Raw genomic sequence first — 144,179 nt, 5'->3', positions numbered from 1 at the left:
ATTGCTTTTATTTGTGTCTTGTTGCTGGCAGATACTGCTGGCAGATAGAGGCAAGGGACAGAAGGACCTATATATTTCAAGAGAAATTCTGCCTGTTTTTCAATCTTGCCCCACTGTGTCTCTAACCTTGATATTTGCAGTTACCATTTTTATATAGCTAAAAGGTATATTTCATCTCCTCTGTTCAAGTTCAGTCACCTTGTGTACAGCAACTCCCACTTATTTCTGGTTCATACTTTTTCTTCTCTTCTTTTCTCTTTTCTTCTTTTCTCTCTCTTTATCCCTTCTCCCAGCCCCCTCCAGCTCTACCTTTCCCCCCTCTCTCTCCCCTCCCCCCTGACAGAAAACAAACTAATGTTATCTATATGTGTATGATTATTCTAAACATAGACTCATATTAATCATGTTGTGAAAGAAGAATCAAATACAAAGGGAGAAAAATAACATCAGAGAGAAAAAAGACATAATACATAAACATTTTTTAAAAATTAAAGATAGTAAGCTTTGGTCTGCATTTAAACTCCACAGTTCCTTCTCTGGATATGATGGTATTTTCCACCACAAATCTTTGATTATTTTACTGTTGAAAGGCACAAGTCTATCATAGTTGATTATCACCCAATGTTGCTATGTGAATAATGTTCTTCTAGTTATTCTCACATCGCTTTACATCAGTTCTTCCAAGCCTTTCCAAACTATTCTGAAGGCCCATCCCTCATGGATTCTTTTAGAACAATTGTGTTCCATTACATTAATACACCACAATTTGTTCAGCCATTCTTCAGTTGATGGGAATCCCCTCAATTTCTAGCTTTGTCACCATGAAAGCAGTTGTTATAAATATTTTTGTACAGGTGGGCTTTTCTTTTCTTTTCTTTGTTTTTTAGATTTTTTTTCAAGGCAATGGGGTTAAGTGGCTTGCCCAAGGCCACACGGCTAGGTAATTATTAAGTGTCTGAGGTTGGATTTGAACTCAGGTACTCCTGACTCCAAGGTCGGTGTTCTACCCACTGCGCCACCTAGCCGCCCCTTTTTTCTTTTTTTTTTTTTAGATTTTTTTCACAGGTGGGCTTTTTACACTTTTTTATGATCTCTTTGGAATCCTAGTAGTGATATTGTTGGGTCAAAGGGTATGCATAGTTTTATTGCTCTTTGAGCATAATTCCCAAATTGCCCTCCAGAAAGATTGGATCAGTTCAAACTCCACCAACATTAGTGTTCCAATTTTCCCATATCCTCTCCAACATTGATCATTTTCCTTTTTTTGGCCATATTGGGCAATTTGATAGGTGTGAGGTACCTCAGAGTTATTTAATTTGCATTTCTCTAATCAATAAGGATTTAGAGCATTTTTTTATATGACTATAGATTGTTTAATTTCTTCATATGAGAAATGTCTTTTCATTTCCTTTGACCATTTATCAATTGGGAAATGACTTGTATTCTTACAAATTTGACTCAGCTCTCTAGTTTAGAAATGAGTCCTTTGTCAGAAACAATGGTTGTAAAAACTGTTTCCCAACTTACTGCCTTCCTTTTAATCTTGCTTATAGTTGTGCAAAAACTTCAATTTAATGTAATCAAAATTATCCATTTTATAACTTATAATGTTCTCCATCTCTTCTTTGGTCATAAACTGCTCCCCCTTCCATAGATCTAACATGTAAGTTATTCCTTGTTCTCCTAATGGGCTGATAATACCTCCTGTTCTGTCTAAATCCTGTACCCATTTTGAACTTTTCTTGATACACTATGTGCGATGTTGGTCTATGTCTAGTTTCTGCCATACTGTCTTCCAGTTTCTTAGCAGTCTTTCTGAGTCTAGGCCCAATGCTCTATCCACTGAATCATGTAGCTGTCACACTAGGAGACATCAAGAATCATTAAAAATAAAAAAAATATCAAAAGAATTAAAAAATAGAAGAAAATGTGAAATATCTCATTGGAGAATCAATAGGCCTGGAAAATAAATTGAGGAGAGATAATTTAAGAATTATTGGGGAAAAAAATTTTTAAAAAATTAAAAAAAGAATTATTGGGGCCGCTAGGTGGCGCAGTGGGTAGAACACCGGCCTTGGAGTCAGGAGTACCTGAGTTCAAATCGACCTCAGACACTTATTACCTAGCTGTGTGGCCTTGGGCAAGCCACTTAACCCCATTGCCTTGCAAAAACTAAAAAAAAAAAAAAAAAAAAAAAAAAAAAAGAATTATTGGAATACCCAAAACTAGGAACAACAACAACAAAAAAAACTCAGACATCATATTTCAAGAAATTATTGAGGAAAACTTCCTTGATAGTCTAGAATCAGAAGATAAAATAAACAATGAAGAAATAGGATTGTTTAACATATATGCACCAAATGTTAGAACATCCAAATTTTTTTTTCAAGTCAACAATCAATCATTATGTGCCAGCTATCTATAATGTACTAGAAATATAAAGATAATAAAAGGGTCTCAATATAGAAAGAAGAAAAATAAGGTATACTTGTAATCAAGGAGCTTACATAGCAGGGCTTCGTAAATGGGCCTTCAAGCACTAATGTCCCTAATAACCTAATGGATCAATCTGTTTTTTGTTCTCTAATCATCAATTTATAGACAGTTTCCATTTATAGACACAGTTGCCATAAGTTTTTCAATTTCTCTTGGTTCTCCTCCAATCTGCATGGGTACAGCAAAATTTCTTAATTAGACCAGTTGGAAAAAAAAAGTCAGTTTGTCAAATTTCTAGCTTCCAGATTCTCAAAGGAAAAACTAAATGAGTTACAGGAAGAAATAGACACTATGCTAGTAGAAGGTCTCAATTTTTTCCACTCAGATAAATCAAACCAAAGAAATACAAAAAAGAAGTTAAGAAGACTAATATAATTTTAGAAAAATTAGATATGACAGATCTCTAAATAAAATGGAATGAGTTGTACCTTAACAAAAATGGACCGGATAATAGGGTATAAAAACCTCACACCCAAAAGCAGTAGAGAAGATTATAATACAATAAATTTACATTCAATAAAAAACCTTGGAAACAAGCTAAAAATTAATTGAAAACTAAATAATCTAATCCTAAAGAATAAGTAAGCCAAAGAACAAATCATAAAAATGATAATTTCATTAAACAGAATGAAAACAGAGACAAAATTCATGGCATGCAGCCAAAATAGTACTTGGGAGAAAATTTAAATCTCTAAACACATCAATAAAATAGAGAAAGAGTAAATCAATACAACTTAAGAAAAACTATGAACAAATTAAAAATCCCCAGTTAAACACCAGATTCATAATCCTAAAAATTAAAGGAGAGATTAATAAAACCGGAAGTAATAAAACCATTGAATTAATAAATAAAATGGGGAATTGCATAGAAAAAACTCCATGAAACAGATAAACTATTTAATTTGGTTTAAAAGAGAATAAAGAAGACTAAATTACTTGTATCAAAAATGAAAAGAGGACAAAATGAAAGTAATTATTATTAGGAGATTATTAGGAGATATTAGGAGATATTTTCCCTAATTGTATGCCAATAAATCTGACAATCTAAATGAAATGGATGAATATTTACCAAAATATGAAATGTTATGATTAACAGAAGAGGACATAGAATATTTAAATAACCTCTTCTTAGAAAAAAGAAATTGAAAAAACCATCAATTACTTTTCTAAGATCCCAGGATCAGATAGATTCACAAATGAATTCTACCAAGCATTTAATGAATAAATAATTCCAATACTATATAAACTTCTTGAAAAAAATAAGCAAAGGAAAAATATAAAATTCCATTTATAATACAAATACAATGCTAATACCTAAACCAGGAAGAAGAAGAATAAAAGAGAAAGCAATCCAGAATCATCTCTTTAATGACTATTGATGTAAAAATTTTTAATTAAAATACTAGCAAGGAGGGGCAGCTAGGTGGCACAGTTGATAGAGCACAGGCCCTGGAGTCAGGAGTACCTGAGTTCAAATCCGACCTCAGACATTTAATAATTACCTAGCTGTGTGGCCTTGGGCAAGCCACTTAACCCCATTTGCCTTGCAAAAAACCCCCCTAAAAATACTAGATTACAGAAATTTATCACAAAAATTAAATTCTATAACCAGATGGGCTATATACTAGGAATACAGGGCAGGTTAAATATTAGGAAAACTATCATTTTAATTGATCAAATTAATTAAAAGTCACATGATTATCTCAATAGATGCAGAAAAGATTTTTGATAATATCCAATACTCATTCCTATTAAAAACTCTAAAACAGATAGAAATAAATGAAACTTTCCTCAAAATAATGATTATTTATCTAAAGCCATCAGTAAACTTTATCTGTTATAGGGATAAGCTAGATACCTCCCCAATAAGTTCAGTAATGAAGCAAGGATAGTCATTATCACTATTATTATTCATTATTGTGTTAGACATGCTAGCTCTAGCAATAATAGAAGAAAAAGGAATCGAAGGAATTAGAGTAGGCAATGAAGAAATAGAACTATCCCGATTTGCAAATAATATATGATGGTATACTTAGGGAATTCTAAAGAATCAACTAAAAAATAGAAAAAATAATTGACAATTTCAGCAATTAGAAGATATAAAATAAACCCACATGAATCATCAGTATTTCTATATATTATCAATAAAATCCAAAGAGATATAAAGAGAAATTATATTTGAAATAACTGCATATTGTATAGAATACTTGGGAGTCCACCTGCCAAGACAAACCCAGGATCTTTAGGAACATAATTGCAAAACACTTTATAAAGTCAGATCTAAACAACTGTAAATATAATTGCCATAACAATCAAGCTACCAAAAATTATTTTATAGAGCTAAAAAAGGTCATAACAAAATTCACCTGGAAGAGGGTTCAAAGATATCAACAGAATCAATGAGAAAAAAAAGCACAGGAAACAGACCTACTTACCTTTACCAAATCTCAAACTGTATTATAAGTGAGAATCATGAAAACAATCTCGCATACAGATCCAACCATTTTGTTGAACAATTTAGAACTATACCCAAAGGGTTATCAAACTATGAATGCACTTAGACCTAGTAATACATCTACTAGCCCTATAGACCAGTGATCAAAAATAAAAGGAAAAAAGTCCTATATGTACAAAAAATATTTATAGGAGGAGAGAGGGAGAGATGGAGGGAGACAATTTGGAAGTCAAAAATTATAAAAAATGAATGTTAAAAATTGTTTTTTACATGTAATTGAGAAAAAATAAAAACATTTTTTAAAAAATTTTATAATTGACAAATATACTGTAAGAACATTATCAAAAAAAAAAAGTTTAGGACTTCCAGCCAAGATGGCGGAGAGAAGACAGGCACAGTGCAAAACCCAGAAAGAGAAACTAGGAGAAAAAGACCTACCTCAAAGTTTATCCACTTAGATCATGGGTAAGCTGGGCACAGAGGACAGAATCTGTTGGGAGCACAGGACAGGGTCAGAGCCTAAGAGCTCTACTAGCCTGATCAGTGGGGCAGACTAGACCCTGGAAGCCTAAAAGCAGGGCAAGCATGATGGACCACAGGGGCAACCACGGAGCAGAGGCATTGGTTGTGGCACTGACAATCTGGAGCTTGCCTTGCAGAGCTGGAGGGTGAATTCTAGTACTGGAGAGCTGCAGCCATACCTTCATTTCAGCTGAAGCCTCTTGCCAGAATAAACACAATTACAGCCCACCTCTGCCCAAAGGCTAAGAGCAGCAGACCTCCCTCAGCTGTAAATAAGAAGAGCAATTATCTTGCCCTAGGGCAAAACCCACCATTGGACAAAGATAAAAGTAGTCAACAGCTTCATCCACCCAATCCAGGTTTAAGGGAGAGGGCCTCAAATTAAGGTCACAGATACTCCAAAGAAAGCAACCAATACAGCTTACTGGCCAGCCCACTTGGAGTTACTAAACTCAGTGGGTAAAGCCTCTATGAGATCTCAGCACCAAACCTCTGGGAACCAGCCCCTTGGCAACATAAGGTCTTAGGAAAATGAAGAAAGCTCAGAGAAAAGGAAGGTCCATAGAGAAATTCCTAGAAAGAAAAGACCCTAACTCAGAGAAACCTAGAACCTCTGAGGAGAATATGATCTGGACTCTAGCACAAAAAGACTTCCTTGAAGAAATCAGGAAGGAGTTTAAAAATCAATTGGGGGTGGCTAGGTGGCATAGTGGATAGAGCACCAGCCATGGAATCAGGAGTACTTGAGTTGAAATCCGGCCTGAGACACTTAATAATTACCTAGTTGTGTGGCCTTGGCAAAGCCACTTAACTCCATTTGCCTTGCAAAAACCTAAAAAAAAATCAATTGGAAAATTTGGGGGAGACAATTAACACCTTGCAACAAGAAAACAAATCATTGAAAAATACAGTTGGACAAAGGCAAAAAGAAAATAATTTTCTCAAAACCTCAATTGGTCAAATGGAAAACTCTTTCAAAAATAGAACCGACTAAATGGAAAAGGAGCTGCAAAAAGGTAAATGAAGAAAATTCTTCTCTAAAAAAAAGCATGGAGTCTGTGGAAATTAATGACTTCATAAGACAGCAAGAGTCTGTTAAACAAAACCAAAAAACATTGAAAAAATAGAAGAAATATAAAATACCTCATCGGCCAAACCATTGACCTTGAGAATAGAATGAAGAGAGAGAACCCGAGAATTATAAATCTTCCTGAAAACAATGCAGAGAACAAAAGCCTGGACTTAATATTACAGGATTTAGTGATGGAAAACTGCCCTGATGGAACCAGAGGGCAAAATCGTTATTGAAAGAATACATCAATCCCCTCCAGAAAGAGATCCTAAAATGAAAACACCAAGGAATGTTGTGACCAAATTCAAGAACTATAAGATAAAGAAGAGATGATGAAAAAGGGTAAAAACATCACTTGTACAAAAATATTCATAGCAGCCATGTTTGTGGTGGCAAAGAATTAGAAATTAAGTATATGTCCTTCAATCGTCCTTAACAAATTGTGGTATATGTGTGTCATGGAACACTATTGTTTTATTAGAAACCAGGAGGGATTCAGGGAAGCCTGGAAGGATTTGCATGAACTGATGCTGGATGCGATGGGCAGAACCAGAAAAACACTGTACACCCTAATGGCAACATGGGGGTGATGATCAACCTTTATGGACTTGCTCATTCCTTCAGTGCAACAACCAGGTACAATTTGGGCTATCTGTGATGGAGAATACCATCTGTATCCAGAGAAAGAATTGTGGAGTTTGAACAAAGACCAAAGACTATTACCATCAAATTAGGGGGGAAAAGTTATGTTATTATGTAATTTTACTATCTCATACTTTATTTTTCTTTCTTAAGGACATGATTTCCCTGTCATCACATTCAACTGAGATCAATATATACCATGGAAACAATGTAAAGACTAACAGAATGCCTTCTGTGGGAGGTGGGGAGAGGGAAGCAAGAATGGGGGGAAAATTGTAAAACTCAAAATTAGTAAAATCTTTCTAAAGAAAAAACTAAAAAATAAAAAAATGAATATTGAAAACTATCTTTACATGTAATTGGAAAAAATAAAATATTATTTACAAAAATAAGAAAAGTTTCAATTATTTAAACACTTAAAATATTTATATTAGAAATTAGAAATAATCTATTCCACATCTGGAGAATACCCAAACAAGGTGCAGAAAAATAAAATAATAGGTTTTATAATGCAATAAAGAATGACATATATGAGAAATATAAAGAAATAAAGACTATACATGAATTAATGAAAAATGCAGAAAGCAAGGGGGCGGCTAGGTGGTGCAGTGGATAGAGCACCTTTCCTGGAGTCAGGAGTACCTGGGTTCAAATACAGCCTCAGATACTTAATAATTACCTAGCTGTGTGGCCTTGGGCAAGCCACTTAACCCCATTGTCTTGCAAAAAAAAAAACAAACCTAAAAAAATGGAGAAAGCAGAACCAGGGTCAGAAGGCTGATCAAATGCTTAGTCTGCAATCAAACTCATTCACTTACTCCAAATAGGCACTCTATTCTCTTTGCCAGTTACTCTACATGTAAAAAAAAAAATTTGAGATTTTTCTAGTCCAAGTTCCTCACTATACAGATGAAGAAAGGTAGACTGAAATAGGTAAAATGATTCGTCCATTGTCACACAGCTATTAAGAAACAAAAAATAAGATTCAAATCTTGGTTTTTCAGTCTACAAATTCAATGTCACATTTAAATGTAAAGCGCTTTTATTTTTTAACATTTTAACATTTTATTTGTTTTCCAATTATATACAATAGTAATATATACCCTCATTTTTTGCAAGGCTCTGAATTCTACAATTTTTCCCTCCCTTCCCCCTCCACAAAAGCTGTCTGACAGTCTCTACATTGTTTCCATGCCATACATTGATGTAAATTGAATGTTCTAAGAGTAAACATATGGCAGCTAGGTGGTGTAGTGGATAAAGCACCAGCCTTGGAGTCAGGAGTACCTGGGTTCAAATCCCGTCTCAGACACTTAATAATTGCCTGGCTGTGTGGCCTTGGGCAAGCCACTTAACCCCATTTGCCTTGCAAAAAAGAGTAAACATAAGAATAACCGTACCTCCCCCCCCAAGAAGATGAGAAATCTCAAGAATAGAGAGAAAAAAAATTGTACTTCAGGCTGTGCTCAGATTTCAATGGCTCTGTCTCTGGGGTGAGTTGCTTTCTTTATCATAAGTCCAACAGAGATGTTCTTCAATATTTTTCCCTCAGTTGCTATTACTAGCTGTACCTCCACTCTATTTCTCCCCACTCTCATTTTATTCTCTCTCTCCTTTCATCCTGGCCCTGTCCAAAAGTGTGTTGAATCTGAGCACCCTCTCCCTCCATCTTCCCTCTCTTCTATCATGTATTCTCCCCCTTCCCTCCCCCCATTCCCCCTCATCCCATCCCTTTCCTCCCATCCTTCTCCAGGGCATGATAGATTTCCTCACCCTATAAAGTGTGTATGTCATTTCCCATGAGAATGAAGGCTCGCTCATTCTCCCTAGCCTTCACCCCCTCCACTCCATTGAAAAAAGCCTTTTCTTGACTCTTATGTGAAATCTCTCATCTTCTTCATCTCCTTTCCCTTCCTCCCAGTACTTTCCTTTATCATCCATTAACTCCATCTTTTTACTATATTATACCATTATATTCCACGTCTTCCTGTACTGTCCTCTGCAGGCCATAAGGAGGGATCCAGCTATCTTAGTATGGAAGCCCAAGTGGCAATATGTGAGTGTAGGCAAACAGCAGATCCTACCCCAGGGAGAACAGAGAAATCTCTTCAGACTTTCCTTACCATCTCTGGGGGTACAGGCTGCTTTCTCCCTATTCATGCTGCAGATTCTACGGCTGGTGCTCCTCACTCCACACTCACCCAGGTGTAGCAGAGTTCTCTCCCTGTCCCTTCAAGCTGTTGCCGGTGATCTCTGGGCTGGGTTAGGCTGTGCTGAGTTGTGGCCGCAGCTTTTTCCCCATCCCCCGGTCCTGGTGAAACACAGGATCACACAGCTAGGCAATTATTAAGTGTCTGAGGTCAGATTTGAACTCAGGTCCTCCTGACTCCAGGGCTGGTGCTCTATCCACTGTGCCACCTAGCTGCCCCCCAAAAGCACTTTTTACAAAAAGAACTTTTTTTTTTTTAGGTTTTTGCAAGGCAAACGGGTTAAGTGGCTTGCCCAAGGCCACATAGATAGGTAATTAAGTGTCTAAGGTCGGATTTGAACTCAGGTCCTCCTGACTCCAGGGATGGTGCTCTATCTACTGTGCTACCTAGCCGCCCCTAAAAGTAAGTACTTTTTACAAAAATAATGGAAGACAAAAATAATTGTTGAAATTTAACTGCTCATGTTTGGGCTATTGGCAATATTGTGAAAATGAAGATACCATATAAATTAATTTATAGAATTGGTACTTTATCAAACTGTGAAGGAGCAATTTTAAAGAATTACCTAATATAATAACAATTCACCAGGAGGAACAAAGAGTCAAGAATCTCAAGGGAAGTAAGGAAGAAAAAAAGAAATGAAGAAGGTCTAACATTACCAGATCTCAAACTATACTATAAATGAATAATCTTATCAGTTCCTCAAGTTCCTAGTCTACTTCTCCCCTTTGTCCAGTCCACTCCATGTCCACCATTCCCCACATGGTCTGCTGTTCATTCTGCCTTCTGTCCCACATGATCTGCCCCCCAGCCTGGATATTTATAGGGGCCTAGAGCAAAGTTGGCATCATATCAGATTGGCCAGATTATATAAACTATATGTGAAATCTGACTGTGCCTGGATCCCATGTAAGGATTGTTTACTTGGCTTGATTTTATAACCATTACTAAGGGAATGCCCAAATATGGACTATATATCTGATTAAGCTGGACCACTGTGATTAAGGAAAATTCTTATTTGTATCCCAGCCAAATGTTTTACCTTACGCTCTGATAAAAAAAAAAAAAAACTAAAGCCTCTCCGCCAAAAGAAACCTTAAAGCCTTATGAAGCTGTTAGAGTCTTCTATATCTATTTTTGGCCCCTTCTCTTACAGCACACCTATAGACAGAGTAGTCTCAGCTTGGTTTGTAGAGACTAAAGATTGTAGAGACCAATCTTTGAAATTAGGAACAATCTGCGCTTGGATAATCCTTTACTGTGATACTTTGATTATTTCTATCTTATATCAGTTATTTCTATCAGTTATTCTCAGCTTGTAGTTGAGAAGATAGGACCACTGAGCTCTTTTTTGGATTCCCCTTTAGGGGATCCAGGGTTTTTGGTAAAGGAAGGGACTCCTCAGTAGCCTGATCAATTGCAATAATCTTCTAGCAGGTCTTCCTTCAAACCCCTCTCTGTTGCTTGCAATACCAGCTTTCTTAGGTATAGATCCAGTCATATCACTGCTCAAAAATCATCAATAATTTTAGTAATTAAAATTTCAGACTTAGCTACTTGTCATTTAAGGATTTTTACAATATGGTGGCAACCTACATTTCTAGACTTGTATTAATCTTTCTCTGTACTCTGTACTTATGACCAAAGGACTTTTTCTTAAATATACACTGCACTTTGTGGTCTTTGTGAATTTATTAACACTGTTCTATGCCTAGAAGATCCTCATCCATCTCCGCCCCAGCAATGAAACATCTTTTAAAATCTAACCCAAAGAAGCTGTCTTTGATTCCTTCATTAGCAATTAGTAAATGGGCATAGAATTTTGTTTTATATCTTCCTCATGAACTTACATGTAACTGTGTATTATAGTTATCCCATATTTGGGTCTCATTCTCCTTAATTATAATCATTTGGGTTAGGACCACGTTTTATGAAAAGTTTGTAATTTTCTGAGCATTGAGAATAAAACTATCATTTAGATATTGTTGCTTAATAAATGTGTGTGGAATTGAGTTGAAACCTCCTCTGCGCCTTCATTTTCTGCAATAGGTGGTTTAATTTTTTCCTTGCAGAATAAGCCCATGATGGTGATGGAATTTTGGACAGGATGGTTTGACTTATGAGGTGACCCACACTACATCACTGATGTTAACGGTGAGTATTTTGCAGTTAGTTCTTGACTTCATTACTTGGATGCAAGAGAATCACCTGTATCATTGTCAATTAAAGTCCAGAAAGTCTCCTGGAGCATAACTTTGTAAGTATTTATATATGAGCAGATCAAATAGCTAATTCTCATTTATTTAATTTCATTATGGAACATTTTAACATTTACAGGGTAAGGAAGTGGATATCACAGTTATTATTTTTTTAGGTTTTTTTGCAAGGCAAATGGGGTTAAGTGGCTTGCCCAAGGCCACACAGCTAGGTAATTATTACGTGTCTGAGACCAGATTTGAACCCAGGTACTCCTGATTCCAAGGCCGGTGCTTTATCCACTATGCCACCTAGCCGCCCCCATCACAGTTATTATTAAAACCTCTATTTTGTACCTGAAGCTGAGACTTGGAAGGGTGGTCACATAGCTGATAGATGTAAGAATGGGGATTTTCACCTGATTTCACCAAGTCCAGCATTCTATCTGAAATGTCAGGTAATATTTAAAAGATCCTATTATTTATACAAAACACTGTAGTAAGCCCTTGGCATGATGTCCAAAAATATTCAAAATTAGGCAAGAGAGATGTGAAGGACTTGAAAGTCTATTTTGTTTAGTTTTTAAATGAATGGTGTCTCTTTTTATTTACACAATTAACTTCTTAAATAGATGTTCTCACTCTCACAGAAAGTTAGAAATGGGGTTGTGAGGGAGGAGATAGTATTTATTAAGACCTCTATTTTTCATAATATTTTATAAGCTTCTCTCTAAGAGAAGCATTATTTCTCTAAACAGTATAGTATAATAAAAATGACACTAAGTGGGGAATCTGGATGATTATTCTGGTTCCGATCCACATCTGGGCATTCTGTCTCATTCTGAGCATCACATAGATGAGACACCAACATATTGGAACAACCAGAATAGATAGAAGACATGTAGTAGGGGAGGCATCAAGTATTTGAAGGGCTATCATGAGGGAGAAGGCTTGGATCTGTTATGCAGGGCTGAAAGAGGAGAGATTTAGAGATGTTCCAGAGTGACAGATTAGACTTCATCAAGCTTGAATCCAGTCTCAAGACACTTGACTCTCACTAGCTGGGGGACCTTGGGGAAGTCACTTAATCCTGACTGCCTTACATCCAGGGCCATCTTCAGTCATCCTGATTCATATCTGGTCACTGAACTCAGATGTTTCCAGAAGAGAAAGTGAGATTGGTGACTTAGCACACATATATAAAACTTGTACTTAAGGATTAATGATGCAATGTAAGATATGATAACTACTATTTAGTACAAAGGACCACACATTTGAATTTGGTCTTGAAGGAGCATGGTATTTGATGGGTGGGAAAAAACAGAAGAGTTACTAGTAAATCTATCCATTTCCTAAGTGTGCGGTCTTGAGGAAGATGATGAGTGAAAAGTTGTCAAATTGAAGGCAAATCAGGATGGAAAGAACTGATGGACAGCTTTTGGATGCGTTTGTTACTTTCTAGACTCAAATTCTATCCAGCAGTTTTACCCTTCTGTAGAAAAGGGTACCTTATGATCAAAAACAGTTTCTTCATCATTCTCTACATGTTTCATGGAGGAATTAACTTTGGTTTCATGGATGGGGCTATACATGTTGGTAAATACTAAGCTATTGTTACCAGCTGTGGTAATTAACCACTGATATTCTGTCCCTTTCCCCTTTTCCACTCCTTTTGCCACAAAAGGGCCATTTGTAGGATGGGGAGGAGTCAAATTCTTCCTCACTCCCTACTCCTCTTATTGGGATTCTGTGTGGGAGCTTGGTGACAGGATTGTTGTCACATTTAGTTATTTAAAGTCCTCCAGAGTCCCTTCTAACTAAATCAGATAAAAGGGATCCATGCTTCTAAATAGACTACATGGTGTTAACACCTCATTGCATCATCTCTTTCCAACAACATTAGAACAGAGATGAGGAGAAGTATGTCTGTCAACTTGTGACTCTGCTTTTTCCAAAGTCAGAGAGAAAAGCCAGGGTCAGAAAAAGAGAAAGATATTACTTAGTTATGATAGGAAAGGTTTGTTGAACATTTTAAACTCTTTCTGAGGACTGGGACTTCTGCTTTCCTCATTGTTCCTCCTCCAAAGAGGCAGGTAAGGTGTCTCTTCCTATCTTCTCACAATGCCTTCCTCACGGTTCAGAGTTTGATACAGCAAAGTTATATTCTTTGCTGGATGCTAATAGTCTGATAAAAGAAGGACACAAAGCTTTAGTTTGCAGAGAATTGGCAAACTGGGATCTTCTAGACCCAAGTCTAAAGGATTGTTCCCAAATCTGCTACAACTTGGAGCCTGCTTCTTGGTCTAAGGCTTTCTCTTCCTTTGTTCCATAGCAAATCATTGCCCTGGGGAAATGCCTATGGGTTTTGGTTTCTTGTAGATTATGATGCTATACTGTTAGAGACTAGAGATTACATACCAAAGTTCTTTAAGCTGTGGGAGTTCTTCAGCAATATCAGAACTATCTAGTACCGATCTAATTCTGAAACCTACTTTTATCTTAACCCAGCTCAATATTTTAATCTCCACTAGGTTGCAGCCCCTCAGCCAATTCTACACTTAGGTAGGAGTGTGAAGGATAGACACAGTTTCTAATGTGAGGGATGGACATCGTTTTCAAAATGGTATATGGTCCCCTTCCAGGGCACCTCCTGTTGCCAGTCAGCACTTGTAAATACTAAGTGATCCCCACAAAGGCATCATTTAAGAATACAAGTTGACTCTCCCTGGAATTCCACAAATCTGTCCTAGTAATGGGCCTATTATTCCTGTTTTTACTACAATACAGCATAATCATGTGGAAAATTGGGAGGGGAACAAAGGGAAAAGAGGCTATAGCATAGATTACTGGGATGTCCCTTCTGTTCACTTGTCCACTTGTATTTCAGAGAAGCACCTGCCTCATCTACCTGTCCTAAAAGCTAATATAATGCTGTGAGACTGTCAGACCATAAGTCATTGTGGGATGTTCTAAATCACTTGGAAAAGGTAGGTGTTTACTGGAAAAAAAGAGGGTAGAGGAAAAATCTTGGATCAAAAGCCATAGAATCACTCAAGGAGGGAAACCTGGGAGTAGGAAAGATTTTATCCTTGAGGCACATCTGTGAGCTCCAATTCAGTCCAGGGCTAGCAGTAGGTAGAAAAACTAAACTTGTAGAAGAGATAAATGATAGGGCAGAATATGGGGGCTACCTCTTCTTTTTATCCAGATGATGTCATGAGTATATATTTGAAGAAGTTTGAGGACAATATAGTGTAGGATAAAAACTCTGAAAGTCCTGAAATCTATCTATGTTTATTCCTGTCACCAGGGATAACTTATTGTATTACCTTGGGTAAATCATTTTAATTCTCTGGACCTCAGTTTACCTATAAGTGAAATGAGAATATCTGCCCTACTTATCTGATAGAGATGTCCTAAGGAAGAAGACTTTGTTAAAAATAGTAAAGTCACTTTAATGAAACCATCTGACATTTCTCTGACATTTTCTAACTCCAATTCAGTCCAACATTAATATTCTTATTTTATAGGTGAAAAAGCCAAGACTCGGAGGTGTTCGATAATTTGCTCCTGGTTACACAACTAATAAATGTTAGTCCTGTTAGTCCAGTTTTATACCCTTAAGGCCAGTACTTTTCCCCACTCTTCTGTGCCATCTTTTTAATAGTTAAAAGCCATGTTTTCATAGCGCTTTATATTTTCTTCCCAATAACCTTAAGAAACCTTGTGGCTTGCCCATGGTCACACAAGCACTAAAATGGTAGAACCAGGATTTGAACCAGGTCTTCTTCATTCACACCATTGTATTTATACCCTCTCACCCTGCATTTTCTACTTTCAGCATTTTGACAACAAAATCTCATCTCCCCTCTTCATGCCTTTGGACTATTGCCTCCCATATCTGGAATATTCTGCTCCCTTCCTCATCTCCATCTCTTAGGTTCTGTGGCTTCAGCTCAAATTCCACCTTCTTCAGGAGCCCTTTCTCAGCTCCCCAGTTGCTAGAGACTTCACCTCTGAGACTATTTTTTCATCTGCTCTCTACATAGTTATTTACATGTTGTCTCCCCCATGAGAATGTAAGTTTCTTGATCAAGGACTACTATTTATTTTTTTTGAAAAAAATTTTTGTTTCTTCAGTACTTAGCACAATGTCAGATACACAGTAAATTCTTAATCGGTGATTAATGATGGATTATCTCCTTACAGGAAATTAATAATTGCTATCATTATTATCCCATTCCTAGCAAACCTATTTCCTTAGTAACACTTGGGAGATCGGAAAGGTGTGTGTGTGGGTCAACAGATAGCACATTATATGGGCTTTAAGTCTCATCCTGTTCTTTCTTTTGGTTTCCCCAACAGCCAAATGCGTCCAACAATCTGTCTGTGAATATAGGTAGTGGCCAGTACTATGGATACATATTATGTGAGACTTTGATTTTTTTTCGGGAGGCATTCTCTACTCTCAGGACAAAGTTTGGGACAAGGTCCAGGTAAAAGGCAACAGACTTGGCAGAGAGATAGCTGCCATTCACCAAGAGTCATTCTTTGCCATTCTGGGGATATTGTAGACTGCTACCAAATCTCTGTTAACCCATCTCTTTGTCCAGGTAAAGAATTATTGCTCCTATAGCCTGTCTTTCTAGATCTGATTTTTTTTTTTTAGTTTCTTCCTCTGACCATGAGACTCTTTAGTGGGAAAGTCCATTGAGCACCATGGGAAAGTGACCTCATGCACTCTGATTTTGTGATTATACAAAAAAAAATCAGCACATTCAGTCTGTGGTCATTTATAACATTCTCCCTTATTTATTGCTATTCTGAGACATGATAGCTACATTCTTTCCTTAGAAGGGATGTTTTTATTCCTTTCCCTCTTAATAACTTTTATTGATATTTTTCCTTCTCTCCTTAGGTATTTGTGGACATGAAATCCTTGGGACACTTAGACTACTACTATCAGCAGTTGTTCATTCCTCAAAATAAGATTTGTGATTCGAGGATCCAGATATTGTTATTCCTAATATCAGTTGTTTACTTGCATACTAAATTTATCCCAAATATTCACCGTCCTCATGGTAAAACAAATCTTCCATAGCCCTGTAGGATACTGCTGTCTACCCTAAAGAAAAGGGACTAGGACCTGCTATTGGAGCTTCTTTCCACCCTAGATTACACAAAGGTTATAGATTCTATATGTTCTGGGCCTTTCCCTTGAATGTTCTCAAGATATTAGTTTAGCAGACCTAGTGGGAGGTGGGGGTCTTCAGAAAAATCAGAATGACAGAACTGGAGAGTTAGAAGAAGTCTCTAAGGTCATTTCAGACTTTATAAGAAGAAACCCTTACTGTAAAACAAACAGCAAGTGGCTACCCAGTTTCTTCTGCAGTAGAATCTCCAATATGGGAGTAGTGGGGTGGGGGGAATGGATCTGGTTATAGGGAGTTTTCCTTAACATCAAACCTGCATTTTTTTTTTCCTTTACAATTTCCACCCACTGCTCCTGGTTCTGCCTTCTGGAATTAAACTAATCCTCTTCCACATGATTACCAGATACCTGAATTTAGCTACCATGGATCCCCTGAATCTTCTCTGCTCCTGGCTAAGTAGGAACAATTCCTCCAACTGATTCCCATATGTCATTAATTAATAAGTCCTTTCACCATTTGAGTTGCTGTCCTCTGGTCACTCTGTAGTTTATCAGTGCTCCAACTTGGCATAAAATTCCTGACGAGGTCTGACAAGAGCTGTTTACAGTGGGTTTATTGCTTCCCTATTTCTGAGAGCTTTCAATGCCTTTTCTAATATAGCCCAAGGTGGCATTTTTGGGGATGCCACATCACACTATTTGAACATACAAAACTTGCAATACACTAAAACTCACAGATCCTTTTCAGAATAAAGATTGTTTCCCCATGTCTCTCACTAAATTTATGAAATTGCTTTTTGGAATGAAAGTTCAAGACTTTGCATATATCCTATTCAGTTATATATTATTAGATTCAAACCCAATGCTCTAGTCTTTCAAGATTCTTTTGGATACTATCTCTATCATCCAGTGTGGGTTTTTTTTGCATACATATTTTGTTAGCTAACCATTGATGGACATACCATCTAAGCCCATATCTAAGATAGTTATAAAAATGTTAAATAGTCCATAGCCAAGTACAAATTCCCTAGGGTCTTCCACTGAGGATTTTCTGCCATGTTGACTTTAAAATGCATCCAGCTAGTTCTGAATCTCTCTGGTATATTACCATCTAATCCACATCTTCTTCACAAGAATAGTATAAAATTTTTCATCAAAAATTTCACTAAGAACAGAATCAAGAGGACAATGTATATAATAACAGCAATATTGTTTGATGAAGAACTGAGAATGACTTAGCTATTCTCAGCAATGCATGGATCTAAGACAATCCCAAATGACTAAAGATGAAGCATATTATTCACCTCCAAAGAAATAACTGATATTGTATGAATACAGATCAAAGCAGGCTATTTTTCATTTTCTCTCTTTCATTATTCTTCTTTTATTTGAGTCTTCTTGTACAAAATTAGTAATATGGAAATGTTTTACATGATTATACATGTTTAATCTATATCTGATTGCTTACTGTCTCAGGGAGGGAGGGAAGGAGGGATAGAATTTGGAACTCAAAACTTAAAAATGTTAAAATTGTTTTAACATGTAATGGGGGAAAATAAAACATATTTTTAAGAAAAGTTTCACTAAAATCTAGGTAGGCTATAATCCACAGACTTTCCCTAATTTACTAGTTTAGTAATCCTGCCAAAAAAAGAAAATATGGCTAATCTCACCTGATTATGTTCTTGATGAAGCCATTAGTCACCATTGCTCTTTTTATTTATTTTCATTATTTCTGCATATTTCCAAGTTACAAAGTTTCCCTCCACCCTCCATCTCCCCCAATCCCCTCAGTTAGAAACAATCAGGTTAGCATTTTACATAGATTTTTTTTAAACATATTTACAAATTAGTAATTTTTGGTAAGAGGAATTAGGATTAAGGGAAAGAGATACATAAGGGATAATTTTTATAAACTATTCATCAGATTCAGTAGGGTGTGTTTTTCCTGTATTTTTTGTTTGGTTTGGTTTTTCTTCCTCTGGTTGGGGATAATATAGTCCATAATCTGTCAAATACAATTGTCCTAGCTCTCTGGACTGCTGAGAGTGGTTGCTTCCATCAAGCCTGTTCATCTAATAAGTTGATGTGTAAATTGTTCTCTTGGCTCTACTCCCTTCACTCAGCATCAGATCCTGTAAGTCATTCTCATTCTTCTCTAAAGTCTGACCATTTATTGTTTTGGGGGGTTTTTTTAGATTTTTTGCAAGGCAATGGGGTTAAGCGGCTTGCCCAAGGCCACACATCTAGGTAATTATTAAGTGTCTAAAGTCACATTTGAACTCAGGTACTCCTGACTCCAGGGCAGGTGCTCTATCTACTGTGTCACCTAGCTACCCCTCATTTATTGTTTCCTATAGAACAATAATATTCCATAGTATTAATGTACCATAACTTGTTTAACCATTCCCCAATTGATGGGCATCCCCCCAATTTCTTATTCTTTGCCACTACAAAAAGAGCTGCTATGAATATTTTGGAACATGGAGGACTTTTCCTATTTTTTTTAACACTTTCTTCTGCATATAGGTCTAGAATTGGAATTGCTGGGTCAAAGGGTAGGAATATTTTATGTTTTGGGGGCATAGTTCCATATTGCTCTTCAGAAAGGTTGGATCTGTTCACAACTCCACCAGCAATGCATCAATGTCCCAATCTTCTCACGACCTCTCCAACATTGATTCTCTTCCCTTTTTCTTATGTGGGTTAATCTAATAGGTATGAGATGATAACTCATTGAGTTTTAATTTGCCTTTCTCTAATCAATAATGATTTGAACATTTTTTCATATGATTACATATAGCTTTAATTTCTTCATTTGAAAACTGTCTGCTCATATCCTTTGACCCCTTGTCAATTGGGGAATGACTTGTGATCCTATAAATCTGATGCAATTCTCTATATATTTTAGAAATTGAGACCTTTATCAGAACTCCTGGTTGTGAAGATTGTTTCCCAGCTTTCTGCTTTTCTGCTAATTTTGGCAGCATTGATTTTATTAGTGTAAAATTTTTTAATTTAATATAGTCAAAATCATTCATTTTGTAGTTTATAATGTGCTCTAATTCTTGTTTGGTCATAAATTTATCCCTTTTCCATAGATCAGATAAGATAGAGTATTTTTTTGTCTATTAATTTATCTATGGTATCACTCTATGTCTAAACCCTGTATCCATTTTGACCTTATTTTGGTATAGGGTGTGAGATGTGGATCTTTGTCTAATTTTTGCCATACTATTTTCCAATTTTCCCAACAATTTTTGTCAAATAGTGAGCTCCAATCTCAGAGGCTGATGTTTTTGGATTTGTCAAATAGTAAATTGCTATAGTCATTTACTGCATTTTCTTTTGAACCTAATCCATTGATCTATTTCTTAACCAGTACCAGGCAGTTTTAATGACCACCACTTTATGGTATAGTTTTAGATCTGGTAGAGCTAGACCACTTCCTCAATATTTTTTTTCCATCAGTTCCCTTGCTATTATTACCTTTTTGATACTCTAGATGAATTTGTTACTATTTTTTCTAATTCGATAAAGTATTTATTTGGTAGTTTGATTGGTATGGCACTGAATAAGTAATTTAATTTGCAGAATTATCATTTTTATTATATTAGCTAGACTTAACAATGAGCATGACATTTTTCTAATTATTTAGAACTGAATTTTTTTGGGAGAGAAGAGTTTTATAATTGTGTTCATACAATTTCTAGGTTTGTCTTGGAAGGTAGATTCCCAAATATTTAATGCTATTTACAATTATTTTAAATGGAATTTCTCTATCTCTTGTTCTTAGGTTTTATTGTTTATATATAGAAATGCTGACGATTTATGTGGGTTTATTTTATATCCTGCTACTTTGCTGAATTTGTTAATTGTTTCAAGGAGTTTTTTAAATGATTTTCTCAGATTCTCTAGGTATACCATCACATCATCTGCAAAGACTGAAAGTTTTGCTTTCTCATTGCCAATGCTGATTCCTTCAATTTCTTTTTCTTCTCTTATTGCTACTGCTAGCATTTCTAATACAATATTGAATAGTAATGTTGATAATATGCATCATTTTGCCCCTGAATGTATTGGAAATGTTCTGAGTTTATTCCCATTAAATATAATGTTTGTTGATGGATTTAGATAAGTATGATTTATTATTTTAAGGAAAACTCCATTTATTCCTATACTTTCTAGTGTTTTTAATAGGACTGGTTGTTGTATTTTTATCAAAGGCTTTTTTCAGCATCTATTGAGATAATCATACGGTTTCTGTTGGTTTTACTGTTGTTATGTTTAATTTTGTTGAGTGTTTTCCTAATGTTGAACTATCCCTGCCTGCCTGGTATAAATCCAACCTGATCATGGTGTATTGTCCTGGTAATAACTTGCTGTAGCCTCATTTAAAATTTTATTTAAGATTTTTGGATCAATATTCATTAGGGAGATTGGTCTATAATTTTCTTTGTTTGTTTTGCTTCTTCCTGGTTTAGGTATCAGTACCATGTTGGTGTCATAAAAGGAGTTTGGTAGAACTCCTTCCTCTCCATTTTAAACGAGTTTACGTAGAATAGGAATTAATTATTCCTTAAATGTTTGGTAGAATTCACTTGCAAATCCATCTGGACCTGGAGATTTCTTCTTAGGGAGTTCTGAAATGGGGTTATTTAAGTAATTTATTTCCTCTTCTGTTAATCTGGGCAGTTTGTATTTTTGTAAATATTCATCCATTTCACTCAAGTTATCCAATTTATTTACAGTTTGGCAAAGTAGCTCCTAATTATCTTTTTAATTTCCTCCTCATTGGTGGTTAGTTTGCTCTTTTCATTTTTGATACTGGTTATTTGGTTATCTTCTCTCTTTTTCTTAAACAGCATAACAAGAGGTTTGTTTATTTTATTGGCTTTTTCATAAAACCAACTCTTAGATTTATTTATAAGATCAATAGTTTTTTTGAGTTTATTATATTAATCTCTCCCTTGATTTTCAGAATTTCTAGTTTGTTATTTAATTGGGGATGTTTAATTTGTTCTTTTTTCTAGGTTTTTTTAGATGCATACCTATGTGAGAAATGTAGGGTGTTAATCTTCATAGGGTGTGGAGGGGAGTCCTTAGGGAATCCATTACAAAGGGGGAATGGCCCAGCCACAAGACTGGAAGAGTCTTCCTAATCCCATTCCAGGGATACCAAACCCTTGCAATGGTCCAATGATCTAGAGATCTTGAACTAATGCTACTGAGCTTGCACAATTAGGTAATTGAATATTAACCCACACACCCCCTGTGACAATTGGGGTTCTTTTGCATATCATGCATTGGATGATGTGGGGGGGATCAAATTAGAGGCATGTCATGGAATAAGTGGACCTCTTAGAGTATAACTCAAACTCTGAGAGCCTATGAACATCCAAGAGGGAGGGGAAATAGTTTCTGAAGACCATAAATTACCTGACTTTGAAGACTAATTTGTGCCTGTATCTCGTAAATGCATCTTGCAGGGTTTGTGAATAAAATGTACAATTTTTCTCTCACTCTAGCAGGTTTTTCTTTTCATTCATTTATAACAATTTGGGGGCTCTTTCGGGATCTTCAGAACTCCTCAAAGAAGCCCCAGAAGAGACTGGGGGAAGGAGTGCTCATAGCTTGATTTCAAGCCAGATCCTCATTTCTTTTCCGCGGTTCCCTTGGGTGGATCTCTGAATGGACCTGAAACCCTGCCATTGATGAGGAGAGTGATGGAAAATTGTGGAAATGACCCAGAAAGGTAGGGAAACTTTGGTTTTTATCTTTCGAGGCTGATTCTAGACAATTCCAGGAAAGGAAGTCCTAGATGGGAGGCCAGGGGTTGAAAAGGTGCCTCAGGGAGGGGAGGAAGAGACCCCCCCATCCAATACCCAAGGAGAGGCCTTTGGGTAGGAAATGAGCTAGCCGGGACAGTGAGAATGCTGTCCTGGGTAAAGAGAAAAGAAAGTTCATCAGATACTGCTGTTCTGAATGGCCACAAATCCCCATCCAAGGACAGTCTGTCTGGTGGCCAAGGTTTGGGGCTGATGAACAGTGAACCATAAGGTACCTTTAAATAAAGTGGAAGGGGGTGGCTAGGTGGTACAGTGGATAGAGCACCAGGCTTGGAGTCAGGAGTACCTGGGTTCAAATCTGGACACAGACACTTAATAATTATCTAGCTGTGTGGCCTTGGGCAAGCCACTCAACCCCATTGGCCTTGCAAAAACCTTAAAAAAAAGAATACTCTTTAGTCTCAGACACTTGATAATTCCCTAGCTGTGTGGACTTGGGCAAGTCACTTAACCCCATTTGCCTTGCAAAAACCTAAAAATAAATAAGTAAATGAATAATTAAATAAATAATTACATAAAGAGGAGGGAGAATATGCAGCATGTTTGATAATTGGAGAGACTAAATTATGTCTAAGCAAATTAGAAAAAGAAAAAAATATATAGGTGGGATACTCTGGCTGCTCCTAGAGAGGAGGAGACTAACAGTGGGGCCCAGGAGGAAATGGAAAGTCTGGAGAGAGGAGAAAACGAAATGCTTTCTAAATTAAGGAAGCTGAATGGATCCAATGCTGTGTGAGTGAGTTTGAATGTTCCCATGAGTGTGTATTTTTTATGTCCTGTCTTGTGTACATGTCTCTTTTAGGCATCTCTGGGTCTGAGGACCCAGCTTAAGTTTTTAAAGAGGGATGGCTGGGATTTGGGCCCAGGAGTTTCAGAAGGTGGGGGACAAGGAAGTTGTGTGCAGGGGACCGACCCCACGTGGAAATCAGCCCTCCCTCACTGAGCCTTTGATAGCTGTGCAAGGTGTGTAGAGTTAAGGGAAGGGAGGGGGATTCATAAAGAGAAAAAATTGTGGTTTGGGGAGAGTTTAGAAGAATTTAAAAGAAGGGAAGGATTGAGAAGTTCTAGGAGGGAAGATTTTTTTATCCTTATGAGTGTCTGGGAAAGATTCCATGCTTTCTCCCTGCATTTTGGGAACTTTGTAAAGTGGCTTACAAATCATTCTAAGAGGAGAAGCAAGTGTTTGTGCAGGGGCCCCACGTGGAAATCAGCACCTCCCTCACCTGGTGGTACTGTGGTACTTTGCTAGGTGTGCAGAGTTAAGGGAAGGGGGCGGGATTCTTACAGAAAAAAATGCAAGCTGTGCTTTGTGGAAAGGGTTTAGAAGTTCAAGAGAAGAAAGAACCTTTAAGGGAAAGAGTGAGAAGTTAGAGGAGGAAAGATTTCCTATCCTTATGCTTTCTCCCTGGGTTGGGGGAAGGGTTGGTGGGTTGGATACGGGGTGGTGTCAATCCCATTCAACACCTGGTTAAGACTTGAACCCTAGACTGAGTCTACCTAAGTGCCCCTCCCACCTGTGGAGGGAGAGGGGAGAGACAGGAGAGCTCAACTGCTTAAGCCTTAAAGGGAAAGATCCCTACACAGGTGGAATGTGTGATTGGGAAAGAAAAAAAAGTATCCAAGATCCAGGGGTTAAGAGACTCCTTTATTGAAAGGAAATCATGTTTAATGAATATCTGCTGGCCACGTGGCCTGAGTGATAACTCTAATTGTTTTAAAAGTTTCTGAACTAGAGTTTTGGGAAGCACACTGAGGGTTTTAAAAGAGGGATACTAGTGTTGTAACATTCTGACAATTTGTCCAGAATGGGAGGAATTAAATAACCTAGATTGTGAAATTAGTTTGGGATTAAACTATTTTAACACTACTGTAACTTTTGCAAGGAGTTATATGGTTTGGGATTTTAAACTTGATTATAACACCTTTGGGTTAAAGAAAAGTGGTATTGGGTTACTAAGAAGAGAAATACCTAGGTTATCAGGGATGTTTACTGATTTCCTTTGGGGAAAATCTCTAATTGGTTTTAATATTAAGTTTAATAATTCTAACAACTGTACTTTTATTTTGGATAGAGCTTTTGGAATGTGAGTGCTGGATTCTCTGTATAAGGTACTCTAACGTTTTTATCAAACTAAACTGTTGGGAAGTTGATTGAGTTGTAATTACATTGGGGTTTTAAATGTATCATGTATGAGATTGGATTCTGAGAATTTGGATAAAGAGACAAAAGTGTAAAGAACATGGGATATTCATTTTACTCTTGTTCTAATGGAAATGAGATGTTTAAATAAGAATCTTAATGTTATTAACAGTGCATGTTTAATTTTAAAGACGTCAAGAATGTGGATGTCTTACTGCAGACAGCTGATGGGGGCTCTGAACAAATTGCAATTGTGGCCCCTATTACAAGGTAACTTATTGATGAATAAGATGCTTTTATCAGCTATGTAATTCTTTTGTAACTGCAAGGAGATTATATTTGCAGAATTTAGCTATCTATTGTGAATATGTTATTTAAATACTGTATTGTTAAAGCCTGGGATTAATGTGATTACTTTGAAGGGCAATAAGGAAAATATGAAAAAGTATCAGCCTTTCTGGGTTAGATCTTTGGGTTCATGTATAATGTAATAATGGAGGGATTGCTTTGTACAATCTAGTAATTTGTGTGTTACTGTTACTCTTATTGCTGTTCTGTTATAATGAAATTAATAACACATGTTGGAAATTTAAGGTTAAGATATTTTAATGGTTTTAAAGAATTCTGAAAAGTAATTTGTATGTTAGGGGGTGGCTAGGTGGCTTCAGTGGATTGAGCACTGGCCTTGGAGTCAGGAGACCTGGGTTCAGATCAGGCCTTGGATACTTGGTGATTGCTTAGCTGTGTGACCTCGGACAAGTCACTTAACCCAATTGTCTTGGGGAAAATAACCATTTGTATGTTGAGGATGGTTAGTAGATAAACATGTTTATGTATAGAAGCTTCTAGCTATGTATGTGAATTGGGAATATTTTAGATCTATATATAAATATTCCAAAGCAGTGGTTATTTGCTTTGAAGTAAAAGCACTATATAATATAGGAAAGATAAACACAAGATAATTTGATATTTCTCTGTGCAATCTCCTGGACAAAGGAGGCATTTATTTGTTGTAAGATACAACATGCTAGAAGGAGGTTTCTCTAGCCAAGGGGAATCTGATATGTCATCCTTATAGAGATGGATTAGATATGATTTCAGACAAAGGGATGTCTCTAGTAAGAGGCAGGAGACAGGCCTGTAAAGACAGTCATAGTTAGAATACCTGGTTTTAGGCAAAGACCCAGGAAGAATAATCAAGCTTTAGGTAGGGGTTTCATTAATTGGGGCTCCATTAAGATTATAATTGGAATTTAAGTGAATTGTATTCACTGAAAGTTCTAACTAGGTAAAACAACTATGTTAGATCACAGGACTTTTAATTTTCTCTTATGTAAGATAACAGAATGGTCAACAAAAAGAAATGCTACTGGGTAAATGTTATGTTCTTGGTGCCAAGGATGTCAGGTGACAGGGATGGGAAGCCAAAGGGCTTCTCAGTATGGCTGAGGTTGGACCCCTTTGACTTGATTTCCCCAAAATGACACTTGGATAATATCTCACCTGAAAGAATAAATCTGGCCTAAGATATTTGACTTACCCATGTGACCTCTGCCTGGACATGGGCATTCAATACTCATAAAGGAAATTTCCTTTAATGTCCTGGAAAGTTTTAGGTAAATTAGATCTAATAGCCAGAGATGGATTAGGTGTCTGGCTCTGACACCTGCTATCAGCTACATGCTAAGGTAGGAATTACGTTTCCTTAGTTTTTGTATTAGAGGGGATATTTAGGTAAGAAGAATGGGAAATTCTTAGGATAATTACAGTTCAAGTTCTAGTTTAAGGAAACTAGTGTGTTAGATGAGTATACCAGGAAAATGAAAATATAGGAATATTTGGGGAAAAGAAATTCATTTTGCTTAAGGTTGTTGTTGTATTGAGAGCAAAGGTTAAAACTGTTTTATTTTAAGCCAGATGCTGGGTATTCTTAGAACAAAGATGACTGTTGAATGTATGTGTATGGAGCAAACTCCCAATGAGAATGATCACATTGACTCAAGCTTATGAGTTTGCTCATGTAGTAAAATACTAATGGAAGATTGTGTTAAAAGTGAACTATGTGTGTTTATATGGCAATAAGGCAAAATGTACATTGTAATAAGTTCCAGAATCTCATTGTTTAGTGATGGAAGCATGTGTTTTGATCTGAATAAGATGTTAAGCAGTTTCTCTATCAGAAGACAAGGTCTGAAGGAGTCAGAGCTGGAGAGGAGTTTTTGGAAGAGATTCAGAAGCTGCTGAAGGACATTGGATGCCTCCAAGGGAGAAGAGGAGAGGAGAGGAGAGACACTGGACCAGTTATCTCCACCATCTCTCATCTTATGTGTACATTGTTTATCTGTAACTTCCCCTTGACTCTGTAAATGTGACACCCCTACTTATGCCCTCCTTACTATTGGCCTTAAGTGGGAGAATCCTATTAGCTGTGTGCATCAACCATGTATGATCCAGGTAATAACTCAAATAGTACAAGATTCTATCTGCAAATTAGGACTGGTGTATGGCTCTAATAAGGAAGAGGTAAAGATATTGATAGGGAAAGTCAGTAGTCCTATTGAGGATGAGGATTGTGAATTAATTTGAGGAAGACACTGCTGGTGAAGTGTGAAGACCAAGTTGTCATTCGAAAGAAAATGGTGGAGTTGTGAGAAATGTAGAATGTTAGTCTTCACAGGGTGTGGAGGGGGAGCCCTTAGGGAATCCATTACAAAGGGGGAATGGCCCACCAATCACAAGACTGGAAGAGCCTTCCTAATCCCATTTTAGGGATACCAAACCCCAATGGTCAAGGGTGAACTAGAGATCTTGACATAATGCTACTGAGTTTGCACAATTAGGTAATTGAATATTTACCCACACACCCCCTGTGACGATTGGGGTTCTTTAGCATATGATGCATTGGATGATTTGGGGGGTCACATTAGGGGCATATCATGGAATGGGTGGGCCTTTTAGATTGTAACTCAAACTCTGAGAGCCTGCCTATGAACATCCAAGAGGGAGGGGAAAGAGTTTCTGAAGACCATAAATTACCTGACTTTGAAGACTAATTTGTGCCTCACACCTAGGAGCAAGGTACATATATCTTGTAAGATGTATCTTTCAAGGTTTGTGAATAAAATGTACAATTTTCTCTCAGTCTAGCAGGTTTTTCTTTTCGTTCATTTATAACACCTAAATTCATTGATCTCCTCTATTTTTTTTCATATAGGCAGTTAGAGATATAAAGTTTCCCCTCAAAAATGCCTTGGCATTTTGGTATAATGTCTCATTATTATCATTATCTTAGATATAATTATCGATTATTTCTATTATTTGCTGTTTGATCCACCCATTATTTAAGATAAAGTTATTTAATTTCCAATTAGTTCTTGGATCATCTTTCTCTGACCCTTTATTACATGTAATTTTTGTTGCATCATGATCTGAGAAGTGTGTATTTATTATTTCTACCTTTCTGCATTTGATTTTAAGGATTTTGTGCCCTAGTACATGGTCAATTTTGGTGAAGGTGCCATGTGCTGCCGAGAAAAAAGGTATATTCTTTTCTGTCTCTATTATTAAATTTTCTCCAGAGGTCTATCAATATTTAAGTTTTCTAAGATTTCATTCACCTTCTTAACTTCTTTATTTTGTTGTTAGATTTATCTACTTCTGAGGGAGGTTGAAGTCTCCCATTGTTAAAGTTTTGCTATCTATTTCTCCTTGTAATTCACTCAACTTTTCCTCTAGGAATCTGGAAGCTATTACATGTTTAAAAATGATATAGCTTCATTTCCAGTGGTGCCTTTTAAGATGATGTAGTTTCCTTCCTTATCCGTTTTAATGAGAATGATCTTTGCTTTTACCTTGTCTGAGATTAAAATCACTACCCCAGATTTTTTTACTTCAGTTGAAACATAATATATTTTGCTTTTACCTTTTACCTTTACCCTGTGTGTATTTGTGTGAGATAAGAATCCACTTTAAAAAATATAGAGATTCCTCTGAGCAAAAAAGGAAAGTTTATTTTGGTTTTTCTTGAGAAAAGGGAACACCCCCAAAGTCTCACAAAGTTAGTAAAGATCAAGGAGCTGCCCTGAGGTGACAGTCAAGCAAGATTATATGGCCTAGCACAATTCTCCCCTCTCTTCCAACCTGATTGGTTAAGGTTTTCAGAATTACAATCTTGACAAGAAAAATCTACCCAGCAACAAAGAGAAGAATAAAAGGTTTTCATAAAATATTACCTCACCATTCAGTTGTTGAGGGTATCAGAAGAAGATTTCTAATGACCTTTTGTCAAATGAATTAATATCTGAGTATGCAAGGTCTTCTAAGGGACTTATCAAATAAAAAAAAAAAAAAAGACAAGCTATTGTTCTCACAGTCCATTATCAAACAGGTATCTAAGACTGCAAAGTCTCTTCTATGGAAGTATTTCACTATTTCCCTCTTTCCCTCCCTAATAGAATAAATGCAAGGTCTTTCTAGAAATAGTCCACTTTTTCACTCCCTAGCAGAATTGGGAAGGTGTTGTTGTAGTTCTGCTCCTATTTATATCCAAGCTTTTATTTTGCTGGACCTGGGGTCTGATCCCTGGCTTGTTGTTGGCCAAGATGTTGCCTATGCAGTCCAGACCTTGCCTTTGCAGAGGTTTTGTTTTTTTCCCCCCTTCTTTATGTCCAGGTTTTGACTTAACAGATGGATTGTTAACAGAATGTTCCTTACCCTGTCCTATCTTTTATCCTGGTGGTTTCAGGGTTCAGACTTTGTTTAGGGTTGGGATCCTCCCTTCTAGATTGCTATCTAGCTGCCAGGACCTCTGTTATTATTAAGCTGTTAGGACCTGGATTACAGTGTGTCTTAAAACCTCCTGCTGACTTTCCCCTCTCTCCCACCTCCTGGACTTTTCTTACCCTTTTCCCCCCAAAGAGACAGACCTTCAATGAAGGTCCTCCATGATGTCTGCCGTTGAAAATGTCTTTGAATCTTCTCTTTTTCTTGGTGGGATCTGTAGTGTGAATGTCAGTGTAGAGGTTTCATGTATCTTTGGTAGGAAAATGCCCTGGGAGCTTGTTAGCTTACGCCATCATCTTGACTCTGTCCCCACCATTGCTCTTTCTAGATATTAATCTACCATCTCTTTCCTCCCAATTTTTCCTCCACCTCCCTTAATTGCTTTTTAAAGTCTTTTTTATTGAGTTCATCCATAGTCTGAGCCCATTTTCTATTTCTCTTGGAGGTTTTGGATATGGAAGCTTTGATTTTGTCATCATCTGAGTATGTGCTTTGATCTTCCATGTGACTAAATTCTTTATGGTTAGATTCTTCTTTTTCCTGTTGTTTACTCATTTCCCCAGCCCAAGACTAATTTACAGCACTTCCCAGGCTTTGGGGTTTTTTGGGGGGACACCCCACTGGGACCTTTTTTTCTCCAAGGTCTTATGCTCTCTTGCCTGTGCTTTGATATGTAGATGACCCCCATACTTCCCTCTGCCCTAGGGCTATAAGGAGGATCCTGTTATCTTAGTATGGAAGCCCAAACTGCAACCCGGTTCTGAGTGTAGGGTTGTAGCAGAGTCCTACTGTGAGGGGGAGCAGAGAAATCACTTCAGATTTTCCTTACCATCCAAGGGGGTGCAGGCTACTTTCTCCCAATTCTCGCTGCAGGTTCTGTGACCTGTGCTCTTCACTCCACACTCATTCTGGTGTAGCAGAGTTCTCCCCCCACCCCCAAGGTGTTACCAGTGATCTCTGGGCTGGGCTAGGCTGTGCTGTGCTGTGGCTGCAGCTTTTACTCCAACCCCTGGTCCTGGTGAAACACACCTTTCCCGTGGAACTTATAAGTTATCTGGGACTGGGAAAATGTATCACTCAGTCTTTCTGTGGGTTCTGCCCCTCCAAATTTTGGCTAGAGCCATCATTTGTTGGGGGGGGTTTGAGTTTGTGGGGGAAGGAGTTCCTGGGAAATGCTGCCTTCACCCCGCTATCGTGGCTCTGGCCTTACCATCTCTTTCTAGAACTGTCACAGGGATTAAAACCAAGTCTACTAGCCTAGAATTAGCAGATTCTGTTCTTATCCCCTTTTTAAAAATCATTTTTTGGACATTTCCTCTTCCATAATCCTTGTAATGCCTCTTCTCTATTCTATGATTTTTCAGAGATTATTCAGAATGACTCAGCAGGTACATCTTCTGGTTCTTTTAGGACCTGAGAATATAGTTCATCTGACTCAGGTGCCTTGACTTCATCAGGGACATTAAGATCTTTCTTACTCTTTCCTTGTCTTGGGTGTCAATTCCCTGTTGATCCCTTTTGTCTTCTCCTTTCCCACATATTTTAATAGTGTCTGATTCTGTGATTCTTCCCTGATTATGAATAACACAAGGGAGATGGGGAAGGTTGTGTTCCATGTAGGTACATAGGAGGAAATATTTTGATGAGCTGCAGAGTCATACAGAGGAGAACAACTCAAATGGTGAAGTCCTCAAGTTTTTGTCATGTGAGACTTACTTGAAGGATTTGGGTTTATTTAACCTGGAGAATAAAAGTCTCAGAGAGAACATATATACACATTTTCAGGTACCTGAAAGGGTTAATTAAAGGTATTCTGTTTGTCCCAAGAGGGAAGAATCAGGAGCAATTGTTAACTTGGGGTCATCTGGAAGTGAAGTGGCTACTTTGGGAGGGAGCCTTAAAGTAAAGACTTTGGAAGACCTCTTGTTGAATGTATTGTAGTGGGGGCTTTTTTGAGGTATGAGTTCAATTAAATGACCACTGATGCCCCCTTCTAGCTCTCAGATCACATGAGTCTATAAAGTACAGATAAGAAGTTTCTCTGCAGAGTCCTGTGCCCTCACCGGTGAGGACCTGTGCTCAGTATTTATTTTCCATGAGTCAGTGGGGTTTGGTACACTGTCTTCAGGTCCAGTGGTCAGGAGGGGTGTATTCCCTGAAGAAGTGTTGAGTGTCCAGTGTGCCCTCACTAAAGATAATATGGCTAGGCAATCTCTGGATTTATGTGTCCTTGGTGGACCATACAAAAAACTGAGTCTCTAAGACCTAGTGGGCATAGTTGGATGCTTCTGTGAGAGCAACCAGTGTGGACAGGAGCCAAAAGGAATAACTGATGTTTAGGGGCTCTGAACGTAGCCTGAGGGCCCAGAATCAGTGTCATTGTAATTTCACAAATCAAGAAATTAGGTCATCAAAGTATATCTAGACAGTAGAGATGCACTCACAATCTATGTCAAATAGCAAACTAGTGATTAGGTGGTCACTAAATGCAAAAGATCAAAGGACAGTTTAAGGTCACTTGTATAGTCACTCTGCTTCATTCAGGTAGTAATAACTTATATTTATATAGCATTTTGAGGCTTGAATCTTTAGGTAAATAATGCATATTTTTCCTTTTGGGGGGAGGTCTGGACCTGGGATTTCTTTGGCCTTGTGTGGGATAAAAATCCACTTAAAAAAAATAGACTCCTCTGAGGAAAAAAAAAAGTTTATTTTGGCTTTTCTTGAGAAAAGGATACACTCCAAGTCTCACAAAGGTAGTGAAGATTAAGGAGTTGTCCAAAATTGACAGTCAAGCAAGTTTATATGGCCTAACACCATCCCTTCCTCCTCATCCCTCTCAGTCGACTCTTAGTTAATCTTCAGAGTTACATTCTACTTGTGAAAATCTTTCCCAGCAACAAACAAAAGAATGGAAAGGTTTTCATAAAGTATTACCTCACCATCCAAATGAAGTAATGTAACTTGTCTTGGAACGCAAGGTCTAGGAACAGTCTACTTATCATCAAACAAGAGGAGGCTTATGAGCTTCATTGGAATACAAGGTTTTTCTCATGGGAACAGTCTCCTGTTCCCAGTTAAGGATAGTTTTATCTTCAATTAGGTGACAAACTAAAAATGCAAGGTCTCTCTGGAATTCTTCCACTGTTTCCCCCCTAACAGAATCAAGAGGGTGCCTGGCTTGGAATGCAAGGTCTCTCTCCCTCTTTCTTCTAATAGTCTAAAAGTAAAAGGCTGTCTTTGTTTTAATGATTTTTAACCCTGAGAGGACTTCACTAGGAATATTAACTCTTAAGAGGGTGTATTCCACTCAGTGTATATAACTTCCACTGTGGAAACTCTCTCTGCTGAGGTACTCTTATGCAACTCAAAGCTTTGGAGCAGTGATGCTAAATTCAAAGAGATACAGATCCCTGGGGCCACATGTTAACTTGGAAAACTATATATTAACATTATCTGTATAGGATTTTTGTTAACTTTCTTAAACATTTCCCAAGTATATCTTAATCTGGTTTGAGTCACCTTTTTGGAATACTAAATGCTGCCTCCAGGCTGCAGGTTTGATACTTCTATTTTAGAAAGTTGCCCAGGCACTGAGAATTTAAGTTACTTTTCTATGGTTAAGCACTTACTATGTGTCAGAAATAAGACTTAAACTCAGGTCAGCCTTTACCCATTATGAAACACTGCTTTTTCCATGCTTCACAGGAGAAAAAACTGAGAAAGCACTATTGATAGAATGAAGGAGGTATCAGATTGCAGAGAAGTGAGAAGGTTCAGGATGACTCTTTTATGAGGTTGAATAATGAAGGAGAGGAGTGTTAAAATTCCAGAGCTTGGGAGGATCAAGAAAAGGATTTTTTTGTCTATGCTTTTGGGATAGGAGACACTAGCACATGTTTAAGGACAGAAGGGAAGGAGCTTGTGGAGATGAGAAAACTGAGGCTGAGGTAGAGAGGGAAATGATGGACTAGCAAGGTCAAAATTTAGTTAACAGACACTTATTAATTCCCTAATATGTGCTTTCTAATTCAGTTCTGAATTCTCTTCTTCTTCCTCTCCCACCCACTGGGAAGGTAAGAAAAAACCCATTACAAATAAGTATAGTCATATAAAATTAATTCCTGCCTTAGCCATATCCAAGAAAACCCTCAAATAAATAAAAATAAGGAGAGCGTAGAAAATATGCTCTTTTTTACACTCTTGAGTCCATAACTTTCCTAGCTGGAAGTAGAGATCATGTTTCAACATGAGTTCTTTGTAACTGTGGTCATTCATTGTGTTGTTCAGAGTTCTTAAGTTCTTAAGTCTTTCAGAGTTTGTCTTTACAATATTGTCACTATTGTATAAAATTCTCCTTATTCTGATCTTTTTATTGTGCATCAATTCATTAAAACCTTCCCAGGAATTTTCTGAAAACATCACCTTTATCATTTCTTAAAGAGTATGCCATCATATTTATACACTATAACTCATTCAGCCATCCCTAAACAATTGATGTCATCCCTTCATTTTTCAATTCTTTGTCACGATGTAAAGAGCTATGTCACTATGTAAAGTCACTATGTAAAGCTTGAAAGATTTTTGTATAAATGTACATTCCCTCCTTGATCTCCTTGAGGGAGAATGGTATTGCTGTGTCAAAGAATATTCAGTGTAATAGCTTTGGGGGCCTACTATTAAATTGTTTTCTAGAATAGTTCCAGAATATCTGGAAGTCACTTCCTACTGAAGAAATACAACATATGAACAGATAAGTAAATACAAGAAATTTGAAGAGGGAAGGAACACTAAAGCGGGGAAATAAGAAAAGGCTTTCTAAAGGAACTGTAACCTGAGCTGAGTCTTGATGCAAACAATTGATAAGGGAGAAGATATTCCCTGAAAGGGACATTGTCTCCTGGACAAAAGCACAAAAAAATAGGAGATGGGCTGCTGCCTCTTTGAGGAGACAAGGAGATGGGTTGGGGTACTTTTGCTTACCTGGTAAGTTCCAGGGAAGTTTTATCCTAGCTGCTACAGGTGCACAGAATGAGTAGGTTTCTGACTGGGGTCTGCAAGTATTGCTTTTTGAAGGCCTTGGTACAAAAGAAATTGAACACATCCGTGAGCTCTTTTTTCTTAAACCAGTAAAATAAGAACACAGAAAAATTAAAGTTTGTCTGGTGTCCAGGTGAGATTACAATATGCAGAACCAGAGAAGTCCACCTTGTCCTGGGAATTATTTCCAGCAAGTAGCCAGCTAGTCAAAATTCTTCCATAAACAAATTCAGTTTTCCCTAGACTAGTCTGGGTGAAACTTCACTAAGCTCTAGTTAGCAAGAGATCAGGAATCAAGCAGATCTGAAGACTCTGCTCCATTTTTTTGTCCTGTTCCCTAGGCCCTCAGTATAAGCTGATAAGATAGGTCTAAATCTCTCCTCTTGAGCCCTGTTTTTTAAACAGTGATTTGTCTTTTTGCTATATTAAGTTTTGCCAAAATGACCTAAGTTTTTCAATTATGAGAATTCCTTAGATAGAATGTGCATTGTCTTTAGATGGGGGTCAAAGTGATTCTAGTGAGAGAGATGTGGAAGCAGATTAGTCATTATAATTCTCTCTCCCACCTCCTAATGTCTTCTCTTCGTCATATCTCATGTAGCTAATGACTTCATAGAACCACCTGGCTGCCCAAAGCCCTGATTATGATGCTTTAAGCAGGTCTCCTTCCTCCAAGTATCCCATTTTTTACAATTATATCTCCTAATGTCAAAACTCCTATGCTCTCAGTGAGACCGATTTCAGGTGTGTGTGTGATATGGAAGAAAAGTAATTTGCATACATAACCAAAGCATGAATGATTTATAGATTTACTCTTCATTAACCCTTCCCATCAGTTAACACAAATAAATCTTCAGTTAATGGAATGCCAAGCAGAAATTGTGATAGAAATGATTTTAGGCAGGGGAAATCTTTGGGAATTTGTCAGAAAAGTGAAAATTTCCAGCAATCTGAAAGCTCTTTTAAGTTACAGTGATCTAGGACTCTAATGAGAATTTTCAGAATATCTTTCTGCATTTCCATTCATATTATGCTCTAACTCCCCCCGCCTTCCCAGGAAAGGTAGCCCTGTCTCAGTCCAGTAATTAACCTGTTGCCATTCACTCAGTGGTCCTAATTTGTTCATGTGGCATGGTTGTCTGATCATGTTGAGTGGTGATGTAGGCACAGAGTTTATGGTTTTTGGTAATATTTTCTTTTTTCATGATTCCTATCCAGAGGCTGACAGGGTAGCTTGTTATGATTAGATATTTGAGACTCCCAGACCTATCCTAAGGTGACTTGAAGCTGACTCAGGGCTTGCGTAACCCAGACTGGCAGCTGGTGAGGAAGATACTGATAGAAGAGAAGGTCTAGTCCCTTTTATTCCCCTTGCTGAGTTTAGTCTTGTGTTATATTCTTCAACTCTGTTGCGTGTAATTAATTAATCCCACCTCCAACCCTGTTATTTCCTAGGCTAGTTTGGTGAAGCCTTTGAACTTAGAATAATAGCCTTGAATGCACAAAATAAAGTACATAAGATACAAAGAAAAATAAACTATATTAAAGCATAGCAAAATAGAAAATTAAAAATTCACAGAATGCTTCTAAGGACCTTGATGTTTCTGACTAACCCTGAAAATTCTTCTCACTTGCAGAACATTTTCCAGGTTTTCATGGTCTTTTCCAAGGTCACTCTCACTTCTTTCTGATATTCTGAGTTGGTCAAATTTGATGGGACCCAGAAACCTCCATTAGTATTTCTGAGAAAGGTTGGATAATGGGCAGGAATTTTTCTGGAGAGTGGTGTTCAAAAGAAAACATACATCTACATGCATTGTAGTATTTTTAGGAACTTTCCTTCCATGTTTGTAAGAGAAGCCATTTGGCCTTGATGGGAATATGAATTTCCCTTAATCTCAGTGGTCCAGTATGACTGGTTAAGGTCCATATATAATTATATAATGAGACTGGATATCCAGTCCTTGTTTTGAGTCCAGGTGACCACATCTTGGTGATAGTTGATGATATTTATGTAAGTCTCAGAATTGGCATGATGCCAACTTTGTTCTATGTCCTTGTATAAACAATGGGGCAAATCTAGGATATAAGAGACCTTCCATTACTTGAGGAGAACAGACAGGTAGCACGTGGAGTGGAATGGACAATGGCAGGCAGCGAGTGAAGCAGACCAGGAACTTGGGAAACTGATAATCAAACTTGGGCTATGAAGACAGATTTATGTGTGGACCTGACCCTGTGAAACTTCCCACTGCCAAGGCTATACAATAATATATATATAGCAGATCCCATGAAGAGGAAGAAAACCTCCAGAGTGTCTGCTTTTCAGCTGATGTACCTGGCAGGAATTGTCTGGGGCTAAAACATCCTGAACTTGTAATTTCCATGATTGATTTGATTTGACATACAATGAGAGACCATGAGAAGAAAACTATTTCCTAGAGCCAGTATCCACCTATGTACTTCTTTATCCTGATCATGTGAACTTGCACTAATCTTTAAAAATGCTCCCTTACTTCCCTGCATCTCACAGGATTAATGGATAATGTCTATCTGAACTATTCTCTCCTTAGGAAGTTCAAAATCTACAGTTTGGAGAAGAAAGTGAGTTTCTTCCAAAAGTGGGTTCTTGTCTCCCAGCTAAGCATGAGAGAATCTAAGATCAGACATCAATACGTGAACAAACTATGGAGCTTTTAATGTAGAGGACTCTCAGATTCAGAGAAGCTGAGTGACTTGATTAAGATCATGTAGCTGATTAGTGGTAAACTTGGGACTTGATCCCATGTTTCTTGATTTCTAGGCCATTTTCCCCCCTTATTCCATTATACTTGTACTTGTATTATATCTAGGAAGCTGATACCCTAAAGGGGAAGGACTTCACTGGAGTTAATACTAGAACTGGAACTATACATGGAAGCAGTGTTCCCTCTTTCTTTACTTCTCACTTCTCTGAGGTTCATTTCATCATGTAAAATCCAACAACTTGATGAAGCCTCATTTCCTGTCTTCTTTTGGAGCACCCTGCAAACTGTACCTTGCTCTTTGGATATCTTTCTAACACTGGAGGTGAGTGAACTAGATGCTCTGCCCAGGGCCTCCAACCTCTCATCCCAAAGGAGCCATATCCAATACCTATATCTTATCTTTTAAGTATCCGTTAATTCTTGGAATTTATTACTTTGGTCTATACAGGACCATATCCCTGAGAGAGACTTAGTCTAGCTTCCCTAATTTGTCAAATGCTATAAACTCACTGGGGTTCTCTAGCTACATATTAGGATAAAGTGTTTTCTTCCTCCCTAGGAAAGTTGAGAAAAGTAAAATAGGGAGAAATTCAAAACTCAACAGGTTCACAATCATCTACTGGGAATGGCTGGGAATAATTCTCAAATGTATGATGGTTAGATGTGGTGGTGATTCTTCAATTGTTTCAGTTGCATCCAATTCTTTGTGACCCCATTTAAGGTTTTCTTGGCAAAAATACTGGAGTGGTTTGCCATTTCCTTCTCTAGTTCATTTTATGGATGAGAAAATTGAGCCAAATAGGGTGATGTGACTTCATCAGAGTCTCACACAGCTGGTGAACTCAGGAAAAGAAAGTCTTTCTGATTCCAGGCCTGGCACTCTGCAGTGCCACCTAAATGTCCTTGGATATGGTAGTCCATACCAATAATCGCTATTCCTGGGCAGACTGAGGCTGGTGAATCTTTTGAGTGGAGGAGTTCCAAGAAGCAGTGGGCTAAGTCAGTTGGTGTCCATGCTATGTCTGGCATTGATATAGTGAGCCTCTGATTGCCTAAAGAGGGGAGTATTGGCCCATGTCAGAAAACTTTAAGCAGATTACAGCCCCTGGGCCAATCACAGAAGGACTAGGGCTGGGAGTAACTCTTGGATTGACAAGCTTGACCAAGCTAGGAAGATCTAGTCTTAAAACAACAGATCGTATATGGGATAATCTTAGGCTCCCTTAGGGTGCCATAGCCAGCATGTAATAGTAGATTCTTAGAGGGAGAATTGGGCAAGTTGTCCCCAGCTCTGTGGTGTGTGGAATGGAGGTGATGTTTTAATTCAGGGCTTCCCACTGACATGGAGACATCATCACAAAACCCCATAAAGATATTATTTTAGCTATATCTTTCTCTGCTATCTTTAATCATAGCAGGACATAGTGGGACAAAGTCCCCAAGGGACTAGCAACCCATAGCAGAGCCCTGGATGAAATAAGGAAGGCATTTTAATTCCCCAATCATTTATTAAGATTCTGTTATGTGGGGGCAGCTAGGTGGCTCAGTGGATAGAGCACCAGCCCTGGAGTCAGGAGTATCTGAGTTCAAATCTGGCCTGAGACACTTAATTACCTAGCTATGTGGCCTTGGGCAAGCCACGTAACCCCATTGCCTTGCAAAAATCTTTAAAAAAGGCTTCTGTTATGTGCAGGGTACTATGCTTACCTGAGGAGGACTCAAAGATTTAAAAACAAAAAGTTTCATACCCAGTTCATACCCCTCAGGCTTCTTAGAACCCATATAGCTCATTCCCCACTTGTCTCTTTATTTCTTTATCTCCTATGATCCTATCTGGCTCTCTGTGATCTTGGACCTGGCTGGCCCATGGGCTGGGTCAAGGGAATGGTGTTCTTCATTGGCCATAACCTAAGACTCTTGTTGGAATGTAGCCCTCTGGAAGCCCTCTACCTCCTGGGCATCTGGCTACCCCTGGAAACACTCATCTTTTCTCTGTGTTTTCCCCAGTGACAGGATATATAAATGTAGGGCATAGGGCCAAAGTGTAATGTGCTCTGCTCATTACTGGTTTTTTTATATTTTTTTTTTTTAATACCACAGGCCCCTTATATAGGGTAAAGAACTACCGGGATCTAGGAATAGAACTGATCCTATCATCTCATCTCTGCCTTGAAGCTTTTATGCTCCTATGCTTTTGTGCTTACATAGAAAGATCTTTACATGTTATTAAGAAAGATGTTACATGTCAGTTCATCTCTCCCTGTCAGGTTATCATATGTATTTGATGAAATGGAGTTAGGCAAGGTCATTGAGTCCAAAGATATACCGTTATTGTGCCACAGCCATTTCCTTTCCTGAGCGGTCTAGTTCCAGTTTTTGAAGAACTTTTGGGTTGGGAGTAGGGTAGAATAGGTATCTTCTCTTCAAATTTCCTGATAGACCTGGCCAGCCATCCTTTTACAGTGTGCAGGAAAGAATTTTCCCAGTTTCCATCTCTAGGGAGGCTCTAGTTCCTTCTGCCCCACCCCACTGCCAGATGGTTAAGTCAAAGAAATACATCATGGGCCAAGATGGTGACAGGAAAAGAGCCTGTCTTAGGTGCTCTCACCATAATATTTCAAAAATTATAAAATTATGACTCTAACTAAATTTTCAAGAGACAGAACCCAAAGAGGGATCCAGTGGGGCAATTCTCCAGAACAAGGTAACATGGAAAATAGCAGAAAGGCTCTGCTCCACGGGGTTAGAGGGGTGACTGGCCAGAATGAAGGAAGTTCAGCCTCCTGGAGGCAGCCCCAGGGTGCCTGGGAGCCAGGGCTCATGGCAGTGGGGGCAATTTCCTGACCTACACCCCAGGGATCACCAGGCACAATTTGGAAGATTGGGGGGACCTCTGCCAGAGCCAGCATGTGAAGCCCAGCCCTCAGGGCACTCAACAAGCACTGGTGGCCACAGCAGCCCAGATCCAGGAAATGGAAGCAGGAAAAGCCAGTAAGCAGGAGCCCCCAGGCAACTGAGTCTTAAGTACTCAGTCTACCAAAGGTAGGGGAGTGGAGAGAGACTTCCCAGGTCTGTCCTCTGTACCTGGAAAAGAACTCTGGGGCTCTGACCATATTCAGATCCTGATCACAGTCTAGGCCCCCCCATAGAACAGCAGGGCCCCTCCCCTACCTCAATCCCATGGCAGAGGGGTATGCTTGTGGTCATTCACAGACCAGGAGGGAAGACAGCCTCACACACTGAGATCCTTGTGTGGGGGGTACCAATAATACTCAAAAGCTCAGGAAGCACCCCAAGACCAGGCACAGGTTGGAGAAATGAGTAAACAGAAAAAAGAGGAACACCATTGAGAAATACATTGTCTATGATCCCAAGAAAGATCAAAATACTCTACCTGAAGATGAGGAAGTCCAAGCTCCTGCATCTAAAGACTGCAAGAAAAACAGAAATTGGGCACAGGCTATGACAGAGCTCAGAAAAGATTTTGAAAATTAAGTAAAGGAGATAGAAGAAAAATTGGGAACAGAAATGAGAGAGATGTGGGAAAAACATGAAAAAGAAGTCAGTAGCTTAGTCAAGGAGATCCAAAAAAATGCTGAAGAAAATAACATGTTAAAAACAAGCATAGGTCAAATGGATAAAACAGTTCAAAAAAGTTGGTGAGGAGAAGAATGCTTTAAAAAGCAGAATTGGTCAGATGGAAAAAAGAGATAAGAAAGTTCTCTGAGGAAAACAAATTCTTCAGATCTAGAATGGAGCTAAAGGAAGTTATTGACTTTATGAGAAGTCAAGATACAATACTTCAAAACCAAAAGAATGAAAAATTAGAAGAAAATGTGAAACATCTCTTCGAAAAAAAACAATTATTCTGGAAAACAGATTCAGGCAAGATAATTAAAACATTATTGGGATACCTGAAAGTCATGATCAGGAAAAGATCCTTGACTTCATTTTTAAAGAATTCCTACATGAAAATTGCCCAGATATCCGAGAAGCAGAGGGCAAAATAGAAATTGATAGAATCCACAGATCTCTCCCAGAAAGAGATCCAAACACCCCCCCCCCCCCAGGAATATTATAGCCAAGTTCCAGAACTCCCAAGTCAAAGAGAAAAATATTACAAGCAGCTAGAAGGACACAATTCAAATATCGTGGAGCTGCAGTCAGTATTACACAGGACTTAGCAGCAACTACAATTAAGGGCTCATAGGGTTTGGAATATAATATTCTAGAAGGCAAAAGAGCTTGGAATACAACTAAGAATCAACCAGTCAGCAAAATTGAATGTTCTCTTCCAGGGGAAAAGATGGACTTTCAATGAACCAGGGGAATTTCAGTTGTTCCTGTTGAAACAACCAGAGCTGAACAGGAAGTCTGAACTTCAAATACAGGATTCAGGTGAAGTATAGAGAGTGGAGGAGAAGGGTAAAATATGAGGGACTTGATGATGATGAACTGCATGTATTCCTGCATAGAAAAATGATACTGATAATACTCATAAGAAACTTTTCATTTAATAGAGCATGTAGAAGGAGCTTTTATAGATGAAGCACAGGAGAGAGCTGAATTTGAAGATATAATATATTGTAAAAATGGAGTCAATGGCTAAAAGGGAAATGTAATGGGAATAAGAGAAAGGAGAGGTGGAATAGGCTAAGATATTTCATATGATAATATTTTTTTTATTATTGCAATGAACTATTGCAATGATATGGAAGGCAGGAAGGAGAGGGGGAAAGAGGGAACCTTAACTCTCATCAGACGTGGCTCAGAGCTGAAATAGTATATATATTCATTGGAGTTTAGACATCTAGAGTAAAAAGGAGAGAAGGGGGGCAGGGGAAGAGGGGGGATGTGAGTGATGGAGGAGAGGGTGGACCGTGGGGGAGAGTGGTCAGATATAACAGATATTTTCTTTTTTACTTCTTTCAAGGAGCTGGGATTGGATGACCTGTCTAGGACCACAGGGCTGGGTGGTTGCTGGACCTAAGGGGTGGGCTTAGGGCCTCTTGACCCCAGGGCCTGTGATCAGTCTGCTGGCCACTCAGCTATCCTATAGCACATTTAAGAAAGGGGGGGAGAGAGTGAAAGGAGAGAAAATATAGTATATTGTAGTAGGGAGGTATGAATGGAGGGAAATGGGATCAGTAATGGCAATGGTGGAAAAATATGGAAGTAGCTTTTGTAATGGACTTATCATAAAGAATGTGATCTGCCTGTGACAGAGCTGGTAGTTTTAGAACACAGACTGAAGCACATTTTTAAAATTTGTTTTATTTTTATTTTTTCCTTTTTATTGCTCGTGAGAATCTATTTTTTTTTGTGGGGAGAAGGTATTATGTTTACTCTTAAAGAAGAATAATTTAGTAATGCATAAAAAACATCATTTGTACAAAAATAAAAAAAGAAAAAAAGAAAAAGAAATACATCATGGAGGATTGGCCTGAAACTTATGGCATGAGTCCCTTCTTTAGCTGATTTTGTGAGGGTTTTATCTCATCTTTACTCAGTTTATTTGGAAGTGGATGGGAGAAATCTCTCTTTCTCTCTTTTTTTTTTTTTGCTAATCTTTAATTTAATTTATTTTCATTTTGTACAAATAATGTTTTTTATACATTAATAAAATATTCTTGTTTAAGAGCAAATGAAATACCCCCTCCCTCCCATAAATATAGACTCGCTGGAGCGATAAAGTAAAGGGGAGAGAAAAAAATTAAAATTAAAAAAATAATAGTAATAAATTAAAATTAAAAAAATAATAGTAATAATTGTAGGTATGGCCAGATGGCACAATGGATGGAGCACCAGCCCTGGAGCCATGGGCACCCAAGCCCATATCTGACCCCATACACCCAACAATCACCCAGCCATGTGACGTGCAAGCCACCCGAACCCAACTGCCCTGCAAAAACCAAAAAAAAGAAAAAAAATAAAATATAATAGTAATGTTAGTAGGGGTACCTGGGTGGCGGACAGAGCATTGACCTTGAACCAGGAGCACTTGGGTCCAAATCTAGCCTCAGACACCCAACGATCACCCTGCTATGTGGCCCCAGGCAGGCCACCCAGCCCCATTTGCCCTGCGCCCCACCCCCAAAATAATAATAATAAAAAATGTCCTTGAGTCTTTGTTCCAACACCAACAACTCTGTCCCAGGTAGATCACATTCTTTATGATAAGTCCATCACAAAAGTTACTTCCATATTTTTCCACTGCTGCCATTGCTGATCGCAACTCCCTCCTTTCATATTTCTCCACTACCATGTACTATATTTTCTCTCTCCTTTCACTCTGACTCTGCTGTAGGGTCGCTGAGTGGCACAGCAGACAGATCCCTGGCTCTGGGGCCAAGAGGCCCTGAGTCCCCCTATCACCCCTTAGGCCCAGCATCCACCTGGGCCTATGGTCCCGGACAGACCTTCCAATCCCAGCCCCTTGCAAGAAGTAAAAAAGAAAATGTGTTATATCTGACCACTCTCCCCCCATGGTCCATCCTCTCCTCTATCACTCACATCCCCCCCTTCCCCCATCCCCCCTCCCCTTACTCCAGATGCCTATACCCCATTGAGTATATATGCTGTTTCCCTCTCCTAACCACCTCTGATGAGAGTGAAGATTCCCTCATTCCCCCTTGCCTCTCCCCTTCCATATCATTGCAATAGCTCATTGTAATAAAGAAAAATCTTATTATATGACATATCTTGGCCTAGTCCCCCTCTCCTTTTTCTTTCTCCCATTCCATTTCCCTTTTTTCTATTGACTCCATTTTTACACCATATTTTATCTTCAAATTCAGCTTTCTCCTGTGCTTTAACTATAAAAGCTCTCTCTATCTGCTCTATTAACTGAGAAGGTTCATATGAGTATTATCAGTGTCATTTTTCTATGCAGGAATACATGCAGTTCATCCTCATTAAGTCCCTCATATTTTCCCCCTCTTCTCCAATCTCCATGCTTCACCTGAGTCCTGTATTTGAAGATCAAACATTCTGTTCAGCTCTGGCCATTCCAACAGGAACATTTGAAATTCCCCTGGTTCACTGAAAGTCCATCTTTTTCCCTGGAAGAGGACATTCAGCCTTGCTGGGTAGTTCATTCTTGGCTGTATTCTAAGCTCTTTTGCCTTCCAGTATATTATATTCCAAGCCCTACGAGCTTCCAATGTAGTTGCTGCTAAGTCCTGTGTGATCCTGACTGCAGCTCCACGATATTTGAACTGTGTCCTTCTGGCTGCTTGTGATATTTTCTCTTTGACTTGGAACTTCTGGAATTTGGCTATAATGTACCTAGGGGTTGGTTTTTTGGGATCTCTTTCTCGGGGGGGGGGATTCTCTGCATTTCTGTTTTGCCCTCTGCTTCTAGAATATCAGGGCAATTTTTCTATAGTAATTCTTTGAAAATGATGTCAAGGCTCTTTTCCTGATCATGACTTTCAGGTATTCCAATAATTTTTAAATTATCTTTTCTAAGTCTGTTTTTCCATATCAGTTGTTTTGTCAATGAGATGTTTCATATTTTCTTCTAATTTTTCATTTTTTTGGTTTTGAAGTATTGAGTCCTAGTTTCTCGTAAATTCATCAATCTCCCTGAGTTCTATTCTTTGTTGGAAGGATTTGTTCTCCTCAGAGAGTTTTATTATCTCTTTTTCCATCTGGCCAGTTTTGCTTTTTAAAGCATTCTTCTCCTCAAGAACTTTTTTGAACTGTTTTATCCATTTGACCTAAGCTGGGTTTTAGCATGCTATTTTCTTCAGCATTTTTTTGGATTTCCTTGACTAAGCTGCTGACTTCATTTTCATGTTTTTCCTGCATCTCTCTCATTTCTTTTCCCAGTTTTTCTTCTAACTCCCTCATTTGATTTTCAAAGTCTTTTTTGAGCTCTGTCATAGCCTGAGCCCAATTTCTGTTTTTCTTGGAGTCTTTAGATGTAGGAGCTTGTGCTTCCTCATCTTCAGACTGAGTATTTTGATCCTTCTTGGGATCATATGCAAAATATTTCTTAATGGTGTTCCTCTTGTTTCTCTGCTTGCTCATTTTCCCAGCCTGGGCCTGGTTTTGGGGTGCTTCCTGAGCTTTTGGGACACTCCCACAAGGGTCTCAGTGTGTGAGGCTCTGTCCTCCCTCCTGGTCTGTGAATGACCATATGCACCCCCCTCTGCCAAGGGGATGAGTTGGGGGGGTGTCTGCTGTTCTATGGTGGGGAGCTAGACTATGATCAGGATCTGAATGTGATCAGAACCCCAGAGTCCTGTTCCAAGGGCAGAGCTGGGCAGTCTCTCTCTCTTCACTCCCCTCCCTAGGTTCAATGGGCTCATGCCCTGGGGGATCCTGCTTACTGGCTCCGCATGCTTCTGTTTTCTGCCTTGGCCATGCTGCTCGTTGTGTGCCCTGAGGACTGGGTGTCACGTGCTCACTCTGGCAGAGGTCCCCCCACTGTTCCCCCAATTTGTGCTTGGTGCTCCCTGGAGTGTAGCTCAGGAAACTCCCCCGCTGCTGTGAGCCACGGTTCCCAGCACCCTGGGGCTGCTTCCATGAGGCTGAAGTTCTCTGGTGTGCCACCCCTCTGACGGGCCACCCCTCCAACCCTGGGGAACAAAGCCTTTCTGCTCTTTTCCAGGTTACCTTGAATAGGAAAACTGCCTCACTGGGTCCCTCTGTGGGTTGTCTCTTGAAAATTTAGTTAGAGTCCTTAGTTTATAAGTTTTACTAGAGAGTGCCTAAGATACGTTCTGTTCTTTTTGCCATCTTTGCTCTGCCCCCGAGAAATCTCAATGAAGATTAGTGGTACTAAATCATATAGTTCTATGGTGAGAGCCTTAAAAAATTCAGAGACTAGTAATGTAAATTTATTTAGCAAATTGAAACCCTAGTTTTTTTTAAAATGGATTCTTTGGGATATTATTTTATTTAGCCATTGCCCTATTTCAATTTTTGCATACTCAACTAGGCTTTGCCATTGTCTCAATAGGGAATATTGAAACTGTATAGGATAAAAATTCACTTAAAAAAAGAGACTCCTCTGAACAAAAGGAAAGTTTATTTTGGCTATTCTCAAGAAAAGGGCATACTCCAAGTCTCACAAAGGTAGTGAAGATCAAAAAGCTACCCCGAGGTGACAGTTAAGCAAGATTATACTGCCTAGCATGTTCCTCACCCTCCCTAGTCCCTCTCTTCCAATCTGATTGGTTAAGGTTTAGAGAGTTACAATTTTTACAAAAAAAATCTACCAGCAACAAAGAAGAATAATGTTTTCATAAAATATTACCTCACCATCCAGATGGTGAGGGTATCAAAAGATTTCTAATGATCTTTTTGTTATCTAAGTGAATTACTACTCTCTGAGTATAAAAGGTCTTCTGAGTAACTCTACTACCTTCTTAGTTTAGTACTTATCAACCAAGAGAAGGCAAGCTACTGTTCTCCCAGTATATTATCAAATAGGTGGTTAACTATCAAATAGGTGGTTAACTAAGACTACAAGGTCTCTTCTTTGGAAGTATTCCACTATTTCCCTCCCTAGCTGAATCAATGCAAGGTCTTTCTGGAAATAGTCTACTTTTTCACTCCCTAGCAGAATCAGGAGCTTGTCTGACTGGGAATGCAAGGCCTTTCTTCTTCTAAGAATAGTTTAAGAGTAATTGTCTTTGTTTTAATTATTTTTAACCCTGAGAGGACTTCACCAGGAATATTAACTCTTAAGAGGGAATATTCCACTCAAAATTTCATGTTGGAACAGCTAGGTGGATGCAATTGATAGAGCACTGACCCTGGAGTCAGGAGGGCATGAGTTCAAATTTGACCTCAGACACTTAATGCTTACTTAGTTGTATGACCTTGGGCAAGTCACTTAACCCCATTGCCTTGCAAACTCCCCCCCCCAAAACCCCAAACCTTATGTATTACATCCTATCTTTTAGTTTAAAGATGTCAAACATCAATCAGAGGGCCTATGGGGTATTTTGCTTTCAAAGATGTCTAGTGTTTCTGGGGTCGTAAAGTTCAGTTTGTAGAATGAAATCTTTCTTCTTACCCCTCAAAACTCTGGAGAAAGGAAGAGATATTATAGAATGGGAGCAAAGAGGCTAAAGGTGCTTACTGTCTGGGCAGGTGGGCTCAGCCAGAGTCTGTGCTCCCTGTTTTGGTAAGTCAGATACACCTGTTTTCAGTTTCTTTAAAGGAAGTGTAAATAAATCACAACCAATGTTCTGACTTGGCCTCTCTGTCCTCTTTAAGGAGATGTAGACTCTCAGGAAATGAATGCTAAACTACAGCATTTCTGCTAGCAGTTTCCACTTGTCTCCCTGAATTCCTTCAGCTTCTCTGACCCCTCAGCTCAGTGGAGGTCCTCCCTCCTTACTTTTTTGATCCTTGAGGGTCTTGACCTTTTATTTCTCTTGAAAATTGTTTTTGTCTTCTGTTTATGATCACTTCTTCTAAGGGTTAAGGTTTTTTTGTTCATTTTTGTTGTTCAATTGTTTGACTTGCAATGAAATTTAATATTTGAACTTTCCCCTGGTTGGCATCCCGCAAGCCTTTTGAATTGTCAAAAGAATTGTAAAAGGGACCAATTAAGATCTGAAGTGCCTTTTGACTTTGAGATTCTGGGATTCCCAGGACCATAGGTTTGGATGTGAATGAGATCTCAGAAACCACATTTGTTTGTTTATCTTTTTATTTGTTTATTTTATTTTATTTTTTGCAATTGGGGTTAAGTGGCTTGCCTAAGGTCACACAATTAATAAGTGTCAATTGTCTAAGGCCTAATTTGAAAGTATGACTACAGGGCCAACACTCTACCCACTCCCACTGTGCTATCTCTCTCAGTACTCTTGATTTACAGATGAGGAAATAGAAGGCCTGTGAAATCAAAGTCATGCAAGATGTAAGTATATGAGATAATTTGAACCTAGGTCCACTGAAGAAGTCAAGAAAATGCCATCAGCAACATTTCTCTTGAACAATGAAGAAGGATGAAGCCTTTGGCCAGAAAGAAAGAAGTCTGTGATGTTCAGTTCTCTGCCCTCACTCTGCCATATGTGTCTGCCCAGATAGCCAAGGGCTTTCTGAACAAAATTCCTTCATAGTAAAGGAACAACAGAAAAAGTTATGAAACAAACTAGTTGGGAGGCCCTAAGGGAAGCCATGGGGTTAATTTTAGAAAAATTTTAAGTCTGAAAAAATGAAGACCTTCAGTCTAAGACTGGTAATCTCCATTCATGGGCTTCTACCATGCCTCTTTTGCCCAGCAATGGGAATGGGGAATAGCCATCTCTCAACTATATACTGTTTGCATCATATATATTAGGCAGCTAGGCGCTTTGGATAGAGTACTAAGCCTGGAGTTCAAAAGACTAAATTCCTTAGTTCAAATCTGACTCAGATACTTACTAGCTGTGTGACCCTGGGCAAGTCATTTTTCCCTTTTTGCCTCAGTTTCCTCCCCTAAAATGATCTGGAGAAGGAAATGGCAAATTTCCTCCTATGCCTTTGCCAAGAAAACTCCAAATGGGTTCTGGAAGAGTCAGACACAACTGAAAGAACTGAATAACAAAAACTGTACCATGGTATGCATGCCTTTCCCTCTTATACTAGCTCTCCTGTTGTTACCTAAGGCAAATGAGACTCAGTATTAGTCAAAGGCAAACGAGATTCTGAAAACAATTCTATTGCAGAAACTTATTCAGCTCCTATTTCCAACTTCTTGTGTGCTTGTGGGCACTCAGAGAACCTGCCAGAACATGCTGAGCCCCCAAGTGAATGTTTAGGGATTCTTCCACATATTCCTGGAAATGTGGATGATTGAGAGTTGACCAGGCCTGGAAGATCTGTTTAGAGGAGTTGGGAAAGGAAGTGGTGCTTCAGGGTCCATAAAAGGACCCATCCTCAAGGGCCGTCAGGCTGATTCAGTTAAGAGTAGGACAATACAGTTCTTCCTCCCTGTCTCCCACTCCCCAGGCCTAGGGGCAAAGGTGGGTGTTCTCTGGGCTGGAGAAGTCTATGGCAAGCAGAAGGAATCCTATGGGCTGGCTTTACACAATGGTGTGTTTTTGAGAAATTTCATTATGTTCAGTTATAAAAAAAGTGTCTTGGGAGTTGGCTACTTAAAGTAATTTACTTGCTAAAGTAAATTACTTAAAGTAATCCCTTAGTAAATCTTTCTATAAGACAAGGGAATTCTATTTTCTGAAGCCTAAACTTTCCTAAGCTGGGCTTGTTTAAAATAAGGTATACTACCTTTTTTCACTGTGAAGAGAGAGAAGGGTGGGGGAACCATAAGCATGAAATGTATTGCATGGAATACATTGTATATTCTATCTCAGATTCAGGACAACATTCACTGATGCATCTACAATGTGTTAGGCACCATGCTAAGCTCTGTGAGTTCAAAGAAAAATGTGACATTGTCCTGCCCTAATATTCTATTGAAACTATCATTTTCATTTTCAAATCTTTTTTATAGGATTAGCTAAGAGATTCAGTGAATAGAGTGCCAGTCCTGGAGTCAGGAGGACCTGAGTTCAGATCTGGTCTCAGATACTTATTAAGTATATGACCTTGGGCAACTCACTTTAACCCCATTGCTTTGCAAAAAGCCAAAAAAAAATTTATTATACTTTACAATTTTTTTTTTAGTTTTTGCATGGCAATGGGGTTAAGTAACATGTCCAAGGCCACATAGATAAGATAATTATGAAGTGTCTGAGGCCGGATTTGATCTCAGGTCCTCCTGACTCCAGGGCCAGTGCTCTATCCACTGCCCCACCTAGCTGCCCCCAACTTTGTAATATTTTGAGACTTTATTCTGAAACTATAAGTAATGGCATAAAATTTTTTCATGGTGACTCAGAGAAAATGCATAGAGCATAGTGTTTTATTCAGTAAAAGCAGCAAGATGATAAGAAATATTTTGCCATTCTTGACAAAGACCAGTAAGACTATTTTAAATATATGGTATTCATGAATTTATGAGATACTTTCCTCCATCTTGAAAATAACTTTCCAGTGGAAAAATCCTTACACTTCTTGGGAAGTTGAGACACAATTCCTATTTCTTCTTCTAATTCTATTTTGAATGGTGCAGAAATTCTGATGTGATTGGCTAATATGACAAAAAAGGAAAATGATCAATATTATGGGAAAAATGGGTCACTCATGTACTCTTGGTGGAGTTGTGAACTGATCCAACTGTTCTGGAGAGCAATGTGAAACTATGACCAAAGGGACATAAAACTTCATATCCTTTGATCCAACAATACTACTACTATGTCTATATCTCAAAGACACCCAAAAAGGAAAAAATATATGCAAAAAACATTTATTGCACCTCTTTTTTGAGGTGACAAAGAACTGGAAATTGAGGGGATACCCATCAATTGTGAAATTACTGTTTCTGGAGATAAATTTGGAATTATGCCCAAGGGCAATTAAAAATGTGCATACCCTTTGATCCAGCAATACCACTACTGGGTCTTTACCCTGAAGAGATCATGAAAAGGGGTAAAGACATCACTTGTACAAAAATATTCATAGCAGCACTGTTTGTGGTGGCAAAGAATTGGAAATTGAGTGTATGTCCATCAATGGGGGAATGGCTAAACAAATTGTGTTTATATGTGTTATGAAACACCATTGTTCTATTAGACACCAGGAGGGATGGGAATTTAGAGAAGCCTGATTTGCATGAACTGATGCTGAATGAGATAAGCAGAACCAGAACATTGTACACCATAACAGCAACATGGGGTTGATGATCAGTCTTAATGGACTTGCTCATGTCATCAGTGCAACAATTAGGGACAATTTTAGCGTATTTGTATCCAAAGAAAGAATTGTGGAGTTTAAACAAAGACCTTTAATTTAAAAAATAGTTATTTTATATAATTTTGTTATCTCTTTTATTTTATTTTTTCCTTAAGGCTATGATTTCTCTCTCCACACATTCAATTTTCATCAATGTTTATAACATGGAAACAATGTAAAGACTATCAGACCGCTTTCTGTGGGGGGGTGGGGGGAATCGAGACTGGGGGATAAATTGCAAAATTTAAAAAAAACAATAAAATACAGAAATGACTGAAAAACTTGTAGTATATAAATTTGATAGAATACTCTTGTTCTATAAGAAATCATGAGCAGATGAATTTTAAAAGAAGCTGGAAAGACTTATGTGAACTTACACTGAGTGAAATGAGCAGAACCAGGAGAACACTGAATACAATAATAGCAACATTGTGTGATGATTAACTACAATGGAATTAGTTCTCAGCAGGACAACAATCAAAAACAATTTTGAGAGATCTGTGATGGAAATTCCATCAACATTCAGAGAAAGGACTATGGAGTCTGAATATAGATCAAGATATGCGGTTTTCATTTTTTTAAATTAATTTTTTTTCTTTATCATTTTTCCCTTTTGTTCTGATTCTTCTTTCTCAATATGACTAATTTTTAAATATGTTCAATATGATTGTACGTGTATAACCTAAAAATTATGAGATATTTAATCTGTGATAGTTTTAGGAATATTGGGAAATATAGAGTCATCATCATTTTAGGAGATCTGGAGAATCTCATTAAGTGGGCTATTTCTTTTTGTGGTGCAGAACATAGCTCTGTTCTGTTCTTGTCTGTTCTTCTCATAGAGGATTTACCAAACATCCTGGAACCTTTTCTCTAGGTGAGGAACTTCTTACTTTGGGGACTGTGGAATCTGATTTTTAAAAATATTCTGATACTTATATTTCAACATAATTTGTAATCTTACACAATTTATTTTACACATTTAAAAACATTCTGAGAAAGGGCCACTAGAATGCCAAAAGGGTCCTGCCTCTTAATATTCTGTGGTGAGCACTACGGTTAGAGTAGAGCCCTTACCTCAGAAGAAGTGGGATACACATACACCTAGAAACAGCTAGAATGACATAATAATAATTAAAAAAAAAAGGTGAACCAAAGAGATGTATCCTTATCTAGCAAATTCAGGTCTGGGATGTTCAGAGGTGCATGGAATCCACTTATTCCTTACTCAAATCATTGCAAGATCATACATTTAGAATTGGCAGGCATTTCTGAAGGTCATCTAGTCCAGTTTTTTCATTTTGAAAATGAAGAAACTGAAGTCTAAAAAGATTAAGTAACTCATCTAAAACTACACAGGTGCAAACTTGTTACATTTATAAAAGCAACCAGTTGCCTTCATGGTCTTGAACATAAAACAATGGAAATCTCATCATTCAGGAACAACTCTGATCAATGTGAAGGGGGGTGAGGGGGTGGAATTGGATCAACTCCTAGATTGGACTTCTTGGATGAAAAGTTGGACTATCAGGATGAAAGCACTCCTAGTGGCTAAATCACAAAGCATATATTCTCACTGTATCATGTTTTAAAGTCAATAAATTATAGCTACTTAAAGTCTCTATTGGAATATGCTCTGTGTTTCTTCCTTCAGGCTAACTAGGCATTTATACATGAGTACTTTTTCCTACAAGACCAGTTCACTTTCTTTTCTGATCATGCATTTCTTTGATGATCTCTTTTGGGATATGTGATAAATTTATGTGACACTTGGTACACATAAATCATTGTTGATTCGGTGCTTCAGTTTTCTTTTCCTCACCATACATCTATCCATTGCAGGTGACCTAAGGGAGTCAAATGACCTTTGGAGATTTGTTATGATTCATGTTTGACAGTCACATAACCACTGGAGGAATACTAGGGTTAAACATTTTTTTTGAGCATATCAGCAAATGATTGTCGTTGCTGTTTAACTTCCCATATGCAATCCAATCTTTTCAATTCTAGGCCTAGCCTTGGGTGCTGCCTCTCTAGTACAGCTTGAGTCCAGGTGTTTATTAATGGACTAACTGGTGGATTAATGGATTAACTGGACTAATGGTGGAATGTAGACAGTTGGGCATTAGTGATCCATGGATTGTTTTGAAAGGCTTTGAGTTCCTAATCTCCAGCTACTTAAGATCTCTCCCAGAGATAAATCTTGGTCTCCACCCAGCCCATTTCCTCTTTTTGAGGTATATTGTATAAGATTGCTCTAGGAGAGGTTATAAGGACACTACCAATATTTTCTCATCTAGCTGCCTCTGGGTGGTAGAAAAAAAATCCCCAAAACTACTCTGAGGGAGGTTGTGAGCTGGCAGACACAACTTTGACTAGGAGAGCCTGCTGCATATCTTGAACCAGTTTAAAGCATTATTAAGTTCCTATTGTATGCTAAGTACTGTGGAAGTTTCTAGAGCTACAAAATCAAAACAAATCTAAACACCTTAAACTCTAAAGGAGGTACAAGCCTGATTTTCTATACTAGATGGAACTACCATTCAGGGCAAGTAGTAATAGACTACAAGAGAGTTGATTTCCATCTGATCCTGCTTAATCTTCAGTAAATATCTTTTGTTTTAAAAGTGTCTTTACAATAGTTTCTAGAACCTTGTAATTTGAAGCAAAGAACTAATTGGTTAGTCCTTGAGACTGATAAAACTTGTCCACAATGTGGACAATTGACATTCTTAATCTAGTTGATATTTCCTGGCATTAAGTGACTAAATGATCTTTTAAGCTATTGTAGATCTTGCTGAAAATTGATGTGAGGAACTAAGAATGACGCTGAGCTTGGAGACATGGGTGAGTGAAAGGATGGTAGCGACCTCCAGACATCTAGGGAGTAGGGGAAGATTATGAGTTCTATTTTTCAAATGTTGAACTTGAAGTGTCTCTGAAATAAGTAGTATGGTAGAATGAATTGAATTTGAAGTACTGAACTTGTCAACAGATCTGAGTTCATATTCTGATTCTAACATTTAACTTGCTTGGTATTGGTTAACCAATGTGTGGGACAAATGCCACTTAAATAAATTTCGGAGATCTCTCAAGGTATGAAGAGAAGGTTTTATTCATTTCTCCAGAAACAGGCCACAATCAATTAGAGAGATTGAGGCAAAAGCAAAAGGCCCAAGAATCACATTTATCCTAACTCATTCACCCCCCCCAACTGACCCACCCTTGTTAATGAGGAATGTGATTTTACAACCTAAACAAGAAAACTACTCTAGGGAAAGGGGCATAGAATTCAAACAAAGCAAACTAATCTAGGGAAGAGAACATAAAATTCAAACCAAAACCAGATTATCTCTTTAGTCCCAGGAATTGAATGATGCTCCAGACTCAACAGATAAGATGAAATCAGTTGACTCTTCAACAATATCCCAGAAGTTTGCTTTGTCAAGGGAGGAGGGGCACATAGCTAACCAGATTCTATTTAAAATATTTTACTGAAGAAATCTCAAAACTCTATCCCACACAATCCCTCCTCTTTTATTTTGATGAGATTTCTTCACATTTCTGAGTTGGCCCTTAAGTCTAAATAACAACTCCCTGATCATCTCCTTACTTCCCAGGGACCCTTTTAGATGAGCCCTATAATGGTTATGATAATAGGTACATTTCCAAACTTGCTGTACCTCCTTCCACTGCAAGTTTTTTTATACACCAATGTCTTTAGAAAGGTCTTCCTGGCTCCAAAATTGATCAAACTAAATTCCTTATTTTGCATCATTGGATCAACCCCAAGAACAGCTAATATACCTAGTGATGTCCCTTAAATTATTTTTCTTGTGAATGGCCATTTCCACACTTTCCTTGCAAGTCCATACTAGCTCAAAATCAGTTTCCCTTAATAACTGCCCCAGTTTTCACATCTTTACAAAGGATCCAGGTACCACCATCATTAATCTCACATGAGGCTGAGGCCACCTATCTCTAAGTTGTACAATCCAGAATATATTCACCCTGCTTCTGGAGGTATTCTGATATATTCTACTCCCCAGATAAATATCCTGGCCAGTCAGTTATAAACAAGTCACCCTGAACGACTCAGTCATATGCCACTGGTGTTTCTCTCCTGTGGATCAGAATCCTGTGCCACAATGTACCTCTGATCAGGGACTGAGAATCTAGGTCAGACCCAGGGGTACTGCCACCCACTAATCTCTCTTTCTCTCTCAATGGAGAACATTTTCACCCTGCCTCCCCTCTTCCTTTCCATAAGGAGAAGGGCATAAGTACAGGTGTCATCCTTACAGAATCAAGGAGAAGTTACAGATAAACAATGTACACATAGGTGAGAGATGGTAGAGATGGAAATGATTCAGTGTCTCTCCTCTCCTCTCTTCTTCTTCGGAGGCATCCAATGTCCTTCAGCATCCTCTGAATCTGTTCCAAAAAGTCCTCTCCAGCTGTGGTGACTAAATGTCTTCTGGTAAAGAAACTGCTTAACATCTTAATTCAGTTCAAAAACGCATGTCTTCCATCACAAAACAATGAGATTCTGGAGATTATTACAATTTACATTTTGCCTTACTGCCATATTGACAGACATACTTCACTTTTAACACTTTTAACTTCCATTAGTATTTTACTACATTAGCAAACTCACAAGCTTGTACCATATACATTCAACAGTCATCTTTTTTTTCTAAGAGTACCCAACATCTGGTTTAAAATAAAACGATTTTAACCTTTGTTCTCATTACAATGACTCTAACATCCTTAACCAAAATGATTTTTCCCCAAATATTCCCATATTTTCCTTTTTCCTGGTGTACTTATCTAACTCACATTACTTTCCTTAAACTAGAATTTGAAACTGTAATTATCCTAAGAATTTCCCATTCTTTTTTTAAAATTTATTTTTTTATTCTCATTTTGTACAAATGCATTTTTTACATTAATAAAATATTCTTGTTTACAAGTAACAAAATACCCCTCCTCCCCCCATGAATATAGATAGACTTGCTTGGGCGAAAAAAGTAAAGGGGAGAGAAAAAAATTAAAATAAAAAACTAATAGTAATAATTGTAGGTATGGCCAGGTGGCGCAATGGACGAAGTACCAGCCCTGGAGCTATGAGCACCCGAGTCCATATCCAGCCTCATAAACCCAACAATCACCCAGCCGTATGACATGCAAGCCACCTGATCCCCACTGCCCTGCAAAAACCAAAAAAAAAAAAAAATAAGACCCAGAATAAAATAAAATAGTAATAATAGTGGGGGTGGCTGGGTGGCAGACAGAGCATTGGCCCTTGAGCCAGGAGCACCTGGGTCCAAATCCGGCCCCAGACACCCAAAGTTCATCCTGCTATGTGTCCCCAGGCAGGCCATACAGCCCCACTTGCCCTGCACCCTCCCCCAAATAATAATAACAAAAAATGTGGTTGAGTCTTTGTTCCAACACCAACAACTCTGTCATGGGTGGATTTCATTCTTTATGATAAGTCCATCACAAAATTTACTTCCATATTTTTCCACCGTTGCCATTGCTGATTGCAACTCCCTCCTTTCTTATTTCTCCACTACCATGTACTCTATTTTCTCTCTTTCACTCTGACTCTGCTGTAGGGTCGTTGACTGGCTCAGCATACAGATCCCTAGTCCTATGGCCAAGAAGCCCTGAGCCCCCATAACACCCCTTAAGCCCAGCATCCACCTGGCTCCATGGTCCTGGGCAGGCCTTCCAATCCCAGCCCCTTGCAAGAAGTAACCTGTAACCTGACATCCTTGACCCATTGGCTTCCTTGGCTCCAAGAACATAACATTTACCCAGTAGCATTTTTTTTTTGTTGACTGTCCTGGTATCTGACATAAGAGAGAATCAATTAAAAATCCTGTGATCTAAAATAGTTGTTTTACCTAATTAGAACTTCCAGTGAATACAATTCACTAAATTCCAATTATAATCTTAATGAAGTCCCAGTTAATGAAACCCCTACCTAAAGCTCTGAGTATCCTTCTTGGGTCTTTGCCTAAAATCAGATATTCTAACTATTCTAACTGCAGATCTGTCTCCTACCTCTTACTAGAGACATCCCTTTGTTTGAAATCATATCTACTCTGTCTGTATATATAAAGATGGTATATCAGATTTCCTGTGGCTAGAGAAACCTCCATCTAGTCTGTTGTATCTTACAACAAATAAATTCCTCCTTTGTCCAGGAGATTGCATAGAGAAATATCAAATTATCTTGTGTTTATCTTTCCTATATTATATAGTGCTTTTACTTCAAAGCAAATAACCACTGCTTTGGAATATACATATAGATCTAAAATATTCCCAATTCATATATATATGTAGTTAGAAACTTCTATAAATAAACTTGTTTACCTACTAGCCAGCATCAGCATACAAATTGTTATTTTTGTTTGGTCAAGGCAATTGGGGTTAAGTGACTTGCCCAAAGTGACACAGCAAGACAATAACTAAATATCTGAGGCCTGACCGGAACCCAGGTCTCCTGACTCCAGGGCCAGTACTCTAACCACTGTTCCACCCAGCTGCCCCCTAACATAGGAATTACTTTTCAAAATTCTTTAGAACCATTAAAACATCTTAGGTAGCATTAAATTTCTAACATGCATTATTAATTTCATTAGAACAGCAATAAGAGTAACAGAGTAACACACAAATTACTAGTTTTTTTTAAAGCAATCCTTCCATTATTAACATTATTCATGAACCCACAGATCTATCCCAGAAAGGGTCATACTTTTTCATATTTTCCTTATTGCCCTTCAAAGCAATCACATTAATCCCAGGCTTTAACAATACAGTATTTAAATAACAGATTCACAATAGATAGCTAAATATTGCAAATATAATCTCCTTGTGGTTACAGAAGAATCACATAACTGATAAAAAACATCTTTTTCATTAATAAGTTACCTTACAATAAGGTCCACCATTGCAACTTGTTCAGAGCCCCCATCAGCTGTCTGCAGTAAGAGAGAAGTCCACATTCTTGACTTCTTTAAAATTAAACATACATTGTTAATATACATTAAATATTAAGATTCTTATTTAAACATCTTATTTCCCTTAGAACAAGAGCAAAATGAATATCCCATGTTCTTTACACCTTTGTTTCTTTACCCAAATTTTCAGAATCCAATCTCATACATTCCACATTTAAAAACCCAATGTAATTACAACTCAATTAACTTCCCAACAGTTAAGTTTGATAAAAACATTAGAGTACCTTATACAGAAAATCCAGCACCCACATTCCAAAAGCTTTATACAAAATAAAAATACAATTGTTAGCATTATTCAACATTAAAACCAATTAGTTTTTTTCCCCAAAAGAAATCAGTAAACATCCCTTGTAACCTAGGTATTTCTCTTCTTAGTTAACTCAGTACCACTTTTCTTAACCCAAAGGTATTACAATAGAGTTTTAAAAGCCCAAACTCCTTGCAAAAGTTACAATAGTGTTAAAACAGCTTAATCCAAAACTAATTTAACAATCTAGGTTATTTAATTCCTCCCATTCTGTACAAATTTTGTCACAATGTTACAACACTAGTATCTCTCTTTTAAAACCCTCAGTGAGCTTTCCAAAACTCTAGTTCAGAAACTTAAAAAAACAATTCGAGTTATCACTCAGGCCACATGGCCAGCAGACCCTCATTAAACAGGATTTCCTTTCAATAAAAGTGTCTCTTAACCCCTGGATCTTAGATATTTTTTTTCCAATCACATATCTCATCTATGGAGGGCTCTCTTTCCCTTTCAGGCTTCTGTCCTGTCTATCCCCTCTCCCTCCAGGGGCTGGTGGGCTCTCAGGTAGACTCGGTCTAGGGTTCAAGCCTTAACAAGATGGTGGATGGGATTGAGACCATCACATGTCCAACCCACCATCCCTTCCCCAACCCACTACCCTTTCTTCAACCCAGGAAGAAAACATGGAATCTTTCCCAGACACTCTAAGCATAAAAAATCTTTCCTCCTAAAAACTTCTCAACCTTCCTCTTAACGGTTCTTTCTCGTCTTAAACTTTTCTAAACTCTCCCCAAACCACAGCTTTTCTCTTTAAGAAACCCCCTCCCTTCCCTTAACTCTGCACAGCTACCACTGGCTCAGTGAAGGAGGGGCTGATTTCCATGGGCTGCCCTCCCCCCCACAACCACTTTCTTCTTTTACAATAATTTGGAAGCCACTTTACAAAGTTCCCAAAATCCATATTTGGTATACAAAGTCAAACCTGCTCAAACCTTCTGTCTACAGGCTTCAACCCATTTCCATACTTAATTACTTTTCATTAGCTCTTCTTGACTTTAAATCATACTATTCTGAACTAGAATCACATAGCTTGTCCAGCTATATAAACCACAGATATGATTCCATTCCCAGCTTTTAATAGTTAGCATTTCTTGATTATAACTGCTAAACCCTGGAAAAGGCAAGCAGTCATCGAAAAATCCCCTAGCCTAATCAGAATATTCCCTGTCCCCCCCCCCCCTTCTTCAAACAGAGTAAAGCTGAATAACTTTTATAGATGGACAATCCTTTCTGGAGGGAGGGCAGTTGATCTTCTATTCTTAAATCCTTACATGTCCCATAATTTTCTATAATAACCAACATTACCAGAATCTAAACTGATAAACTCCGGAAGCTTTGTTACCATATCATTCTGGGAAAAGATTAACTATTTAATTTCCCCTCTACTGGCATATCTTGGTAACCACATTATATACTTTAGGATTAACCTGACTCTCTAACAACCTCTTTTTTTTTAAATTAAAATATCATTTCTTTCTATGATAATATTCACTATTTCTTTACTGTTTCTTTTTATTTCAAAATAAAGTCCCTTTGAATATTTATTTTACTAATTCTTCCTGAAGTAATTTTTCCCTCTCTCTTAGTCCTTTTTTTAGGTTTTTTTTTGCAAGGAAAATGGGGTTAAGTGGCTTGCCCAAGGCCACACAGCTAGGTAATTATTAAGTGTCTGAGACCAGATTTGAACCCAGGTACTCCTGACTCCAGGGCCAGTGCTTTATCCACTGTGCCACCTAGCTGCCCCTCTTAGTCCTTTGCTAAAAGAGAGTGGAAGAAAAACATTCTAGCACCACAGAATCATGGAGAACTGGGAAGAGAAGGGAACATAAACAAGGAAGGGGGGGGCCCTTCTCAACAGGGTGAGTAGTTTGGCATCCATAATCCATTCCTTTTTAATCAAAATAAAAATCCCTCTTTAAGTGCTCAAGAGACAACCTAGGAGTGAGGAAGGAGGTATCATATTATCTATTGTAACAAAGGCAGAAAGGAGACTCAAGGGAAGAGCCAGAGAGTTAGATGAATACTGCCTAAAAATCCAAAACAAAATGAGGCTACCCAAGGAACTCTTTAGGGGAACTTGCCAACTCCTCCTTACCCTGTTTAACAAATCATACAAGTAAATAGACATTCTAAACATAAAGACAGACAAGGCACAAACACAGATCACATAAAATGCAACAGAATTTTCCAAACTGAATTTCAAAACACAGGCCAATGGCAAATTCCCGACATCTCAGGAAGGCAGAGAGGGCTCTCCCTCCCAAAGGCAGACCAAATTCATTACAATAACTATTTTCTTACTTTCCCTTTATATTTTAGTCTTATTTGCCTGATTTGCTGAGGGAAGGCTTAGGACAGGGTCCTTCTCATTTTAAATATTGACAGAGACCTCTCAGGATCAAGAGCCCTTAGATCCAAGTCCCTTATGCCCAAATCGGGAGGGTCACCCCCAACCCTCAGTCTCCCACATGGACCCTCCAGGAGTCTAGTGCCCTCAGATTCCAAGGTCTAGCCTTGCAGTCTTTTGGGTCTCTATGCATAGAGGTTTAAAGACTGTTCTTTGTCCTCACTGATATCAGGTTCCTGCCTCAGATTTGCTGTTCTCTTCCTACCGAGTTTCTCCGATTCAGGTCATTTGCACAGAGAGGAAACCAAGGCTTCCCAGAAAATGACAAACTTCTAGAATTTGTGGCTGCAGTGCTGTTTTTCCAAATTCTGAGAAGCTGAGGTCCCCAATGGGCATGCTATCCTGGCGACAAGCCCCCAATCTGTGTGGGGCAAATGACACTTAAGTAAATTTCGGAGATCTCTCAAGGTATGAAGAGAAGACTTTATTCATTTCTTGAGAAATGGGCCACAATCAATTAGAGAGATTGAGGCAAAAGCAAAAGGCCCAAGAATCACATTTATCCTAACTCATCCACCCCCCCCCCCCCAACTGACCCACCCCGGTTAATGAGGAATGTGGTCTTACAATCTAATCAAGAAAAATACCCTAGGGAAAGGGGCATAGAATTCAAACAAAGCAAACTAATCTAGGGAAGAGAACATAATATTAAAACTGAAATCAGATTATCTCTTTAGTGCCAGGAATTGAATGATTCTCCAGACATCAACAGATAAGGTGAAGTCAGTTGACTCTTCAACAATATCCCAGAAGTTTGCTTTGTCAAGGGGGGAGGGGCACATAGTTAACCAAATTCGATCTATAATATTTTACTGAAGAAATCTCAAAACTTTATCCCACACCAATAACCAATTAACCAATAAATGAAATTACTTAACCTTTCCAAGGTTTGCTTATTTTCATCTGTAAAATGAGGGGTTCAACAAGATGAAATAAAATGTTTGTGTGTGCGTGTATGTGTGTGTGTGTGTAAAACACTTTGCAAATCTTAAGGGGCTATATTAATGTTTGCCATTTCTGCACTCTAACGTCCCTTCAAGCTCTCAATGTGAGGCATTTGAAATGTCCAATAGTGTTGTGGGGCTGAAACTTGGGAGTGCAGCTATGTTTGAAAATTGAGGCCTTAGTTGTTCGTATAGAGATGATAATTTTGAATCTCTGGCATTTCCAATCCTTCACAGTTTGTTTCCAGACTTATTACACATTAATTCCTTTGACATAATCTGTGGTCCAACCCACTGGCAATACCCATTTCTTCCTCTAAACTGTCTAGCATGGTCTTCACTTCACCTCCTAGCTCTAATGATCCAATCCAGGACCACCTACTACATGAAGCCTTTCCAAATTCCCCTTGGCTGTTCTTTGAATGTATTTTATATGTACCATATACTGGTTAATTACCTATACTTTACATACTCATTTGCCCTGATTGAATATAAGCTTGTCAAGGATAGGAACTGCTTAATTTTTGTCTTTTTGTGCGAGGACTAGCCAAGGATGGGGCACACATAGATACTCAGGAAATATTTGTGTACTAATGATTACACATAGGTTTAGCAATTATCTGTTTAATTGGATTGAATGGTCCAAAGAAGGGTTTTAAGAGATGTGTTGACCAAGACTTGACAGGGAAATTAGGATCCGGAAAATTTTTGCAGAGGACAGTAGGTGGCAGCAGCTAAATCTTCATTACTGATCTCTGGGATATTTAGCCCAAGGAGATTTGATCCTTTCCAACCTGGAAAAGTCAGGGGCAGGGGGATCAAGGAACTGAAGTTATAATCCATCAGGATAAATAAAAAATCAAAGCTGAGATACAAGCTGTAGGAATCCTCATGTTGGAAGAAAGTACTTGGACAAAAGATTCTGATTATTATTTTATAGAAGTTATTTCTCTGTGAACCCACCTGTGCTTCCTAAAGGGATTCCCATATTTAGTACAAGTATATTCATTCCCCTTTAAGATAATAATTCAAAACTTTGGGTACAGTTCTGCTCCCACATTAAATTTTTTTTTGTTAAACTTAATTTCAGTAAAGTACAGTAAAGGCCATCTTCCAGTTGTCCTGATTCATATCTGGCCACTGAACCCAGATAGCTCTGGAGGAGAATAGAAAAGCTCTGTATTTAAACTTTGTCCTTTTGGATAGAAAGGGAGGAGGGAAGGGGGAAGGAGGACTTGGCATTTCCTTAGCCACCTGAATTTTTGACCAGGAGAATATTTGCTAATAATCAGACATGCCCCAGTGAATAAAGTGCTTTGAATACCATTGTACCCAAATTCACTGGCATGGTAATATAAAATGACCTATATGGCTCAGACCTTAGTAACAGCCTTGCAGGTGACGTGGGAAGGTTCTGAGGTTCTCTGCTTCATGGAAAAGTTCTTTGCTATTGGTGAGTGCTTCCTAATCAGTGAGAAAACCTCTATTGGATCCACTGGGAAAGGACAGAAGCCAACAGTGCTCAGGAAAATGGATTCCAAGATAAAACAAAGAGGAAGAGAACAGGAAGCAGAATTGAACTGTCAGTTGTTTTTAAAAATCTGCTTTTGAAAAAATTTTTTTCTCAGCCTCCTTGCCTTACTAAAAACATTAAAGACAGAAGGCTAAACAGTTCAGGCTTCCAACAGTCCGCCAAATTTTTAATATTCTTGTTTTTGTCTTAGGGTTTTTTTTTTTTTGAGCTGATGGTCTTTCTTTTTTGTAGATTTTTCAAGGCAATGGGGTTAAGTGGCTTGCCCAAGGCCACATGGCTAGGTAATTATTAAGTGTTTGAGGTTGGATTTGAACCCACCGGTACTCCTGACTCCAAGGTGCTCTAAGTACTGCACCACCTAGCTGCCCAGCTGATGGTCTTTAAAATAATTTGCTAATGTTATGAGGATAAAGGAATTATGCCTATGTTTCCCATTTTTATTTTAGTAATTCCCCTCCCCTCTTTAGTCAGGAGTAGTGAGGTAGGGGTAGAAAAGCGAAGACCCATGTAACAGATTGGTTTTACTTTATCATTTTATTTATTCTGAATTTTTTATCATTAAATTGTCTAAATATTTGCCCAGTGCTTGGGAGAGGTAACTATGAATTGCTGACCAATCTGGCTCCTAAGGAGACCTCTTTAAACTCAGAAATAGGCTTGCAAACTCAGCACTTAATACACCAGAAGAGCAAATGGATTTAAAGCAAAAGGGATGGTGCTGGTATTCTCTGCTTCCCTACTGCTATGGATGATTTCTGCCCTCCCCCCCTAAGATTATCCTGGAAATTCCTGAAGTTCAGAAACAGTTCAATGAGCTCCAGGGAGTTTTGGGGCCTTCATTTATGTCAGTCCCTTAATCCTGGAACCCTCATGGTTAATAAGATTTAGCAGGTAGGCTAATGTGGAAAGAATACTGGACTGGAATCAGAGGCCCTGGGTTCAAATTCTATGACAAAGTTAATTCATCTCTCCCTGGCCATTTATAGAGTGAAGGCATTGGGCAAGATACAACAAAGGTAGCTTCCACTTTTAATTCTATCAATCTTTGATCTATTTATTCTATTTATAAGCAACTATGATTAAAAGATGATGTTTCATTAGGTGGTAGAGATGACACAAATTGAGGTAGGCGGCGCCAGTGGACTGGAGTCTGGAAGTTCCCAGTTCAAGTGTAGCCTGACACCAGTAACCTTGGACAAGTCACAATCTGTTTATTTCAGTTTCCACCATTGTAAAATGGGACTTTGTCCTCTTTTGGGAAGAGGAGATATATTTGTCAAGCTTAGATATTATATAGATGCTATTTATTATAATTATTAATTATTATTATTATGACCTAGGTTTTTACAAGGCATTGGAGTTAAGTGGCTTGCCCAAGGCCACACAGCCAGGTCATTATGAAGTGTCTGAGGCCGGATTTGCAGTCGGGGGCTCCTGACTCCAGGGCGGGTGCTCTATCCACTGCAGCACCTAGCCGCCCTACTATTATAATTATTATTTATTATTACTATTTCCTGTTTTAGCCCGGCTCCCGGACTAATGACTGGGCCGGGGCGGGCGGCAGCTCTGGGATGGGAGGTCCCGATGCTCCCTGAATCTCTGAGCCCGGCTTGTGCATCTGCTAGGGGTGGCTCGGCCGGCCCTGGAAGCTCCTTTCTGGCTCCCACCTGGGTGAGGCCAGGTTTCCCACCTGAGCAGGTGGCTACCTGCCAGGAACGTGGGCTGGTAACTAGCATTTACATCGGGCTTTAGGGCCTCCGCTTCCCCCCTGCTGGGGATGGCTAGAGCTCGGCTGCGGCGGGTGCACGGGCACCGCCCGCGCTGCCCGCATCACCCCCACCGTGGAAACTGAGGCAGAGGGCTCCCGCGTCTGCCCAGGGGCTGCGGGGGCATCTGACCTCACAAAAACTTGTACCTTGGGAGGAGGAAGCCCCCCGGTTGCCATGGTAATTAGGAACAATCATTTCCCCACGGGGGAAGCTGCGCGCTGGGGGCCTCGGCCGCTGGCGGCGGCTTTGGCCTTTGCCTTCCCGGCTCCGTGGCTTCTGGGCCCAGGAAGCCGGGGGAGGGCGGCGGGCCCCCGGGGCCTCCCCTTCGGAGCCTCGTGGAGGAGGCCGCGGGAGGCGGGAAAAGAACCAACCTGCCCCGGCATTCCGCGGCGCCCGGCCCGGGTCTTCTCTCTCCCGTCGCTCGGCCGCGAGGAGCCCGGCGCCGCGGGCCCGCCCCTTCCCTCCCGTCAGTCCCGGAGCTCGGCCAAGTGAGGCGAGGAGGGCGGGGCCGCGTCGGGAGCCGGCCAATGAACGGCGGGGTGGGCGGGGCCGCGTGAGGCAGGCAGCCAAAGGGGCGGGCCGAGAGCGGGGAGTTTCCTAGGAAACGGGCTCCGGCCGCGGGCCGGCTGCAATCGGGAGCCGGAGCGGGAGCGGGAGCCGGAGCCGCCGCCGCCGCCCAAGATGTGGAGCAGCTCCAGCCGGCGGCGAGAGCAGCGCCGGAGACTGAGCCTCGTGCTGCTGGCGGTCATAGGCTTCCTGCTGGTGCGCAGGTGAGCGCCGGCCGCGCGCCCCCTCCTCCAGCCCCTCGTCCCCTCGGAGGTCGCCTCCAGGCAGCCTCGGGCTTCTCCGCCCGGGCTCTCCTGCCCCGCGCCCGCCCCTCGGCCTCCCTCCGCGCCGCGGCCCCCCCCCCCCCCGGGCCCCGCATCCCCCCCCCCGGGCCCCGCGGGGGGGGAGTCAGGGAGGACGCGGGGGGCGGGGCCGGCTGCGGCCACACACGCACCCACCCACCCGCATCATACATGCACACGTGCATGCATGCGTGTACTGTGTATGTGTGCCAATGCCATCTTCTGCCCAACAGTAAGACCCTGCGTGGCCCCACGCTTCCAGTACTTTTGGGCCCATTGCACGTTTCTTGCCCCCATAGATGTTATCAGCCCAGGGCTTTTGGTGAGGACCACCTCCCTCTCCCTTGAATAATGGGGGTACCTCATCACACGCACACACCAGCACTTCGGTAACTAGTCATTCCCCATTCCTTTGCCTCCTTTCTGGTTTCTGAGCTCTGCTTTCGTCCGGTTGGGTAGGATGTTTGCTGTTTAGGACTTGTATAAAATCCAGAAACTTTTTTTTTTTAAAGCCAAAGCACAAAACGTTAGATGTGACCCTAGAAAAGAAGTCTGGCCCTTCTACACACTGAACCGGCCCCATGTTGGCGTGGGGGGCCCCCGGTGAAGCCTGGGAGGGGGGAAGGATAAAGCTTCTGTCCTCGGCCCCTCTTCCCCCCACCCCTTGTGGCCCACAGTGATGACCCTGAGTGAGAGAAGACCGAATTTGTTGACACCTGGATAGGACAGTGTGAGAAAGGACCGGTGGCACGCTCTCTTTGTGAAAGGTTATGCAGAATGACGGGCACCCCCAAGCCGTCGTTTGCACCCTCCCTCACTAGCCTGACCACAGAGAACAGGCAGGCTTTTTCAGTCACCTGCACTTGTGTTTTTCCTGTGGAAGTTGGAGAGCCATCAGGACTGACCCGAGTCCTTGGAAAGGGCCTTGTTTACCTTTTGTAAAAGGGAGCTGGACTAGAGGGCAGGCAGAGGAGCCACCCTCCCCCTCCAGGTCACACCTGTTGGAATATTGCTGTTACAGATATCTTGTTCTCTCCCTTGTGAGCAACCTCTTTTCCTCCCCCTCCCCTATTTCCAGATTTTTTTTTTTTAAAGAAAAACTTAGGCTGGACTGATGACAAATTAATTGCTCCACGTCCCACAAAGACAGCTGCTCACCTTTCCCGCATGTATCTCACTGAGAAGCCTCTCTTCCCTTGTGTTGTGGGGGGAAGAGGGAAGTCTCAAGTTCTTGTAGCAGCCGGATGAACTAGGCAGAGTCATGGGGAAGCTGGCTGCTTAGCTAGGACACTGTGAAGGTGTCCAAAGCCATTTTCTGTGGTCCTAGGGGACCTCACCGTGGGGTGGTAGGAGAGGAAGCCAACACGAGCAGCCCCCAGGCCAGATTTTATCTGTCAGCCCAGTCAATAAACATTTGTTAATAGCTTACTACACTGGGTAAGATCCAGAATGGGAACCTGGGATACAAAGAAAGGTAAAAGGTAGTTCCTTTAACTACAGATTCACTTAGTCAGTAAACATTTTTTGAGCATCTAGTACATACTAAGGCCTTTTGATAAGCCCTGGGGGAAACAAAGAAAGCCAAAAGACTGTCCCTGGGGGAAACAGTATACAAATAAGATATATGCAAACAATCTATACACAAGATAGATGAGAAGGCACTGCAATTAAGAGGGATTGGTAAGTTCTGGAAGATGAGATTTTAGTTGGGACTTGAAGCTGAGGAGGTGGGGGTTCTGAGTACAGGGGACAGCCAAAGGAAGTGCTCAGAGCCAAGAGATGGAGTCTTGTTGATGGAACAGCTAGAAGGCCTTCATCTTTGGATCAGAGAATCTATTGAGGAGTAAGGGATAAGAACAATGGAAAGATAGGAGGGAGTATATTATTTATAAAGGGCTTTGGATTCCAAATAGAGGATTTTATATTTGATCCTGGAGGTATAAGGGAACCACTGGAGTTTATAGAATAAGGGAATCAATCACATGATCAGATCTGTGCTGTAGCAAGTTCTCTGTTGGCTCATCTGTCACTTGGATGTAGCAGCTATTTTTGTGAACCTTCTAGGAGCAAACGAACCAGAATGACCTTTCGGACAGGATTGGAACCTATGTCTTTAGAGGTAGAAGGATTTAAAACTTAGAACTCAATGAAATAAGCCCATCCCACCTTCCTCCATCTTCTCCATACACCACAAGAATGTCTCCTTAATATCATCAGTAGTTTATATTTGCTTTTTTTCTTCAATCTGAATTCAGATCTGATATGCATCTCTTCCTGAGAAAGGTGGAAGCCTCCAGGAAGCAGCCAATATTTATGCCCCATAAAATAAGAATGAACTTCCTCCAGGGAATCTTACATTTTCCTGAGAAGCATGTTTTCAGTTCCTGCTCTGGCACTCTCTGGGCTTTTAGAACTCAAGGTCTACCCGTAGGAAAGGAAAGGTGCCATAGTAGGCTTTCACATACTTGTTGAATGCCTGAACCAGTTGGGTGTGGAGGTAGAGAAGATGTAAATCAAAGATGAGAACAATACAGGTTTACAGGAAAGGGGTGGGAGGTACGGAAGAAGCAATAATTTTTCAGAAGCCCATAAAATTATAAAATGCCAATAAAATCCAGGAGGGCTTATTAAATTTGGTCAAATTGAGAAACTTTTTTCATTGTTATAAAGCAGAGACCCCTTCAGATAGGAAAGAGGAATAACGATTAGAGTGACTGCTCCTGTCTTTGTTTACCATACTGGAACCTGTGAAAGGATTTCCCAGGCTAAGTAGGGAAGCTATTATATGAATTGAAGGAGACCAGGGCTATAGCTGGTTTTTTTTTTTTTAATCTTTAAACAGAACTTTTATTTTAGTTTTTTAAAAATAATTTATTTTTCCAACTGCATGTAAAGATAGTTTTCAATTATCTCTTTGGGAACAAGGTTTTGAATTCTACATTTTTCTTCCTCCTTCCTTTCCCTCTTCTCTCCCCTAGATACAAAATATTCTATTACAGGTTATACATGTATAACTATGTTAAACATATTTCTATATTAATCATGTTGTGGAAGTAGAATCAGAACAAAAAGAGAAAAAACTGAGAGAAAAAATGAAACAAAATTTAAAAAATCAAAAATAGTATGCTGTAGTCTGCATTCCGATTCCATAGTTCCCCCTCTGGACACGGACGATATTTTCCATCACAAGTCCTTCAGAATTGTCTTTCATTGTTGTGCTGCTGAGATGAGCAAGTCCAACATAGCTGCTCATCATTCAGTGCTGCTGTTAATGTGTACAGTGTTTTTTTGATTCTGCTCACTTGACTCTGCATCAGTTCCTGCAAGTCTTTCTGGACTTTTCTGAAGTCTGGCTGCTCATGGTTTCTTAAAGAAGGACAGTATTCTATCACATTCTTATATTATGACTTGTTCAACCATTCCTTAATTGATGGACATCTCCTCAATTTCCAATTCTTTGACACAGCAAAAATAGTTGCTATAAATATTCTTGTACATGTAGGTCTTTCCCCCCTTTTTTATGATCTCTTGGTTTATAGACCTAGTAGTGATATTGCAGGATCAAAGGGTGTTCACAGTTTTATTGTCCTTTGGGCATTACAACTTATAAAGTTCACAGCTTAATTTGGGAATTGTACTTCTCAGACTCTTATTTTTTAGGGATGGGAATAGGCTCTTTGAAAAGAGAAGTGAACTCACCAAGTAACTTTAAGATTTCTTCGCTAGATCTCAATTCTGTGATTCTATTATTTTCACTTTTGTGTTATAAAGGAAGGTCCAGATGCTGTGCTCAGCAGATAGGCTGGTGGTCCTGGTATCAGGGAGACCTGAGTTCAAGTGTAGCCACTGACTCTGGGCAAGACACTTAGCCCCGTTTTTCCCCCTGTAAAATGGGGTTATTAATAGCAGGGTTGTTTTGAGGATTAAATGAGATAATATTTGTAAAATGCTTAGCACATTGTCCAGCCAGAGTATGTGCTATATGTTGTACCATCCTGCTTGAAGTTCCTGATGCCAAATTAAGGGTTCTGGGACCTCAGAAATGAAAATTTGAAGTTCATTTCTGAGCCACATGGAGTAAAATTTCCCTGGGCACTGACTCTTTGGGAGAGGGGAAGTAATAAACTATTTGTATGGTTTGAAAGGGGTTCTCTAGAGAAGCTTTTAGGTAATTGTCTCATTGTCCCTCTGAGGAAGCCAGAGAATTCTCCCGAGGATGTCCCAGGACGAAAAGACTTTGTCATTTGATAGGGTTTGTTTGCTTGGTAGTCAACTTTTAGAACCGACTGAACCAAAAACTCATTGGCATATGTGGTCTTGGAATCAGAAGATTTGAGTTTGCCCCAGCTCTGATGCTTACTACAACTATGACCTTGGACAAGTCAGTGAATTTCTCTTTGCCCTCATTCTCTTCATCTGCAAAAAGCAGTGAAAATATGTGTTAGCTGTCCTTCAGAGTGGTTGTGGGGAAGGGGCTTTGTAAATCTTAGAGTTCTACTAAAGTGTGAGTTACTGTGCACAGTCACAAAGTGATATTTCACATTAGAAACACATTCATTCTTTCTTCTCATTTGTCCTAACTCTCCATTACCTCGTAGATCAGGCTTTCTTAAGTTTTTTTTTGTGTCCTAGATCCCTGAGACATAAGTTTGGTGAAGTTTATGGACCATAATGGTTTTTAAATGCATAATTAAGTTAGAAAGGATTACAATGAAAATCAGGTATATTGAAATATTATTACAAAGTACTTGGGAGGAAGTATTTCCTCTCAAAAGAAAGCTCATGGATCCCAGTTTAAGAATCCTTGTTCTAGATTAAAAGCTGGAAAAAAAAGCAAGTGTGAGATTTACTATGATTCTTTCTACCTCATTTTACTTTCATATTAAGTGAGGATTATAGCAGCTACCTTGGTATAAACAGGCTTGTGGCCAAAACAAATAGAAGATGCTATATCAACATTTTGGGGTAGTCATCATGTGATGGCTGAGAAAAGGATTGGGAATAGACAGTGCTCAGGACTCAAATCCTGGTTCACTGATAGGCTGTGATGGAGCTTCCACTGAGAGTAAAGCTTTTTTCCTGATTGATATGAGGCTAGTTGTGTACCTATTTGCAAGACTGTTTTTGACCCAGTTAATGATATTACCCAGAGACTACCATGCACAGAGAATGAGCTTCCTTAATCAGCAGGTATTTTATAAGTCCCAATAACTTGAAAGACAAACTCTTTGAGTGATGCAAAGAAGTATAACACATTGGCCATGACACAGGTAGTCTATCATCTAGTCCAGGAGATCATATGCATAAAAATGTAATGAGTCATACAAAGTAGTCTAAGCAGTCTCTGACTTACTAAGGTTTATGTTCTTAAAATTTCATTTGTAAGTCAATTATTTAGAACTTTATACTTTGGAACTTGGAATTCTTAGAACTTTCAAATACTTTGGATTTCTCCTATTCTTCTATTATTCTTTCTTAGTATTATAATTTTTGTAAACATGGTATAGTCTAAGTAGATTTTAAATTTCTTAGGAAAACTGTCATGGTTTATCTTTGTATTTTTGGTATTTGGGACTGTACATTTTTACAAAATAAGTACTTTATACCTGTTTGTTGAATGAACAGTCATGGAAAGCATGTGATGCATGATGCTGCCTGACATCATTTTATCTCAGTTTACCAAAAGAAAAGATTAGAGTCTATAGACACATTATTAGAAAATGGTTAGTGACCATCTAGAAAAGAACCAATGGATTCATCAGTGATGAATTCTTCCAAGATAACCTTATTTCCTTCTTTTGATAGGAAAAAATGCTGTATTATGGTTTACCTAGATTTCAGTAGAACCTTTGACAAAATCATTTATGGAAGATATGGAGAAATTTGGGCTAGCTAATAGTATATTAGGAGATTTGGTAACATAAGTGATTCTAGGCAGAGAGTTGTCATTAAGTGCCCCAGGAATCTGTCCTTAGTCTCATGCCCTTACTTTTTTTTTTTTGAAGTGCTTTGGATGGTGGCAGGCATGCTTGTGATGTTTGTAGATAGCATTAAACTAAGATGTATAGCTAACACTCAGAATGGCAGTCATCCAAAAGACTTTGACAAGCAGAATGATGGACCATATCTAATAAGCTGAAATAGAGAAGAGATAAATGTGAAATTCTACACTTGGGTTAAAATGTCCAGAATGGGGGAAGAGTGCTAATGGCTGTTCATCAAGATGTTTTGTGGTCTTTAAGCTCAATGTGAGTCATCACTGTGAGATGGCAGCCAAAAATGCTATTCTAGACTTCATTAAGAGATGCCTCAACACCAAAGTGAGAGAGGCAATAGCTCTGTTGTTCTTTGGCTTGATCAGACCAGGTGTAGAGAACTGTGTGAGGAATGGAGTGCCCCCAAATAAAGGCAACCAAACAAGTCATAGGATGGGAGACCATTCTGTGAAGAACAGAATGTTTATCCTGGAGAGGAAAAGACTAAGGCTCTGATGGCTGCCTTCTAATATTTGAAGAGTTATAGTATGGAAATCAATCTAATTTCCCTCCATTGACAATCAGACAAATGGTCACTCAGCTTCCAATGGAAGGTAAAGGAGTGGCTCTTGAGCCAGGCTACAGATAATTTTTCAGCACTTGAAGGGAAAATCAGGATGAATGTTTTATGAGGGAAGATTTTTTAGTTCAGTAGAAGATCTTTGAAGATCTGCTCTAGAGTAGAGTTGTTTAAAAGTAGATCTTTGACCAGAGCCTGGATGAAGTATTGTGGAGTGGACTGGTACAGGAGATTGGACTAGAGGAGGTATTTGAGCCTTCTTCTCCCCCCCCCACCCCCAAGCAACATGGAACCTATTTTCTCCTGACCTCATTGGGACAAGTAAGGTTTCTGCCCAACTCTTTGTTGGTGGATTGGTCAATCATTAGCATATTTTTAACATGGATCATTCTCTTCCTATTCCCTTTTTCTTTATCTTTTTCTCTTCCTTCAGGATTTCCTCTCAGTGTCACTATCTAGAATGTCTTAGAGAAGACATTCAAAAGAAACTCTTCAGCCAAAAAAGTCCTCTCTTGCTCCATTCCAAAATCAGAATTTCAATTCCATTTTCTTCTTGGAAATTTCCCAAAAAAGCAATAGAAACCACTCATGTTGATGCATTAGAAAAATTGCCCACTTTTCATAAATATGGAATTTCCTGATTGATATACTTTAATATTGTATCTCATCCTAAAGTCTCTATTTCTGTTCATGGTACCACTTCTCAATCACCAGGACTCCCCAAAGCCATTTTTGACTCATAACTTAGGCTCCCTGTCAGTTCCAAATCCTAATATATCTTCACATTTATTTTTTTCCTGGGACTTTTCAGCCACTCTTTCTAGGCTTTTAGACTAGACCATTTAATTTAATTAATTTATTTAGTTTTTGCAAGGCAGTGTTGTTAAGTGACTTGCCCAAGGCCACACAGCTAGGTAATTATTAAGTATCTGAGGCCGGATTTGAGCTCAGGTACTCCTGACTCCAGGGCTGGTGCTCTATCCACTGTGCCACCTAGCTGCCCCATAGACTAGACTATTTTTAAAAGTCTTCTATTATAGTCTTCTTGCCTCCAGTTTATCCATCCACATCATTGATCTTAATGCACCGTCCTGACCATTTTGCTCCTCTGCTCTAAAACTGCCTTTGCCTCCCAGTTTGGTGTTTGGGGAAGACTATTACCACTGGTGTAAGGATTTGCTGAGCCCACCTTTTCACCCAAATCTTGCTCCAAGAAACTATAGTATTTGCAGCAACCACACCTTGGTAATACATTTTGGCAGATAGACTAAACTAGGTTAAAGGTAACCCATGGACCTGAAACTCAGAGAATTAGTAGGGGTGTCTACCCAAGCGTGTGAAGACTTATTTTGGTAGAATAGATCAATGGAACACTTTGTTCCAACACCCATGAAGGTGGTTGAAGCAGGTACCATGGAGTGCTTAGAATTGTATTAAGACAATGGAGGTGCTAAGAAAGTGAGGCTGATACTTTGTATAATACCCCATTTAAATCCAATTTTTACTTAAGACATCACCTCATGATGTCACTGGGCCTCTTCAAAAATGAAGGACAGATACCATCACTAATTAGCCTTCCATAGATTGGCCCCATCTACCTTCCAGTCTTAAAGTATTTCCCTTTTTGTAATCTCTATTTCAGTCAAATTGGATAGCTCTTTATGTATCCTGTTGACTTAGGCGCATTTTCTTAATAACAGTATTCTTCTCCTGGTTCTTTGTGGAACAAATCTCAGAATAGAATACAAAAAAACTAAAGTTGAGTGTCATCTAAAAGATAGGAGTGCATGGTGAGTTTCTCTGTCTATTACTTCCCTATTCCTCTAAATTCATGTCTTTATTTACATTTCTGTCTGGTGCTTATTCTCTACTTCCTTCAAATTCTACCTCAAACTCTGTTTCATCTGTGAACCCTTGCCTGACCTCCCCATCCACACTGCCCCTTTTCCGTATTTTACCCAAGGCAAAGGAAGGAATCTTCCCTTTCCTCTAATCTCTCTTAGCCCTTGGATCTCTCCTACACTCTTCTCTTATACTCCTGTGTATTATCATGGTTTTTGTCCTTTTTTTTTCTTCTCTTATTCAGAAAACTTCTTGAAAGGAAGGCCTGGGGATTCAATTTTTTGTTATCTCTAGTCTCTAGTGAACTGCCTTGATATTTGATGAATGAATGAATGTATACATGAAAATTTAGGGAGACGGGTCATTTAAGACTGAGAACAAGAATGTAGTTATACAATGTAAAGACTGGCAAATTGCCTTCTATGGGGGATGGGGAGGGAAGCAAGATTAGGGGAAAAATTGTAAAACTCAAAATAAATAAAATCTTTAAAAGGAAAAAAAAAGAATGTAGTTATATAATATTCATAATTTTTTTTGTGATAAGGGACTTTTTCAGGCCTTGATGGCCTTGGATCAGATCATGCCTTTCCAAAGCCCCATAGATTGCATGCACCATAATTGGAAGAGTGATAGAAAAACTGTTTTAGATGCTGCCTAGTAAGCTTTCTCCCTAGGCTGGGGTGCCCAGTATTGGATATAAAAATTCCAAAAAAAAAAAAAAAAAGAAAAAGGAAACTCATTTAAAAACTTTTTTTTTCTCAGAGAGACCTATGAAAGAGTTAACATGTGCCAGAAGCAACAAAACCTATTTTTTTCTGAGTCATGACACAGAATGAGGAAGTGGAAATGGTCTTCAAGGAGATGAAGCTGGGAGGGACAACTGTCTTGGACCAGAACTGGTCTATCAGTAGATCTTTATCTTGGACATAAACTACAAACTTGGAAAATGAGTTGGACCTGGTATAGGGTAAGAAGAAAGAATAGATTGGATTATCTTAGAAATATTATGCAATACTTTTAATGACCTCTTTGAAATAAAGGCCCATTTTCTTAATCTACTGATTCTTTGTGGTTGTAAGTCTTAGATTAGTATCTAAAAAACTAAAGTTGAATGTCATCTAAAAGGTAATAGGAGAGTATAATGGGTATAAGCAACTAAAGAAGAATTATGTAGGAGAAGCATCATTAAGGATGTTTTCAGGGACATGTGTTATAGAATAAAAATAAAAATAGGCCAGTCCCACAGCAAAGGATCATTTATGTGTGGTCCATGTACTCTACTGTTAGTGAGACAATGTCAAGAGATCTGCGAGAAAGCCATCATCATCTTGGCTATATCTTTCGTGGAGGTGAAAAGATGGACATAGTCACAGAGAAGGGGCAGACAGGAATGGGCTGAAGTCTGTATAGCCAGGGGGAATAGTCACACGGATGAGATTACAGATCCAGTGAAAAATCTCTATTGTCTTTGCTTTTAATATATATCTACTGATTCTGGATTTCTACGAGCACTATTTAATCTATTTTGTTACTCTTTTGGGTTATATTGGAAAATTACGTGTATTTCCATTTAGTGTTAGGATTCTTAGATTTGTCTTTTCTTCAATTGTTACATTAGAAGGGAATAAACCATCTCTTTTAAAAAATTCTATTATTAAGCCAAGCTTAGTAGAATCACTTTAAATAAAATTTCTCCATCATTAATAGCTGTTATGAAGGTTTCTTTAATTTGTATTCCACTTTTATAGAAGCATTGCTTTGGAATTTTCCTACCCCCTTCCTTCTTTTCACTTTTTCATTTCCTTCCCTGTCTTTGAAATACTATTTTCAAGTGTTTAGAGGTTTAGTTAATCCTGTGTTCTGAAGACTCCAGTGAATGAATGTATCTGACTTAAAAAAACTGAGTTGTTTTAAAATATTTATTTATTTAGGCTCAAATGGTGGTTTGTTGTTGGAAGACTTTCTTAAAGATGATATTGCTGTAAATTTTAACAGTATTTACTTCTTAGATATATGTTTTCATAGAGTATGCTGTGTTTTTTTTTTGGGGAGGGGGACAGTTCCAGGTTGATGACTCCATGCCTATTAATTTTATAATTGTTATATTCCAGTTTCTCTAGTATTTCTATTTTTTATTTTCATTTTTAATTTTATTTATTTAAGGCAATGGGATTAAGAGCTACTTGCCCAAGGTCACACAACCAGGCAATTATTGAATATCTGATGTCGAATTTGCACTCAGGTCCTCCTGACTCCAAGGCCAGTGCTCTATCCACTGCACCACCTAAGTGCCCCTCATTTCTTGTTTTTTAAAAGTTTGCTGTGATCCTATTTTTTTCTTGGTACCTGTCAAAATGCTAATACTAGATAGCATTAACTGTTAACTAAACACAATATCACAAATCCTTGAAAATGTTGCATCTCAGCTAGATTTATTACAAGAGAAATGAACATGTATATAAAGCTAACTAAAAATTTCAGATTCAAACAGAAGCTTGTATATTTATGAAATTGCTACAAAAGGAGGAGGAGAAACAATTCTCCCCCTATAAGGGAGTATCAGGGGAGGAGAAATCGTGAATAATTAGGATGACAAAAGTCATCATATTTTTATAATCTAGCAGTTCCTTGGGGAAAAGAAGGCTGCCATCAGTCTTCTTTTCTCTTGGAAGCTTCTAGACTATGAATATATGATGTTCTGCTTATCTGTAAAGCTCCTAGCTGCACAAGCAGCTTCCCAATCTAATGTAACATTATATAGTGTTTACTGTATATTAGATATTGTATTAATAATTTACAAATATTTACTTATTTTATTCTCATACCAACTCTAGGAATAGGTGCTGTTCTAAATCCAATTTTCACTTGAGGAAACTGAGTTAAACATCTTAAGTGACTTGCCCAGTATCACGTAACTAGGAAGTGTGTGACGTAAAATTTGAACTCAGATCTTCCTGATTCCAGTCTCAGTATTGTATCCAGTGAGCTATCTAGCTGCCTCTATTATAAAGCACTTCAAAAACTATCAGACAATAGTAGAAACTGAGTGATTTTTTTCCCCCCAGTATGTGCGAATCACTTTATTAATTCATTTCTTCTGGCAATTTGTAAAATATTTCTTCCTTATCATTGTAATGCCAGAATTTAACCATGATGTCTTCAGGAATTTTAAATCTTTATTTTTTTTTCTTGTCAAGGGTCTGTGGATTCTTTCTTTCTTTCTTTTTTAAAGATTTTATTTATTTTGAGTTTTACAATTTTCCCCCCATTCTTGCTTTCCTCCCCCCCCATAGAAGGCATTCTGTTAGTCTTTACATTGGTTCCATGTTATACATTGATCTCAGTTGAATGTGATGACAGAGAAATCATGTCCTTAAGAAAGAAAAATAAAGTATGAGATAGTAAAATTACATAATAATATAACTTCCCCCCCCTAATTTGATGGTAATAGTCTTTGGTCTTTGTTCCAAGTCCATAATTTTTTCTCTGGATACAGATAGCCCAAAATTGTTCCTGGTTGTTACACTGAAGGGATGAGCTAGTCCACCAAGGTTGATCATCACCCCCATGTTGCTGTTGGGTTGTACAATATTTTTCTGGTTCTGTTCATCTCATTCAGCATCAGTTCATGCAAATCTTTCCAGGCTTCCCTGAATTCCCATCCCTCCTGGTTTCTTATAGAACAATAGTGTTTCATGACATACATATACCACAGTTTGCTAAGCTGTTCCCCAATTGAAGGACAGTCATTTAATTTCCAATTTTTTGCCACGGTAGGTTATTTCTAATTGCATTTCTTCATTATTTTTTATAAATTCTGTGGAACTTTTTTTTGAAAATTTCCTTGTGTTTTTCTAAATTATCTGGAGTATCAGTAATCCTGAAGTTTTTATTTTAACTTTTGTCTTCTAGATCTAACCTGTGGATACATTATTATTTTGGGGACCAGTATTTTTAACTGTTTCATATTTATGTAATTCCCGTTTCCATTGTCATATGTTGATTGTTTCTTTAGCTTTTTTTTTGTAGTTTCAATATTAGCCTTTTTCTTTATTTATTATGGATCATTTTAAGTATCTTTTAATTCTACCTTTCTTTCAGTGATTTTCCAAAAAATAAACCCAACCCAAATTTCTTTTTGTTTTAGTGTTGTGATAATTCCTTTAAGTGTCAGTAATTGCCCAATTTCTTTGAATGTGTCAACAATTTGAGGATATCTCTTGATAGACCATAGATGGTTCATTCTTACATTCTGCTTTGCTTCTTTTTTCAAAATTTTATCTATACTTTGTTCTGCTCATTTAAATTTCTTGGATGATTTTTCTTTTATTGTGTGAGGTCTTAGCCATTTTTTTCTTTTGTGTTTCTATTGTCATTTTCAAGGAGGTATGTAAGGATCCTACCTTTTTGGATTAATATGTTATAGTAATTTTTGGGAATTGGGACAGCCACTTTATGGTGGTAAAATGAATGATACCTAGAGGTGTAGGTAGCATTTGATAGCCTAAGAAGAGAATTTAAGACATTTCAGGCGAGGAAGTTTGGTGAATGGTGAATAGCAGTTTTGTGACTAAAGAAAGTTTAAATAAAAGTCTGGTGTGGTAGGTAGGGTATTGGCTTGGATTCAGTTCCTGGATGTGATATCAATAGCTGTTTGATATTAAAAAGTCATATTACATCTCTGAGCCCTGCTTTTCTTCTTCAGTAAAATGGAGATTATATTTGCTGTTTCTACTTCAGAAACTTAAAGGATCAAGTGAGATAGTCTATGAAGTGCTTTATTGTTATAAGTTATTATTTGTAAATGTAAGTTACTATTTATAAATTGTCATGTTAAGTCAATCAGGCTAGGAAATGGAAAGGTTCATTACCAGCTGATGAATTATTAACTGCAATAATTTTCAAAGCCCTCTCACTAAGTTATAGAGAAGGGTCAAAGCAGATACATGAAGCTGTTATTATAAATCATTGCAAGATTTAAGAGATGAGCAGGGGCCCCAAGAGATCATAGGGCTATGATTTCAATTGAGGGTATGTAGAGGTAATTCTCACTTTAAGACTATGGGTTTCTAACTCCACTCCTAGGGCTAGGTCTCTGTTTGACAAAGTTTCTTGGCTGACATTTGGTCTTCTTAAGAAAAGAAATAGGACCTAAACATTTGGTGATTCAGTAACAGGTGCTGCTTCTAACCAAACTGCCCTTTTCCAGGTACCTACCCCTTAAGCTGGACAACTGTGGAAATAATGCGGCCCTGAGGTACTGTCCTGAGCAGTAGCCTAGAGGCTCATATCTCTGTGGCATAAATCCTCCAGCTTGCTGGCTTCATCCTAGCCTGCAGCCTCCCCCCGAGTAACCTGTTCACCCGCTTCACCACAACTCCCAATTGCACCCTTTCTCCTTTTAGTACAGTAGCCTTCCCAGTGAGAGTTGTATTTGTCTTCTTCCTGCCTTCATCCTCGTCAGCTTGCTCTTCCTCAGCTAGTGGGCATACCTATGTGAGTGGAGTGGAGGAAGGCCTCCTGTCCAGGTTTACCTCAAGGAAAGGCCGGCTTTATCTTTATTTTTGGTGGTGGTGGGGGGAACTCAAGGCTTTTGGAAGAGCAAGAAGTGTCTCTCTTGCTGCCCCATTGCCTAAACCTAGAAAAGAATTCTGAAGATTTACCAACTCCCTTTCCTTTTGACTGGAGGTTTAACTGGAGTGATCTGTCCCGCTTTCGGCGTTGGAACAGGAATTTGGGACTGCAGGCTGAAGGCCCGAACTTCCTGCTGGAGGGCTCCCACTTCCAGATTTTTGGGGGCTCTATCCACTATTTTCGAGTGCCCAGGGAATATTGGAGAGATCGCTTGCTGAAGCTGAAGGCCTGTGGCTTAAACACCCTCACCACGTAAGTATTGAGGCTCCCTAGCCCTCCCCAGTACCATCCTTTGTTATCCAGTGGTCATAACTTAGAGCCTGGCTACCTGAAATCAGACTTAGTTTTGTTTATTTCCAGCTTAACCCCCCAAATATCTGAGCCACAACCACTTAGCAAACCTGTTTTGGGGGATACACAGACTGATGGACATCATGGAAGAATGGTATTGGTGTGAAGTCAGGACAGGACTGGGTGTGGACAGGAGAGAGACAAAGAGGGGGGAAAAACAGTCCTTGTCCTCAGATAAGTCCCTCGGCTCTTAAGGAAAACATCTTGCTCCCAGGAAACTTTTAGATCAGTAAGGAAGATAAAATTGTGATGAAATGATATTTGTGATGTGTTTTCATTATAATAATCTTGTATAAGGAGAAGGACTGGCTGACACTGGTTTTTGTTGGGAAGTGTTAGTGGAATCAAGGGTGTGTGGCAAAGTATCTTGGCAAGAAGAAGGCTATTTAACTGTCAACTTGGGAGGAAGAAATATGACCCATAGGATATAGAGGCCTGGCTTCATGGACTTTTATCCTTTGAAATTCAGGATGAATCTAGCAGAAAGTTATATACTTGCTGCAAACCAGATATATGATTTTTTGTGTCCTTTAGATAAATTGCAAATTTCCCTTGAAAAGAAATACACATGCTCAACCTTAACTGTCCGGGTTATGAAAGAGAAAGAGGTAACTACATAGCTAAGATGTTATTTGATGTGGTGTGGGAAAAGTGGAGGAACAGTGGAAGTGGGATTGTTGTGTATGTAGGTCCTTGGATGTAAAGAAGGGACATGGGCCTCTGGAGACCAGACTGAACATGGTGAACTGACTCCTGGATCACTATGCTTTTGACATGGTCCAGTGGTTTTCTTCCAAAGACATAAACACTCTTAATAAACCATGGAACACATGATTCTATTGAAATTCTGCACATAAGCTGTGACTATAAAGTTTTGTGACTTAAGTCTGATGAATCAGATGGGTAATGAAGCTGAGTCTGATGTATAATGACAGCTCTCTAACACTGAATGTTGTAGAGTGGTTGCAGTCCATATTGGTAGAGGGAGTTACTTATTTGGAGTGCCCTATATCAGTGAAATCACAGATATGGTCATTTCTAAATAGCAAGGGGTCTGAGCTCTGGATAATCCAACATAAGGGTAAATCACCAAAGATTCTCATTTATTTTTGAGCCTACTCAGAGACATGCCAGTACAGCAGGCTTCTCACTCAGTTTGTCGATTCTTCTGATTCAGTTTAAATGTTGGCAGCCTCAGTTGGGTGGCAGAAAGAGCCTGGAAAGACTCCATAGGGTATATTACCAAAGGTTTTTCATTTTAATTAATTTTTTTCCTAACTACATGCAAAGATAGTTTTCTACATTCTTTTTTTTTTGTCAGATTTTGAGATTCATATTTTTCCCCCTTCTTCCATCTCCCTTCACCTTGACAGCAAGTAATCTTCTATAGGTCATCTAATAATAACGTTTGTCCTTCATTCTCAAAGAAGACCATGACATCAGGGAAATGGGGCCATGACAAGCGCATGAATTGAGTTTGAGTGAGAGGCTGCTGTGCTAAGTTGCCAGTTTCACTTTCTCCTCCAGAGCCATCTAAGATCCAGGGACCAGATATGGATTAGGATCACTGGAGATGGCCTGGATTTGAGGCACTCAGGGTTAAGGGACTTGCCCAAAGTCACACAGCTAGTATGTGTCTGAGGCTGGATTCGAAATCCCGTCCTCCTGACCACAAGGCCAGTGTTTTATCTACTGCACCACCTAACTGCCCTACTATAGGTTATATACATGACTAATATGGAGATGTATAGAAGTTATACATACTAAACATTTCCATATTAATCATAACAAAAAGGAAAAAACATGAAAAGGGATTAAAAAATGGAAAAACATAAAATAAAATTAAAAAATTAAAAATAGTATCCTTTGATGTGCATTCAGACTCCATAGTTCCTTCTCTGAATGTTTACCAAAAATTTTTTAATGGTAGAACATCCTCCAGTTTTCTGATCCTAAAGTTCAGGGTGGGAAAGATTACTTGGAGACAGATAAAATGAGACAAATCTTGTCCGACTCTTCTTTTGGTTGCAGATATGTTCCTTGGAATCTCCATGAGCCAGAAAGAGGAAAATTTAACTTCACTGGGAACTTGGACATAGAGTAAGTCTTAAGGGTCAAACTATTGCATTACGGGGAGGTTGGAGGATGGATGCTGTAAATGGAGGAGAAAAATGGAAGAGGAAATTTGACTTTTATTCTTGAAACCAAAACTCTGTGGTCCAAGGTTCTAACATGTTAAGATCTTTCTCCCCTATATTCAGAGTTAGTTCCTCTCCATCAGATAATCTGATTTTTCTAGCAGGGCTATGACCCAGCTTCTAGGGTCAGTTCTCTCCTGTCTTAATCTAGAGAAGCTGCTTAAAAGCCCAGGGTTTTGTAGGTTTAGTCAGCAGTCTGAAACTTGCCACCTGTGTTTTGACAGTGCCCTTGGTTAGCAAAGCCTGTAAGACAAGGCAAAGTAAGGGTGAGCTACCCTTGTGAGCTCCTCCTTTTCTGCACCCCCAGAGAACATCTAGGTAGATGGGAACTCCCTGACTCTGTGTCTGGAAGCTGGGAAGAAGGGAAAAGCTGTTTGCGTCCTAGGGCAGGAAAATCCATTCCTTTCTGGGTAATAGTTGCTCCAGCTTCTTCTTTTGTCAGAACTAAGAACTCTCTTCAGACTTGAGGAGGACTTCAATTTGGAGAGTACCTGAGCAGTGCAATGATCCAGGATTGCTATTTAAGACTTCATATCCCTGCCTCTGCTTTTGGCTTTATTAAAAGGCACTGACACTGTCTCTTGTTTAGGGCTTTTATCCAGATGGCAGCAGAGATTGGGCTATGGGTGATTCTGCGCCCTGGACCCTACATCTGCAGTGAGTGGGACCTCGGAGGCTTGCCAAGGTAAGGTCAAAGTGAATGTATAGGAAAATGATTCCAGTGTTCCATGAGCTCATTCAAAATGTAAACCACAGAAGCATGTGATTTGTTTTAAAGCCTATTTTCTTCTTTACATTAAAAACAACAATATGAACCCTTAAAACTGTAGACAGTAATGTATACCATCCAGACAGAATTCCCATGAGATTTTTAGATAGGGTGCCAAGTAGAAACTGACAGGATGGGACACATACAGCACTTATTGCTTCAACAAAGTGTTAGAGGCTACTCATTTAATTTCTCTTCATCTCACTTTTTCCTGGTGTTTAAGCTAGAAAATGAGAGAAAATGCTTAAGTACTTTGAAAAGCAAAAGGAAATCATAAATATGAGGAATTTTTTATATACTTTAGGTTTTCCTTTATTATCATAGTATGGGCACTATTGATACAGTGAAAGGAGTGAATGAAGGAAGGGATGACTGTCCCATAGCTGGGACAAAACTGCTAATTAGTTTATGCTTACTTTGCTGCTCACATTTTCTAATTATACGAATGCTTGCTTGTTTACATGAGCAATGTCCACAATTTTTCCCTCCCCAGTGCATTGAGGGATGAGGATCATGTCCTCATCATGGGTCCCATTCTTGTATAGAATCATATACTTGGCCATTCATCACCTGCCGTCCACTCTAGAAGGCTCTGAGAGGAACAGAAACAAACGTATCTGCTTGTAACTCTCTCTGCCTGCACAGCAGGTTCCATTCTGGGGGTCCCTCTGATTCTTTTTGTTTCCTGTTGTTCACAGCCATAACACCTGTCCCCAGAGGAGGCTGCCAACATACAGAATATTGGTGATGGTGCTCTCCTTTTCTTTCCATACCTTCTTGAGCCTGAGTGAAAGAGTCTTATGAACTTTTCAGAGTTTATCAGGTTGAATTGAGCTGGGGTAATAACAGCAGGAGGGGATTAAGGAATGTTAAGACAGCTCCACATACCTTTGGCACCAAGATCTCTGTGTGGTCTCACCTGCTTATGTTGCGACGTGACATCCATTAGGAAAGGCAGCATAAACACACACACACATACACACACACACACACACACACACACACACACACACACACACACACAAACACACCCTAAGTAGGGTCAGGATCAGGTGAAGGACAAAAGCCAGACATGAAGCAAGGTACAATTCCAGTTTGATTCAAAGGTGAGTGGGGGGGATTCAATGAATGTTTAGATTGAAGAAAGTTGCCACCTTCTCTATGCTCTTGATTATTCACCAGCAGATCACTTTGGGGTTGTGCTTATGATTTCTAAATCTAAAACTGAAACTCTTAGAAGCACAGACAATTAAGAGGGTGAAGTACAGAAGTTAGTAGCTTGAACTTTCTAAATTATCCTTAGTTTGATGGCTGTTGTGTAGTTTTGGGATCCTAAGGTGGGTGGTATGAAAGCTATACTAGCTTGCACCCAGGTCCCTTCTCCCATGCTGAGGGTTGCTCTGCTAGGCTGATGAAACCAGGTTGTCTCTGTTAGCACCCACAGCCTCCATGAGAATGGGTGATGACTGACTTTTGGGTCTGCGGAGTGGGCTGATTGTTCCATTCTGATTTCAAGCTCATTTTCATGGGTGGCCATTGAAAAAAGATACAGCTTGAGTTCTGCTAGGTTTTCTACTCCTAGAAGACCCTTGAACTGTTTGGTTTGGGAGAACTGTAGGTGGAAGTGGTCAGGAGGCTGACCCCCAGGCCTCCCAGAGGTCCTTGGGGTGAGATGTTTTTCTGCCGCTGGCCAGTCTCCTGACTGTATGGGGAGCCTGGTCTGAATTCCTGCTTGTGCCCTCTAGCGGGGAGCAGTCATGGATGAAGGGCTTGAGGTACTTGTTGTCTGAGCTCTGGTGGCTTGTGAGAACTCTGAGAATTTAGGTCAGCCCTGGTCTTTGGCTTCATCCCTTAATCAGTCCCCATTCTTCTGGCCCTGAACCTCTCCTCTTTTCACTCCTAGCTGGTTACTCCAAGATTCCAACATGGAGCTGAGAACAACCTACAAGGGTTTCATTAAAGCTGTGGATCATTATTTTAATCATCTGATTCCCAGGGTGGTTCCATTGCAGGTAAATCAAACACCCTCATATGCCCTTCTCCATCCTTCATTCCTAGTGAAATAGGTGAGTCTCATTAAGTCTTTTAGATGTGTTGAAAAACACAAAACCTGACATAGGTCATACTTTGACTCCAGGTCCTCCTCTTTGGGATAGCAGGTTTCTTCCCCCTATCCTCCCCTACTTTCTGATTTACAGGATTATCTTCAAGCACCATTAGGAAAGACTCTTCTCCATTTGCCTATATAGGATATGAGTACTTGGACACATGTTTGCTACATTTCCTTCAGAATAAATTGATCATGGACTGAATTCATTAGATGCTGAGGTCAGGGCCCATGCATTTATGGACTTTATAGAGCCTTTCATCACATGAAGATGGATAATTAATGAATGTCTTGTTGATCTACAGACAGTCTTTATTTGGCTCCTAATTGCACACAACTAAGTCCCTGTTCCAGAGAAACACATAGATGTGCATGCACACACACACACACACACACTCACAATCATAAACACATTCACATATTCTGGTCTATAGGTCTGTGATTACCTGTCTTTTTCTTGTGATATCCTTCCACCCTGTCTTGAATAGCAACTATTCTCTGTTTCAATCACAGTGAATTAGAATTAGCTTTCTCTTGAGAATGTCATCATAATGTCTCTTGGTATTACTGGGGTATTAGCAAACTATACCCCTGGGAGGTTTATTTTCTAAGGTTAACAGTACTGACATTGATGATGAGGAATAGTACCCATGAACAGTGATGACTGTTCATGCATTGGGATGCCTCCATAATCCCCACAGATCATGAGTGAGTGTGATTGTTGGGGAGCCAGGATGAGAGCAATAGTGCCCATCAATACTGTTTGTAGTCTCACAAAGAGCTTCCTTCACCACCACCTTGGGAAGTAGGAGCACCCATCTTATTTAACAGATGAAGAAACAGTCTGTGGGAGACTGAGTGATTGTTCCTAATTGTATAGTTAGTGTTTATTCTTCACCATGGTTCCTCTTGAAATTATAGACCAGGACATTGTTAGGTCCAAATAGAGGTGAGGTGGGATTGGGGGTATGTGGTCCTACTGCAGCAAATGAAGTGATTTGGAGAAGAGGCTGCCATGGGAGTGGAGTGATATTATTAGAGGCCCACCCTCATTCTCTAGTTGGCCTCATTGCTAACGTCCCTCTCCTCTCTTCTCAGTACAAACAGGGAGGGCCTATCATCGCTGTGCAGGTGGAGAATGAATACGGCTCCTATGACAAGGACCCCGACTATATGCCTTATATCAAGATGGTAAGACCTGAATTGCTGGGTCTGTAGGTCTCCCAAGTTTTCTTTTTCATTGTCCTCTCATCCTTCATGACCACAGAAGTCTCTGCTACGCCTTGGAGATAAATTCATTCCCTGGGGGCTCATCCAATTAGAAAATGGAACCAGCTCCAGGTGAGGAGGTGGGAGGCTGAGACTCTGGTGATGTCCCTGACCCTGGTCCTTGTTCTACTTGGATTGGAATAGCAATGGAAATAGTCACTTATCAACAAGGTATGCTAAGCATCAGTCAGTAGTATGCTAAGCACTAGTAATTGTCTTTTAATAGAAACTAAAGATAGGTGGAGAGAAAAGATAGAATAGCAATCAAAAATACTTCCCCAGACCTTCTTTTGCCTATTCTGTGCAGGTCACTTTGTGGTCAAGTTTAAGATAAACTTAGGGAGCTTACTGTCTCTTCTCAGGTCTGTATTTCCATAAACTGCAGGTGTAGTTCTTTCACTTTTTATGGTTAGTAAGCTAATACTTTAGGATAACTTAAAGTACATAAGGATCTTAGGTATATAATAAAATGGTTTTATTGGGACAGGAAGGCGAAGGTCTGAGGCATTGTTGCCTGGTGGATCAGGTAATTCTTTTCATGGAGGGATTTTCATGAACTGGGCTTTAAAGGAGGTTTATAAATTCAAGAGGGAAAAGGAGAATGGGGAAAGGTTGTAGCAGCCCATTGCTGAATTTCAGGGTTCACGTCTTAGCTCTGCCCCTTACTTTTTGTGTGACATTGGGTCAGTCATTTTTTATGTTTAATGTATAATATGTAAATGTATAAAATGACTGATGACTTACAGTCTTAATTTTATGATTCTGTGGTATTTTAGGAATAGGAGACAATGTGATCAAAAGCACAAGAATGGGAAGACTCATGGCCTGTAAGGGGGACATGGTATAATCCATTTTTTCTGGAGTATCCAGTCTGTGAAGGGGTAATAGGATGAGAAATGACTGGAAAGGTAGATTGGTGCTACATTGTAGTGGGACTTGAAGTCAGCTAAAGAAACATGAACTTTACTTGCTATGTCCCATGGTGAAGTCTCTCTTGTGATGAGTAGACTAGAGACTTCTTTTTAGGATCCACTTAACTCTTTTCCTGCTGACAGAAGCTTGCGGTATCATACCCCTCACATTTTGTTTAACCCTTCTTCAATCCCACATCTTTTTTTCCTCCCCCCATGGGGTCTGTGTGGCAAAAGGGCCTTTCTGTGAAAGGACACCCAGCATGGCCCTGGGAAGGGAAGTTGCTTCTTTCTGGGTCTTTTTGACTAATGACTAAGTCAAGTACAGAGTCATTCCTGAGCAGCCACTGGCCCTTTCCCCACCCCTTCTCTGAGATGGTCATTTCATGGTTCAATAGACATCAAATGAGTACCTATAAGGTACAAGACAGCAAGATCACAGACAGGGCCAATGACTATCTCCTACACATTTTACACATCTCTCCAAGTGGGTCTCTAGGGCCTTGTGATTGCAGGGAGTTGTTTATCTTATTACTTTGCTGTAGGGAAAGAGAAGTCTCATCGGCATGAGCAACGAGCCTGAAGCTGCTTCAGGGACCTCTCCTTCTGCTTACACTTGATTCCCCAGTGTCTGGGGAATTGAGTCGGTGTTTGGGGTGGAGAAAGAGGCAGGTAACAGTCAAATTAAAACCTTTGTTTCCCTGAAGCTTCTTGAGATTGAGCTTCATAAATTCAAGAGATGAAGAGGGGTTGGGGAAGAGGCTTCTCACAGACCCTCTTGTGGCTGAAGTGCCAATTTCTTCAGCAGCCTCTGAAAATTGTTACCTAAATCATTCTTACCCAAATAGTACATCAAGGCACAAGGGCATCACCCTTGGTGAGTCACAGCGTCTGGGGATTCTTCATTCTCTTTTGGCCAGCTCTTAGCCTGGCAAGGCAGGGAGGGATGGTAGTTGCCATGGTGAAGAGAGGAGGGAGGAAAATTAGAGTGTGTGCAAATACAAGTAAGTACTTTGCATACCTGTGATAGGCTTGCCTGCCAAGTGGATGGCAGACAGCTCCTAGCCCCCTGCTGTTATGACCACGGAAAGTCACCCTTATGTCATATTTATCTAATTCAAGTAGATAACTATCTAGCACTGTGAGAGGCCTCAGGAGTCATGTAACCCACTCCCTTCATTTTACAACTGAGTTTCAAAGTGGTTATGTGACTTCCCACAGGTGGGAAGTGTAAGAGGTACTGTTTGAACCCAGGTCCCCTGACTCCAGACCCAAGCTCTTTTTATACTGTATTGGAGACTTAGTCATCTTTATCCATCTTTATTTATCAGTATTCCAGCTCCTCCTTAGCCTTTTCATCTCCAGGTGAATCTTAATTCTCTGATCTTTTCTCTTTCACTAAAATCTGATGTAATCTTTCCCTCTTTGTGACAGCTTGTGCTTCAGATATAAATTATTCTGGATGGCCCAGTGGGGCCACTAGCTACCAAGATGATCTTTTAGTTGAATCTAGCTTCTTCTCCTTGGCCGACTCCTAATGCTTTAATTGGCTAAGCTCTTTTAAACATGAATCCTTCATTTGGTAACTGAGGAGCCAGAATGAGGCAATTTCTTCATCTTGGCCTACTGGAAAGAGTCCTGAAGTCAGGAGATTTGACTCTGATACTAATCATCTGGATGATTGTGGGGAAGTAATGTAACCTCATTGAGCTTTGGTTTCCTCATCATTAAAATGTGGATTTTCATTGATCAAGGTGAGGAAAGTGCCTTGTAAACCTTAAAATAAAATATATATATTATAATGATAAATTATTATACTATAGTATATTAAACTAATTTATTTTTCCAGATATGTAGCATTGCATGACAGCTTAAGAACTTAAATCTCTTTATTTAACAGGTAAGCAAATTAATGTCCAGAGAAATGAAGTGAATTTGTCAAAGACCATGTGGCTAATGAGTGATTGAACTTGAAAGTAGACTTTTGAACTCAGGTCTCTTCCCTCCCCCTCCTTTCTCCAAGCCTGTCTTCTTTTGCAGTCCTAATGACAGCTAGGGGCTTGTGTGGGAAGTGGGCTGACTTGGTTACTTAGGTTAAGGGATGAGTCCCTCTGATGATGTGAGAGGAAGAGGTCATTTTTTAATAAGAATTTATCCATCAATGCAGAAAATCTGTGATCTGAAGACCCATTAGTATGAATTGACTCCTGCTTTGAGGTAAAGATTGCCCATATCCTCTCCTCACCCTGATGTTGCTCCTAGGTTGTATCTTATCCATCTAATTGAGACCATTATATGCTTTGTTTCAGCAGATAGGATCTGACAAAAGTGGACAGGGGTGGTCACTGATTAGATACTAGATACTGGACACTTTTTTTTTCTTTACTATCTCTATCTATACTACTTTGAAAAAACAAATTGGAAAGCTCTTAGAGTCCCCAGTAGCCATAATTTGCCTCTTTATCTTGAGTGAGTTGTTTTTTTTTTTTTTTTGCAAGGCAATGGGGTTAAGTGACTTGCCCCAGGCCACACAGCTAGGTAATTATTAAGTGTCTGAGGACGGATTTGAACTCAGGTACTCCTGTCTCCAGGGACAGTGCTCTAACCACTGCATTTTATACCACTGCATTTAACCACTCTGAATTTTATAATTACCTAGCTGCCTTTGAATGAGTTCTTGATGTAAACATCCAGTGGTTTTTGTCGTACTCTAAACTGTATCCCTGTTGAGGATTCTGACTGGGAAAGTACCTGGGAACTGTCTTTTGTTTTTTTTTCCCTGAGGCTATCACATCTACAGTCTTAGCAGTATATGTCTTGGTGGGGAGTCTCCTCTTTTATTTATAAATCCTCAGACCTATCATCTCACCTAGCCTCAACTTGGCTTCTCTTTTCTGCTTTCTTATATGAAGTAGAACTTCAAAAGGAGGATTTCAGCTTGGAGAATGTTAGGCAACAGCCATTGTATGAAGGAGTTGGCGACCATGGGCACATGCCAAGAGGCTTGTGAATTTACAATTGTTTTATTTTGCTAAGAGTGCACATTGGCAAGATATACAGTTAACCCTCCCACATTGTGGGGGTTGGTAGCTCTGCTATCTGGAAAATCCCTGTAAAATTTTTTGACCCTTCCTTTGTACCAGAGAAATCTGAATTTTTTAATTTGTTTTTATGTTATGTCTATAGTCCATACTGTAAAATATGGGTAAAGTAGTTGATCACTGGTTCTCTCTGCAAAACCCAAAATTCCCATTTGATTTCTTATGCTGACCTGCAATATACTGAAACCCCATTGGGGAAAAATCTCAACGTGGTAGGGATAATTGTTCTCACCTCCTTGAAGACAAAAGAATATATTTTTTCAAGCGTATGGAATTAAACTATGCATTGATCACTTTGGGGAAAAGTGATTATTTATCAAATCAGTGATTATTAAAATGGGACATTACCTCAGATAATTATTTTGCATAGGGAACTGCTTTAATCAATCCTAATGATCATTCATGCACAGTCTTAACAGCTGTTTTGTTCCTGGCCCAGAGCTATGATTTCATTGGTGTAGAGAACTCCCTGGTAAGGAAACATCCTCTACCAGTACAGTTCAACCACTTGTTCTACAACTCAGAAAGTTATCTGGAGCTGTGAGAAATTCAGTGCTTTGGCCAGGGTCACCTCTCCAAGGTGTGGCTGAGATGAGTCTCAAATCCAAGTCTGCTTAATTTCGAGACCAGTCTCCACTCTGGAAATAGAAAGTAAGATCCCAGCACATTGGGTGGACCTCCTATGGAGGCTTGAAGGGAGGATATGGTCAAGAGTCCCATTGGTTGGTTAGGCATGGATGGGGAGTGATTTGCATCTGTAGAAGAAGGACCCATGTGGATGAGGTCACTGTTCCCTGAACTCACTTCCACAGCACCATGTCCTGATGGTCAGTGTCAGGGTGTCTCCGACCTTGTTTTAATACTTATATTCCAAATATAAGAGACATGAGACATGCAAGAGACATGCGCATTATTGATATTCCTATCACCATGATTTGCAGTGTAGCTACCCTGAGTTGGTAGGGTGGCAGAGTTCCAGGTGTGGCCTTTTGGAGGAGAGGAGGTGACAGAATCCTAGAGTCAGAAGGAACCTTTGAAGTGGCACGGTCCAGCTTGGACCTGAACAGGAATATCCAGCTTCTGTTGAAACATTTTCAAGGCATCAACAGACCTTTAATTACTTAGCACTCATTTGCTCATTCCTCCTTTACCCAAGTCTAGTTGTTAGGAAGCTTTTGTTTTGCTTTCTTTCTTATGACAAGCCCAAGTCTGCCTCCTTCCACCCCTGGCCTTCCATCTGCCTTTGGCGACATCTATCTCACACCTCCAGCCATGCCAAGTTCCTTCACCTGAGAGCAGTGCTGGCAACCCAAGAGGGGCTTAATAAGTGTTGATTGATTCATCATTCTGACTCTGAGATCCTGTAATACATGGACCTCCCACTCCAAGAAGTTGCTCCTAAAATTCCTCCTAATGCTCTCCTGAATAAAGGCTGCCTGCAACCAGAGTTTCTACGGGGGGCGTGTGTGTGTGTGTGTGTGTGTGTGTGTGTGTGTGTGTGTGTGTGCATTCTTTTGTCTCTCTGTGCAAAGCTGACCAAAGAACATATTGTTCTTGAGAATTTATATGCCAGGACCTGGATAAACCTGGAAAGTGTAACTATGATTGTTTTCTCCTGCTTGGGTGGTTTGTGTTCAGTGTGCTTCCCCAGAAAGGTATGATAATTGGCACCCCAGCATTCCCATAGCTTGTGTGTGGAAGGAGGCTGACTGGGTTCTTTCTCTCTTGTCCCATTCCTGATTCTTTTCTATATCTACAAGTAGCTTAACCACATCTTTAGGTCTGGTGGACCTAATGTGGGAAAGAAAGATTTTTATTTTTTTGTGGGATACGCCATAGACTTTGCTCTTACAAATTCTGATCTGTTAACACATAGACTAACCTTGCATGATTTTTCTTGACCTAATTTGTTTTAATTCTGGTCAAAGTGCTGTCTTAGAATTGTCATCTCATCTACATTGCATTTTTTAAAAACTCTTAACAGACTGTGGTCAAAAGGTAATGGGAATTGTGGAAATGGAAATTGCCTTTTTTTAAGATTTTATTTTTTTGAGTTTTACAATTTTTCCCCTAATCTTACTTCCCTCTCCCCACCCCCCCCCCACAGAAGGCAGTTTGCCAGTCTTTACATTGTTTCCATGGTATACATTGATCCAAGTTGAATGTGATGAGAGAGAAGTCATATCCTTAAGGAAGAAACATAAAGTATAAGAGATAGCAAGATCAGACAGTAAGATACCAGTTTTTTTTTTTTCTAAATTAAAGTTAATAGCCCTTAGTCTTTGTTCAAACTCCACAGTTGTTTCTCTGGATACAGATGGTATTCTCCATTGCAGAAAGCCCAAAATTGTCTCTGATTGTTGCACTGATGGAATGAGCGGGTCTATCAAAGTTGATCATCACCCCCATGTTGATGTTAGGGTGTACAGTGTTTTTCTGGTTCTGCATCAGTTCATGCAAATCCCTCCAGGCTTCCCTGAATTCCCTTCCCTCTTGGTTTCTAATAGAACAATAGTGTCCCATGACATAAATATACCACAGTTTGCTAAGCCATTCCCCAACTGAAGGACATTTACTTGATTTCCAATTCTTTGCCACCACAAATAGGGCTGCTATGACTATTTTTGTACCCTTTTTCATCATCTCTTCAGAGTATATATACCCAGTAGTGGTATTGCTGGATTAAAGGGTATGCACATTTTTGTTGCTCTTTGGGCATTCCAGAAAGGTTGGATGAGTTCACAGCTCCACCAACAGTGTACTAGTGTCCCAGATTTCCTACAACCCTTCCAACAGTGATCATTATCCTTTCTGGTCATATTGGCCAATCTGAGAGGTGTGAGGTGGTACCTCAGAGAAGCTTTAATTTGCAGGAAATTGCCTTTCGTAAGGGAGGAAACCAGTTTTACTGCCTTCATGAGGTCACTTTATCAAACCTGTCTTCTGATTTTTATAGTTACTGGGGATAATGAAATAATCCTATCCTTACCCCCCTCCCCCTCCCCAGACTATTCTGTCCTCAGTGTGCTCTTCTTGAAGAGTGCAGGTAAGAATGTACTAATAAATATGCCTTTCTCCAAGGACTGTGACTCAGTGGGAAGATTGAACCAAAGCTCATCTCTCCTTGGTGCTGACTAAGAGAAAAGTATCACTCAGAGTGTACAACATTTAGCATGTTTGCACATAGGTCTATAGTCCTTGCTCCTGGGGAAGCTGAGCCTGGTGGGTCACTCTGAACTGCATTAAGACTACAGATAAGCAAGTGTCTACCCTTAAGTTCCACACCATGGTGTGGGTGAGGCCCCTCTCCAGGATTTGGGGGCCAGCAGGCTGCCTTACTGGCCCAAGTCAGAAATGGGCCAGGTTAACACTTTCATGCTGTCACTAGTGAGATTCACCAGTCTAGGAGACTCAGTGGAAGGAAGGAAATGGAAAAAAAAAGAGCTGACCTGCTCCCAAGAGATATTAAAAGCTTCTCTGAGGCTCAGAAGGCTTTTTCCAAGGTTGCTGGTGGTTTGGATTTGAGGGTAAAGGAGGTTCTTATCCCTGGTCTTCCTAGCCCCATTATAAACCTGGAGGAACAAATCTGGTTCCCTGTCAGATCAACAGACCAAGGAGATCTAAGGTAGGTGATCATAGAATTCCTGCTTTAGGGTGAATGACTGACCCTAAGTATGTTGAGATAACCCAGGGAAGTCAGCCACCTTGACCCAGATGGGAGCAGCCACCCAGAAGTCCAGATCTTCGCTACAGCAACCCTAGATGTGATTACCACAAAAACAATTTGGTCCTTAATTACCTCCTTGGCCCTGCTGAGTGTGGTTGATGCTGAGGTAGTCATTTTTCCTCCCACTGTGTTGTAGGGATGTGTATCTCCTCTGCATCCTGCCTATCATGACCACAGTTTTATTTGTGACTCACTGCTTTTTCTAATGGAGGGAACCCCAGTAGATAGGGAGGAAAGTGGATGGTTTATCTTGCTTTGTTTCCCTTCAGGCCCTGTTGAATAGAGGGATCGTTGAGCTCCTTATGACATCTGACAACAAGGATGGCTTGAGTGGAGGCTACTTGGAAGGAGGTACAGACATGATGGGACTATGAGGTTGAAGACGGGGAGAGTAGTCCCTTTGGTCTAGATGAAGTGACAGATTCAGGGTTGAGGCCCAGCATCAGGGGTTTTCTTGGACCTGCTTCTCCCTGTGTTCATTATTTCCATCTTTCAAAGGGAGTGGTTGCCAATTCTAAGACAGGACTGAGTCTAGAATTCATTCACACATCTGCTTCTTTGTCCTTTGTCCTATTCCACTCTTTCAAGGGAGCTAACAGCATCCTTCAGATCACAGAACACATTAGTCTATCTTTCCCAGTTCCCCTTTGACACATTCCTGGATGTCCTGATAAGCTTGACAATAATTCTATTGTAGAAGCCATCAGAATTATCTAAAATCCATTGATCTTCTTTGAGCAAACCAGGTGAAGGAAATAGGTAAGAGCCAGGTGATGTTGGAGTGTCTTACACACATGACTGCTGTATGAGAGAAGAGATGCTGTGAACCTGGGGACCAATGAATGTCAAAGCCATGAGTTCTTATCAAATGAGGTAGCAAGTATAGTTTGGGGTGGAAGAAAGGGAAAATGAGGAAACAGCTCGATCCAAGTAAGCAGCTCTGGGAACCCCTTGGCACAAACCCTTCTTTCTGCTGCCCAGATTCTGCTGCTTTTCACCTCTATGGGCTTTTTTGGTGGACCTTCTTAACTCTGTCCCTCCCCCATCACTCCCATCAAGTTGTTTGCTCCCTGTGATGCTATGCTTTCATATGGGACTTGGGAGCATTGGTAGTCCTGGATTGTAGGACTGTCTTTTTGATGTTAAATGCTTGCCTTCACCCTCTAGGCAGTTGAAAGGTCTCCATGGGAGACAAGCCTCAGGTCAGGGTCCTTTCAACTGTGGGCACATATAACCCTTTAATTCATTGATACTTGTCCTTTCCTCTTTCCCTTTGCTTGCAATTATTTCAGAATACCTATCTTTGGCAATAGGGATTGTTTGGGGTCATCAAAAGGAGGTGAGGTTGCAACTTGAAAGGGATGGAAAAGGGGCGGCTAGGTGGCGTAGTGGATAAAGCACCGGCCCTGGAGTCAGGAGTACTTGGGTTCAAATCTGGTCTCAGACACTTAATAATTACCTAGCTGTGTGGCCTTGGGCAAGCCACTTAGCCCTGTTTGCCTTGCAAAAACCTAAAGGAAAAAAGGGATGGATAGTGACTCAGGAGTGGAATCCTTCCAAAAACTCAGGTCCTGATGAGCTGTGAATCGAGGAGGGACTCCCATTATTTTCAGGGACTGACCCCCTGGATCATTTTCCTTTGGTCCAAGAGAGTGGGAGGCAGGTAGAAGAAAAATCTTTCTTCAGAGGGTCCAGGATATCCTCATTCCCAAGGCAGTAGCAATTTTCGATCTTTTCCACTGGGGGTCACTGTCTCTCTATCGTTGCTTTCATTGCTGCATTCCTCTTACAAGATAATGGCTAGTGGCCAATATATCTATTTGCCCGCTTGCCTCACCAAGTCAGTAGCGTCTAGAGCTGAACTGTGAGGATTAAGAATACAGACTGAATGTGATCTTTGGCCTCCAGGAACCTATTGCTTTTAATAATGTGTAGACAAACATAATCAATAGGTATGGAATAGTTATGAAAATGACACAACTATGGAAAGATAATGAATGGTGTACCAGAGATTATAATGGCGGGTTGAAGAATAGTTTGGTTCCAATGATTGTTTTTTATCATCCCATGTATTTTTCTAATGGTAGGTTCTATACCTGAGATTAAGAATTTTCAGGAACATATTTTTTTTTCCACTTAGACCTAGCCTAGAATTTCTCCAGATAAGACAATATAGAATGTAAATAGAGGAGCTTGGTTTTGTGTCTCCTGACTTAAGTCAGAGGCATTTTGACCTCTCTTGGTCTGGATGACAGTTTTTCTCCCAATGGTCCCTGGTGGCAATACAAATTTATAAAGGAATTGAGGCAGCTCAGTGTGTAGAGTAGTAATGCACTTGGAGTAAAATCTTCCTGAGTTCAAATCCTGTTTCAAATATCTGATGACCATAGAAAGCCACTTTCTGTGTCTCAGTTTGCTCTTCTGTAAAAATAGGAATAACTATTACATAGGGTTAGTGTGAGAATCAAATGAAATAAAATGTGTAAAGTGCTTTGCAAATCTTACTGTATAAATTCTAACTATTGTTAATATTTTATAACATTCTTCCTTTTCCTCCATAGTACTGGCTACTGTCAATTTAAAGCATGTGGATTCAGTGATTTTCAACTATCTCCATTCATTCCAGGTAAGGATACTGTGAATAGATGACCCAGGCCAGAGACTCTTTTGTCTAAGCTTCTGAGTATTCTCAGTGGTCATAAGCACAGTCAAGTCAAGGAGCTTTGGCAGGAAGATGGAAATTCACTCTTCCTCCTCACTGGTAATCTGGACTTCAAGAGGCTTCTGAAGATAAGAGGCTTCTCAGGGACAACAACAGAGGCTTGAGATGATCCTGGATTCTGCCCCTCCATGATTCTGGGCCTCCTAGGATTTGTTCTGTTAGGACACAGATGGCTCACTCCTCTCTTTTTTGCTATCCCCCAGATTTTGAAGTCTTCTACAGGAATCTGTAGCATGAATTTCACAGCTCTAGAATAGTTTGAAGGCCCCAACAGCAGCAGTTGATGAAGTACAGGCTTTTTTTTCTAATTCATAAGGCAAAGAAAATGGAGATAGCAGAATGAAAGATTTTGTGGTTTTAATTTGAAACAACCTGTAGGGGTGGCTAGGTGGTGCAGTGGATAAAGCACTGGCCCTGGAGTCAGGAGTACCTGGGTTCAAATCCAGTCTCAGACACTGAATAATTACCTAGCTGTGTGGCCTTGGGCAAGCCACTTAACCCCATTTGCCTTGCAAAAACCTAAAAAACAAAACAAAACAACTTGTAATCATTTGTATTTAAAGTACATTTGCATAGATAGGAGAAATGATAGTAAATTATTACAAAATATACTATAGATTAAATTATAAGAAAGAATACTCCTCCCCCCAAATTTTTTTCTGTTAATTGGCACTTCTAGTCTTTCTAATATTAGGTGGTTTGGAGGTCTACTTTGTCTTGGCAGGCCATAGAGATCATGGGAGGAAAACCATCATTTAGATCCTGATATGACAAGAATTATCCTTAGAGTTTGGCAAGTAGGGGATATTGTTCATGCATAAGATTATGTTATAAGGTCATGAATCTAGAACTGGGAAGGATCTTAGAGACAATCTGGTTCAATACCATTTTATGGATGAAGAAAAGGTCATATAGATATTAAAGATCAGAAGTAATATTTTACAATCTAGGTCCTCTGACAAAGATCTGGGGTAGTTTCCATGGTTCATGCATACCATGGGATTCATGTCTTTTGATGAGAATCTCATCTGGCAGAAGACAGAGTCAGAAGAGATGATGATAGCCGAAAAATGCCCTAATTGCTCATAGTATACTTTGAGTTAGCATCAAAAGCAGTGATGCCTGCCTAGCAGCAAGACCCCTATCCCCTGACACTTCCTCTTCAGTTCATATCTTGTCCTGAAATACTCATATGCTTTTGGACATGCCATGGATGTTCATTTTAGTCTCTTTTTATCAATAGACAAATGTTAGGGACAGGGCACTCCAAAATCATCACATGCCTCGGGACCCATATCTTGATGAGGAGGGCTCTTTCTCAACCCCCAAAGACCATGGTAGTGGATGGGAAATTTGGTCTTTGCACGTATTGAAGAGCCTCTGCATCAGCTTTAGCTTGTAAACCCCCTCTCAAGTCCTAGGATAGATCATTGGCATCAGGAAGACAAGTAGTCTGATTTTAGGAAAACTGGAGGGAAAAAGAAGGGAGGTTCTTTGGACGCATACTTAATATCCAATGGATTAAGGAGAATTTACTGCTGAATCCTCTGCATATTAGTTTTTTGAAGTCCAAGTTGATGCACCTCTCCTAAAGTGGAAAGAAATTGCCTTGAAGACTTCTTTGTGTCAGGTGTCCTTATCCTACCTGAGCTGAGTCATCCTCAGGAGCTGAACCAGCTCTGCCCAGGCCTGGTCAGAAGAGTTGAAGGTTCTGTTCCTGGCTGCCCTGAACTCGGTCCACTGGGCAGTAGTGTCAGAGAAGGAGGAACTTGGAGGAGACTACTGAGTGTTAAGTGTCAAAGATACGGTTTTGTAGTGAGGAGCTCCCTTCCCTGCCTCTCAGTGTTTAAAAAAGGTCTCTTCCCTCAAATGACTTCTCTATTTGAGCGCTCTCTCTCTCTCTCTCTCTCTCTCTCTCTCTCTCTCACACACACACACACACACACACACACACAGACAAACCCCCAAAGACTAATAACTATAATAAATGGCAGCAGGCATTTCATAAATGAATCATTCGCCCATAGGCTAGGGTCAGAGTGTCTGGTGAGTTGTTGAGGAGAGAAGGTCTCATGGAGCATTAGAATTTGACCCAGATCTTGAAGGACATTCAAGGGGAAGGAATTGATGGTTAACTGACTATGAACAGAAGCAGCAGATTAAAAAGAAGATTGTTCTATAGAAGCACCGCCGCCAGTTGTCACCACTGCAAAATAATGATGGGCAGGTTCAACTGCCAGGAGACTCCCTTGGGGCCAAGGGCCAAACTTAAGGGTTTTTTTTTTTTGACATTAACACTGACCTGTTTCTAAGAACTAGATGAGTCAATGGAATTTAGGCTAGAAGGGGCCTTAGCTGGGGAAGGTGCTTGCCCTAGGTCACACAATTAATAAGTATCAAAGTCAAAATGTGTCCTTGGCTTTCAGTGAATAGATTTCTTGACATAGCTCCTTTCTCCATGAGGTCCAATGGATCCTCTGAGGCTGACCCCTGTGAAGATAACTGAGCATTCATTGAGCTTTGAAGGGGGATTAATGGGTGTTCATTCCAATTATATAACTTGAGAGTATCTTTGAGTGATCTATCATAAAAGTTTCAAATCTTTCAGTGACTCTAGAGCCTCAGTATTCTTTCACTCCTCTCAAAGTGGTGATAAAACTCCCTGACAACCTAAATAATCCAGGGCCCTACTTATCATTTTCTTTAGAGGACCATGTTTTGTATTAGTCTGCTGTGATGGTGGCCATAAACTTACTTTACTTGAGAGCTAAACCTTGTCAAATATGATATTGCCAGGGTGGTGGTGTGTTGGAATGGTGGTGGTGGAGGGGGGAATCTATTGTTTTTGAAAACTACATTTAAGTCTCAACTTGTCACCCTTTCTGGGGTGACTTAAACACATGAACAGGTCTATATAGTATAGGTATCTGGATGTGTACTGAATTTTCTGGAGTCAGGAAATTTTGAACCTGCCCCTCTTTCTGCTCCCTGGATCCCCTAGGTGTATCCCCAGAGAAAATGCTGATGCTATTTATTTGGCTGCTTCCCACACCTGGTAGGGATTTCCCAGGGGAATCTCCAGGATGATTTTACAAGGTCCTAACTGCACCTTCTTCCAACTCTTCCCCAGAGATCCATTCTCCTTGTTATATTGATTAAATATCGCTAGTAGCCTAAATAAGAAGGAAGATGTGCTTTCTCCTCCTACTCCCAATCTCCTTTCCTAGGAGAGATACCCAAGACTAACATCCTAAATCCAGAAATTTTGCCTCCACCAAGACCTACCTGAGTCTGACCTTATTCAGCAAAGTTTAAATCCTTTTACCTTAATAATAGACAAAAAGAAAATGGAATAACTTCCCTCTCCCTGTGGAAGAGTTGTATTTCTAACAGTCATTCCCAGGTTGGTGGTGGCTGATTTATACATTCCTGTGCTGAGTGTTTGAATCCAAACTGACTGGCAGGACCATGACTAAATAGTGGGTACTTCATCTGTAAATCTAGGTGTTCTTTTGAACCAGGGTGCAAAGATATCTATACCACTTAGAGTCTTTCTGCCTGCAAGGACTGTGTTATGCAAAGGACAGGAACAGAAAGCCTGGGAGATGCTTTTAAGCTTCTTGTTGTGAGGAGGCAGCCTCTTCTTGTCCAGTGGCAGTGGGTGTTAGGAAAAATCTAGAGACATGTGGTAATTTCACTAGTTGTAAATTTTGAGTGTTGGAGGTCAGATTTGAACTCAGGTCCTCCTGACTCTAGGTCCAGCATTCTCTTCATTGTACCCCACTGTATCCCTCCATCTCACCAAAGAAGTACTTTTTTTTCTCCTATGAAGAGAAATGCTATATGGAGGGCCTGTTCATTCCTCAAAGGACTCTTTCATCTCTGCATTATTTGGAGAGACCCTCTCTGAGAGATCATACTTCTGTTTGAAGGCTGCCTTCAAAGGTTCTTTAGGATTATCCCATATTTTGTGTGTGCCACAAAAATGGACAAAGTGAATGGGAGAGTCAGATACTATCACAATGTCTCTTCTGCCTCAAGGCGATTGGGAGTGCAAATACAGGACTCAGAATTTGCCAACAATTTTTCATGATACCATCCTACATTTTTCTTTGCTTATATTTCATTGAATCCTGATGATAATATTTGTTCTTCATTCTCGAAGAAGACCACAACATTAGGGAGGTGATGCCATGACAAGCACATGAATTGGATTTGAGTGGGGGGGCGGTGTACTGTTCTAAGTCACCAGCCTCACTTTTTCCTCTGGAGCCATCTGGGTCCAGCGGCCAGATATGGATCAGTTACACTGTGGATAGCCCTGGATGCCAGGCAATCAGGGTTAAGTGACTTGCCCATGGTCACACAGTAAGTGTCTGAGGGCAGATTTGAACTCAGGTCCTCCTGACTCCAGTGTGCTACCCAGCTTCCCTAGGTGCCACAGACAATACTCTTTGCAGCTAGTCAGGAAGACCTGAGCTTATATGCAGCCTTAGTAGCTTTGCTGAGAAAACCCAAGAAAACAACAGTTGTAGATGACTGACATGACTGAACAGCAACAACATTAACGGCACCTATCTCACAGGGTTTTCGTAAGAAATAAATGAGATAATGTTGGTCAAGTACATTGCAAACTTTTAAAGAACTCTAGCAATACTAGCTATCATGATGATGACGACCTAATTCTAAGAAAGAAGCATTTCAGGGGCGGCTAGGTGGCATAGTGGATAAAGCACCGGCCCTGGAGTCAGGAGTACCTGGGTTCAAATCTGGTCTCAGACACTTAATAATTACCTAACTTTGTGGCCTTGGGCAAGCCACTTAACCCCGTTTGCCTTGCAAAAACCTAAAAAAACCCCCCAAACGTTTCTTCCAGTACCATATGCAGTACTATAGGTGTGTGAAGCTGATAACATCTATGGCATCATTTTTGGCTCCTTCTCTTGCTTTGCCTCTGCAGACCTGGCAGTCACTACTTGGCAGAGAAACATATTCAGGAGGCAGGACTGCAGGCCCCAACCCTGCTATGAGTGAGCATTCTGCCATTCTCTGACTGCTGATTACTACTTTGGTTATTCCTTAGAGCAGATTTGATGTTGGACAGATCCCGCAGTTATTATACTTGTGGTTGGGAAGAGGAGAGACATCTGGGTCTTCTTGGGAGACTCCTCTAGGGGACTAGTGGATTCTAGTTTTCATTTTCCTACTCTAGTGACCCAGTTACAACTTATGATTTGGTTTGTTCTCAGGAAAATAAGCCCACGATGGTGACAGAATATTGGACAGGATGGTTTGATACTTGGGGTGGTCCCCACAACATTGTGGATGCTGATGGTGAGTAATCTGCAGCTGGGGAATCCAGAGAATAAGTAAAACAGATGCTCCTACATCATTCCTCAGCAATGAAACCTGGCTAGATAGTCCCATTCCACGTGCATGCAGATTTGTGGGTTAAATAACTTACCTCTCAATGATCTATGACAATGGGTGGAGAAGGGATAGAGGACAGTGTGGGCATAGTGCAAGTCATTTTGATTCAGTTGTGAAGTGATCATTGGTTTTTTATGTAACAAGTTTGGGGTAACTAGGTGGTGGATTGTATAGATCACCAGCTCTGGAGGCAGGAGGACCTGAGTTAAAATTTGAACTCAAAGTATTAGCTGTGTGACCTTGGGCAAGTCACTTAACTCTGATTGCCTCCCCTCCCCCTGAAAAAAGCAGGTTTGCTTTCTTAATTATGTCTTGTTGAAACATAGTGATGCTTCTGAAAAGAGCATTTGACTGGAAACAGGAATTTTAGATCCAACTTTTCAGCTGCTGCTATTAAAAACTGACCTGTAGATAGTGCTTTTAGATTTGTTAATGATACCACAACAACCCTGGAGGTGGCAGAGGGTGGGGGTGCAAGTGACCTGGGTTGCACTGCTAGGAGGTGTCCTGGGTGGGGGTTATCAGGATGAACAACACACTGCCTCCTCCAGATGCAGACTGGAGTTGTATAGCTAGTTTGCTTCTGTAGGACTCATTTTCTATGTAAATTGTGACCAAACTTGATGCTGAATTCCTTTCCAGCTCTGTCATTTTCCTTGATTCAGTGTGATTAACCCTTCAGAGGAATTTTAGTTCATCAAATTATATGAATTCATATATGATGTCCCCAGATTTCTCAACTTTGCCCATTCATTCATTCCATTAGTATTTATTGGATAGCTAATATATGAAATTGGCCCTTGGATTTAAAGAGTATACAGAGATAGATTAAACATTTGGGCCCTTTAAGAACTGACAGTTTATTGTGTATAAATAAGCACAATGTATATATGTATGTATACATACATACATTATTTATTTGCTTATGCCATTATTAAGTCATTCTGATTCTTTGTGATCTTGTGAACCATGTTATGCCAATATTGTCCATGGGATTTTCTTGGCAAAGATAGTAGAGGAGTTGACTAGCTTCTCCAGTGAATTAAGTCAATCAGCAATTAAGTGAATTGCCCTGGGTCACATAACTAGTAAGTGTCTGAGAATGGATTTGAATTCAGGTTTTCCTGATTCCAGACCCAGTAATCTATCCACTGAACCACCTTATTCTGTGTATGGCTGTTTGTGTATGTGTGTGTGACATACACACATGTGCACACACACACACATATATATAATTATAAAATATATGCAAATATTACATTATGCTTTTTATATCTTGTATATTTTATATAGTATATATATATGTGTATATATATATATATATATATATATATATTTATACACACCTCATGCTAACATAGAAGAGATAAAAAATGAAAGACCACAAGGGCCCAAAGGAAAAATATTTCCAGGTGGGAGGATCAAGGAAGGAGAAGAATTTCAGAAGATGGAGATGTGGGGTGAGATTCTAATCTATCCAATAACTTTTTAGCCCTAGAAATTGCTGGGTCCTAGACAATAGAACTATTGGATTGCATTTGAGGCAATACTGGAAGAGGCAGTGGGTACCCTTCAGCATCCTTAGACTCCTAACTCTTCCCTTCTCCTCACTCTCCTGTAGATGTAGTGGTCACTGTCTCCTCTATCGTCCAGATGGGTGCCTCCATTAACCTTTACATGTTTCATGGAGGGACTAACTTTGGTTTCATGAATGGAGCTCAGCATTTTGGTGAATACAAGGCTGATGTCACAAGCTATGGTAAGGATACCCTATCATTGTGTACCCTATGGCATCTGCAACTAGATCTTTTCCAGGAGAGATCCTTGAAGACATCTGCTGACACCATTGACTTACTTGCCTGTAAAATTCCCTGAGACTTGGGGTTAGGGTGGCATATACATCACTTTCCTTTCCTTTCACTCTCCTGCATCCAAGTTTGGTCACAGACCATCTCTGTAGTTTGCAATAGGTTGGACTTTAGAGACCGAAGGATAAATACTATGTCTGATTCATTGATTGCCTAGATTCTTAGACCCAAAAGAGTCATTGCAAATATCAGTCACTTTTTACCTCCTAGCAACTACAGGCCAGAAAGACTAATAGGTGTGTCTGTTTGTCTTGTAACTACTGCTTCCAGGTTTAAGAGGAAACTGCCAACAGACAAGGAGAGAAATAACATTTCCATGAGAAAGGGAGGTACTCTTGGGTCAGAGCATCCTCTGTGGCCTCTTAGGGACATGCTATTCCCCTGACTGGAATGGTGTCTTCCTCATTGTGTCATGATTCCCAGAAGACAGGGAAGGCCACTTTCATCTGTCAGCTCCCTGAAGTGGGAAGCAAAGCACAGCCAGGGGTGTTTCATTACAGGTGCTGACTTCAGGAAGGTGGCAAATTGGGTTTTTCAGTGGGCTGCCCTGGGGACCTCCCACTTAGGGTTCTGTGATTCTTGCAGACTACGATGCTGTACTGACGGAAGCTGGGGATTACACACCTAAGTTCTTCAAGCTGCGGGAGTTCTTCAGCACCATCATAGGTATCCATCACCCCCTTGATTCTGAAGCTGGTCTAATTACTCCCTGATCCAGCTCAGAAACATTCTCCCAATGGACTCTCAGCTTCCTGAAAATCCCCATGCAGAGAATTGAGGACCTGATAGATATTACCATAGTGTCAGATGTTTCATCAGTTGTAAGTTAGAGAACTGCCCTCTCAGGGCAGCAGGCATTGTGCTGATAAGGATGCCAACTTGCAAAGACTAAGAAAACCCCCACACAGGGAGTACCTACAAAGACAGCTTTTCCTTACTTGGATCCCTCATGTTTAGACCCATCATTGTGTTGACACTAGGATAAAGAAATATGATTTACCCCCTGAGCAAAGTAGAAGAGATAACAGAGGAGTCAGGGACCATGCCCCAAGATTCTGGGATTTCCCTTATTCTTCATTGGCATTACAGATAATCCACTGCCCCACCTGCCTGTCACAACACTGAAGGCCTCCTACCAGGCTGTGAAGCCCTCACACTACATGTCACTGTGGGATGCCTTGGAACACGTGGGCAAGGTGGGTATTTTCCTAGACAAAGATTAAAAGTGGACGAAGACAAGGGCTTGGGCCCACAATCAAGGGAAAAGGAAAGGCAGGTTTTTCTGAAGCTCTTGGACATGTCTCCAAACTTTAGAGTACAGGAATCTAGGCCCAACTTGAGCCAGCCAAGTCAGGAGAAGGGAAGGATGAACCTGAAGGAAAAATGCTGGCTAATGGAGCAGAACATGGGATACATTGTTCTTTTTAGGTCTGGTTGGATTCTGGCTGAGCAGCAGCTGAAAGAAAATCTAGGGAGTCCAGGATTTTAGTCCTGGCTTTACTTGGTTGTATTGGGTGACCTCAAACCAGTCATTTAGCTTCTGGATATCAGGTCTCCCTGGCTTGCTCATAATCTGGCTGTGATGAATGGGTTTGAAATAGTCAAAATGTTGTAGCTAGGTATGCGATATAATTATGGTTATTATTACACATGCCATTTTAAAAAAAATATTAAATTTTTTTTCAACTACAAGTAAAAGAATTTTAATTCATTTTTTAAAGTGTTGAGCTTCATTTTTTTCCCTCCCTCCCTTCTTCCTTTCTCCTCCTTGAGAAGGCAAGCAATTTGATATCGATTATACATATACACATGCCATTTTTAAACAAATCTCTGGTGCTCCAGATGAACCCTGGGGGACCATTGCTATGGTGTGATGGAAAGTATCGCACTAGAGTCAGCTACCAGCTCTGGAGACTTAGGAGCTAGTCACTTCATTTATTTTAATTTGTTTCCTCACCTACAAAATTGGAATGATTACACTTGTACCTCACAGAGTTGTTGGGATGTAAGCCATAAAGCACTTTGTAAGTGTGAACTATTATAGTTATGATATTTGGCTTCAGTAAGGATGTTTCATAGGCTTCTCAATTCAATTCAATAAATAGCTTCTAAGTAAAATTGCCTTCTCAGTCCTTTTTCTTCATGAGCTTCCTGCAGCTTTTGATACCATTAATCTTTCCAGATACTCTCCTCCCTTTTGACTTTCTTGGCACTGTTCCTCACTGGTCCCCTTTTTGCCTGTATGACTCATCTTTCCTCTTTGTTTTGAATCATTGTCTATCTCTTTTCCCTTAATTAGGAGTTTCCTGAAGGCTCTGTCCTGAGTCTTCTCATGTCTTGATAATCTCATCTACTCTTGAAGGTTCAGTTATTATTAGTTTACTACCAAATCTTTATATCTATCATCTCCCCATAACTCAAGTCCTGTTGAGTCCTTCTTTTTAATCTTCACCTTAAATCCTTCAGGCATTTCCAAACAAGAACTTCTCTTTCACCCTAACCTACTCTTCTCTAAACCCTCCCTATTTATGATTTGGGAAGTCACACATGTTCATAACCTCCTAGTCAGCCTGGATTCTTTAATCCACATCATCTTTCATAGCCAATCAATCAGTTCAGTGCCCTTGAAATTTCTCCCATCTGTCCTATTTTTTTCTACTCTCATGGCCACTAAGCTAGTTTAGGCCCTCATTCTCTCCTGCCTGGATTGTGGTAATAGCCTCACATTTGCTTTCCTAGGTTCCAGTCTCTCCTCTTTACAATTCATCCCTCACATAACTACAAAAAGCATTTTCTAAAGCACAGTTATGACCATATTACTTCCCCAAACAAAAGTCTCTATTAATTTTCTATTGCTTCTCTGATAAAATATAAACTTTTCAGGCTGACATTTAAAGACTTCCAGAGTCTGGCTTTCCAATGTTATCTCTTGTTACTCTTTCACACATTGAATGTACAACCAAACCAATCTTTTTTTCTTCCCTTCCCTCCTTCCTTCCTTCCTCCTCCTCCTTCCTTCCTTCCTTCTCTCTTTCCCTCCTTCCTTCCTTCCCTTCATTTGTCATCTCTAAGGTAATGATTCTCAAATTTACTTATTCAGCCCTGACCTGTTGCTTACTTCCAGGATTGTATCTCTAGTTGCCTATTGGAGGTCTCTATCTGAATGTTCCATGGACATCTTAAACTCAACATATCACAAACTGACCTCACTATTTTCCCCTTAAACCTTTGCTTCTTTCAAATTTTTCTTTTACTGTCTAGGGTATCATTATCCACAAACTAGGAGTTATCCTTAATACTGTGTTTCAAGACTCCTCCCCTTCATATCCAACAACAAGTCCTGTTCTTCCCCCTTTTCTAACGCTGGACCCTAGTGCAGGTTTCATTACTCACCCCCATGCCTGATCTATTGCAATAGGGACTTCAATCAGCCTTCTACTTAGCTTTTTCAAACTGATTTTCCTAAAACATAAGATCTCTTATGGCTTTAGGTCTCCCTGTTATCTTTGAGATCAAATAGAAAATTCTCTGTTTGACATTTAAAACCTTTCATAGCCTGGCTCCCTTCCACTACTTTTCTAATCTTCTTTCACTGTTATCCCTTTGTAACAATCTGTGATCCAGTGACATTGGATTTCTTGTTTTTCCTCACACAAGACACTCTCTCTCAGCTTCAGGTATTTTTCTCTGATTGTCCCTTGGCAAAGAAGTCTCTGCCTCCACATGTTCTCCATGCCTGGCTTTCTTGCATTTTCTGTTAGAATCCCACTGTCTACAAGAAACCTTTCCTGATCCACCATAATTCTAGTGCCTTTGTTGATTATTTCCAGTCTGTCCAGAATGTAGCTTGTTTGTCTGTGGATCTTTGCATGTTGTCTCCTTCATTAAAGTATAAACTCTTTGAGGGCAGTACTTGTCATGTAGCAGGTTCTTATTAAGTGTTTGTTGAACTGACCAGCTTCATCCTCATTTTGTGCTCATCTCCTGTTTTCTTTCACAGCCACTTGAGTTTGAGAAACCTGTCAATATGGAGAATCTGCCAGTGAACCAAGGCAATGGCCAGTCCTATGGGTACATACTCTATGAGACTTCTATCTATGAGGGAGGCACTCTTTTCTCCAAGGACCACATTCGGGACCGGGCCCAGGTATGGGCCAGGAGACTGGCAAGGGAGGCAACTGCTGCCTGCTGAGAGCCTCTCTCTGCACCTGGGGTGGGTTTATAAATTGGCATCGTTTCTCTTCAATTTCCTTTTGGCCATGCCAAAATATTTGCTCTTCTTTTTCCCCTCAGCATTTACTCTTTAGCCTCTTTCTTTGATCATTCATTTATGCATTTCATTTCATTTCATTTTTTTGGTGGTGAGTACAGAATTAAAACTATCAGCTTCTGATCAGAGCTAAATACAGAGCTAAATAAAGTAGTGAGGGTGATCATAACCAATCCCAAGATAATGTTTATATGGAACAAAAGAGGGAGAAACTAATTGAGGTCTACTCTGACCCATCATTTGTTCAAACCTGACCTGCTCCCTTGACAGTTTCTTTCTTTTCTTGTCAGAACTTCTAATCCCTCTTGGGGAACTCATCAGTGCTTTTACTCTCACTTTCACAGGTGTTTGTGAACAAGATGTATATTGGATATATGGACTATGAAGTTGAAGGACTGCCTGTTCCCAAGTATCAGGTCTGTAATTGCAGGGTCCAGCTTCTGGGTACTTGTCACTTCTAATTGTCTCCTTGAACTGAGCTCTTCCCAGAGCTGCCCCAGCCCTAAAGTAAACCAATGCTGTATAGTTCTGTTCTCTGGTTGCTCAAATTGTATCATGTCTTAGGAAGTTGGCGGGAAGGAAGGAAGGTTGTGGGAGATGGGCCCATGGGATGAGAACATTGGGTAGCTGGGACTTGTGTTCGGTATATTCCTCCATGAGGCAATTAGTACAAGATACAGGAGCTGGTGAGTTCCACAGAAGAAACCCTGAAGGATTGATCCTGCACCACGGATCATAGAGTCATGCTAGGTTTGTGTATCTCTTATAGGGTCACCGTAAGCTGAGTATCCTGGTGGAGAATCGTGGTCGAGTCAACTATGGACAGATGCTCAATGAGCAGCGGAAAGGTTGGCTTTGGGAGATACCAGGACAGGGTTGGGAGGATGAGGAAGCCAGACCAGATGGAATAGAGCATCTCCCAGTTAATATCTGCTCCTGCTCTAAATGTGGAGAAGGGATTGGCTTCCAAGGCAATGTATAATTCTTCCTCCCCTTCAACCAACTAAGGGACAGTGTGGCAGAGAATGGAATAACATCTAGATTGGTCTGGTTCCACCAGTTGTATCTCACAGGAGAGTCCAATTCAATAAACATCCATTATCTTTAAGGCATTGTATTAATCTGGGAAATCAGCCTAGTCCTGGGTCTTGTCCCCACAGGCTTCAGATGTGACCAGGTAGATTCAATATAGATACAACCCTAGAGGCCTCCATGAACTTGTCCAGTCTAGCCAGACTTAGTCCTGGAAAGCTTTCCTAGGTTCCTGGTAGTAGGTGAGGAACAGAGAGAGGAGGAGGAAGTTTCTCAAGAGTGATAAGGTAGAACTTCAAGGGTGTGGAAAGGACCCAAATTTTTCAACTAAAGGCAAAATTCTCCAGGTCTGGAGAAGATGGCTGTTACCACTCCTCTCCATATCAGCCCAGGCACTCTAGAACAAGAGGAGAGTGTAAAGCAAGGATGGAGAGGTCCCTTCCATCTTGGATCTTATTTTCTAAAGAAAAATGTAACTTTTTCAGAAAAATTATACATCAACAAATCAAGCCAAGCTAGCCTCATTCATTTCTGTTGTTAGTTTTTATAGAAGCTGGTGGGTAGAGTTTGGAACCCAGAAAGATGCTTTAGAAATAGTTGAGTATCTCTCCCACTTATGGGGTTTATGTTCCCAATTATGTCTTATGAACCAGAGAGAAAGAGGTTTTTATATTTTCATTTCTTCTACTGTCATCTCTTCTTTTACTCCTTAAGTTTCTAGTATCCTGTTCTATCATTGGTAATTCACATCCTTAAGTAAGTCTACCCTTCTTCCTTTAAGTGACATGTCCTCCAAAATTCTCACCTTCAACTATCAAAACTCTTTACTGTTTACATGACATTTGTGTAGCTAGGTGGTATAAGAAGAGAACAACATTATTAAACTAATTCATATGGAAAATAAATGATTTACAGGCTTCCCCCACCACCATTTTTTGGCCCTCCTCTCCTTTTCCCAAAGGTATTTATTTTATCTTTATTTATTTATTTATTTTGTGTTGGCAATGGAGTAGTGACTTGCCCAAGGTCACACAGTAGTAAGTATCAAGTATATGAGGGCAGATTTGATCTTAGGTCCTCTTGACTTCAGGACTGGTGCTCTATCCTCTCTGGCATCTAGCTGTCCCTTATTTGCACTTTAAAAAGAAAAAGATTGTAAACCCAGATGATATTCTGGTTCATGGAATTTCAGGTATTGTACCACTGGGTAGGATGTATCTTTTGGTACATTGCTAGAAAAGTGGGGAATTATTCATTATGACTTTGTATCTTCAGGGCCTTATAGATAACAAATACTTGATAAATGCTTATTGAGTTAGATTCTCCTGTGAGGTTACTGAGGAACTCAGTATCTGCTTCTAACCATGAGGCCTGTCTTCCCTCAGGACCTACCCCTAGGAATGCTCTACTACCTACAGTCCTCTATTCACTCTCCATTGTCAACTATCTTTTTCCTCCTCTGTCTATTGGCTGCTTTCCTGCTGCCTATAAACATGGCCATGTCTTCCCTAGTCCTCAAAAAAGCCCTCACTTGATCCACCCATCTCTACTAATTTTCATCCCATCTCTCCTCTTTGTGGCAAAATTTGAGAATACTTTTTACAATAGGGGCTTCCATCCCCTGTTGGAATCTGCTCTTTCTAAAGTTACTCCTGATCTTTTACTTGCTATATCTAGTGACCTTTTCGCAGTCCTCATCCTTCTTGACCTCTCTTCAGCCACTGACCCTGTGGATCCCCCTTGTCTTTGGTACTTCTCTCTAGGTTTCTGGGATACCACTCTCTGATGGTTCTCCTCTTACCTAATTGACATCTCCTTAGACTTCCAGATTACACCTATCCAATTCACACCCATTAATATGACTGTAACCTGAACTCTGTCCTGGGGGGAAAAAGGCTTGCAGAGCTTCTAACCCAAGCAAGGCACTGTCCTACTCTCTGTCAGCATTGCCAACATCTTTTCTGTGCCTCTCACTGAACTCTGCTCACTCATTCTCAATAACTGCTCATTTGGCATGGTTGTCTGCTCAGGGCTCAATAGATTTTTCAGGGTCACGCTTAGTCCATAATGTACTGTCCTTGCCATAGGACCTTAGAAAGATGACATCCATGATGTAGTCCAGTTCTGTCATTTTACAAATGAGACCCATAGTCAGGTCATGATTTTCAGACTAATGGGAGCCAAAGTTTATTTATGCAGTTGTCCTGAGCCTTGAGATACCTGTGAAGTCTGGCTTTGGCAGTTCAGTGACATGAATCTCTGAAACTGGGCTGGGATCTTGAGCTAGGAATTCATGAATGTAGGCAACCCCCCTGGCTCCACTTTCTTGCCAGAGAAAAGCACAGAGGCATTCTCTTATATCTCTGTAAAGAAGCAAAGGTTTACTAGCTCCCTGGGAGCATGGATAATCTTAACTGAGTTTTGGTTTGGTCATACCTGGCAGAGATGAGAATTAAGAAGAAAGGTTTCATGCCCACAAGGATTTCTCCTGAGTTTGCACTCAGATGGAAAAACCCACCCAAGTAATTTGCAGTAATCTTTTGTTCAGAGCCCTCCTTGAAAGAAAACTTCTGAACCTAGCCTGAATGTAATAAGGGCTCCCATCTTCCTATCTTTGCCTGGGCTTGGGAGTTCCTCTTACTTTCCTGTCTCCTATAGGATTAATTGGTGATATCTATCTGAATGCATCTCCACTTCGGAATTTCAAAATCTACAGCCTAGAGATGAAAGAAAACTTCTTCCAAAGGTATGCATGTGCCTATTCTTTGATCCCTTCAGGACTGGTGAAAGTTGAGGTCAAAGACCACAGACTTTTGTAATTACTAGTCCAGACCAGTCATTTTACAGATTAGGGAATTTAGGATTGGAAAGAAGGCAAGGTGATTAAGGTCACCTGGTTGCTAGGTTTCAAAAGTGGCACTGGAAACTTTTCCAATTCTGAACTGAAGATTCTTTTCTTTATACACGTTGATGTCCATTTTTATGTCCAAGTTATTTAGCTGAGACCCTAAATAAGGGAAAGAATTTATCACTGAGTTCTGGTCTTTCCCTTCCCCTCATTCTGAGTTCTTCTCTCAGTCTCTCCTCCATCAAGTGGAATCAGGTCCCAGAGGAGGCCACAGGCCCAGCCTTCTTCCGGGGGACTCTTCACATTGATTCCATCATCATGGACACCTTCCTGAAGCTGGAGGTGGGTGAGATGCTCTTTCTGATGAGTCTGCCTTTCCCAATGGGGTCCTTTAATCCCTGGTGATTTTGCTCTTAGGACTGGGATTCATACCAAGGTCCTGACCCTGAGAGACCCCTAGCAGTCTCTTTGAAGTGTGGAATGGGGGTAGGGGTGGAGGGGAGGAGACTGGCCAGATGCTGCAGAAACTGGGCTCTTAATCCAAAAATATTATTACAAAGTCCATAAATATCTGGATTAAAAATAGAATTTTAAAATAATTTCAGTAGTTATTAGTATTGATTTTCTTTGTAATCCTATGTGCTTTATTTTTATGCATTTAAAAACATAGTTCTGAGAAGGGATCCATCAATTTCACCAGAATGACAAAAGGGTCTGTGACATAGGAGAAGTTAAGAACTGTTGCTCTAGAGGAGGGGTGGATAACCTTTTTTTTCTGCAAAGGGCCATTTGTATAGTTATAACATCATTTGAGGGCCTCACAAAATTATCAACTTAACAATTAATCTGCTATATTTGATCAAACATTTTTCCCTTGTTTTTTGCAAGGCAGTGGGGTTAAGTGACTTGCCCAAGGTCACACAGGTAATTATTAAGTGTCTGAGCCCGGATTTGAACTCAAGTCCTCCTGAATCCAGGGCTGGTGCCTATCCACTCCACCATCTAGCACCCCCTTGATCAAGCATTTAATTAATTCACCTTTAAAAGTTCCTAGATTTATTGAATTTTGAGTCCCACCTGCAGTTGCCTTGACAGCACAAGACCAAATGATAAGGCCTGTAGATCAGATATTCCCTGCCTCTGCTTTAGAGGATTGGGGTTTAGAGAGTTAAAAAAGAGTAGGAAACCCCAACTCAGCAGCCATGGCTTCCTTGGCATTTGCTATCAGAGTCAAGGCCATCTTCATTAAGAGCATAGGAGATTTGATGTATACTATCCATCTGTATGCTGTGCTCTGAATCCTGGTGGAAGGTTGAATAGTCCTAGACTTGCAGGGGTGGAATGGTATAACTGTAGTCATAATAGGTTCACCACAGAACTCTAGTAAGGACTTGCTAAATTAATGCCTTGTTGTTGTTGCTGTTATTGTTTTGTTTTTGAGGGTGAAGTGACTTGCCCAGGGTCACACAAACTAGTAAATGTCTGAGGCCAAATTTGAACTCATGTCCTCCTGACTCCAGGACCAAATGCTCTATCTATCCATTGCTCCACCTATCCATCCCAATTCTTACCTTTCTCCACTATCCTCCAGCTAAGAATTGCCTTATCCTGAATGTGGTCCTTCCACCTGCCAGGGCCCTGGAAGACACAAGGGTATTTAGGCCCCTGCAACTCTCCCCTTCTCTGTGACTTTGCTTCTTTATCCTATATAACCTTCATCTGGTGATTCTTTGATCTATTTCCTTCAGGGCTGGGTTAAGGGAGTGGTGTTCATCAATGGCCAGAACCTTGGACGCTTTTGGAACATTGGTCCCCAGGAAACTCTCTACCTTCCAGGCCCCTGGCTGCATCTTGGAGACAATGAGGTGGGCTGCCTTAACTTTCCACCAGAAGTAGAATAAAAGCTAGAATATTGGCCAGCTAGTGAGGGGTGCAGCTCTGGGGAGCCCTGCAGCTCTAGTGTAGGAAATACTATACCAGGAAAGGTTATGTGGGGTGGGCAATCTTCAGCAGAGGTGTAGAAGAGATAAATTTCCCTGCAATCACTTTTGGTTTTAATTGGGTAAAATAAGTTTGTTCTGGACCTCTGCAAATACTGTATAGGCATATGTCCTTATGATTACCATTCTTTCTTCTGATTCTCAATCTCTCCATTAAAACTCACCTTTACCAAAAAAAAAAAAAATAAACATTTCTGAGTACTGCAGAGTTCCCCACCCCAAAAGGTGGATTATGTAATTAACTTCTCACTTCTTTCTACCCTCCCTACCTTTGCAGACTGGGAAGGTCTTCCAGACTGATGATTTCTGTTCTTTTGTTCTAGTTTGCTTTTCCACTGTCCCCAGCAACATCTCCCTCTGCTCTAGCCTGATCCCCAGGTTTAACCATGAGCCCCCTCCAGGATGCTTAGCTCAGAGAAGGGAAGGGAAAGGAAGACCAAAGGAGGTGGGAGAGAACAGATATATAAAATGTCTCCTAATATTATCTCCAAGGAGACTAGGCTGAATGAAACTACTGTGAGATTCCAGTCACTCTCTTTGTTGCCAGGTCATCGTATTTGAAGAACAGAAATCAGGCATGATCATCCAGAGCATGGACACACCCTATTTAGGCAGGAGCCACTACATGGACTGAGCGACCTGGCTTCATTTTACTCAGGAAATTCCTGGCTGGGGCAGGGAAGAAGGACGAGGTAGAGATGCTCTTCTCTCCAGAGCCTCTGAATGCCTTTTCAGACATCCCTCTACCTTGAGAGGATCTTCTTCAGTACCAACTCTGGAGAGAAACTACTTATACCCATTGCCTCGTGGTCGCTGGCCGGCTGAAAAGAATGTAGAGGGGAATATTGTCCTAGCCGCCATTATAGACACAAATCCTTTCTCAAGCTGTCTTTGTGGGGGGTGGGTCTCATGCTTGCCCTGCCATATTGTAGGTGAAGGGGAGAAAATCTTCCCCCTGAGTGGAGTTGTTGAATCTGATCATCCAGAATGTAGATGCTGAGACCAGTAGGTAAGGAGGCACATAGCAGATGGAAGATCCCATTCTCTGACTGATCAGATGGGATGTAAATATCACTCTTTGATCTAACCCAAGTTCCAATTTAATTTCAACACTTCTAAAGGCTGAGTCTGCTGCTGTCTAGCAAGGAACATTATTTCTAGATATTTTCCATCTGCTGAAGATATCAGTTTGCTACCCAGTCATTGACCATTGGGGGTTGGAGAATGGTGTGGAGCCTGAGGGACACTCTGATCTTCCCTCTTCCCCCCCCCAAATGCCTGGAGCCTTGGTATATGTGGAAGAGGAAGCTCTGTTGGCAGGGCCATAAGACATTCTCTTCCCATGTCTCCCCACCATAAAGCCCTAAAGCCCTAGAGTCAGAATGTAATATAACTTGAGTAGAGAGGCCAAAGTATGAATAGTCAGGGCAGGAGGGCTTGGTCAATTTATGTGAATCCTCCATTTTAAAAATGGATATACCCTATTTTCAGTTTTTATTTAAAAAGTAAAGGAAGCACTTGTGGAAAGGAAAGGTAGACACCCTGAGGTACCATTCTGTATCTGTAAGAAGAGGTCCTCACCTTGAATCATTTTAAGCACTCAGGAAATGTGAGACTACTCTGGAGGGGTCTCTGCAAGACCCTTAATACCTCCCCTCTCACAAACCACCTTTCTGATTCTCCTTTCCTGTCTTTTCTTTCCAAATCCAAATAGCAGGAGAGACATTGGGGGAGGAGGCCAGCTCTGACCTTTTTCCTTTGGGAATTGTTTCCTTTTTCCACAGTTGAGATGTTGGCTGTTCTGGGAATGATGCCCAATGGGTTGGTTCAGTTGTGTCTGAATTACAATAAAGTCAATGCTTGAATTTTTGCCCTAACTCCACTAGTAAGAGCTCATTTGTGCCAGGAGACAAACTAGGCCGAGAACCAATGAGATCTGCCTCTTGGGTGATTTGGGTTGGAATAAGGACGAGTCTAGTTATCCAGGGCCTTCCCTTCTCTTAATCTTCCTCCTTCATGCCCATGCTTTTCTGGGGTCTACACTCAGTGGCAACTCTCCCCAGGATGGAATGGTCAAAGGGCACAAAGGAAGGAGGAGGAAATTCCACCAGCAATCTCCCTTCCAGGAAATGGCGGTGAATGAAGCCTGCCATCACCTTGTGGTACATCAGCCTATGTGGCTAAGGACTCTGACTTGGGCAAAATCTAGGTGCAAGAAAAAATGGGAGAACCTAGTTGGGAGATCCTGTGGGAAACCATGGGGTTGGTTTTGATAATACCTGATAAAATAAGACCCACAGCCCTAAGGTTAGGGGTGTGCTGAACGTCTGGGAAGGCAGTTTAATTTTCAGTGTAAAGATTTATACCTCAGAAATTGAAACCCTCAAACTGAAACATTCATTTTGTTGCTTTTTAGACCATTATCTTCAAACTCAAATAGAAATGGGGGGGCCACTGATACTGACATAAAGCTCCTCGTAGGACACATCTTGACTTAGTTTTTAAGATGTAATTTTATCTGCTTTACTGTATATTTTATTTATTTTGTTAAATATTTCCTAATTACATTTTTACCACATTTTAATGTGGTTCTGTCAACATGGGAATGTTTGATATCTTTGCTCTTAAACTTAAAAAGTGTTTAGACTTAAGAAAGTGTTAATAATGCAGCTAAAACTTAATATTATGTCCTGTGTACATTGTTTTTTTCTAGAGAGGATAGTTAAACATTTACCAGCACACCCCACCTATGGGTGGGAATAAAGGCTTGTGGATCCTGTATGTTCCCATTCAGGGGGTTTCTAGCATACCTTTTCTACTCAGCAGTGGGGGTGGAGAACAGTCATCTCTCAATCACCTTAAGGATTATCTATGGTAGGCAAGCTTTTCCCTTTCAGGCTGCCTCCCCTGTTGTTACCTAAGGCAGATGAGGCTCAATATCAGCCAAAGGTAAGTGTAATTATGAAAACAACCTTGTTGTAGAAACAGCCTCACGTGTCCATCCCTGAGAGTTCCCAAACATTGTTGAACCCCTGTGAATGATTAAGGGATCTTAATACATATATTCCTCAGAATGTGGATAACTGAGAGTTGACTGCCTGGAAGAGCTGTTTGGAGGATCTGGGGGAGTAAGGAGTGCTTGGGACAAATAGTATGGTGTTTGTTATTGTTCCTACTCTTTGAGACCGCATTTGGGATTTTCCTGGCAAAGATAATAGAATATATTTTTGGAGAGGAGGAAACAAAAAACAAGGTTAAGTGACTTGCCCAGGGTCATACAGCTAGCAAGTATCTGAGACCACATTTGAACTCAGATCTTCCTGACTCCAGGTCTGTCAATTTATGTTGGGTTACCTACCTGCCTAGGGTATACAGAAATACTTGAGTCATGTTTATCTACTGAAAGAACATAGTTTCCTAGACTTTTGCTGAATGAACAAAATGGGCAATGAGCAGAAGAAATTGGGAGTAAGGATGGGATGGTTTTACATGATGGGTATCTTCCTTAAATGCTACATATAGATTAAATCCTCTTGATATTATTCCAGAAGAACTAGCTGTTTCAAGAAACAGCTATTTTGTAAAGCAGAAACCTCTGGAACCTTCTGGAGTTCTCTTTTTTAGATAATTTTCTAAGATGAATTTGCAAGTAGATGCACCTCTATTCACTGATCGATACCACCTTATTCACATGTAGAAACTTGAGAGTCTCCAGTGTTCTTTTCACTGTCATTTCCGAAAGGTATAAAGATGAGGTGGCAAGGTGAATAGAGTCCCATTCAAGAAGACCAGAGTTCAAATCTGGATTCAGACACTTAACTGGTTGAGAAACTCTGATGGTTACCTAAACCTCTGTTTGCTTCAGTTTCCTCATCTGTAAAATCTGGATAATAATGACACCTAATTCCCAGGATGGTTGTGAGGATCAAATGAGATAATAATTATGAAGTATTTATGGTATTATATAAATGCTAGCTATCATAATAACAAATTATTATCATAGCCTCAGGGGACTGCTGGACAAAAATTTAAAAAGCCCCCAGATCATGTTGAAGAAGATTGCTTTTGTGTTCAGTCTGAAGCCTACCACTTTCCCAGTCAGCTCTCTGGGTTTTCTTGTTCAGTTCTTAATGCAAATACATTTCAGTAAAACCCGCTGGGCTGAGGGGGATTATGACTGTTAAAAACCATATTTGACTTTTAATTTTTAAAACAAATTAAATACAGTTCATTTAAAACTGAGAAGAGATGGTGCAGCTGAAGGAGGCTTCCATCCTCTTGCTCAGTCTGTGTTCCTGGGACCTCCCAGTCCCACTGGCATCACTCCCCCAGGGTGGGGGTCCCTAAGTGAGGGAAGAGACTGGGCTTGGAACAAAGTTTACAGACAGGGCATGGTCCTGCTCTAAACAAGCTCATTCCTGAACAAAGATGAAAGCTGCAATCCACTGGGATTAGGATTATAAATAAATAGACATGCAGCTAAAAGAGGACTTGGTGTGAACAAACTAGACTAGCATCTGGAAATTTGAGTGTTATTGTTTTAGAAATGTTTCCCTTCCCCCCTTTCTGCTTGCTTTCATTTTGCCTGAAAAGTGAAGGCCTTTTGCTAAAAAAGCAGCTCAAGGGATGGTTCCCAGGGTTGGGCTTCCAGGGTTGGTTCCCAGAAAGGGGCACAATGGATGTCTCTTGTCCTAGCTCAGGCCAAGGCTGGAGAAAATTGCAATTCAGCCTATCCTGAAGTTCCTAGTCTCTATTACCCCTTCTTTACCCAACAGGAGCTGCTTCCTAAAACAAAAACAAAACCAATCACCATCAACAAAAATCCCCACAAAAAGTAAAATACAAAAAACCAATCCCAAATTTAAAGGAAAAAAAAAAGATGTTGGGAAAAGCCCTCATTATTCATGCTTAGTTCAGTTGTTCCAGTCTTCTGGTTTCCATCTGAGGTGACTTTATAAATACTGAGGAACATTAAAAATACATCTCAAAATTGGCAGTCACCACTATTATTTTTAAATAATAGGATAACACTGCAAGGCTGTCCCTCTCCCCAAACCCCTGAACCTAGGAGTGGGTTGCGTGCCCCTTAATCCTCAAGAGACATCCTATGGGTTTAAGTACGATGTTGGCTGTTAGGGGTTAAGAAAAGTTAGTGTCTTCTTGTAGGATCCCTTCTTTTTCCTTCATCAGGGAGGAAAATTGTGCTTCCGACTTTCAAGGGAGAGAGTGAAGGAGAGGGAAGAAGGGAATGGGAGAGAGAAATTATAGTGGGAGAAATATAGTGGATGAAAAATAGATGGACAGCCAGGAGAATAGGAAGAAAGAAGGAGCAGTTTGGGGCAGGGTCCTATCAGAGCACTCCAGTGGGAGAGCCTTTATATTCTCTAAACTGAAAATCACAGGCCTAAGGTATGGTAGTTAATGGAGCTGGAAGAGGTAAAAAGGGAGGAGGGAGATTTGTTTTTTTATCTGGAGAGGAGAAAGAATGAGGGGGTCAGTGACTTTTGGAGACAGAGGGAGCTTGATCTGGCTACTCCTGGCTCAGTGAGAAGATACATTCTCTCTCCATTTTGTTTTTTAAAAAATAATTTCCAATCTGTCATGTGCTCAGCTCCTCTCCCTGTTCAGCACCTGGGCTATCTTGGCAGCTTTCCTTTGGTCCCTCCTATTACTCTGAAGCTCAAAATATTCAAGGAGTGGGTGACAGTCACAGAGCCACACCACATTATCACGTTCTTGCCCTTATCCCAATCCCAATCCCTATTCTTAACTGGAAATCTCTATCTTATACTTTGATCCACTCCTTTTCTCCTTTCCCTCTCCCATCTTTAGACAGATATTCCTAGTGTACCCAGGCATGACAGGTGACTGACTGGTCTCAGAGACACAGGGAAAGGGCTTCTAAGTCTCCAGCCTTGTTGAACCATCTCTATTCCTTCTCCTGCCCATACCCTTTTTCCCACCCTGGTTTAGGAGTAGGGCCTTGTTGTATCCCAAGTTCAACATCTTGGAATAGGATTACTTGATTCTTCCTAGTGCAAGAAGTGGTGTCTCAACTGATGCTGGTTCTGAGAAGGGATAGAAGATGAGAAGCCAGTCCCAATGCAACCTGAGATTGGCACCTGCCAACAGGCTCAGGTCCCCATGCAGGGTTAGTCAGGTGCCAGGGTCAAACACAGCTACGAGTTCTGTAAACACGAGCCAAAGAAAAGCCACCCAGGCCAGAGAGAGGTATGTCTGATTTTGGAGCAACTTGCAGGTAAGGAGGTAAGGAGAGGAGCTGGGGGGAGGGAGGGCAGAGGGAGGAGAAGATTTCACACTTTCCCTTGGTCATTTCTGGGTTTTTGAAACACTCTGGCTGTCCTGTTTTGTGCAATGTTATAAATCCCAGTTGGAATATAAGGACCCAAGGGAGAGGGAGGACTTCTCCCCAGGGTACCTCCTATAGCCCCGCTAGCTCCCAGGCTGAGCATCTTTGAGAGCTCAGTCACAAGCCTGGTGTCCGGATCTTCCCCTCTCTTGGGCCTGTGTGTTGGCTGGAAGGTTCTTCAGGGGAAAATGCAGGGACATTGGGCCATTTCCCCAGGGTTCCTGCTTGGCATCAACTGGACTCCCCAACTCCCAGGATCTCCCACACAGTCTCTTGGTCATTTGGGGCAGAAGAGAGCGACAGGCCTGGGATTTCTGTGCTTTCGACGGTTTTTCTTTCTTCTGTGTGCCCCACCAGGCTTTCTCCATAGCCTCCAGGATGGAAGGACAGGTGACAGGGATTACTCAGGAGTCTGCCATGAGGCCCCTACGGCCAGAGGGGGTTGGGAGAAAGGCTCTGAGGCCAAGAGCAGGGTCTGTGAGAGGGAGTCTCCTGCAAATTGGAAAGGAGGAAGTAACTAAGATGAGTCTGAGTTTCCAAACAGATGATTAGCACCCATACCCCTCAAAGCCCAGCTTCTTTGATTCTTTGATGTGGGAAAGGGACCAGAACCCCACAGAGCCTGGAGGGAGCTCTTTTGTGACCGAAGCCAAGGCTCTGTAATATCTAATAAAAATGATGATGATGATGCTAACCAGAGTTAATATAGGACTTTTAGGTTTGCAAAACAATAAATATTGTCCTGTTCAATCCGTCTAGAGACTATTATTATCCCCATTTTACAGATGAGGAAACATCTGTAAGAGTATTTAAGTGACGAGCCTCTAGGGTCATAGAACTACTAGATGAGGCAAGATTTGAACTCAGGTCTTTCTGTCTTGCACTCTACCTGAGTTGATTGTTGATTTCTCAGATTTAGGGCCTGAGCTTTACCAGTAATATGAAGAGAGAAAAGAAGAGACAGAAGGGCCTTCCTCAAACACAAGAGTCTAGAAAAAGTAGCCCTTTGGGTATAGGACTGAGTCTCATCTCTGGGTTGCATGTCTGTCTATCTAGTGGAGGTTGAATTGGAAGGGAGAGAGAAAGGCAGAGAAAATCAAGGGAAAAAAATCCACAAACAGTAAGAATATGGAAAAACAGGACCAAAGGATGAGGGGTTGGAAGTAAGGGCTTTGGACATCACTGGAGGGCTTTGGAGGTCACTGATGAGAATTTTTAAAGGAAAAGGGATGTTTAGTTGCTGACCTCAGATAGACTAGGTGTGGAACAGGGTAAGTCTTTTTTTCCCCCCACAGGGTTCAGAGCCTGTTGGCTGGGTTCACTATCTGCCTAAGTCCTTTTTCCCTCTTGACTAACCTTTTCCCTTACCTAATTTTCAACCTTGCTGCAGCATGAGGTGCCTGCCTGTTACAGAAAGCAGCCCCAAGACAACTGAACTCCAATTTTCTTTTTCCACCTCTATATCCGTTCCATTCCTCCATACCTGGGTCCCCTGTGTCAGATCTCCACATTGGGGTCAGTGAAGCCTTTTCTCCCCTCATTCACCAGCACTGGCTTCTCTGTTCTTGTGTGCCAGACGAGGATCTGTGCCAGGAGATATCATGTGTTGGAGACAGAGCCAGATGTCCTCATTCATTTTCTTATTCATCCCATTCTTCCAGCTATCCCTTTCCTCTCCTAGGCTCTACTGTTCTCCAGTTCTGTTTGTGATACTTTATATTCTCTTCCCTCTGACATGTTTTTCAGACCCTCTCACCCCTATCCTCACTTTCTCTCCTTTATTGACATATTTGTTTATAACAGGAGATGGGCATATTAACTTTCTGCTCAAGGTCTCAGAAACAAAAGGAATCTGTGTTACAACCTCCCCCCCCCCCCAATTTCCCTTTGGCTCCAGCTAGATCATTTTCCCATTCCAGTTCCCAGGAGTAGAATGTTTAGGGAAGGGAAATTCTGTAGGTTTCCCAGTCTCAGATATTAAGTCTAGCTCAGCTGGAGCAGCAGAAATAGAGAAAAGTATGGAAAGATTGGAGCACCACATATCTTAAGGTATAGCTGAATTTTGTGGATTTGTCAATCTTTTCCTTTTCCCTAGATTTTCCTTATTTCTCTACCTGAATATGGAGGTTTGGTTGTAAGGCAATGACCAGCATCAGCATCTAGAACAGTTATACTGTTACTTTATTAGATCCAAGGATTATAGATTGTATATTTTCATATCATTACATATTTTTGATCATATATTTAGAATTTCAAGTGGCCTTAAAAGTCATCAACCCTCCCTTAACTGAGGCTCAGGGAGTGGTCCCGAGTCACATATCTAGTACACGGCAAGTAGGATTCAAACCTAGGTCTTCCTGAGTCCAAGTCCACCACCCTCCTCAGGAAATAACTATAGACTGTAGATGTTTTCTAAGACTAGGCTTCTCTTCTGACTGAAGCTTCTTACATGCTTGGATATCCCCATGACGCCCTACCTTGGTGCAGTTGGCAGCCTTGGGCTCCAGGTCATTGAGGGTGACGAGCTCACGGAGAAGGCTGCTCTCTTGGTAGCCGCCCTTGACTCCTCGAAGCTTGAAGTAGGCTTGACTCCGTTGCAGGATGAGCCGGAGGTTGACTGCAAAGCCAGCCATGTCAATGGCAAATGGCCGGTGCGGGTCAAAAACTGTCTTCCAGCCAATCACTTTCCCTGCCCCATTCACCCGAGGGGATTCATACCGAAGACCTCCCACGAAAGCCACAGGCCACACCGAAACTTTTCTTGTGCTGCGCATCTACAAGTGGGGGGATGAAGGAAGGAGGTGGGGATGGTGTGGAGGATTGCCAGGACACCTGAGTTCTCATTCCCTTGGCTGGCTCCCCAGTCCTGTGTAAGGTGGAACCCAATGGTTGTTCCTGGAGTATTCTGCTTCCAGTCCCTCCTCCACCAGCCAGTTGGTCATCTGTAGAGGGGTTTGGCCTCCTAGCTCTCCCCTCAACAGCATAATAGCTAGAATGTTGGACTCGACTGGCAGGAAGACTAGTATCCAAATCCTGCCGTAGAAATTGACTGTCCAACTCTGAACGAATCACTTAACTTTGCAGTTTATTTGCAAAATGGGGAAGTTGTACACACGGCCCCTCTAAAGTCCTTTTCAGTTCTAACTCTTATGGTTTTATGAGCAAAAATGCTTTTTCTCCCTCCTTTCCTTGCTTCAGGGATCTTTGGTACTAGAGGGGTTTCAGGTAGGGAAGGAAGGTACAGGGGTGGCAGGGTCTCGTGTAGAGAGCACCGGCTTCACCAGTCTCTGGAGGGTGGGGATGGTGTCCCAAATTAAGATCTCTAGTAAATGTTCCAGATTCTAGCTCCAAACCCAGGCTAGGTAAACATATTTGAGGCCAAGGGGTTGGGTATGGGGAGGCTGATGCTGCAGCCCGCCGTACCCTACCTCGTTCGCCACAGTCAGAAAGTGGTCCTATTCCCTAGGATCCAAAGCCACAGTTAGTCATCCCCTTCCCCCCTCCATCCCCCAACCCACTGGTGGGTCTTCAGTGGCCCCTCCGCTCCGGCACCTCTTCTCCCACCTCTGGGAAGGATCCGGGGTCCTCTGCCACCCCAGCACATCCATCTCCCCATCCTCCCTATCAGAGCCCCCCCCCCCCCCCAGCATCCTTCCCCGCCTTCCCCACCTCCTCAAAGAGCTCCAGGCTGTAGGTGTTGTCGTCGTCGGCGAAGTAGACCACGCCGGGCTGGCTGGCGTTGCGGGGGAAGGTCTCCCGCAGCCAGCGCAGGGCCAGGTTGCGCTGCATGGTGCCTCGCGGGATGCGGGGGTCCCTGGCGTCCCCCCGCAGCTTGTAGTTGCGCGGCGTCTCCACGTGCAGGTGCGTGTAGTTGAGGCCGGTGTCCCGGAGGAGGCGGGCGGTCAGCGGGGTCCGGCGCGGGGCGTCCTCCACCACCAGCCAGTGGAGGTTCTGTACGTGGAGCAGCGTGTTGGCCAGCCGGGTCAGCTCGGCCTTCTGCACGGGGCGGCTGTAGGTGGGGGTGACCACGTGGATGGTGGGCAGGGTGTCTGACCAGGGCGGGGGCCGCGTGTACACGTATTCGGTCCTCACCACCTCCACGATGTCCCGGTCGGACATGCAGTACTCCTTGGAGTCCACGCTGGGGTCTCGCCTTGACTCGCTCCCATCATCTGGGGAGGGAACACAGAGACAGCCCCTTCCTTACGAGGGGAAGAACTTGGGTGGGGACCGGCAATCCGGACGGACACTTTGGGATCGAAGTTCCCCTTTATCTCACTAGGAAAGCTCCCATTGTCTTTTTCTCTCCGGACCTTACATTATCCCAACAGCTAGTCTCATCCCCATTTTACAGGTGAAGAAACTGAGGTTCAAAGAGTCAGGCAAGAGCTGGTGAATGTCAGAGGCAGGATCTGGCTCCCATGTCCAAACTCCTCACTTATTGTTTTCTACTGAACCACTGACAGTTGAAAGAAACGCCAATCTCTATTTATTTCTAGTGGGTCCAAGGAGTGGGTAAGCTCATTCATTTCTAGTGGGTCCAAGGAGTGGGTAAGCTCATTCATTTCTAGTGGGTCCAAGGAGTGGGTAAGCTCATTCATTTGTTGGCGGGGCTCTGCTTATATTCCAGTTGTGTCTTATACTGAGCTAACTGCCTGCTGGAACAGGACTCCTCCCCCAAGGGAAGCACTCAGGTCTCTTCTCTTTCTCACCTACCCACAGTCTGATCATGACACAAGGCGTGGTGACAACTGGCATATAGATAGAACTTTAAGATTTGTAAAGCGCTTTACAAATATTATCTGTTTTTATCCTCACAATTATTCTGGGCGATGGCTGTTATTTATTATCCCTATTTTACAGATGAGGAAACTGAGGCATAAAGAGGTTAAGAGACTTGTCCAGGGGCCACACAGTCAATGAGTAACTGAGGCTGGATTTTAAAGGACATTCCAGGTCCTGCTCCAAATTCTCAATAACAAGTGATGGATGTGTAAAGCAAGCTATAAACTTTGACATATCAGCAATTAATAAACTAGCTCATTATACCACTGGATAATCTATATCTTGACCAAAAGGATAGATAATAAGCAAGACATTTGTCAAATGTCTTGTTAAATTCTAGATTCATTATATTTATTGTATTTTCCTAGTAACCCTAATGAAAAAGGAAATCAACTTTTTATTTGTGAATCAATGCTGGGTTTTAGTCTTTACCATTTCTTTTTAAAATGTTCAGAAACTATTCAGAGGCTAAATAACTTGTCCAGAGTTGAACCTCTGGGACCCAGAAAGGCTAAATGATGAGCCCTAGGTTACTCAGGGCCAGCATCATTTGATCTTAGATTCTGTGACTCTCTCCGCATGTCCTTTCCACACAGCTCATTATCCTGAAATGGGGCAAAGTAGTCATTAAGAACTATCATGGTTATTAAGAACTAGTCATATCAGATGAGTCTGTTTGATATTGGGAGCATGGTAGCCCAAGGGAGCCTGGAGTTGAGAAGACCTAGGTTCAAATATGAACTCAGAGACATACCAGCTGTGTGACCCTGAGTAAATCACTTGACATCTATCTGCTTCAATTTCCTCAACTATAAAATTAGATTCATAATAATATCTATCTTCCAGGGTTGTTATAAAGATGAAATAACACACCATAACTGGCACATATTAAATGTTATTTTCTCCCTTGCCCCATAGGATCCTAGTCTTAGAACTGGAACCCCTGAATAGTCTTCTAGTCCAACATCCACATACTTTCAAATGAGAAAGTTGAGATTAAAATCATACAAGCATTCCAATCCAGGTTGGAAATCCATCTTTCCACTATATCAGACTTTCTTATGGTCTACTGGATTTTTTTTTTTTTGCAAGGCAATGGGGTTAAGTGACTTGCCCAAGGCCACACAGCTAGGTAATTAAGTGTCTGAGGCCAGATTTGAACTCAGGTGCTCTATCCACTGCACCACCTAATCACCCCTGGTCTATCAGATTTTGAGAAAGGTATCTGACAAAGTCAGATAAGCAAGAAAAAGAGATGTGGAATGAATGGGTACATGAAGAGGGAATTATGCTTCTCCCCAAGAGGGCCTCCCTACCCTGACATCTTTATTGGAGTGCCATTCGACTCTTCCTCTAGTCATGTTCTGTTCAACATTTTTATCAATGACTAAGGTGAAAGCATAGACAGAATGAATCTTAGGTGTGTGGATAACCAATTACTGAATCAATCAACAAGAATGTATTAAACCATCTTCCAGACACTATGTTAGAATCTGGGGTCACAAATCAACAAGCCTGTATTGTTATTGTTTGTCCATTCTCCAAGAAGACCATGATATCAGGGAAATGATACCATGACAAGCACATGAATTAGATTTGAGTGAGGGGCTGCTATGCTAAGTAATCAGCCTTACTTTCTTCTCCAGAGCCATCTGGATTCAGTGGCCAGATATGGATCAAGATACCTGGAGATTGCCCTGGATGTGAGACAATCAGGGTTAAGTGACTTGCTCAAGGTCATAGGACTAGAAGGTATCAAGTATCTGAGACTGGATTTGAACCCAAGGACTTTGGAGTCCAGGCCCAGTGCTCTATCTACTGCATGTATTAATGCATAAATTTATTAATGAACCAATCAACAAGTATATATTAATATATCATTGTATTAATGAATCAATCAACAAGAGTGTATTAAACCATCTACCAGACACTATGTTAGAATCTGGGGTCACAAATTCTAAGTGAGAGTTTCTCTCCTAGCTGATATACTGGGCAGTAGAATTGGAATAGAAACAAATGTCTACAGGCTACACAATTCTCCTAGTAGATGCTAAAATTAACAATTTTGTAGGTAAAAGTATGTTTATTTTGGTTCAGAAATCTACTTCTGCAAGACAGGGTGGGGAAAACACAACTAGAAAGCAATTCATGTGAGAAGTACAGGGCTTTTATTGGATTGCTGGCTGTGTATGAGTCAGCAGTTTGATATGGCAGACCAAAAGCTAATTCAATCTTAAACTACTTTATTAATATAAGTGTGGTGCCCTGAACAAAGGAGACAATAATATTCTGCCCTAGTTAGATTGCACTTGGCATTGTATGGTTGAGGACAACATGTTTTAGACTGATTGGAGCATGAAAAGGGTAGCCATATTGTGAAGGAACAAGATACCTTATTCCACATAGGGACTGGGTAAATAATTTGGGTATATTTATCCTAGAAAAAAAAGATTGAAGATGAAATCTGACTGCCATCTTCAAAAGTAATCATGTGGAAGGTTTATGCTTATTCTATTAATTCCAAGAAGACAGAACAAGAAGCCATAGGCAGGTTTTAAAGAAAATGAATTTGGGCTCAAAATAAGGAAAACTTCCTAAAAGAGCTATGGAGAATGGAATGGGCAATCTAAGGGACATAGTAAGTTCTCATAACTGGAGGAATTCAAGCAGAAGTTGGATGATTTTATTATTAGAGGAATCATAGTAGGTAATCATGCTTTGAATATATATTGGACTTAGTGACCTCTAGAGTCTTTTCCAGGTCTAAGTTTCTGAGTCTTCAGGTCTCTGTGTATATATAAGGGAAGGAAAAGGAAAGTAGGGCACTACATGTGGAAAAGATCGCTATGGAATGCCCAATGCCAAGTATCTCTCATTCCTGGGGAGTGATGAACAGAGGATCGAGGCTTGGAGTTAAATAGAACCCATCTTGTTCCCTAGACAGCTAGCCTACTTTACCTGACTCCCTTATTTCAGTTAATGGCTCCATCCTCCTTTTACTAACCTTCTTTAACACTATATAGAATAATTATTAGTGCACATCTTATCTCCCCAACTTTAATTCTAAGTTCCTTCACTTAATCATCTTCACTTTTGTAACCCAAGCTCCTTAGCATATTGCCCATGTAATGAAGGTATTGACCTTTGTAAATTTTGAAGGTGAAAGGGGTCTCAGATGAAATTTTTCTATTATTGGGGTAATTTGAAACATTTAGGTGGTTTGTTATATTCTTTATTTCCTCCCTCCTTTGCTTAAAGGAAGCGAAAAGATATCTAATTAGCTAAATTATAGTGACTGTGGGTATATCACTGAAAGCTGCCAACAATCTGAATTGAATTTGGGATTGTAAATTGATGAATCCAGGCAGTTCAGAGTGCCCACTAGGATAAATTCCCTATCAGTGAGATTGTTTTGCCATTCCCTTTTGGGTGAGAAGGAAGCTGAACTCTTGTTGTAGTGTCTAGGCCTACAGCAATTGTGGGGGCTGGACAGTGGTTTAGTCCTTTCTTTATCATATTTTTGGGCTGTGAATTATTAGTATGCATTTCTGCTGAACTTTCTCTGGTGTGTTATTCCTGAATCGATATTTTCTTTTCCCTTTTAAATCAATATTTTTTCTTTGACACCAAGGTAGTCAAGGCAGTATGCCAGAGGGTCCTGTACTTGAAGGCAAGAAGACCTAGGTTCAAATCTTGCCTCTGAAGCTCATTTTCTGCATGACTGTGTATCACTTAACCTTTGTGTGTCTCAGATAACCTGAATCTTACTAAGTCTTAGCTGGGTAGTGATTAGCATTGGTGGAGGGAATTCATAGATTGGGAACTCCTTACATTCTCAAAAATCACAAGTCATAAAATCCAACTCTCTTATTTCACAGATTAGGAAGTTGAGACCCAGAGAGGTTAACTGACCTAGCTAACATCACAGATAGTAGCAGAGCTGGGAATTTAAACCTAGTTTTACTACAACCTAGTATTATTTGTTACACCATTTAGTTTCAAGTCAGTTGATAAACTGCAAGATGTGCTATGGAAAGGAAAGAGCTAGAACTTGAATTAGATATTGGTAGTAACGGAAGAAGGGTAGTGAGATTATTAGGTGTTGGTCATGGCTGAACCTAGGGAATTAAATGGCCTCAGGGTGGAGAGGGTTAGGTGGCTTGATGTCTTGAGTCAGAGATTAGAGACTTTTGAGGTTTAGAAATTAGTGAGAGCAGAAGGCATGAGTACCTTAGATGAATATTAAGGAGGAACTGATACTGACAGGGCCTAGCAAAGCCTGAAGTCCAAGGATGGATCCTTCACAGCTATGCACAGAGTAATCATTCAATGTGTTTTTGAATTAAATTAAATGGTGAAAATAGGTGGATAGAGCACTAGTCTTGGATTCAGGAGGACCTGAGTTTAAATCTGACCTTGGACATTTGGCACTGTGTGACCTTGGATAAGTCATTTAACCTTGATTGCTAGGCATCCAGGGCCATCTTCATATCTGGCCACTGGACCTAGATGACTCTAGAGTAGAAAGTGAGTCTGGTGATGTAGCACAGCATCTCCTCACTCAAATCCAATTCTTGTGCATGTCATGGTATCACCACCCTGATGTCAAGGTCTTATTTGAAAATGAAGGATAAGCAACAACAATAAATGGTGAAGTTAAGGACCTCCAAAGGGTAGTCATCATTCTATTCTAAACCTTCAGAGAGCTGGAGGGACTGGAGTAACTGGTTCTTAGCAAAGGACATTATCTGAGGTGGTGGGTGGGAGAGGGGATAGATTGAAGGGTTACAAATAGCAATGAGTCCAAGGGGTAGAAGTTGGAAGAGAGAGACCAGGGAGAGGATGAAGGGTAGCAAAAACTAGGAAAGGGGGTTTGTTGTCAGAGTTGAGGCAAAGATTGTGTAAATAGAGGGTAGTACACACACATAATCACATATACAAATATGCACACACACGTATATACATATGTATGTATGTTTATATGTATATATAGGGATGGTGCAGCTTTACTCACCCTTGTGCACAGTGAGCAACGGGGCAATGGGGCTCTGATGCCAGACGGTGATGAGCAGTGTCCAGGGCAGCACTATGAGAACGATAGCAAGGATGTCCCGTCTTTTCGGCATCTCCAAGGCTGACTGGACCCACAGCTCCTCATTACCTGGATGGTGGCAAGTCCAGGAGGGAGGAAGTGGTAGTAGCAGAGAGCAGAGAGGGAAGAAGAGAACATGAATGGGCCAAGGAGCCCCAGGACAGAGAAAGACAGAGAAGGGGAAATGTTGGTTTATAGGTCTTACCAGCTCTTACAACCCACCCATTGCAGAAGCAGGTTTAGGAAGTCTGTTCAGGTTGGAGTCCAGGGAGAGGGCAGCTATCCAGGGGTGAGCTCAGGGCCCCACGGGGATGGAGGCCTGCAATACAAAGCAAAGGGCCATAGCCAGAGAGCTGTTGAGAAGTAGAGGGCCAGAAAGAAGTAGTGACTTTCTTAGTATACAAAGCAAGTTGATACAACTTAACATACATAGCAAGCTAACACCAGACTAAAGAGTTTCCCCACTGCAGAATGAAGACACTGCAGTGTTGGATGAGCTTGATTACCAGGAAGAACTCTTGTGGGAGAATGACACAGGCCTGAAAAAGGTTGTCAAGATAGGCAATCTGGTGTCTTCAAATATATTGAAACCCTAATGTCCAAACGTCTAAGTCAAAGAAAGAGGTCTATTTTCCTGAGCAAAGGTTTCTACCAGGTCATAATACCAGGTCTGTTCTTGCCAGAAAAGAGGCAGGAGGCCTTAAAAACTAGGAACTAAAATAGGGATTTGGTTGGGGTGGAGCAATGTGGATGAGTCTATGAGGAAACACCTGGGGCATCTTGCTCTTTGTGATTATCACCATTCAGTTCAATTTAATTCAACATTGGATAAAGCTTAAATATGTGTACAAGTCATAGTGCTTCAGGTTGTATAGTTCTTCTGTCAAGGAGCTCATGGTCCAATAGGAAGCGTAAGACACTTCTACAAATTAGAAAATGCATGCCTAGGATATGTGCAATGAAGTATTATGAGAATGTCGAGGACGAGAGATGATTGCTGGCAGGGAAGGATCAGAAAAAGTGGAGGAAGTAGAAGCTGAAAAGTAGGCACTGGAACAGGCTGGGAATATAAACAGGTATAAAACACAGTGCCTCACCTTGAGAGGTTTGCAATCTAGATGACAGGATATGTGGAGAAGATGCAAATTATTGAGGTGTTCCTCGAGTTGTTTCAGACACTTGACACTTTTTAACTGTATGACCTTGGGCAAATCACTTATCACTAATTGCCTCACATCCAGGGTCATCTCCAGTTGTCCTGATTCATATCTGGTCACTGGATCCAGATTGTTTTGTCAAAGAAGCTTAATTTTTTTATACCCTTCTTAATTTTTATACCCTTCTTATACCCTGCCTTGGATAGGCAGAATGGGTAGGATGGATGTCCCAGCTTTCAAGGAGAGGAACAGAGTCCTTATGCATGGAATCTCAGAGGTCATGTATTCTAACCCATACCTGAAGTAAAAGCCACTCTACAGGATCCTTGGCCATGGTGATCTAATTTCTACTTGAAGACCTCAAGTGAGGGGGGAACCGTTTCAGGTGATGAGACAATATATTTATTCCACTTTTGACTAATTCTAATTATAAGGAGTTTTTTTCTTCTTTTTAGACTAAGTTTTAAGATTGTGTCAACTTTGTCCACTGTTCTTAGTTCAGTCCTCTGAGGCTGACATAATAACATAACAAATAACATCATAACAAATTCAAATCCTGACCCACATAATAGTCCTAATTCTGGAAGATGACTATAACGTCCCCCACCTCCACTTCCATTTTAATTCATCAAATATTAAGTGCCAACTATAAATAAGGCAGAGATAGTCTAGCATAATCAATAGCTTATACAATTATATTTATTAAGCATAAGCAGCAGAAAAGAATTCACAGAGATCAAAGCAACATCAAGTTAGTAATATTAAAACACCTCACAGGGTCAGGAAGGCCTGGGTTCAAGTCAGCTACATACTGGATCTAGGACAAGACATTTTACCTCAGACTACTCTCTAAGTCCCCAAATTTCAGAACAGTTTCTGAACTTCCATTTTAGGAGTTTTCTCAATGGGCAATTCCTTACCCCTAATGAAATCATAGGTCAGTGATTCCCCCGAAGGTACAAGACACTATATTAGGCACTGGGGTTACAAAGACAAGGAAGGAACAGTTTTTGGTCTCAGGGACCTTACATTCTACTTGGGGATACAATACTATAATTGTTCAGTTGTGTCTGATTCTTGACCCTATTTGGGGTTTACTTGGCAGCAATAATGGAGTAATTTCTCATTTCCTTCTCCAGCTCATTTTTTAGTTGAGAAAACTGAGGCGAACAAGGTTAAGTGATTTGCCCAGGGTTATACTACTAGTAAGTGTCTGAGGATGGAGTTGAACTCAGGACAAGGAGTCTCCCTGATTCAAGTTCAGTTATACATTGTGCCACCTAGCTGCCCTCTTCCCCCTCAACTATACATACATACATACATATATGTATATATATATACATATATGTAAATACTAAGGGCATCTAAATCTAGGCAGAGGAAACAGAAGACTAACCAGAGAGTCAGGAATTTGGGTTCAAATCCTGTCTGACACAACTTCAGTGAATGACTATGAACCATACCATTAGATTCTGAGCATCTTGACATCTGGGATTTATCACTTGCCTTTCTTTGTATCCCTGGTAGGGGAAGCTAGTCAGGAGGATGAGATTTCGAATCCAGCCTCAGACATTTGACACTTTTTAACTGTATGACCTTGGGCAAGTCACTTATCACTAATTGTCTCACATCCAGGATCATCTCCAGTTGTCCTGATTCATATCCGCTCACTGGATCCAGATTGTTTTGGAGAAGAAAGTGAGGCTGGTGACTTTGCACAGCACCCCCTCACTGAAATACAATTCCCAATTAATGTACTTGTCATGGTATCACCTCCCTGATATCATGGTCTTCTTCGAGAATAAAGGACAAACATCATCATCCCTAGTTCTTAGCAAAGTGCCTGGCACCTCATTGGACTACTCAGTGTCCCAAACAGCCCTTTAAAACTAAAAAGTTTCTGGGAGTCACTGATCTACATCAGAAGAGAGATTTCCTCCCTCCCCCTCCCTCTCTCCCTGCCTCCCTGCCTTCCCTGAGGCTTCACTCAGAGCATTTTAAAGCAGCCTAATCCCAGATCTATAAGGAATCTCTGAGTAAAGGGCTCAATGGAGGGGACTGAGAAATTGGGTTAAGCTTCTGGTCCAGGCCCCTAAAGGCATTAGCTGCTGAGGAGTGTTATGAATCCAGGAGAATCAGGGCAAATTCTCAATGTCTGTCTCAAGGCATCTTTGGATCCCAATTTCAAGTCTCATCATTCCTGTTTCAGTGCTTTTAATCCCTTTGTTGTCCCCATTCATACCAATCCCAAGCAATAATACTGCCAGCCCCCCAACCAAGTTTGTGTTGACTTTCCTACATCTTGCCTCCAATATAGCCTAGTAAAGAATTGAATCTCATTAAAATGTAAGCTTCTGGTGAGATGTAATTGCATTTTGGGGGCCTGGCACACAGGAGCTGTTTAATAAATACTGGTTGATTGATTGTGTGAACTTTGTAACTGTTATCAGTCTTAGGAAGGAAGGGTAGAAAAGGATGGACCAGAATAAGAGAGTAGAGGTAGACAAAAGAGCTACTGGCTTCTGGACTGTACTCTGAAATCTTTGTCAGTGATGGGCAGTAGAAAACCCAGAGACATATGGATGACCACCACATCAGAAACCACAGCTGGATCTCTTCTAGTACCAACAGCCAATAACAAATATTTTCCCTATGACTTAAAGATGGAGTTAGTACCCTACACTATCCATAGTTTGTTTATTTATGTAATTAATTTTTTTAAGGGAAGGGGAACCTTAGAATACCACAGTCCAGTCCTAAGCTCATACCACCCTCCTGGACTTGTCCACTCCCTGATCTTGCAGATCCATGTGTGACCAATCCATGGCCTGAGGGCTGCATGTGATCCTCAAAGCCCATTTACTTGAATATTATGAAATTTTATTATTATACTCATTGTTAATATGGGTTTTATTGAAGTCATAAATAGTAAATTCTCCACACGGTTCTTGATAAGTTTTTCTTGGGTGATGTAGTTCAGAGGAACTAAAAGTTTGGATACCCAGGGATGCTACATTAGTGCCTTGAGTTTCAAAGATCAATTGTGTGTGTGTATGTGTGTGTGTGTGTGTGTGTGTGTGTGTGTCTTTGTGTGTGTCTTTGTGTGTCTGTCTGTGTGTATGAGAACCCACGTCTCTTGACTTTTAGTTTCACCCTGGAAACCATTTAAGAACAAGGTCAAGTGGTAGGAATCATAGCGACTGCCCCAAATCTTATGTCTGTTACTTACTACTCGTGTGACTTTGGATCCCATCATTTTTTTTCTGGGTCTCATTTTCCTTAGTTGAGAAATGAGGAATTAGATGGCTTCTGAAATGCTTCCAGTTCTAAGTCTGAGAGCCTGTGATCCTTCCTCAAAAACAGAACAAATCCAGGGCCTTGTTGATTCCATGTGTAGATTGGGGAGGTAGAGGAGAGGAAACATAAGTATTAAAAGGCCAGCAGGCACAGGGAGGGGGTGAGGAGAAGCAGGGGGTACGACGAGGTCACTGAGAGATGATTCACATCCAATCTGTTCTTTTTGGCCAAAGCAACTTATAAAAGGAAGTGAAGAGAGAGAATAGTTCTAAAAATAAACTTAGCAATAAACCCAGTTGTGTATTAATTACTTTGGAAGCCATTACCGTTTGAAAACCCCATAACTTTAATGGAGGCTATTATAAGTATAGGAGCAAAATTGTGGAGCTAATTACCAGGCTGTTGTTAAGCTGAACGAAAGAGCTACCTTGCCTATCAGCAGCCAGGGCCAGCAAGGAGCAAAGCCCTGGTAAACCACTTTCTCATCCTCTAATGATGTTGTTGCTGCTGTTTTTCAGTAGCTTTACTTGTCCAACTCTTCATGACCTCATTCAGGATTTTCTTGGTAAATATACTAGAGTGGTTTGCCATTTCCTTCTTGAGCTCATTTTATAGATGAGGAAACTGAGGCAAACACAATCACATAGCTAATAAACATCTGAGACCAGATTTGGACTTGAAAAGATGAGTTTTCTTGACTCAGGTCAGAAAGTCTATCCATTGTCCTATCTATCTGCTCTAGAACCTCTAATGTCCTTCCTCAGATGATCTGCAGCTTTTAGGAGCTGGGGAGAGGTCATAGGCTTCAGGTAAAGAATGAGGCAACCCATTCTATCTTATGGTGGATTTAGCGTTCCGTTAACAAGCATTTATTAAGTCCTCACATTGTGCCAAGTATTGAGTGTTCAAAGAGGGGTAAAAAGTTCCATCTCTAAGGAACTTACACTCTAAAGGGGGAGACAATATGTAACCAACTGTATACAAATTATATATACACACAAAATAAATTAAAGATAATCAAAGAGGGAAGACACTAGCATTAAGAAAGTGGGATTATAGCTTGGATTTAAAAGAAGTCAGGGAAGTTAGGAAGGAGGCAAGATGATGATGGAGAGAGTTCTGGGCTTGAGGGCAATTCTGCTGGCTTGTGAGCCAGGCTCATTGGTAGCGGCTATGGGGAAGAGATGGGTGGGCTTTCCCAGAGCACTAACTCTAGTTCAGGTCATTTCTCTCCTCTGAAGGACTCAGGATTGTCTTAGTGAGAATTCAGTTTGTGTGGCTAGTCCCAAAGGCTCATTGTGGAAACAAATGGGAAATCTGGAAGCAAGAAACTTATAATCTATGTGAATTCTTCTTAATCCTTGGTTGAAAGCATTTTAAGCTATTAAAAAATGAAAAGCACTGAAAGTCAACGTAAGTCTCTTCCCTGCTCTCATAGCATTTGAGTTATTCCTTTACCAGGGACTCTAGGGTAGCTAAGATCCCAGAAGTCTCTGAGTCTTTGGAGACAAAGGAATGGAAAGAATGAGGAAGAATATAGGGGCCATGGGGATGTTTCCAAGCTGGAGCTTGAAAGGTGGGCTTTGAGGATACTGAGATTCATACACTTAATAACCATTAAATATTTACTTACTATGTACAAAATATGTTAACTGATACTGAAGAATAGTAACAAACACTAATGATGATAAATAATAATAATAGCTAGCATTTATTATAGTACCTAGTATTTGCCAGATACTGTGCCAAACTCTTTACAATATTTTCTTATTTGATCCTCACAATCATCCTGGGAGGTAGGTGTTATTACGTCCATTTTACAGATGAGGAAACTGAGGAAAACAGAGCTTAAGTGATGACCTGGAGTCTTCCTAATCAGTGCTTGATCCATGATAACACCAGCTGTCTCTAACAAAACAACAGATTATATTATAGTGTCTATGGATAATTATCTCTAGAAGTTGGTAAAAGAACCGACTTTTCTTGACTGTTTTATGTAAGTAGAATTGCACTGGTGTGGACTTGACAGCTAAAGTGATAATAAGGAATTATTTACCAATGGGTTGCTTTCCTCAGCACCCTGAAAGGATTTGAGTATAGTTACATATTAGTGTTCCTTCTCTGGGAACCCAAACTTACTAGAATGGGGGCAGATTCCAGTAATTGACCTACTTCAGAGAATGAGAAGCTAGTCTAAATTCTATATGAGGTATTATAGGTTGGGGGTCCATACCAGAGGTGTTCCATGCAGCCATGTGTTACAAAACAGTTCCCCATGGGGGTGGCTAGGTGGTGCAGTGGATAAAGCACCGGCCCTGGAGTCAGGAGTACCTGGGTTCAAATCCAGTCTCAGACACTTAATAATTACCTAGCTGTGTGGCCTTGGGCAAGCCACTAAACCCCATTTGCCTTGCAAAAACCTAAAAAACAAAAAACAAAAAAAACCAGTTTCCTATGTATCTACATGGGTGTCTTTAAACAACTCCCCTAATTTTTTTCTACCTACTAGAATTGTATCCCTCTTGGGCAGTCTTTATCTAGACACCATAGGATCTTGTCTCTCTTTTTCTGAACCCTCTGGGACCTGACCTTTTCAAACTAGGATGAGACTCAGACTATGGCCAGCTTTCTCTGTCTTATCTATCACTAAACCTAAGATGGTTTGATTACTTCCTCCCCAAACCCTTACATCATTTCTACTTGGGTAACCAGAATCACGTTCAGAATAGCATTTCCCCTTGAGGCTTCTTCTGTCTTTTGAAGAATGAAGGAAAGTCAAGAATTTTCTGACCTTCCATGTAGTACTGGTTGGATGGTTTTTAGAAATGATATTGATTTTGTGTTTCCCTTCACTGTTTTTCATTCAAATGCTCCTCACTCTCTGGTTTGTAGAATTCCACACAGGAGTTCAACAACATGATACTCTATACTCAGCAATGTTATTCTAACATCTTTTTTGTTTAATTTATTCCTTTTAAATAAGTATCTTTTCCATTGTCTCATTCTAATCATGAGTCCTGTCTCATCACATCTTCGTAATCTTTATGACTCAATTTTTTCTCCTTGCGTTAAGATTTCTTATTCATTTGACTTTTAATCTTTATTTTACATGGTTTGTATAATCAGCTGCAACTATGAGTATTATAACTGCTCCTCTTCTTAGATATGTCTCCTGTGAATTGTTGTTCCCTTCTACAGGTTTTTGTCTTTTTATGTGATATCTGCTTTTCTCTATGGTATCTTCCTTAGTGATTATATATATATATATATATGTATATATATATATATATACATAATATAAAACATTATATTATATATGTTATTACCCCGCTCCTATTTTCACTTTGAAATCCTCATTTTATATCTAAATCCCTCTATGTGGAGTAATGACTTATGTTGTGGGCATGTTGAGTATGAGGTTCCATTGAGTCATCTATGTAAAAATTTACAGGAGATAATTGGAAATGGTCTGGCTCTTAGGAGAGGCGCCAGAGGTGGAGATTCATCTTTGAAAATGATAGTTGAAGCTGTGGTAATGGTTGACCATTATCATAAAGAAGTTATATTTAGAAAAAACAGAAGAGCAAGGGTGGAAACTGGAGAACGTTTATCTTAAGGAATCAAAAAGAGGACAAGGAATCAGTAAAGGTAACTAAAGAGAAAGGAGGAGAACAGGAAAGTATACTATGACAGTAGCCAAGAAGAGAGAAAGAATAGAGGAGACACATAGACAATGTTTCATGCTTTCAAGAATCTGAGAAGATAAGGAATAAAAGTGATTAAAAGATTTGCCCAAGTTCTTAGAGAGATGATTTGAACCTAGGACTTTCTTACTCCAAGGCCTCACATTTACAAATGTCATGAAGTCGAGTGCTATTGGATATGCTAATTTCATAATCCCAATGAAATAATAGAATAAACATAGAGCAAATCAGTGAACTATAATGGAAAAAAGCTATTTATTACATTGAGAATTAAGAGTCCCAAGTTTGATGTAATCTCAGGCAATTTGCTTATCCTCTATGGACTTAAGTTGCTTATCTGTAAAAGAGGAAGTTTGTAATAGTTAAACTCTAAGGTTCCTTTTTGCTCTAACATTCTTGTAGCCTTCAAAAAGAAGTTTTAATTTGAAGCCTGGGGTCTCATTGAGAGCTACGAAGAAAGACCATAGGATCCCCAAGGATAAGAGATTGAGGAGGGTATGAAACTGTTTTGAAATTAAAAAAAAAAACCAAACAACCTTTTGCTATATTTGAGATGAATATGGATGCCTATAATTTCTCTCTTTTTCTATGGAGGCATTGGATGTGACCTTAGAGATTATCTAATCCAGTTTCTTCAACATGGAAAACTGAATCTCAAAGCGATTAAGTTTGCCTACTATCACACTTCAGTTTATTCCCTAAAATTTTTTTTACCTCTCTTTTATACTATTCCCATAGCCTTCTAAATGATCTCCCACCTCTAATCTTCTTCCTCTTCATTCCATTCTTCATACAGTGTTCTAGTGCACAGGTCTGGTTATTTTACTCCTGAAGCAGGACTCTTTTGCATTATCTTTATCTTATTTTTCTCTTCTCAGTGTTCTGAATGTTGCATAAAGTAATTGCTTAGTTGAAGTATTGTAAAATAGCCTTTGTCCTTTCAGTGGGCAAGGATGTTGTTGCTGTTCTCAGAGAGGATCATGACATCAGGAAAGTGATGCCATGACTTGCAAGTGAATTGGATATAAGTGAGGTAGGGCTGTGCAAAGTCACCAGGCTCACTTTCTCCTCCAGAGCCATCTGGGTCCAGTGTCAAGACATAGATCAAGATGATTGGAGGTGGTCCCAGATGTTTTGGTGGGACCTTGGTCTTTTTAAGCTAAAATTTTTCCCAGGTCTCAGTCATGGACAAGGGTATGAATGAAGCAGAGGAGGGAGACCAGGATGCAGACCAGGATGGTACAGCAGGGCTGTGGAACCAAGGTCTAAAATTGACATGTTTGGGAGGTCATGAGATGAGATGAGATACCAGTGTGAACACCCTTCTGTCTGAGATTGTTCTGCCAGAGTCCCAGCCAGGTATGCTGTTCCTCACAGAAGCTGGACTTTTGGACTGGAAGAGCAAACCCTAAGGAATCCTTGGCATGATTTGAATTTTGCTTTTAAAAAGAGTCATAGGTAAAGATTCCATTTGAGGTAATATTTCCACTCACTCTTCTTGCCTAAATTCCTCATGTTCTGATACTTGTTTGTTCAATGTTAAAGAACACAAGAAATCTTTTTGTCCCATTGGTGGTCCCATTCCCCAAGATCCATTTTCTTTTATTTTCCCTTTCTAATGTCCACTTATCTGGATTGCTGTTGGATTTTTCTGGGTTTATGAATGTAACCTTACTAATATCCTGCACCATTAATAGGCCAAGTCAATTCTCACATTTCTTTACTTTCCCAATCTTTTAGGCCTAATTCAAGTTAGATAAGAAGTACTGTACTTATGATACAGTTAGACAACAAGTCCTGTACTTATAACCCCAGCCAAACCCTGAGAATACAGAATAAAAGTTCTTGCCCATGGGGCGCTCACATTCGAATGGAGGGGAAAATATATTAGTAATGACATCTAAAAGAATCAAAAATAATATCAAAGTGAAAGGTTCTGAAAGTTAATGAGCCTGGGAAAGAACTCTGTAAGGATGGGATTTAAATTGAGTTTTGAAGGAATCCAGGTAAGAGGCAGAGGTGAGGGGCAGAGGATGTCAGACATAGGGCACAGTCACTGCAAAGGCCTGGAGATGACAAGAGGTTTTTTCTGTAAAGAACTTCAGGTCCATATTGCTGCATTATAGAGTTGTGAAGGGGAAGTAAAGTGTAAGGATACTGGAGAAGTAAGAAGGGGTCAGGTCAAAGTCAAACTAAGGATTTATATATTTGATTTTGGAGGTAATGGGAAGTCACTGGAGTTTATTGACAAAGGTGTGACATAATAAAATCTTCACCTTAGAAAAATCACTTATGGCAACTGAGTGAGGTGGATTGGAGTGGGGAGAGGCTTGAAGCAGGAAGATTAATTAGAAAGGCTATGGTAATAATCTAAGTTTATCCAAGGGGCAATGGCTGTCTGAGTACATAAACTGCTGGAATGGTTAAAAGGACAAGGAAGATGTCCACTCTAATTCACAGTCAACTCTTCCACTTACGAGTTCTAATGATGTTCATTGTGCTTACTGCTTATTAGGTACTTATCATGTAATATCCCTGATTTCCATGAATTATGTTTTTACATGTGTATGACTTGTTTCTCAACTTGACTGTAAGGGTCTTAAAAGCATGGATCCTAATGTGATACACACCATAAGTGCCTAGAAAATATTTTCCAGATAATTATTTTGACAGTTTTCCAGGCCATGGTCATTTTTGTTCTTTTGACTTCCCAGACCCTACCTCTCAACAATGGGTGGACAGGATATTTATTTATTGGAAAGGCTGGGCCAGTTCTCAGAAGATCTTTGTCTGCAATATTACTGAGGCTCCAAAGATGGCAGCAGCGTTGCATCTATCTCTTCTGTAAGAAGTGGGGCTCCAAGAGGAGGGGAGAAGGGCATGCTTAGTAGAAAGACAAGGCTATGCTACAGGTGTGATAGTTATGGACCTCATCTGTGTGCATGTTTATGGTGGGGAGCCCAGGTTTGCTCTAAAATTTGTGCAATGATTTCTTCTAAGTCCTTAGCAAGAAAAAGTAGGATTAGTTTCCTTAGTTCTTGAAGTGGGCGACTGGGTCTGGGTGGGGGAAGAGTCAGATATAATTTTGCCACAACCAAACTATAATAAAGGCATTGTAGTACTCAGTCCTCTCTGCCTGCCTCTGTCTATGTAGTTATTTCCTTTGCCTCCACCTTCTCCTCTGTGCTATATGGTTGGGCACAGGATCTGTGATTTTGTTGGCATAGGAAAATTCTGGATAAGGGAACTACTTTCACCAATGCAAGCAAATATTTTACCTGCAACAGAGTCTGAGTTACATAGGGCAGAGGGAGGTTAGGTAACTTGTCCAGGCTGTATCAGAATCTGGAATTGAACCCAGGTTTTCCTGGCTTCCAAATTCCTCTTTACCATATCATTCTACATTTTGTTTTCTTCTTTTCTTGTAACAGTGAAGCAAGTCTGAAAAGGAGGGAGCAGAATTCCACAATCTTGGGACAGGAAAGAACTTTAGGGAAAATGGACATTGCTTTGAGGCCATGGATGTGAAGGGCTGAGGTGGTCTTTGGCTAGGTGAGATTCTGTAGGACAGAACTCAGCTCTTCCTCCTCCAGGCAAGATACTGGGGTTAAGGAAGGGCAGAGAGCACAGGCAAGGACAGCAATAGGGCTATTGGGGATGGGAGAAAGAGAGTTCTGAAAAAGCGCACTCTGCTCCCTGACTACTCTTCTAGAATTTAGTCTGCATTGGGTGAGGAATTGTCTGAGAATTGGGGTTCTGTGAATGGGGAGATGAGGGAGATCTGAAAGTGAGGTGGAGGGCAGGAGGCCTGTCATTTCAGTTCTGTGGAGCCAGAAAGCCAGAGAAACCTCTGCAAGAGGCCCTAATGGGATCAAGGGATTAGTATTGATTCTCCTTTGCTATTGCTGCCACTGCTGTGGAAAAGCCCACTGCCAAAGCTAATCAGCTTCCAACCCAGTCAATCCATACTTCATTAACACAGCCCCAATCTCCCCCCCCCCCCCAACTCTCTTCTACCAGTCCTGGCTTTCAAGTCATTGATTGGGACTTTGTTATCCCCTTTGCCTTATTTGAACCTTGCAAGTTCCTGTAGAGTGGGGAAGAGAGCACTCTCCAATAACCCTACAGCACTGTATGTACATACAGAAGTATGTTTATGAGTGTGCATGGTGGTGAAAAGCTCAACCTTCCAAACCTTTTTGGCAGAATGGTGTAGTGGAAAGAACATTGAATTAAGAGTCAAGAGGTCTGTGCCCCCTTCCTAGTTCTCCTGCTGCCAATCAGGGTGTCCCTGGTCAAATCATTCACCCCTCTCAGTCTCAGTTTTCTCACTTCTTAAATAAGGAGCTTGCAAGATCTCTAAGGTCTCAGCTAGCTCTAGCATGTGTGAACTTTATCCTGTTCCATTCTGTCCATTCCTAGCCTATGTTGTGTCATCCTAATGCAACCCATCCTATTCTATCCACTAAACTGTCTTCTCAATTATACCCTACACTATTCTCTCTCTCTTAAAAGAGTAGAGATTACTGAGTCCTCTGGAGGAGTTTCTACTTACTCAGAAGTAGTGCAATCATATTAAAGCCTTGGACACAGTCATTGTTGAATAAATATTTGCTGATTTTATTTGCTTTGAAAACTGTTCCAAACAAAGGAGGAGCCCTATTCATGCCCTTCTCTTTGAACTCCCATTCAAGTCTGGCCATCTTGGGTGAGATTCCAGTATTAGAACTCATTCTGATCAAATAATCTAACACAGATATGAAAGCCCCATCCATTTATTCCGGAAATCCTGCAATCTGGTCCCTGTCTTGGATTTGTCTGTTGGTCAACAACAACAAAAAAAAAGAAAAAATGAGAGAGAGGACCCTGTGCATGCTCAAAGAAGGTGACTCAAGTGACTGTCAACCTCTGCAAAATGTTGCTCAGAGACCACAAAGAAAATGGATTTGTCCTGTTTTCCCCCTCTCCAAAGGTGGGACCCTAAGTGGAACAATTCTTTTCTTTCAAAAAGTTCTATTCTGTATTCCTGCCTTTCTCCCTCTCTCTCACCCAGACTGTTAAAGATTATCTATACCTCTATTAGATCAGAAAACAGAGGGCAGTCGTTAATATAACCCCTTAGCCAGTCAGTCAATCAACATTTGACCTAAAGCATATGGAAAGAAGTTAAAGAACAGATACTCACATGCAGCAAGATG

At 40.3% G+C, this 144,179-nt stretch overlaps 2 protein-coding genes across 3 annotated transcripts; one reads left to right on the top strand and one right to left on the bottom strand.

Annotated features, from left to right (window-relative positions):
* Positions 1-65,347: 65,347 nt before the first annotated feature.
* GLB1L2 (galactosidase beta 1 like 2) lies at positions 65,348-115,455 on the top strand. Of its 2 annotated transcripts, none has more exons than XM_074216271.1 (19): positions 65,348-65,864; positions 80,028-80,225; positions 82,356-82,424; positions 83,112-83,207; positions 85,195-85,303; positions 86,497-86,589; positions 94,676-94,757; positions 96,968-97,032; positions 102,378-102,462; positions 104,180-104,317; positions 105,012-105,092; positions 105,516-105,622; positions 108,427-108,573; positions 109,041-109,112; positions 109,466-109,544; positions 112,387-112,474; positions 112,807-112,918; positions 114,325-114,441; positions 115,124-115,455. In XM_074216271.1, the coding sequence occupies exons 1-19, from the start codon at positions 65,776-65,778 to the stop codon at positions 115,208-115,210; spliced, it is 1,914 nt and encodes a 637-aa protein (XP_074072372.1). In that variant the 5' UTR covers positions 65,348-65,775; the 3' UTR covers positions 115,211-115,455. The 2 variants fall into 2 exon arrangements, with proteins under 2 accessions (XP_074072372.1, XP_074072373.1); XM_074216272.1 differs by lacking the exon at positions 65,348-65,864 and adding an exon at positions 66,184-66,331.
* B3GAT1 (beta-1,3-glucuronyltransferase 1) lies at positions 107,619-131,127 on the bottom strand. Its single transcript, XM_074216273.1, has 6 exons — positions 131,029-131,127; positions 130,746-130,892; positions 124,616-125,118; positions 123,424-123,720; positions 122,430-122,530; positions 107,619-121,438 (listed from the first exon to the last, which is right to left on the bottom strand). The coding sequence occupies exons 2-5, from the start codon at positions 130,855-130,857 to the stop codon at positions 122,444-122,446; spliced, it is 999 nt and encodes a 332-aa protein (XP_074072374.1). The 5' UTR covers positions 130,858-130,892; positions 131,029-131,127; the 3' UTR covers positions 107,619-121,438; positions 122,430-122,443.
* Positions 131,128-144,179: the final 13,052 nt, after the last annotated feature.

The sequence above is a fragment of the Macrotis lagotis genome, chromosome 1 (assembly GCF_037893015.1).
Source record: "Macrotis lagotis isolate mMagLag1 chromosome 1, bilby.v1.9.chrom.fasta, whole genome shotgun sequence".
In the NCBI taxonomy this organism is placed as follows: Eukaryota; Metazoa; Chordata; class Mammalia; order Peramelemorphia; family Peramelidae; genus Macrotis; species Macrotis lagotis.
This window is presented reverse-complemented; position numbering and strand designations above follow the sequence as displayed.

Bases quoted from the DNA above. Each gene is read 5' to 3' on its own strand.
- GLB1L2 (XM_074216271.1), top strand. From the start codon at position 65,776: ATGTGGAGCAGCTCCAGCCGGCGGCGAGAGCAGCGCCGGAGACTGAGC. The intron at 86,590-94,675 runs GTAAGACCTGAA...GTTTCCCTTCAG, and splicing joins ATATGCCTTATATCAAGATG to GCCCTGTTGAATAGAGGGAT. The intron at 109,545-112,386 runs GTTGGCTTTGGG...TGTCTCCTATAG, and splicing joins GCTCAATGAGCAGCGGAAAG to GATTAATTGGTGATATCTAT.
- B3GAT1 (XM_074216273.1), bottom strand. From the start codon at position 130,857: ATGCCGAAAAGACGGGACATCCTTGCTATCGTTCTCATAGTGCTGCCC. The intron at 125,119-130,745 runs GTGAGTAAAGCT...TTCCCTCCCCAG, and splicing joins GTTGCTCACTGTGCACAAGG to ATGATGGGAGCGAGTCAAGG. The intron at 122,531-123,423 runs GTAGGGCGTCAT...CTCCTGGCACAG, and splicing joins AGGCTGCCAACTGCACCAAG to ATCCTCGTCTGGCACACAAG.